This window comes from Pituophis catenifer, unplaced genomic scaffold (genome assembly GCF_029215685.1).
Source record: "Pituophis catenifer annectens isolate HBS135680 unplaced genomic scaffold, rPitCat1.0.hap2 SCAF_3, whole genome shotgun sequence".
Classification (NCBI taxonomy): Eukaryota; Metazoa; Chordata; class Lepidosauria; order Squamata; family Colubridae; genus Pituophis; species Pituophis catenifer.
In genome coordinates, this window is record NW_027256883.1 from 197,516,387 (window position 1) to 197,660,565 (window position 144,179).

The 144,179-nt window shown below is 40.0% G+C and overlaps 1 protein-coding gene across 1 annotated transcript; it reads right to left on the reverse strand.

Annotated features, from left to right (window-relative positions):
- Positions 1–45,725: 45,725 nt before the first annotated feature.
- On the reverse strand, positions 45,726–104,147 carry BCAS1 (brain enriched myelin associated protein 1). Its single transcript, XM_070940055.1, has 12 exons — positions 104,076–104,147; positions 101,643–101,730; positions 79,123–79,685; positions 68,346–68,504; positions 66,183–66,227; positions 62,981–63,115; positions 60,384–60,419; positions 59,879–60,103; positions 54,575–54,733; positions 53,651–53,713; positions 50,147–50,401; positions 45,726–46,823 (listed from the first exon to the last, which is right to left on the reverse strand). The coding sequence occupies exons 1-12, from the start codon at positions 104,145–104,147 to the stop codon at positions 46,749–46,751; spliced, it is 1,875 nt and encodes a 624-aa protein (XP_070796156.1). The 3' UTR covers positions 45,726–46,748.
- Positions 104,148–144,179: the final 40,032 nt, after the last annotated feature.

Here is a 144,179-nt window from a genome sequence, read left to right on the forward strand (position 1 = left end):
CTCTGACCACATTACCACATTACTGCCTGTCCTGTGACCTCAGAAAAAGCATTCTCAGGATAAATGCTTGATTGTGGAATCCCTCTTTCTTCTTTTTTCAGTTAAAGTTGTTGGCACTTCTTGAGATGTTTAGTACCAACTGAAGACATATTTGATTGTCTACTTCAAAGCTGGGAAACGATGGTGCTTTTATGATTTGTGGACTTCAACTTCCAGAATTCCTGAGCCAGGAATAAAAGGGCCATCGTTTCCCACTCCTGATCTAGTCCTTTTGTTAAATTTGTGCTGCTGGCTTTTGTGTCCTACCAATGTCTAGTTCAGGGGTTAGCAACCTTAAACGCTCAAAGAGCCACAAAGGTCCTAACCGGAAGCCCTCATTCAATTCTGAAGCCGACCGGAAGTCCAGTTACCCCCTCATAGTCTCTTTCTAGCACAGTGTCTTTTTTCCTCTGCTGACTGGAAGCCGATTCATCCCACCAAAGAGTCTCCTTCTTGTGCAGTATCCTTTTTCCTCTACCTGTCCTAACTGAAAGCCCTATCAATTGTTGAGCCGACCAGCAACAGGGAGCAGCAGCAGAGGGATGAAAGAGCCACATGCGGCTCCAGAGCTGCGGAATGCTGACCCCTGATCTAGTTGTTCCATGATGAGGTATGACTTTTTAAACCAGGCTGAGATTTTTTTTAGCTTCCCAGCCTTCCTCCATCAAAATTTGCTTGCAACAATACTCTGGTGGCAAAACGGTGGATTTTACACTATTTCCCCCCCTCTACGGAGAAAGATGAAAAACAACTTTAAAAGACAGGAAATGGGAAGGGGAAGAAGAATTGAAAATACAACTAACCGAAATATATAAGATCGTATGTTCCCATGAAAGTCAGTGACTGCATTGTGTGAACAAGGCTAGAGTTTTCAAATTAACAGGTATGGACTTTCTAATAAATAAATAAAAAAAGATATCACAAAGAACAACAATATAAAACAAGCAGGTAAAAGTTACACAAGTATCAAAGCCCATCATCATTATGTACCCAGCTCTTGAACAAGGTGTGGCTCTAGAGGAAAAGAACAACCAAGACAAATCTTGAAGGCGGAACAAGGGCATTTGAGTTTTATTCATGTCATGCAGAGTATTACTCATGTCTGTCAGCATTTCAAAATCCTGCCGTTCTAATTTAAGCTATTCTTCTCTCCTAAATTTCTCTGCCTGCTGTCAGCTCTCCATAGCAGATCATACCTTTAAGCATGTGAAAAACAAACCAAGGAACTGAGATCAGGATTTTCAATATTTGTGCATTTGTTCAGAGTTTAATCCTAGGTATGTGCCTGTAATTGAAAAGTACTGAAGGACGCAGAGGCTAAAACATACGGGCCTGGTGGCTCAGCAGACTGATAGCATTGTGATTAACACCAGCTGTCTGCAATTACTGTAAGTTCGAATCTCACCAGGCTCAAGGTTGACTCAGCCTTCCATCCTTTCTAAGGTAGGTAAATTGAGGACCCAGTTTGTGGGGGCAATAAGCTGACTTTGTATAAATATACAAAAGTATGAAGGCTATTTCTTAATGCATTGTAAGCCGCCCTGAGTCTCCGGAGAAGGGTGGCATATAAATCAAATTAAAAAAAAAAACATACAAAAAACAGTTGCTGGAATTGGATCTGTCTAGTTTAATGAAGGACTAGGGATGACATAATAGCAATGTTCCAATATCTCAGGGGCTGCCACAGAAAAGAGGGGGCCAACCTATTCTCCAAAGCACCTGAGGGCAGGACAAGAAGCAATGGATGGAAACCTATCAAGGAGAGAACCAACTTAGAACTAAGAAGAAATTTCCTGACAGTGAGAACAATTAATCAGTGGAACAACATGCCTCCAGAAGTTGTGGGTACTCCAACACTGGAAGTTTTTAAGAAGAGATTGGACAACTATTTGTCTGAAATGGTATAGGGCTTTCTGCCTGAGCAGGGGGTTGGACTAGAAGACCTCCATGGTTCCTTCAAATTCTGTTATTCTGTTATTTTAGCCAGATCCTGAAGATCAAACTGAAATACTTTGGCCACCTAATGAGAAGGAAGGACTCATTGGAGAAGAGCCTAATGCTGGGAAAGATTGAAGGCAAAAGAGGAAGGAGACGACAGAGAATGAGGTGGTTGGATGGAGTCACTGAAGCAGTAGGCGTGAGCTGAAATGGACTCCCAAGGATGGTGGAGGACAGGAAGGCCTGGAGGAACATTGTCCATGGGGTCGTGATTCGTTGGACATGACTTCGCAACTAACAACAAAATGAGATACAATATATTTTGCTATTGATCAATTCATCCATTTTCAATAGATCTCTTTCTAAGTTTATCTTAGTGGTATCTTTTCCACAATGTGGTCTGCCCCATGTCACTGTGAATGAGTTAGCCCTGGCCCAAACATGCTGAATATTACTTAGCCCTGGCCAAACTTGCTTAATATTACTTAAAAAAGGAAAGAGCTAAACAAGAAGATGTGAAATAACTGGAACAGAAACATAGTGAGGGTAGAACTGGTAGTTCTGCTTTTTTTCATCAGCAATCATTGGATGAGTCTCAATTACAAATACACAGATGGCATTGCTAAATGACCTAGGTATGTGTGAGAGAAAGAGAGAGGGAGGAAAAGAAAGAGAGAGAAAGAAACAAAGGGAAATAAGGAAGTAAGATACCATGAAGTGAATTCGGAGAAGGAAGCTCTAGGATCTGCTGAGTGATAGATCAAACTAGAAAATTAATTCTTTATATTTCCACTTCACCCCGTTAGAATCAATTCCACTATCCTTAAGAAATGACGCTATCATTCCATCAGAACAGCTTGTCCTTATTTATCAATCCAGCCCATCAACCCAGATATCTGAAATTTGGCATATGTGTTCCTCAAAGAATTGGTTCACTGACTACAAATGTATATCCAGCCCCAAAAGTAGAGGCGCTTGCTTAAAAAAAAAAAAAAAAGCAAAATCCAACTGTAAAGATGTTAAGCTGGAAAGACCCTATGCCAATTTCAATACAATTTTAACTTTGTTCTTGCCTAAAATACTTGGCCAGAGTGATTCAAAGTACAACATGCCTACTGTTGTAAAAAGATTGCTACTATATCTAATGTAAATCACCGGCTAAATGGTAGGAAAACCAAGCTCTGTTAATCTATTTCTTCTCTGATTCCAGGCAATTACCTTGGTTAGGTGACCTTCAGAGAAACTCATGCCTTCAATATTTTCAGAGCTTGGGTTGAATCCCCAAATTGAACCAGGTGGAATTTGCATGTATTTTAATCTCTAACTTGTTTTCTCTGAGTTACCCACAACTGCACACCTCCTTTCCTTCTTAGTTGGCTGCAAACTAAGAACTCCTTTAGGGTCTAAAGAAATCTTAAATATTTTCAGCAAACTATACTGCTTACCTGTCACTAAATTCTTTAAATAATGCAATGTTATGCTATGCTATGCTATGCTATGCTATGCTATGCTATGCTATGCTATGCTACGCTACGCTACGCTACGCTATGCTACGCTATGCTATGCTATGCTATGCTATGCTATGCTATGCCGTGCCGTGCCGCGCCGTACCGCAATGCAATGCAATGCAACGCAATGCAACGCAACGCAACACAATGCAATGCAACACAACGCAATGCAATGCAATGCAACGCAATGCAACGCTATATAATACAATACAATACAATACAATACAATACAATACAATACAATACAATACAATACAATACAATACAATACAATACAATACAATACAATACAATACAATACAATATAAATATTAGTGGAAGACTCTGGAGCAGAGGTCTTCAAACTTGGCAGCTTTAAGACTTGTGGACTTCAACTCCCAGAATTCTCCAGCCAGGTGGCTGGAGAATTCTGGGAGTTGAAGTCCACAAGTCTTAAAGCTGCCAAGTTTGGGGACCCCTGCTCTGGAGTCTTTGGGGAAACTACTCATATATTCCTGCTTTCTTATATTTATCTGGGCTATTCTCTCAAAAGGACATCACTGATCTCATGAATGTTAGATTTGCTCAGAAGCCTTAGATGAGGAAATTTGTTGCAAACATTTTGAAAGTCCAAGCAAATTGCATCTTCTGGTTCACCCTTCTCTGTATGCTTCAAAGGACTCTTAAAAGGTGTCTTAAAAGGTCTCTAGAATTTTACCACCATTTGCCTCTGTTTCTTTGACTCTGTCTTCATAAGATTGGACATGGCTATTCTATATCTTCAGTGGAGAGGTTTCTCAGCTTCTTCGAAGTCCCCTTATCTTTTAATATTCCTTTACCTCCCATGATCTCTAATGGTCTAACCATTTTCCTTGCCAGTTTCCTACTTCCATTGCCTTTTAAATTAATCTTAACATGATTGATGACATTCTCTTTAACATTTTACATTTGCTTTATTCTGTTTTGGGTTTGGGTTTGGCTGTATTCTGTTTTGGGTTTGGGTTTGGCAATATTTCCAGTTTCGAAAGAAGCCTTCTCTTCTCCCATATCTAGTTTGAATACTGCTCCCCCATGTGGGTGATCTTTCGGTGTGACTCTAGATGAGCTTCTATTGTTTTGTTTTGTTTTGTTTTGTTTTGTTTTGTTTTGTTTTGTTTTGTTTTGTTTTGTTTTGTTTTGTTTTGTTTTGTTTTTTGTTTTGTTTTGTTTTGTTTTGTTTTGTTGTTTTTTAAAATCATATGGCCAGCCATCTCAGAAAGTGCCTGTGTGATGAAAGGGAACACATCAGCATAGTAAATATGATGCAGCCAACTTTTTAGCTTTGGGAAGATGCAACCAATTCAATTTTCTCTTTCAACTTTTGGTACGCTGATCCACTCATTTTTAGACGTTTTAAAGTTCAGTGAAATTATATTTTGATGCCTTTGGAAGCTTTCAGTTAAATACAAATTATAGTTGATAATCACTGAGACACTCAATCTCTAATCCATTCAACAACATCCATATCTTCTACTAAGCAATTTAGGGAAAAGTCATGTCATAGGCTCTATGATGATGGCTTTAGGGCATAATCATTCAGGTATCTAAAACTATATTTTTTTGTGAATGGATATAGAATATTATATTTATTCACTGTAACAGTAAGGCCTAATTCCAGGAAGCCTTGCATTCTTATCAATCTTTGCAAACTTTTGGAATCACGTTGCCCCAAAATATTCTGAAAATGTCACTAAAATTATTTGACACTTAACATTTGCAATTTAAAGAGGGCTGTGAGCCCTTATATAATATTGAATCCACAGTCTAAAACTGCACCACTATATGTTGTTTATATGCATGAATGTTCTTTCTCATGAAAAATTGAGAAAAACCCTTCATACATACAAAGCAGAATTCCATTTGTACTTGCTAGGAATAGTACAGGTAGTCTTACGACTACAACTGAACCCAAAATTTCAATTGCTAGACAGTTGTTAAGTGGAACATCTCCCATTTCATGACCTTTTTGCCAAGACTGCTAAACAAATCACTGCAGTTATTAAGTGACTCATGCAGTTGTTAAGCAAATCTGGTTTCCCCCATTGACTTTGAGTTGGTTGACAAGGGCCTGAATTTTGATCACGTGACCGTAGGGATGGTGCAATGGTCATAAATGTGAGAACTAGTGGGTTCCTCCCGGTTCCGCCCAGTTCCACCGAGCCGGTAGCGGTGACGATATGACATCACCAAACCGGTTCTGCCCCCCCCCCCCGCATTATTCTTACCTTTTATTTGCCCCTACCCCCAATCTATTGCTGCCTCCTGAGTCCCAGCTGATCGGCTAGAAGGAAAAAACCTGTTTCAACTCTTGCCGTGGGGCTTCAAAGGGCCTCCCTACAGCTGATCAGTGTTAAAAGGCAGTGTGGTGGTAGACCAGTGCCTCCAAAAACAAATGAGTAGACCGGTGCCTGCAAAAATAAATGGGTAGACCAGTACAGCTCTGCAAGCAGTTAAAAGCCTGGTAGACCAGTACCTCTGCTAAATCCTAAAGAATTGTCACATGACCATCAAACCGTGCCCACAAAATAAGCCACGCCCACAGAACCAGTAGTAAAAATTTTTAGAACCCACCCCTGGTGAGAACCAATCATAACTCAGTGTTTTCAGAGTTGTGGTAACTTCAGACAGTCAGTAAACGAATGGTTCTAAGTCAAGCAGTACCTATATTTTTACAGCTAATCCTTGATTTATAATATATCGTTTAGTGACCGTTCAAAGTTGCCACAGCTCTGAAAAAAGTGACTTACAACCGTTTTTCACACTTATCCCCATTGCAGCATCCTTTTTTTTAAAAAAATTTTTTTTTTATTAGATTATAGAATAAAGTACAAAAGTATGAAAGCAAATAATAGGACACAGTGGGGAGGAAGAGTGGAAAGAAAAGTGAGGAGGGGAGGAAGAAAAAAAGTGTTGACTTCTGACTGGGTTGCTGTAGAATAAAGCATTAACATTGAACCTCAACTTCTTACTTTTCAAAAATAATATAAACTACCCATTTCTAAAACAACAAATGCAGCATCCCCATGATTCCACATGATCAAAATTCAGCCGCTTGGCAACGGCTCATATTTATGATGATTGTAGTCAGTGGTGAAATGTAAAATTTGTTACTACCAGTTCTGTGGGCGTGGCTTGGTTGGGGGCGGGGTTTAACTTTTAAAAACATTTTTTCTACAACCTCTTCGGCTGAAGAGGCTATAAAAAAAATGCTTTAAAAAGCCTCTGACGATCCCAGATGACTTGCCTGATCGGCAGAGGCTTTTTCTTTTTCTTTTAAGCCTCTGAAGTTCGCAGCTGACTTGCCTGATCGGCAGAGGTTTTTTCTATTTTTTTAAGCCTCTGACGATCCCAGCTGAATTGTCTGATCAGCAGAGGCTTTTTTTCTTTTAAAAACATTTTTTTCTACAACCTCTTCATCTGAAGAGGTTGTAGAAAAAATGCTTTTAAAAGCCTCTGATGATCCCAGCTGAGCCATGTGATCATCAGAGGCTCTTTTTTTTACTTTTAAAAGCATTTTTTCTGCCAAAGAGGTTGTAGAAAAAATGCTTTTAAAAATAAAAAAAAAAGCCTCTGATGATTGCGCAGCTCAGCTGGGCATGGCGGGGGGGCAGGGATTTTTGCTACCGGTTCGCCGAACCACCAGCCGCCATCACTACCGGATTGGGCGATCCAGTCCGAACCGGGAGCATTTCACCCCTGGTTGTAGTGTTCCAGGATCATGTGATCCCCTTTTACGACCTTCTGACAAGCAAGGATAATGGGGATGCCAGATTCACTTAACAACTATGTTACTAACTTAACAATTGCATTGTTTCACTTAACAACGGTGGCAAGAAAGGTAGTAAAATTGGGCAACATTCACTTAATAAATGTCTTGCTTAGCAACAGAAATATTGGGCTCAATTGTGGTCATCAGTTTAGGACTCCCTGTACAAATAAGGTTTTAGTCAGACAGCCAAAAAGGGTAAGTAGTGGAATTCCCCTTCTTACAAATTGTTCCATGAACTTTTCAGAAGTGTGGAATAAAGTGTGAGACTTTCAAAATCAGAGACATATTCTTACATTTTGGCATTGCAATTTTGTTAAATAATCTCATTGCAACCCTAGTAGCTAAGCTAGCTCAATACAGTCCTTAATACATTTGTGACAGAGCTAATGAGAATACATTGTCAATTTTCCACATCAGCTTTTCCTAACTTGGCATGCTTTCCATATGTAGAGTCCTGTTAGCTGAGAATTTAGGCAATTACAGCCACAAAACATCTGGAGGACAGGAGATTAGGAAAAGCAGTTTTAAAGGAAAGGTCATTCTTTACAAACATCTAGTACAATGAAATGTTTGAGCAAACTTGAAAAACTGGATGTCTTAAGCTAACAGCAATCAAAATTGCTGATGTGTATTCTACAGAAACGCCCAAGAAAGACTGATGCCTTATTTCACTCTCTTTCCTGCCAAGTATCCAAATAAGAGGGTGATAAAAAAAAAAAAAAAAAAGCTCCAGAGGCATTTATATACATATACTGCATAATCTGACATTAACCTTTAAAGGACAAAATAAATGTTCTCCTCGCCAACAGGTTCACTTTTCTTTGCCTGGTTCTCTAGAGATGAATGAAAAGAAAACATTTTGTGTTTTCATGCAGTTCAAATGTCTTTATGTATTGGAGAAGCTGAATAACCTATGATTTAACACCAGTATCTGCTGATCAAAGAGATAAACTGTCTCCGGTCTGTCTGGTACATTTCTTAAGTCCTACTACACCTTCAATTATGTTTTTTTCTTTTCCCCTCCAACTCTTCCTAATGCATGCAGATGAGTCGTTAGGGAGTCCAGCTTTTGCATTTTAAAATGTGCTCTGGAATTGGCTTGGGAGAGAAGATTTGTTTTCCTGTTGGGGAGCAGCTGGTGAGAATGGCATAGAAGGGATAATCCAGAACAAAGCGGAATTCTTGAGAAATTCCAGCATGACAATAAAACTCGCATAGCTTCTTGCTTTAATAAAAGATGGGGGAAATTAGAAACCTCCCAAAGTAATTAAAGTGTCTTCCCTCAGAGTTTGAACACTTCTACTGTTACATGAATCTATATTTTATTCTTAGTCTTAATATGCAGAGGAAATTTTGAACCTTTTGACTCAACTTCCTTTTTGCATCTGTATAGGTATATTTATATACACTGTTAAACTTAAAAGAGGCTCTACATGGCAGCCCACTTCCTGAACCAATAAGACATCCGCATCAAGGCAAAATGAAATGGGATCATAGAGAGCTGTTAACAGCCCAACTTTCCTTGGACAGTAAGTGGAATAGTTGTATCATGGGCTGCTTCAGTTCAATCTGTCAGTTAGATCCTCTTTCAGAATACCTCCTTCTATTCTTTGCCCTGCATTTTCTTCTAACTTCAAAGAAACACTGCAGCTTTATATAGACAGAGATATATAGATATAGATATACATAGATATACATAAATATAGATATAAATATATAAACAACAACAATGGATCTTTTTATACTTCTGTAAAATTTGGAATTCGTTTTAGTGAATGTATATTATTTTACCCTCCACCTCTCCCAAGTCAGGTTTCTAAGGGGCTGCCACAAAGAAGAGAGGGCTCAGCCTATTCTCCAAAGCTCCTGAAGGCAGAACAAGAAGCAATGGATGGAAACTAATCAAGGGAAGAAGCAACCTAGAACTAAGGAGAAATCTCCTGACAGTGAGAACAATTAGCCTGTGGAACATCTTGCCTTCAGAAGTTGTGGGTGCTCCAACATTGGAGGTTTTACCGTTCGTCTGAAATGGTATAGAAGTTCCTGCTTGTGCTGCGGGTTGGACTCACTAGAACTCCCAAGGTCCCTTCCAAGGCTGTTATACTGTTATTCATTTGGCTTAACACAACCCCATTGGTTTTGCATTGTTTTATTTACAATTGTTAGATCCCAAATTAAACAATGCCCATTCTTTTAACATTTTTGGATGAAATGGATTGCAAATGGATTTTTGGATTTAGAGAAAGCAAGTCTCCTTCAAAAAGAACTCAAACCCTGATAACTTCATGAACACATCTATGATACACAAGGACTTGGTTTAGACATGGTTTGTCATTGTCTTCTTCTGGAATGAGTTTTCAACCTCTCCATCTGCCCTACACCTTCTGCATTTCTTACAGCTTTCCCATTCAAGTGCAAACTAGGCCTGGCTTTGGTCTTTTAAGATCAGCTCAAATGAGCTGCCTAACTGGTCTCTTAGCAGCTAATAAAAATGCTATAGAACCATTGATAGATAGAAATAGGATTAGAACGAGAAAATTCTAAAACTAGATCTGTAAACAGTTGAATATTAAAAGGACTGAGAAAGTAAACATGGTTTGAGCTCCCTCCTGAGTTTGTATGGCAATTTGTTCCATAACCTGGGTCCTGTCCTAGAGAAAAAAGAATCAGTAATTCATGTCAAACATGTTCATGCTGAGTTCCACAAAAACTCTCTGGTTCATGATCTAAGATAGCAGAATAGATTATACAGAAATAGCCTGGACTAAGCCATGTAATACTTGATGCATTATCACGAGCACCATGGATTGGATTCAGAAGTCAACCTGGCCAACTCTGAAATTATTTCACAAGTAGAATAATGTACATCTTTGAAGAGGTTTCACTCACCCCACGCGGCCACAACTGCATCTTTGGCAATGTCTTTAAGGATTACAGTACATCATAAAAAACACCTTGTGCTATTCAGTGATGGGTTTCAAATTCTTTTACTACTGGTTCTGTAGGTGTGGCTTGGTGGGTGTGGCATGGCTTGGTGGGCGTGGCAGGGGAAGGATACTGGAAAATATCCATTCCCACCCCACTCCAGGGGAAGGATACCGTAAAATCTCCATTCCCTCCCCAATCTAGGGGAAGGTTACTGCAAAATCCCCTTTTCCTCCTGATCAGCTGGGACTTGGGAGGCAGAGAATAGATGGGGGCGGGGCCAGTCAGAATTTTTACTACCGGTTCTCCAACCTACTCAAAATTTCTGCTACCGGTTCTCCAGAACTGGTCAGAACCTGCTGAAACCCACCTCTGGTGCTATTCCAACTCTAAGATGACCATTGCATAAATGATCAAGCCAAAGGCTTTCTCTTCCCGATAGGACAAAATCATTTGTCAGCTGAAATTGACAGGATGTTTTTGCTACAAACACTATGTGTGTAATGACTGGATCTAGTTCCCTACATTGCAAGTCACTTCTTTAAGCGAGAGTACAATCCCATCAAGAACAGGATATATTTTCAAATATTGAAACCAGACCCTGAAACTGGTAACAACTTAGTTGTAACTAATTTTAGTTTCAACCTACTGTACTTTCTCACATTAAGTTCTTTTTACCCTTTGGAGCAGGGTATTCTCAACCTGAGGAATTTTAAGATGAGTGGAACTCCTAGAATTCCCCAGTCAGCCATGTTGAAGTCCACATGTCTTAAAGTAGCCCAGGTTGCAAATCTCAGTCCTGGAGAATTTGAATCCCAAAAGAGCGGGAAGGGGAAACATAAATCCCATCAGCATATTGATGACAACAACCCTCAAACTTGCCAATAATCCTTTCCTTTCATGTAGATCAGCGGTCTTCAAACTTGGCAGCTTTTTTTGTATATAATTTTTATTAAACAATTTTTAAAAACAAAAACAAAAGAACTCAAACAAAAACAGATATTTACATCTTCTTCTTTTCAACATCTTCGCATCAATAATCCATATTTATACATTTTCTCTTTCTTATCTTAATATATCTTTTATACATATATTTCTAGTATATCATATATATACCGTTATAATATATGCTCTTAAATCTAAATATTTTATTTACATTTAACATAAACAGGTACCTAATTTCCTTTCCACAATTTATATCTTCCCAATTGTTTCCATATTCCTCCACCTAATATAACCATTGTTTAGTTTTCTTTTGTACCTCTTTTTTCCCCCTTTCTCCTCCAACCATTTATACCATTTCTCCCAGACTAAGTAGTATTCTGTTTCATCTTTTTCTTGTATCTCCTTTGTGAGCTTATCCATTTCCACACACTCCATAATTTTTCTAATCAGAATTCTGGGAGTTGAAGTCCACAAAGCTGCCAAGTTTGAAGACCTCTGATGTAGATGCTAAACAACATGGGAAACAGAATAGAACTAATGAAAAGAAATGAGAAAGATTGAGGACAATAAAGTGAAGCATTCAAATTGCATCTTCTACTGGCTAAAAGGGCCAGGATGGCCTTAAGTTTAAAGATGCTAGAACTTTAAGAGCATCAATCTGTATTTTGATGTGAATAAATATCTGTACTTTATCTATATTCATATCATTTAACTGGTTTCCATCAAAAATAAGGTCTCCATGTAGAACAAAACCACATTTGGGGGGAGAAGGGATTTGACATGTAGTACTTAAGATGTTCCCCTACCCACATAAATAGAAATCTGTTGACAGTTCTCCCAGCATATGCTTGTTTATATAGACAGACCATCTTTAAAAGATCCCTAATTTAGAAGTGTGAACAATAAAAGAACAATGCACTTCTTTAAATAGCTCTTACTTTGGAGATGGATAAACGGTGGGGGCCTTTAATATAAGATGAAGATGTTAAATTCTACATCACACGTGGGCATTCTCCAAATTTAAGATTTCATGCATCCCCAGAACTTATTTTTGCAATCCCTAGCAACTTAATACAATCAGGCCATTAAATTTCAGCGCTGAAACTACCTGAAATTGGTTACATGGCATTTGACTGTTTGGAGATGAGAATCACACAGAAACTCTAATGGAATCAAAATAAAGTTGATTTATTTTACCCACTCAGAAGATCTTCTCCATTGAGAATTGAAATATCTAGGTATTTTAAGTGATGCATTACATATTTAGGGAAATATTTTCTTCTCTGCCATTATTTAAATTCAAAGACAGATTTGCAGCTGATTTGCATGAATTATTTGATGATGTTGAAAGCTCAGATCTAAGTGTTATTTTGTTAATTTATTTTTCGCATTTCTGAACTATGTGCCTTCTTCAAAGGGAATTTGTTTAAGAGATTTTAAAAAATAAAATTAAATGACTAATTAGGAGAGACCATGGCTGGGAGGGAATTATTTGTTTTCTTTCCAAATACAGCTTTTATGTCCATCAATGTGTTGGTTTGGCTGATTGCCACAACAGCTGAAAAAAAGTGTCAAGTGCTTCTCTGTTGCTCACCTTATCTCTGCATTCCTTTTAGACCAGGGGTCTCCAAACTTGGCAACTTTAAGCCTGGTGGACTTCAACTCCCAGAATTCCCCAGCCTGGCTGGGGAATTCTGGAATTGAAGTCCGCCAGGCAGGGGTGAAATCCAGCAGGTTCTGACAGGTTCCGGAAAACTGGTAGCGGAAATTTTAAGCAGTTCAGAGAACTGGCAAATACCACCTCTGGCTGGCCCCAGAGTGGGGTGGGAAGGGAGATTTTGCAATATCCTTCCCCCAGGAGTGGGGAGGAAATGGGGATTTTGCAGTATCCTTCCCGTCATGCCCACCAAGCCACGCTCACCAAGCCACAGCACGCCCACCAAGCCACGCTCACCAAACCGATAGTAAAAAAATTTGGATTTCACCACTGCCGCCAGGCTTGAAGTTGCCAAGGTTGGAGACCTTTGTTTTAGACTGAGCAACTGGATAAGAAACCGCCTTTGTGATTTCCCTTGAACCTTCACAAATAAAATGTTCAGAGATTTAAAGATCCCAAAAGGCCTGAAAACCAACAGAGAAGGCCAGAGGGTCACCCTAAATGGGAGGAGGGGAAGAGATTTGGCAATAATTGTTATGTGTCCAGTTCAACCCCTGCATATTACCACTCTCTACCAGTGGTGGGTTGCCGCCGGTTCGCACGGGTTCTATAGAACCGGTAGTAAAACCGGCAGGAGGCCCCGCCCACTGACCCTGACGTCATCAAAACGCTTCTGCGCATGCGCAGAAGAGCGTGTGCGAAGCCGCCCTGCAAACCAGTAGTAAAGGTAAGTAGAACCCACCCCTGCTCTCTACCTTTCTGAATCAGACTCCATCTTATAGACTGGAGGGGGGGGAATGTACTATCTTCAGTACTTCTGAATTAAAACTCAAACTGCAGGTATGAGTTCAAGAGGTGAAGAAATACGGTAATTACAAATGAAATTAACTGGCTGCAGCAATGAAATGTCAGAAGTACAAGATAATCTGCATCTGGCAATATGGAATCAGATCCATAAAAGCCAGTGTCACAATTCACATGCTATGCTTTCAGTTTTATAAAACTTTCAGCAAAACGACTAATGGCTTTCCTTGCTGAGGAATCAGTAATTCCTTCCTTCCTTCCTTCCTTCCTTCCTTCCTTCCTTCCTTCCTTCCTTCCTTCCTTCCTTCCTCTTTCTTCTCCTTATTACAGGAAGATTTGTACTATCTTTTTGTCACCACAGGGGACTCAATAGATCTTTTAACACATCACTGTTAATTAGCAGTTTACTAATTGTCTCTCCAATCCAAGGCCTGTAACAATTGCCAATTACCGTTATTATTGGATTTCACTCAAAGAAGAATGATTCCTTACAGGTTTATTTTTAGAAATGCCAGTGCAGTATTATTAAGTATCAGTTCCAGGTTTTCTTGAAGAATTAGATGCGCATGATCAATTTAAGCTCGAGATCTATAAGAATGGTTATTAATTCAATAAGGTTGTTACTTATTGAATTAATCCGGACTATCTCTGCTCCATTCTGTCCTTTGGTGTATAGGTTCATGATAATCTTTGCTGATTATCTTCAGCTTTTAGTAAAGAGCTATTATTTATTCCCTGGCAATGGATATAATTCCCAAATTCTTTAGCTCCTTGTTGATGTCACCCCACTAGAGGTTATGGTTCATTACTTAAGAAATTTGAAATTTGAAAGATATTTCAAAAATCACTCTGTAGGTGTAAGGAAGTAACTTGATATTTATTCTGGCACAGATAATAAGATTGCCAGCAAAGCTTTTAATTCACGCCCCCCCCCCCCACCGTCACTTAAGCTGGAAGGATGCATTTTATTTACCTTGTAAAAGTAATCACAGAGTCTTGAAAGGAAAACAAGCTGGAGTTGAGTCAAACAGAAATGATTAAACACAAACATAATAGAAACAGCATGCCTCTTTCCTTCTAGCTTGTCTCATGTAGGAACAAAAAATAAATGTTGAGGAAATATAAATTGGATTAGGTGAAGAGTCTTGAGCGAGAAATTGTAACATTTAAAACAAATGGCCAAAAGATTGCAAAATGGCAATATTTGGACACCCAGTTATGGACCAGCTCTCCTGTTGTAAATACTTCAGAATCTTCTCCAATATTAATTATTTATTTATTTTTATTTATTTTATTCATTTATTTTGTCAAGTACATATTAGATAATATATATAAGTATAAGCATGAAATGAATACATAAAATGAGTACAATTAAAGGGAACATCCGGATAGGGATGGTAGGCACGCTGGTGCTCTTATGCACACCCCTTACAGACCTCTTAGGAATGGGGTGTGGTCAACAGTAGACAGTCTTAGGTTAAAGTTTTGGGGGTTTGGGGATGAGACCCCAGAGTCTGGTAGTGCATTCCAGGCATTGACCATTCTGTTACTGAAGTCATATTTTCTGCAATCGAGTTTGAACGGTTCACTTTAAGTTTGTATCTATTGTGTGCTCGTGTATTGATGTGGTTGAAGCTGAAGTAGTCATTGACAGGTAGGACATTGTAGCAGATGATTTTATGAGCTATACTTAGGTCATACCGAAGGCGGTGTAGTTCTAAATTTTCTAAATCCAGAATTTCAAGTCTGGTGGCATAAGGTATTTTGTTACGAGCAGAGGATATTAAATTAAATTAAATTTAATATTAAAGGATTAATATAGAACAAATGATAAGTAATGATAACTGTTTATAAACCATATGCTAAAATAGATGTTCAGGTGTGTAGAGACATGGGATAAGTAATTAGAATGCCAAATGCATGAATCTCAATTTATGATTAATTGAACAAAAAATTGATTTTGTTTGTTGGATGAAATATAATTTCAAGGAAGGAATTGATGAGTTCTGTTAACCATGAACTATCACTTGATATTTGTGGGTGATCATGTTCTTCTAAATCACAAATCAAATCACTTGAAGGATAATGCAAGAAAATACTGCATATCAGTGGTAAAATCCAATTTTTTTTATTACTGGTTCTATGGGCGTGGCTTGGTGGGTGTGGTGTAGCTTGGTGGGCGTGGCTTGGTGGGCATGGCAGGGGAAGGTTACTGCAAAATCCCCATTCCCTCCCAATCCAGGGGAAGGATACTGCATCCCTATTCCCTTCCCACTCCTGGGGGAAGGATATTACAAAATCTCCATTCCCACCCCACTCTGAGGCCAGCCAGAGGTGGCATTTGCCAGTTCTCCGAACCACTCAAAATTTCTGCTACTGGTTCTCCAGAACCTGTCAGAACCTGCTGGATTTCATGCCTGCTGCACATTCTGTGATCACAAAATATCCTAACATTACAAGATTGGAAGGATACCTCTTCTCCATTAAGTATCCCATGTCCTAAAGAACATCATTTCTCTTTCTACTGACCACGACCAAATCGGATTCCGACCAAAAAAAAAAATCACAATTTTTCCCCCTGCAGCCGATTTCCCCTTCCACACCATTTTTTTTGTAAGTGCCAAAATTTCCAAAATTAGGTTTGGGTCCCGACCAAATCGGGTTGCGGCCAAAGTTATGGAATGAATTATGGCCATGACCAGATGTTTTACTCAGGGATGGGCTGCTCTGGGTTCACCCTAGGGAAGATTCTGCATGGTTCGGCGAACCCCCAAATCCCACTCCTGCCCCCCCCAAGAATCTCCACGTGGCCCATTTTGGATGCCCCACGCGGAGGCTTGGGGAGGGTGAAAAATGGGCCTCCCGGAGGCTCCAGAATGCTGGAAATGGGCCCATTTCCAGCTTCTCAAGGGCCTTCGGAGTCCAAGGAAGGTCATTTTCACCCTCCAGGAGGCTCGGAGAAAACCTCTGGAGCCCGGGGAGGGCAAAGATCCCCCCGCTGTCATGCAGGAGGCTAACTAGGCCACATCCACCCAGCAACCAGGCATAGAACCTGTTGCTAAAATTTTTGAAGCCCACCCCTGGTTGTACTGTATATTTGAACAAGCATCAGAGCGCCTGGACTTCTTTTTCTTTACTTCAAGGATTTCAAAAAAGCTTCCTCTGGCATTAATGGAAGCCATTTACGGCCTTACTGATGCATTCAGGAAAAGGGACAGTTTTCCATGGAGGGTTGCTACCAGGGTGCTTCAGGCTCATCCCTCCCCTCCCTTTCCCCATTTGAAAAACCATTCCCTGGGGGGGGGGTGTTTGTGCGTTTGTGTGTGTGAATGAAACAGTGAATAGACAGTGTGGCTGTCTTTATGCTCAGAATGTAGAAGGTGACCCACCCTGATTGGTTGGTGAGTTCTCTTCAAGTCGTACAGTTCCTCATCCTTTTTGTACTAATTGGAATGAATCAATTGTTTGTGGGAAGATATAACACTTGTCAGAAATCATTGATTGATTATTCTTCCTCGTGGATGTCCACACGATTTTAAGAGTGGCTCTGTCCTCTAGTTTGCTCATGATGGTTCTCTCTTCCAAGAGATTGTCCAGGGAAGCACCTCAGGCTATGCTGAGATATCAATCAATCAGAATAGAACTGGAAGGGACCTTGGAGGTCTCCTAGTCCAGCGGTCACCAACTGGTGGTCCGTGGACCACTGGTGGTCTGAGAGAAAATTTTGGTGGTCCTCAGAAAAATTATTTGCATTTTTTATATTGCACTAAATCAAGGGTCCTCAAACTACAGTCCCTGGGACAGATACGTGCAATGAACATTTGTGTTGCTTCAGAGAGTCTCCCCCCCTTCGGGGGGCTTTTTGTGTGGGTCAGAGGGGGGCAGAAATTCTGACTGAAGGACTGTTTCAGACTCCTGGTGTGGGGCTTTGGGCAAAGACTGGAGCGAAGTGCTGCTGGTGGCGAAGAGGCAGTGGGACTGCCTCATGGCCTGGAACTGGCTGACTATCTCAGCCCGATGAGTTTCCAGGCGCCAGTCCCTGGCCTTGCACTTCCCTGTGCTTGGAAAGCCTATGCTCGTAATCCTCAATGAGGTGGTTCTGCTGAGCCTCCTTCTCGGCCATATCCAATTTGAACTGAGCCAGCTGTTTTGCCAACTCTTTCTCATGGTGGCTGCTTAGCTCCAACAACTGCTTCCTGTTGGGGCCCTAAGGAGCCCGGGCAGGGAGACAAGAAGTGGCTAAGAGGGGAGGGGCGAGTAGAGGCCGATGAGGCACCCCTCGACATGAGTGACATCAAGTTGGTCACGTCCACCCAGTTACATGACCACCTGGCCATGCCCACCCAGCCAGTCATTAGGCAGATCTTATTAGTGGTCCGCAGGATTTAAAATTATGAATTTAGTGGTCCCTGACGTCCAAAAGGTTGGTGACCCCTGTTCTAGTCCAGCCCCCTGCTCAAGCAGGAAAACCTATACCATTTTAGACAAGTGACTGTCCAGTCTCTTTGTAAAAACCTCCAGTGATAAAGCACCCACAACTTCTGAAGGCAAGCTGTTCCACTTGTCCTCACTGTTACGAAGTTTCTCCTTAATTTCAGGTTGCTTCTCTCCTTGGTTAGTTTCCATCCATCCATATATTCTATTTCCATTACATTTAAACTGCAGGATGCAGTATTTTCTTCTGCATACACATTTATCAAGCAGATCAAGGGAGGAGAACTTGTGGCTCAGAAGGTTAATTCAACTGCCTAACATGCAGGAAACCCAAATTCAAATCCGAGTAAGGGTATGGCTAGCTGATGAAGGCTAAAAAGCTTGAAATAGATCTATACTAGTCTCCCTTTATTTCTTTATCAGCAAAATATAAATTTGATATAATTTATATATATTATATTATATTATATATTATATATATTATATTATATAAAGCTGACTATTTTCTGCTTGTGTCTTGATGTATGAGAAAAGGGACTGGGGCTTCCATCTTGGCCTTTCCTATTCTCTCCTATGGCTGAAGGCAAAGTGCCATGGGCTGCTGTGAAACTTAAAATGCATTTTCAGCTGGCAAGAATGATAATTAATTGAAAAGATAATGCCTGAAGTGTAAGGCAGAAGACAGAAAGAGGAACTTCTCCAGTGCTGATTTTCAGAACTGTAGTTGGTGATGGATCTTTTCCCCCCCCCCTTTAATCTTCCAAATTCTTCCCCAAATGGCAGCTCCAAGCCAAAGACAAACTTCCTGTCAGTCGGGTAGATAATAGACCGTTTGAGGCCATGGGGGCTCTTTCCACAAAGCACGACTATTTTTACTAAGCCATGAGAAAGTAAATCAGTCATTTATAAACACATACCCAGGAGAACTTCTTCAGCCGTTCTTATATTGGCGATTGACAGCGGTGGTGAAACATGTAGAAACAGTATGCTAGTAAAATACAAATAATCCAGAAAAGGTGATCATTAATTCTGGAAAATGGAAATAATCATGCAATGTATCTATAGCAGTGATGGCTAACCTTTTTGCCTTTGTGTGCTGAAAGTCCACGCGGGCCTGCATCCATAATACAATGTGCATGTGGTCCCTGCATGCCTGCCCCTGCACATGTGCGCACGACCCCCCATGCATGTGTGCACGACCCACCCACATGCATGCCAACCTCCTGTGCTCCCCAGCCCCTCTGTGCATGCATATGTGACTCCCCCACCCCCCGCACATGCGTGTGTGACCCCCACACATGTGCATGCGACCCCCCCCCGCTCCCTGAGCATGCACACACATCTCTCACATGTGCCCCATGCATGCGCGGCATAGACCCGAAAATCAGCAAGCTGTTCCATTGGTTGATTGTTCTCACTGTCAGAAAATTTCTCCTTATTTCTAGGTTGGATCTCTCCTTGTTTGGTTTCCATCCATTATTCCTTGTCTGGCCTTCAGGTGCTTTGGAAAATAGCTTGACCCCTTTCTCTCTGTGGCAGCCCCTCAAATATTGGAACACTGTTATCATGTCTCCCCTGGTCCTTCTCTTCACCTGAATAGCCATGCCCAGTTCTGCAACCGATCTTCATATGTTTCATCTTCCACTCCCCTAATCATCCTGGTTGCTCTCCTCTGCACTTTTTCTAGACTCTCAACATCATTTTTATAGTGTGGTGACCAAAACTGGATCCAATACTCTAGGCGTGGTCTTACTAGGGCTTTATAGAGTGCTATTAGCACTTCACTTGATCTTGATTGTATCCCTCTGTTAATGCAATTTAGGATTGCGGTTGTGTGACTAATTTAAGAACTGCAGATTATAGGATTGTCATTTGTGAGTTTCACAGTCAGCTAGTGACAAGCAAAGCCAACGAAAAAGCCAGCAGTAAAATTACAAGTCATGGTCACTTAACAACCATGGGCATTTTTTTTCTTAATAACCACAGCAGAACTGATGTCTTAAGTCGAGCACCATTGCTTAACGATCGTATCACTTAGTGATGAAGTTACTGGTTCTACATTGGAGCCATTAAATTAGGACTACCGGTAGAGGAGCTGGGGAGGAGTTAAGTCCCTTGCTGGAAAATCAGTGCTCTGCATCCAGTCGTTCACCTAGTCCAAAGGTCTTCAAATTTGGCAGCTTTAAGACTTGTGGACTTCAACTCCCAGAATTCTCCAGCCAGCTATGGAGAATTCTGGGAGTTGAAGTCCACAAGTCTTAAAGCTGCCAAGTTTGAAGACCTCTGATCTAGTCATTAATTCAATTCATCTGATCAGTCATTCTAATAATGGATTTTCTGCATTAAGTTCTCAGTTGGTCTTGATGTCCTACCCTACATGTTTCTCTCTGCTGCTGGCGTTATGGTAATGATTGTGAAAGAGCCACACTAAACTCTCTTTAATATAGTCTGACACCAAAGAAAAGGCCTTTGTATTTTGCTCTAAATGAGAAGTCATTCAGGTCTATTTTAGAATTGGCATTGTGAGCTCTTGTATGAAGGCCCAGGTAACTAATAAGAATAATAGTTTCTTTTTTAATGGCTTCCCTTGCATAAAAAGTTTGAGAACTAAAACCCGAGATCTCCTATGGTTTTGCTTTAGATCTTGCTTGACAACTCCCAAATCCTTGTATGTTGGGGCTACTTTTTAAAAGAATAGGGTTTTTTGGGGGTATGGGGGAAGGGAGATGACTTGGTTCCTACTGGGTTAGTTCCTGATCTTTGCTCTGAAGCCACTCTTCAAAAATATTTACTTCCCCTTTCAATCAGGAAATATGGTTTCAAATATAGGCTCATTGCATTAAAATTCTGTGAAATGAAATAATATATACTGGGGACTAGGGGATAAAACGGAATTTGCCCTTTGCTGGATGTGAACCGAGTGTACATATATCCACTTCTAAACTGGAGTGCTTCCTGTTTCCCTTTCAGTTCCATCAAATTTCTCACCTTCAGCAAACTAAATGGAATAACGGTGCATTTAAGTTGCCAAAGGCTGTTGTGATACACCTACTATTTGAGTTATTTCAAATCCCCCAAAAGAGTGATAGCTCTGTAGCTAGAGAGATTTCCTCCGAAAGCAGAGGGTAAATTAGAGCTGTAAGATAAAACAGAAATATAATAACTAAACAAGGATATGAAGACTGCCTAGAAGTTTAAGAATATTCATATTCAAGAAGGGGGAGTACAAATAGTTTTTGATTTAAGACAATAATTGAGCCCAAAATTTCTTTTGCTCAGAGAGACAGTTTTTAAGTGAGTTTTGCCCAGTGGTGGGTTTCTCCTGGTTTGGCCCGGTTCGGCCGAGCCAGTAGCGGTGATGATATGATGTCACCGAACCGGTTCTCTTTGTCCGGGAGTTGGGCCCTCCCGCCCGCCCCCGCGTTATTCCTACCTTTTATTTCTTCTTTTTTAGCTCAGCTGATAGCTGGGCAGATTCCAAACGCGCTTGCGTGGAGCACGAAGAGAACTGGTAGTAAAGCCAGTTGGAACCCACCACTAGTTTTGCCCCATTTTACGACCTTTCTTGCCACAGTTGTTAAGTGAATGGCTGCAGGTGTTAAGTTGGTAACACGGTTGTTAAGCAAATCTGGCTTCCCCATTGAATTTGCTTGTCAGATGGTCGCAAAAGAGGATCACATGACCCCAGGACACTGCAACCGTCATAAATATAAATTAGTTGCCAAACCTCCCAATTTTTGATCACATGACCATGGAGATGCTGCAATGGTCGTAAGTGTGAAAAACGGTCAGTCACTTTTTTCAGTGCTGTTGTAACTTTGAACGGTCACTAAATGAATGGTTGTAAATCGAGGATTGCCTTTAACGCACAATGAGAACAAATCAAGCAGAAGATAACCTGGTTTGATCTGCACTGTGTTTGATAAAAAGAAGTAAAAGAATAAGATTTGTCAGGCCATTACAGAATTAAACTATTCTAATTTTGATTGAAAGGTCAGCAGTTCAGCAGTTCAAATCCCTAGTGCCGCGTAACGGGGTGAGCTCCCACTACTTGTCCCAGCTTCTGCCAACCTAGCAGTTTGAAAGCACGTAAAAAATGCAAGTAGAAAAATAGGGACCACCTTTGGTGGGAAGGTAACAGCGTTCCATGTGCCTTTGGTGTTTAGTCATGATGGCCACATAACCATGGAGACGTTTTTGGACAGCGCTGGCCCTTCGGCTTTGAAACGGAGATGAGCACTGCCCCCTAGAGTCAGGAACGACTAGAACATACAGAATGTGCGAGGGGAACCTTTGACCTTTACTTAATTTAATTTGATGAACAAAAAATGGCTCCCTCCCCCCAAAGGAGAACAAAATAATCAATAAAATTCTCACTAAATGGAATCCTAATGCTTCCTTAGCAACATGATGGACAAGAAGTGTAAGTATAAATGTGTATCTTTTATGGGAAAATCTTCTGTCAAATAAACTATGGCTTCTTCTAGTGCTTTCAATTTAATATCATGAGGAGATACCTGAACTCCTCCATGTGGCACCCTTTTCTGCTCCCAACCATAGTTCCAAGACATCACCAGAAAGAAATATGAAATAAATTCTCAGGCACCCTGAGAATAATGTAGAAAAAGAGCATCATGTTTCGCTGGGCCAGAAAACATTTGAGAAATTTCAAGGCAGATTCTAATCCAGAAGTCTCACCTGGTTTGAGATCCTGTGGCATTTTGGCTCAACCACTTTGAAAGGCAATATTACCATTTCCCCTTCCTGCATATTGGCTTTCTGAAGTTGCTGCGAGTGGCAGGAAACCATGGTGCAGTTATTACTTTTAACTGCTTAAGGATATACTTGTATGTTAACTAGATACGCTCCTCTGACTTCTACTGGGGCTGCTGATAGAGATATGATACAAATGGTGCAGTCTTTCTTCTTCCATATGTTTCTCCCTGAACTTTAGAAGCACAAATGCAGGGGTGAAATCCAGTAAGTTCTGGAGAACCGGTAGCGGAAATTTTGAGCAGTTCGGAGAACTGGCAAATACCACCTCTGGCTGGTCCCAGAGTGGGGTGGGAATGGAGATTTTGCAAAATCCTTCCTCCAGGAGTGGGGAGGGAATGGGGATTTTGCAGTATCCTTCCCTTGCCATGCCCACCAAGCACGCCCACCAAGCCATGCCACGCCCACCAAGCCACGCCCACAGAACTGGTAGTAAAAAAATTTGGATTTCACCACTGCACAAATGGGACTTTATTGTATACTTCATCAATTAGTGAAGCACAAGGGCACACAGGTCACAACTCTGTTTCTGTGGTATAATGTTGGTGGCATTGTTGAATCTATCTTTTCTCATGAATCTGTTCCAATAGAGCCTTGGTGGCGCAGTGGACTAAACTACTGCTGTTAAAGTAGTACCAGCTGCCTGCAATTACTGTGAGTTCAATTCTCACCAGGCTCAAGGTTGACTCAGCCTTCCATCCTTTCGAGGTAGGTAAAATGAGGACCCGGTTTGTGGGGGCAATAAGCTGACTTTGTATAAAATAGAACACTGCTTGGGGGGGCCAAAAAGCCCTACTAAGCAGGTATATACAAAAGTATGAAGGCTATTGCTTAATGCATTGTAAGCCACCCTGAGTCTCCGGAGCAGGGCGGCATATATAAATCGAACTAATAAATAAATAAATATGTAGCTTCCCTTTGTCTAAAAGTTAAGTCAATTTTAAATGAAGGAATGTCTTTTTTTTTTTTAAAGTGCATATCAATTTTTTCTGGAATCATTTTAATTTTTAAATGATAGGCTCAAAGCAAGCTTCAGCACTTGTTTGTGTGTGTGTGTGTCACTGTGTATCTGAAGATTGTTCTGGTGCTTTTATGAAATTCTGTTATCACTTCTGCAAGGATTTTGATTCGATGTTTTACTGATGGCGTGAAATTGATTATGTGCCATAAGGTCATTTCCCGTTCTTAATGACCACACACAGATATTTATTTTCGAAACTATCTACCCTTTTAAGACTCCCAACTGTGTACTCATAACCACTATTTTCTTACATTGATGGTTTTAGATTCCGAGTGTCCCTTATTCCCATGATCTAATAACTTCCTTGACTGCTCTCAACCCCTCTGGAATTCAGCCCTTCCTTTTCCTTACTTTGTGAAAACTGGAGGACAAACACTTGTATACCATAGGCCAGGTTCTCCAAATTTGGCAACTTTGAGTCTTGTGGACTTCAATTCCCAGAATTCCCCAGCCAGGATGGCGGGTTGGGGAATTCTGGAAGTTGAAGTCCATAAGTCGCACACAGTTGCTAAGTTTGGAGACCCTTTGCTATAGACAACCAAGGTGATATACACTTTAGATTCCAGACACATAGCCATGTACATTTTTTTGCAATTAACCTGCTAAAATTTTAAATAGCTAGAGAAAGTACCCAAAGGCAGCAATATGATTAATTAGATAACTTTCATTGAAGATGAATACATACTGTGCAATTTTACAGCAAGATAGTCATCTATCAGGATGGTATAGTAAACTCTGAAGTGTGCAGGGCAGTGGTGGGATTCAGCCAGTTCACACCACTTCGGGAGAACTGGTTGTTAACTTTCTGAGCAGTTTGGCAAACTGGTTGTTGGAAGAAATCATTAGGGCAGAGAACCGGGTGTTAAATTACTTGAATCCCACCACTGGTGCAGGGTGTTAGATTCGATGACCTCTTATATTCCTTCTAATTCTATGAAAGTAGAAACAGATCATTAAGATCATTTTCAGAATGATCTTAATGTTTTTCCGTTGCACATTTTTTAAAAATAAAAACAATAGACAGAGCCACAAGTAAGGAAATGGAGGTATTTCCTGCCTCTACAGGTTCAAAATGAAGTTTTTTTTCTTTTTCTCCTTCTCTTTTGCTTCTTTCCCCTTTTTGCCGTTCTCCAGATTCATGCAAAGGATTGGCTTTGCAAATCACCTTTTCAAACATTGCAACTCAACATAAGCTTCTGACGGATTTGGAGGAATATTTGCATGAGGTTGCCTCTATTTTTGATGGCCTCCTCCTGCCTGCTTGACAATGCAGCATTTAAATTATTGGTATCTATTTCTCAATTTCTCAATTCAGCGATTAAGGAATAGTCTTCCCCACTCACAAAATGGTAGCTCGTCCCAAAGGTGCTTTTTCAGGAGGCAACTAGACTTTCTTCTATTTTCCTTTTGAGGAGGTTTTGCTTCTTATCCAAGAAGCTTCTTCAGTTCTGACAGGATAATGGGGAATGGAAGGATTTATATTCCTTGCAGACAGCTGGTCATTTGCATCCTTTTAGAGCAAGGGTGTCAAGCTTGCTGGCCAGATGCGTCATATGCTGGCCACGCCCATGCCTGATTTAGCAAAGGGGAAAAAATTCACGCTACATCACGTGATAACGTGAGTTTGACACCCCTGTTTTAGAGGTTTGTTGAAGCACTTGGAGGTTTATGTGTGTCGTCGGGGTCACCTGAGTAGTGCTCCTGGTTCCTGTAATCTGCAATTTTTCCTCTGGAAATCCATTGGTAGCTCATAATTGGTTATGGTCCAGAATGCTATCTGCAATCCTCTGTATTATTTATTGACCAATTGATTGGTTAAATTTTCATCCTGCCCTTTTCACTTTAAAAGTGAATACAAAAGTGAATACACCTTTAATACAAGGTGGCAAAAATACTTAATATCCCTTCCTCCTATTTTCCCCACAACAACCCTGTGAGGTGGGTTAGGCTGAGAAAGAGTGAGTGGCCCAAATCCACTCACTCAGCTTTCATGATTAAAGCAGAACTAGAACTCACAATCTCCTAGTTTCTAACCAACACTTTAACTATTATACTAAACTGACTAGCGGTTCCCTCTGTAACAAAGGGACACGGTGACTCAGTGGCTAAGATGCTGAGCTTGTTGATCGAAACAGTCGGCAGTTCAGCAGTTCAAATCCCTAGTGCTGCATAACGGGGTGAGCTCCCATTACTTGTCCCAGCTTCTGCCAACTTAGCAGTTAGAAAGCACATAAAAAATGCAAGTAGAAAAATAGGGACCACCTTTGGTGGGAAGGTAACAGCGTTCCATGCACCTTTGGCGTCTAGTCATGCCGGCCACATGACCACGGAGACATCTTTGGACAGCGCTGGGTCTTCGGCTTTGAAATGGATATGAGCACTGCCCCCTAGAGTCAGGAATGACTAGCACATATGTGCGAGGGGAACCTTTACCTTTACCTAACCATGTAACAGATTTTCTTTTGTATTGTTCTATCCCTAATCTAACTCATTTGCATTAGAACTCCAGACAAGCTTTCAAATTATAGACTCCATTCAAATTGCCAGAAGAAGTTGGAACACCTTCAAAGAAAAGGAAACAAGTCTCTACTTTCCAGGTCTATTTCATTGTTCCTTTCTTTCTCGGTCTTCCTAGTTTTCTAAATTCTCCCAATCCTGAAAGCCTCATTATCAACTCATTTGTTTTCCCATCCTTTAGACTTCTACAGATGATATTATCATTGTTTCTGTTCCCAACACAGTTCCTCAGCTGTTACTTTATGGCACATCTTGGAGGTAAGTGTACTATTTTTAACTCCCAAATAAATACTGTGCATATAAATGCTTCAGATTAATTGAAAACATTTCTCTTTCCCATTCCTTCTCTTGGCATCCTCTTGTACATCTGATGTAATTTCCCAGCCCACAGGTTTTTACTTCCTAACAACAGCAGCATTCAGTAAGAACCACTAATTTACAGACATTTAAAATGTGAATTAAATTGCTTACTGCTTGTTCATTTTTTAGCCTCTGAATTTAAAGGAACAAGGATTTGTCAAAAACAGATCATGCCAGACTAATCTTATTGCATTCTTTGACAAAGTGACAAAATTAGTGGACCAGCAGAATGCTGTTGATATAATTTACTTGGACTTCAGTAAGGCATTTGATAAAGTAGACCATAACTTATTACTTGATAAAATAAAAAAAAATTGTGGGTTAGACAGCATCACTACTAGATGGATTCGTAACTGGCTGACCAACCGCACTCAATGTGTAGTCCGCAGTGGAAGTGCATCTACATGGAGGGAAGTATGCAGTAGGGTACCCCAAGGCTCTGTTTTATGCTTAGTAGTCTTCAACATCTTCATCAATGATTTGGATGGGGGGATAAATGGAGAACTCATCAAATTTGCAGATGATGCCAAGCTAGCAGGAATAGCCAACACTCCAAAAGATAGATTTAAGATACAGAAGGATCTTGACAGACTTGAACATTGGGCCCTATCTAACAAAATGAAATTCAATGGGGAAAAAAGTAAGGTTCTACATTTATGCAAGAAAAACAAAATGCACAGGTACAGTATATGTGGTATCTTGCTTAATAGTAGTAACTCTGAGAGAGATCTTGGAGTCCTAGTGGACAACCATTTAAATATGAGCCAGCAGTGTGCAGCAGCTGCCAAAAAAGCCAACACAGTTCTAGGCTGCATAAAAAGAGGGCTAGAATTAAGATCACGTGAAGTGTTAATACCACTTTATAATGCCTTTATAAGGCCACACTTGGAATACTGCATCCAGTTTTGGTCGCCACGATGTAAAAAAATATATTGAGAAAGACTGGGTTAATTCTTTGCATTAAGGATGGAAATGGAGAGAATGACAAACAATTGAAGAGGTTTAGGATACAGTAGAATTTATTTATTTATTTATTTATTTATAAATTTATTTATAATTTATAAAATTTATTGACTGCCTATCTTACCAAAGAGTAACTGTGACATCACTGGTGGCATGACATCATTGGTGCAATGATATGCTACTTGTCCCGTTTCCTCCATTATTTATCTTGATGGAAACTTTCATGTCTCTATCAAGATAAATGGAAATGGATCAGAATTAACACATTCTAGGATCGAGATATGTTTCCCCAAATTCAGAGGTGGTATTCAGCAGGTTCTGACCACTTCTGGAAAACCAGTAGCAGAAATTTTGAGTAGTTCGAGAACCGGTAACAGAGGTGAAATGCTCCTGGTTCGGACTGGATCGCCCGATCTGGTAGCGATAGTGGCGGGTGGTTCGGAGAACCGGTAGCAAAAATCCCTGCCCCCCCATGCCCAGCTGAGCCGTGTAATCATCAGATGCTTTTTTTTTTACTTTTAAAAGCATTTTTTTCTACAATCTCTTTTGCCAAAGAAATGCTTTTAAAAGTAAAAAAAAAAAAGCCTCTGATGATCGCGTGGCTCAGCTGGGATCTTCAGAGGCTTTTAAAAGCATTTTTTCTACAACCTCTTTGGTTGAGTTCGGAGAACCAGCAAATACCACCTCTGGCTGGTATTTGGCTGGTCCCAGAGTGGGGTGGGAATGGAGATTTTACAATATCCTTCCCCCAGGAGTGGGGAGGGAATGGGGGTTTTGCAGTATCCTTCCCCTTGAGTGGGAAGGGAATGGAGATTTTACAGTATCCTTCCCCTGCCATGCCCACCAAGCCAAGCCACGCCCACCAAGCCATGTCACGCCCACCAAGCCACGCCCACAGAACCGGTAGTAAACATTTTTGAATCCCACCACTGCCCAAATTGCAACAAGAGTAGCAGTGGCTTATTCCAATGCCTAGCACATTTAGTAGCTTAAACCTTGAGATGCTCCTGGGGATAAGATTTAGGTTACCCAAATTGGTGATGCTATTGACAAGCCCTTGCAGTTTGCTTGGCAAAATTTTTGGAAGTAGTTTGCCACTCTGATCTTCCTAACACTGGCAGAGAGAGAATGGCCCTGAGTGACCAGCTGATTTCCTTCTGCTAAGCAGGTCTCTGCTTTGATCCAGCACCTTAACTGACCACACTGACTTTTCTATGTATCTGCATCAGCCTTTCCCAACCTTGGTGGCTTTAAGATGGGTAGGCTTCAACTCCCAGAATTCCCCAGCCCTCCGCAACAGTCCCAGTTTCTCAAGTAGCCCCCTTGGGAAAATAAATTGCCCAATCCTGGTGTAAAAAGTCTTGGTCATTTCTAGATAGGGCAGTAACCAAATTGTTAGTCAATAATTGGAACTGTCTTCTCATGTTCTGGGTATCTTTTTCACTCTGAAGAGTAAGCTCCCCATGGCCAACTGCTTTTGGAAGCAAATAAATAAAGAGCAATATATCTAACTATAGTTTATTCAGCAGGCTTTACCATGCTTTACTCAAGTTGTTTGTCTTTGGATTAAAGACATCATATTTCCTTGATTAAATCCAGGGGGATGAAGCATCTCTGCTTCGTAACCCTCGGTGCTCATTGTCAGGGACATAAAATAAGTCACAAACATACAATTTGATCCTGTACCTTGTTTACATGTGTTACACATCCAATACCTGCAAACAGCTGCCATCCTGATGATTTTGATCCAGACCCCGTGTACATCTCTGCTCCCATTGACCACAAGGCAAAAACCTAATACCTAGACTATATAAGCAGAGGTGGACTGCTGGGGGTTCGCAGGGGTTCGGGAGAACCTCTAGCTTAGATTCTGTGCAGTTCAGAGAACCCCCAAATCCCACTCCTGGCTGACCCCACCCATCCACCCCGTCCCTCCCAAGAGTCCCCACGTGATCTGTTTTAGATTCAGGTAAGTGCAGTGAAGGCTCGGGGAGGACGAAAAACGGGTCTACTGGAAATTCAGGAAGGCTGGAAACTGGCCCATTTCCAGATTCCGGAGCCTGGGGAGGCCGTTTTCACCTTCCCGGAGGCGCGAGAAAAGCCTCCGGAGCCCGGGGAGGGCAAAAACGCCCCCTCCCATCATAGTGCAGGAGGCTGACTAGGTCACGCCCACCATGGCCATGTCCAGCCAGCAACCGGGCAGAGAACCCCTTGCTAAAAATTTTGAACCCCCCCTCCCCCCGGTATATAAACCTCCATAATACTTTACATAATACTAGGATAAAACAGAAGATCTGTCACCAATAGTTTTATTCTGCACCCAAAATTTATTAGGGCTGAGACAGGGCATGACTATTGTATAAATAAATTGTAAATGAGACAGTTGATGACAAGAATGGCAATGCTAAATCTAAGGCGTCAGAGTATCTATAACAAGCTGATTAGAAATGGACAGTGTTTATTGAGTTTGGTTTTGGAAAGGAACCATTTCATAAAGTCAACCCTCTCTTCCTTTTCAGAGCAATCCAATTATCACAATCCTCTCTAATGAAGCAGATCTCCTTGATGATACCCAGAGGGAGACTCAGGTATCTGCCTTGATCAGCCAAATCAGCCAAAACAGATCGTCTATTTCCCCTGCCCCAAAGGCTACTGTGAAGCTGTTCTGACAAGGAGATCTCTTTGCTTCATGGTTGTTCTTCAAAGCCGCTCCCCCTAATTGAAGTCCCAGCGATGCAGAAAGACCCCCCCTCCAAGATCTTTACAGATCTAATGTTACTTTTTGCATATCCAGGTGGAATAGGAAAAAGCTATTCTTCAATGAATGGAATGACCTCAGAAAGTAAGTAATGGTGCCCTCTGCTGGTTATAGGAGATTAAAACCTCAGCCAGAGAGCTTGGCAGCAGAGGGGGTGAGAATGTATAAAGCAGAACACTCGGAAGTGAAATTAAGCAACAGTCAAGGAGCTTTGTCAATAAAACTGGGCAAGGCTTGAAAATTGTAATCGCATACCAGGGAGGACTATCTCATTCGTAGCAGACCTTGCACTAACTTTCAGCTGTGTACATGTAACTAGTTCAAGATGTTGAAACAGAAGCTGTTGGGAGGGAGGAAAAACAAACAAACAGGAACTGAGACTTTTCCAAGTCTCAGTTGATTTCCTCACGGCAAGGAAAAAGAGGCTTGTAGTAGTTCTGCATAGGCTGGCAAGTCGAAAACCCTCCCTCTCCAGGTTCCATGACAACTAAAGAGAAGAAAGGGAAATGTACCATGTATCAAATGTTTGATTGTTTGGACACTGAATATTCTGAAATTCACAGAAGGAGAAAGAAAGAAAGAAAGAAAGAAAGAAAGAAAGAAAGAAAGAAAGAAAGAAAGAAAGAAAGAAAGAAAGAAAGAAGAGAAAAAGGGAAAAAGAAAAAGAAAAAGAGAAAAAGAGAAAGAAAGAAAAAGAGAAAGAGAAAGAAAGAAAGAAGAAAGAGAAAGAAAAGAAAGAAAGAAAGAAAAAGAGAAAGAGAAAGAAAGAAAGAAAAAGAAAGAAAAGAAAGAAAGACAGACAGACAGACAGACAGATAGATAGAAAGATTTGGGAGGATGACACCATGCCCACTTGTATTTTCATGGCTCAGATGCTTCAAAAGCTTGATAATGAGGGGATGCAAAATCATAATTGTTAGGGCTGTGCTGAGCACACTTTTAAAATGATCAGAAAGGAAGAATTTGGAGTTTGTAGTTTGTAGTTATTACAACCTACTGATTAAAGCAGCTCATCTTTTCCCCAGCTTCTATGCCAGCTACAAAGAGTTGACTCATTAAAGTTAGTGTGTTTGCAATGTTTTCTCAACTGAAGATTGACAAAAGATGTGTCTGAACAGACTGTAATCCAGCCGTTTCCTGTGTGTATGTGTGAGAGAGAATGAGTAGGTGAGTGTCAGGCTACCAAATGCAATGTGGAAACAAAACTTTATTTTGTATGTATGTGAGAGTGGTGCTTTTCTTAGGTTGAGTGGCTGTATTTTTTTAATATATTTGTTCCTTTCCCTTTTTTATTTTGTGTTCCTTTTTCTTTTTCTTTCTATATAACTAGAAAGAAAAAAAATGCAAAAGAAAAAAAGAAAAAGGAAAAAATATTAAAAAAATCATCCAACTTAACAAAAGAACCTCCACACTCACACAAACACACAAGTACCAGAAAAGGGGAAAGCTATATATCTTGCAGATTAATCAAATTGCAAAGAATTTTCTAAATTTATTTTAAGGAAAAAAAATTAAAATGAATGGTTCTCTAACATTGCAAAATGTTATAAAAAGTGGCACAAAATTACACTGAGTGATTTTGTTTAGTGGATAGAATTACCTTTTTCAAAAAGGGATGTTACTTATCTCTGGAATTAAATCCTTAACATCAGGAATAGCACTACTTTTCCAATTTTTCAAAATAATTATCTTTGCTATATCCAAGACCCTAAAACTATCCATCCTCAAAAATGGTCACACAATCTAAAGTTTTGGGACATAATTTAACGTATTACTAACATCTTTGACATTAAAATATTTCCTATAAATCTAGTTAGTTATCTGAAAATATTATTCCAAAATGATGCCAGTAAATCACAAGACCGAATCACATGACTTAACAACCCTGTAATATTCCCCCTGGCTGTGATGGCAGCCTAGCCATTTCTCTACAAGTGTGACATCACACACATGTATGAAGAATAGAGCTAGTGGCATAACACCATGACAAAAACAGGAAGATTCTGAAAATACCTACAACACTTTCGTCTGTCAACACTGAAAAAAAAGCCTCAATGTATAATTGTTTAGGAGGTAAAAAGAATATACCAGTAGAAGAAACAAAACCCAAGCCAAATATTCTGAGATTTTGTAGAAGGCAATTCCACCTATGCTCGGGGCAAGCTTATTCTACCATGTACATGATATTAGATATTGCTTAGGCAGCAGTGTCTGTCTTAGTCTCCCAAAATGTACTTGGAGTTTAACATCTGTTTATTATCAAGCAATAAGAGCAATTGTTCAATCTTTTATCCAAAAGAATGAAGGGGGAAAAATTCATAGGATTTATAAATGTTAACATAAATGAATAGTTTGGATATAGAGGTACATAATTTACATAGAGCTATATTAGAATAAGGGATGTGGTGGCTCAGTGGCTAAGATGCTGAGCTTGTCGATCGAAAGTTCAGTGGTTCGACTCCCTAGTGCCACGTAATGGGGTGAGTTCCTGTTTCTTGACCCAGCTTCTGCCAACCTAGCAGTTCGAAAGCACGTAAAAAATGCAAGTAGAAAAATAGGGACCACCTTTGCTGGGAAGGTTACAGTGTTCCGTGCGTCTTTGGCGTTGAGTCATACCAGCTACATGACCACGGAGACGTCTTTGGACAGTGCTTGCTCTTCAGCTTTGAAACAGAAATGAGCACCGCCCCCTAGAGTTGGGAACGACTAGCACATATGTGCGAAGGGAACCTTTACCTTTATCTATATTAGAGAACTGGGTGAAAATCCCTCATCAGAGAGTAAATGAATTTGAGGCATTATCCTATGAGTTATCCAAATACATTGGAAGGGTGGAGGGTTGTGGGTTTTTTTTTACATTATTTTCCTGTTTAAGAAAGAGTGCTTATCTTTAAACACTGGGTATTGATGGAATCATAAATATTATCTGGGAAAATCACATACTAATATGTGGAGTTTCTGCATTTGTTACTCTTAGTGTAAATGTTTGGTAGAGCTTGGCACCAAACTGACAATATCTTCAGATTTGTTTTAGGAGGAAGACTTGGAGATCTTTCAAATGCAATGAAGAAAGATTGGGATGAACAGCTGTTTTGACAAAGCTGCATGCAACAGGAACACCACTTCCTTGTGAATCAAAATGTGGGTGAGTCAGAAATATATATTTTAATGATTCACTGGAAAAATCAGTTTTGGGGAAATAGGTTTATCTGAGAGTTTTAGTAATTACAGTATGTTTGTTCTTTTGGTTTCTAGTTCCTCAACATGGTGTACTTCAAATGTATGGGAACATAATTCCCAAAATTTTTGAAATGGTCGTCACAGTATTTCTAGATCCAGCCTTGGCAACTTGTAAGACTTCAACTTTCAGAATTCCCTAGCTGTCTTAAAATTGTTAAGGTTGGACACCCCTGATCTAGAGGGTGTCATAAGAGCTGTGGTTGGGCACTGGTTAGCATGCAGGCTAACTGCACACTGCCAGAAGTTTGATCCTGACTGGCTCAAGGTTGACTCAGTCTTCCATTCTTCCAAGGTGGGTAAAATGACCCAGATTGTTGGGGACAATATGCTGTCCCCAACAGCATATTGTCCCCAGTCTGTAAACTGCTTAGAGAACACAGTAAAGCACTATGAAGTGGTATATAAGTCTAAGTGTGATTGTGATTGCAATTGCAATTGCGATAAGAGGTCTTCTAATTAGGATTGCCTATAGTTAATAGTTTTTTTATAATAAGACTATTCTTATCTGACAATAAGAAAACTAAGATCATGGCATCTGGCCCTCTCAAGTCCTGCAAATAGAGGGGGAAAAAATGGAGGTAGTGACAGATTTTATTTTCCTGGGCTCCAAGATCCCTGCAGATGGGGACTGCAGCCAAAAAATTAAAAGACGCTTGCTCCTGGGGAGGAAATCTATGGCAAATCTAGACAGCATACTAAAAAGCAGAGACATCACCTTGCCAACAAAAGTGCTTATAGTCAAGGCTATGGTTTTCCCAGTTGCAATGTATGGCTGTGAAAGTGGGACCATAAGGAAGGCTGAGCGCCAAAGAATTGAGGCCTTTGAACTACGGTGCTGGAGAAGACTCCTGCGAGTCCCTTGGACTGCAAGGTGATCAAACCGGTCAGTCCTAGAGGAAATCAACCCTGACTTCTCTTTAGAAAGCCAGATCCCGAAGATGAAACTCAAATACTTTGGCTACCTAATGAGAAGGAAGGACTCGCTGGAGAAGAGCCTAATGCTGGGAAAGATTGAGGATAAAAGAAGAAGGGGACGACAGAGAACGAGGTGGCTGAATGGAGTCACTGAAGCAGTAGGCATGAGCTTAAATGGACTCCAGAGGATGGTAGAGGACAGGAAGGCCTGGTGGAACATTGTCCATGGGGTCGCAATGGGTCAGACATGACTTCGCAACTAACAACAACAATGGTTAATAGATAAAAAAGCACCTCATCCAGCTTCTAAACTTGAGCCTTGGGAAACTTTGCTATTCTTTTCAACTTGAAGTCCTATATCCCCTTCTTACATAATCAGTAGTAAAGAATTGTGGGACATATAATACAAAATGTGTAGGAAACATCATGTTGTCCTTCCTTGACTTTACACAAATTACTTTATTAGGAACATATGTGAGTTTGAGATTTAGTAAGCATTGAGTCCTGGAAGCAAATGAAATGTGAATGCTATTGAAAGATTATATTTTTGACATAGGCTGTCCATAAAATAATTGTTCTCAAACATCCTTATAAGTAATCTGAAGTATGGCAGGGATTTCCTTAGTGAGAAATGTAAATTGGAGCAGTTAATAGTCTGAAGGAAGACAACTGCTATATAAAATATGAACTGTGCAACAGTAAAATAATATTACTGAGGTCATAGAGAGAACTGGAAACATTACCATTTTGGAAAAATATTTGCATTGAGCATGTTCTTCAATCCAAATCACAGCATTGTCAACCAAAAACTGGATTTCACTTACAAATGTGGATAGAAGTTATGCTTGATGAAACTGCACTGCCTTTTCTCCATTAAAGGGAAGCAAATTAGGGCAACAAAAATCTGAGCAACCACTAGATAGCAGCAAATAATTAGTTCTCCATATTAGTTTGATGACAGCTAGTAAGTTATCTGCTGTGAGATGGGCAGCTGCACAAATCATTCAAATAAACCAATTGAAAATAACATCTAAATAAACAACAAATTAATAACATTTGGATTTTTGAAGCCCATGTATTGTACTACTTCATGTTTATATCTGATCTAATGGTTAAGGCACCAGGCTAAAAACAGGAGAATGTGAGTTGTAGTTCCACCTTTGCCATGGCTGGGTGCTTTGGGCCAGGTACTCTCTCTTATCTCAACCCACCTCACAGGGCGGATGTGGGCAAAATAAGAGGAGAAAAGAGTATTAGGTATGTTTGCTGCCTTGAGATATTTATAAAAATAATAAAAGCAGGATGAAAAAAAAATCTACAAAAATAAAATTTGAGGATTTTTTTCTGCAGTTCTTTATCTTTATCACTGTTATCAAATTAAGGGTTTTTACTTTTTTTGCTTGTTTGTTTTAGGAGCACCTCCTGGAGAAGTGCAGAATGTTTTTTTGTGTTCCAGGGGCTGATGAACTACATATCCCAGCATCCCTCTCAATCATTCTAAATGAGGCTGCTGGGAATAGCACTTTAATGATATCTGAAAGGCTACAAGTTCCCTACTTTGCTTCCACATCTAATGCAGAAGAGAGGAGGATAGAAACAGGTATGTTTGTGGAGAGTGGGAGGGTGAGAGAAAAGTCAAGATGACAGCTGTGACTGTCATCTTGACTTGTCATCTGCTCTTTTTCAGATAATAATAATAATAATAATAATAATAATAATAATAATAATAATAATAATAATAATAATAATAGTACCCAAAGTGCTACCCTGCTATTTAGAAATTCTAAATTTACCGGACTTGAACATTTTGACTCTACAAAAAACCACCTTACTTGGAACAGCTTATATCCTCCGACGATACCTTAACAGTTCCTAGGTCCTTGGTTAGGACTCGAGCTGCTGAGCTATTAACCAGCCTCAAAGGCTGTGAATCTCATTACAGATTAACCAATAATAATAATATCATCATCATCATCATCATCATCATCATCATCATCATCATCATCATCTTACCTATATCCAAAAAGTCATGGGAACATAAAGTGGAAAAAGTTATAGAAAATGAGAAGGTGAAGATCTTGTGGGACTTTCAAATACAGACAGATCATCACTTGGAACACAATATGCCAGATATCACAGTTGTCGAAAACTGAAACGTATAATTTATTGACATCGCGGTACCAGGAGATGCCAGAGTCGAAGAAAAAAAACTGGAAAAAAATCACGAAATCATGTCCTGGCCATCGAAACTACATGGCTATGGATGAAACATGTAACAGTGATACCCATTGTCATCGTGGCGCTTGGTTCCATGTCCAAGAATTTTATAAGATACATCAACAAATTGCAGTTTCCTGAAATAACACCAGCAGAAAAGCAAAAAACTGCACTACTTGGACATCGTACATCTTAAGAAGGTACTTGGTTGATACCTAGGATGCTGGCAGCAACCCGAGTTGGCACAATGGTTAGGGTGCAGTACTGCAGCTACTTCAACTGACTGCTGGTTTAGCAGATCAGCAGATCAAATCTCACCGGCTCAAGGTTGACTCAGCCTTCCATCCTTCCGAGGTGGGTAAAATGAGGACCCAGATTGTTTTTTTTTTTAATTAAAAAGTTTTATCAGGTATTACAACAATTTTTTCCCATCCCTCCTCCCCTCCTTCCCTCCTCCACCCACCCCCCATCCCTCATCCCCCCTCTCCCTCCAACTCCCCTCCTCCCCCGGACTTCCCAGAGCAAATACAGGGTATAACATTTAACAAACATAAACTAAAATATGCTAACTTTCTGTAGGCTCCAAATTCCCTCTTGCTCTTTAACTCCCCTTTCAACTAACAAAACATAATTCAAAAAGAAAATTTTGGTTTCATTCATAGGCTATTTGAAACTTTTTTGTTCGATATTTGTTTTGAATATAGTCAATCCATCTTCTCCATTCCAATATATATCTTTCATTTGAATGGTACTTCAAGTATGCCGAAATTTTTGCCATCTCTGCTAAGTTTACTACTTTTAATGTCCATTCTTCAATAGTTGGTAAGTCTTCCTTCTTCCAATACTGTGCCACCAAAAGTCTGGCTGCTGTTATTAAATTTAAAATCAATTTAGTCTCTATAACCGTACAATCTGTAATTATACCCAACAAAAAGAACTGTGGAGTAAATTTTATCTTCTTTTTGAGAATGTTTTGGATAATCCACCATATTTTTATCCAAAATGCCTTAATTTTTTTACATGTCCACCGTATATGATAATATGTGGCATCATCACATTTGCATCTCCAACACTTAGGTTGCACATTTGGATACATACAGGCTAGCTTTTTAGGATCTAGATGCCATCTATAAAACATTTTATAAAAATTCTCTCTTAAATTTTGGGCTTGCGTAAACTTCACATTTCTAACCCATATTTTTCCCACGTTTCCATCATTATTGGTTCTTCAATATTTTGTGCCCACTTTATCATACAGTCCTTAACTAACTCCGTTTCTGAATCTATTTCTACCAATGAATTATACAACCTTTTTATATGCATTTGACTTTGATCTCTAATTTGTTTTACCAAGTTCTCCTCATTTTGCAAGATACCAGTTTTCTGATTTTCTCTCCATCTAGCTTGCAGCTGTACATACTAGGACCCAGATTGTTGGGGGCAATATGCTATTTAGTATACTGTCTTTGGTGTAAGCCGCCCAGAGTCCTCGTAAATATGAATAATAAAATAAAAAATAATAAAAATAATAAAAATAATATCAACCATTAACACCAGTCAAAGGTATTTGTGATGCATTTTTGAAAGTTTAATTGACTGAGTTTCATGTTTAATGAATAAATAATAATAATAATAATAATAATAATAATAATAAAGATTATTATTGTGAAGATGGTGAAGATCTTGTGGGACTTTCAAATACAGACGGATCATCATTTGGAACACAACTTGCCAGATATCACAGTTATCGAGGGCCAAAGTGTACAGTTTATTGATATTGCTGTACCAGGAGACACCAGAGTCGAAGAAAAAGAATTGGAAAAAAATCACGAAATATTGTGACCTGGCCATCGAAACTACACAGTTACGTATGAAACTTCAGAGCACCCCCAAACCCTGAAGGCAAGTTGTTCCACTGGTAAATTGTTTTCACTGTTAGGAAGTTTCTCCTTAGTTCTAAGATTGCTTCTCCCTTTGATTAGTCTCCATCCATTGTTTCTTGTCTTGCCTTCTGATGCTTTGGTAAATAGGTTGACCCCCTCTTCTTTGTGGCAGCCCCTCAAATACTGGAACACTGCTATCGTGTCATCCCTAGTCCTTCTTTTCACTAGACTAGACAAACCCGATTTCTGATAGCTTCATAGATACAGAGGCTTGTGATTCTTTTCTTAGACCTAGGACTACCATGCTTGGGCTACATATTTCTGAGTTATGTAAGACTTTTCTGAATCTCTTTGTTGCTAGTTTGTGGATTTTGTCTCTTATTTCAAACAACTTATTACAGGGGGAAAACACACCTTCAGAAAGAGGTGGGGCAGGATTTCCTGTTTTTTTGCACTTAACCTGAGTAGTCTGTAAAGAGCTAGTAGTCACTAAAGTAGACGCCATGGAAAGGGAGGAGTTGTAGTTTCCCCAAATTCTCTGTTTAAATGTTTTCTTTACAAATGGATAGATAAGAAAATAAACTATGGTATGTGCAATGTATTTTCTCAAAAAAGCAGGAGCGGATAGGGGTGTGTTGGGGATGGCTGAGGTCATGTACTTACTTCTAAGCCATGATTTAGAAATCAGAGGAGCTAGTAGGTTCATGCTACGTGATAAGGTAAAACAAGCACTTCTCATTTTAGTGAAATGTGTGAAGAGAAACAGAGAGATTTCCAAGTCAGAGCCTTCACTTAACCTGCTTTTCTTCTTCTTTCCTAATTATATATTCAAGCACACAAATATGCACATACACTCAAAGGATTTGATTCAGGGGTGAAATCCATCAGGTTCTGACAGGTTCTGGAGAACCGGTAGCGGAAATTTTGAGCAGTTCGGAGAACTGGCAAATACCACCTCTGACTGGCCCCAGAGTGGGGTGGGAATGGAGATTTTGCAATATCCTTCCACCAGGAGTGGGGAGGGAATGGGGATTTTGCAGTATCCTTCCCCTGCTATGCCCACCAAGCCACGCCCACCAAGCCACACCACGCCCACCAAGCCACGCCCACAGAACCGGTAGTAAAAAAAATTGGATTTCACCACTGATTTGATTGCAGAAGTCCCTGGAAATGACCCAGCCTCAATGTAGACTGAAATAGCTTACCAAAAGCCATAAACTGAAGCAATCTAGAATAGTTTTTAAAACTACATAAAGCTGTATGCTGGAGAGCTGGGGTAAAGTAACAAAAATAAATGGTATGTTTTCATAATATCAATCTTCAGCCTAAACTTCTAGAACTCAAGTATTATTTATTCAAGCAGTTGTGCTAGGTCAGTGAGCACATTTGTAAGTCACACATGAGTTGTGGCTTCAGTAGAACTTCTTTCCTCCCCTCCTTTGCCAAGGTCACGTTGTCCCATTAGGTGTTCTGATATCTCTATGGCAACCTCTTCAAGCCTTTGCCAAACATCTGTTGAGATGACCTTGGTTCCCACAGGATGATTTTTTTGTTGTTGTCTGGTCTAGCGTGGCAAGCTAAGAAACGAAAAGAGCCTGTGACAACAGTGCAAGTTTCAAAGTTGACACCTGGATCTTTTAACTATTCCTTTATTTCCAACCTTTTCAACATCTTGGTGACTTTCCTGAGCATGTTTCAATTTATTTATTTTTCTCTTTGAACGTTGGCACCCCAAAATTTCCCTTCTCCTTAGTGCAAGATTCCCAAATCTGAACTAGACCAAATTAATAGTCTGAACACGAGCTTCAATATGTTGCTGAATATTAATAATATGCACCAAGACAAATTCCTTGTGTGTCCAATCACACTTGGCCAATAAAAATTCTATTCTATTCTATTTCCAATGAGGTTCAAATATATAAAAGATGAATTATTGTACTATTTGAAACCTAAAATATGATACATAATATGAAATGGATTTCCAGCAGTCTGCCCCAATCGAGTGGCCACCCAAGGGGGAGAGCAAGAAAGATACACACACACACACACACACACACACACACACACACACACCTGTCAATCATTTGGCTAGAAAAGTGTAGATTACAGTTTTCTGTGTTCATGTGTGTTATTTTCTCATCAAAAATTCAGTGAATGTCAAAGTGTCCTTGGGTGTCGAACATCTGATGTGGACTTTGATAGATCCTAAATATATTTCAGAAAACAATAAAAAAAGTGTCAGTATATATTACCCACCTTTTGCAAAATTGGGGTCACAGCCATAGAGAATTAATAAAAACCTTCAATTAAGCGATTAAAAGCAAATAGGTTTTCTTAAATAATGTTTATTGAATCAGAAGGAAATCAAAATATACAAGTATTTAAAATTCAGGTGCTAGTTTAAATTATAACATTAGTCTTCCTGTTCCTTACTTTTACAATAATGAATAGAATGTGTTTGTATATGTAGCATAGATGTGCTATAAAAAGTTCTTACCACAGAATGTTTGTAAATCAGTTATAATTTGCATTTGTTCTTCCAATCCATTTTTTTAAAAAAGAAATCATATAATTGTATAACCTAACAATCTGATCTTCCCCTGCACAACAATACACAAATTATATTAATAACACAGAAGTAAATATGTCCTTTAGGTTAGTAATAAAAGGGCCTCCATACTGCCCCCTTGTGTTGGATTCTGGTTAATACTTTAATTACTTTTGAGAAGTAAACTTCTTGCATTTCATTACATGAAGACAGAAATAGATGAGAATTAGTGAGAAATCCTGTAAATTTCAGCTTTTTCAATAGAATTACAGGTAGATTCACAACCATTGTTTGACAACCATTTGCAGTCACAATGATGCTGAAAAAAATGACTTTTAACCAGTCCTTGCACTTAAGACCATCATGTGACGATTAAGTCACATGATCAAAATCCAGACACTTACCGACTGGCATATAATCACAATGGTTGCAGAGTCACATGATCACCATTTGCAACCTTACGACAAAGTCAAATTCAATTAAGCCAGATTCGAATAACAACTCTGGCAGAAAAAGTCATAAAATCGAGCATGAGACTCACTTTACAACCAGCTCACTTAATGATGGGAATTCTGTCCCAGTTGTAGTTGTAACTTGAGAACTGCCTGAAATCATTTGAAAACCAATTTCAAAAATGCCTTTAAAAAATTATGAATGCAGCCCTGGTATTCATGATCAACAATGGGGCACTGGTTGTAACCCAACCGTTGTACGTTCCTGTGTTTTGAAAATAGTTTAGATTACAACTTGCAATGGAGGTTTTTGGGGTTTTCATTTTATCTTTTTCCCTGGAAAATGGTACCATTTAAAGAGGATCCCCCTGATCATATACAGGAGGTCCTTGACTTACAACAATTCATTTAGCGACTGTTCAAAGTTAGAATGGCACTGAAAAAAGTGACTTATGATCGTTTTTCACAGTTACGACTTCTGCAGCATCCTCATGATCATGTGATCAAACTTCAGATGCTTGACAACTGATTCATACTTATGACCATTGTCCCAAGGTCATGCGATCACCTTTTGCGACCTTCTGACAAGCAAAGTCAATGTGGGAAGCCAGATTCACTTAACAACCAGGTTACTAATTTATCTACGGCAGTGATTCACTTAGCAACAGTGGCAAGAAAGGTGGTAAGATGGGGCAAAACTCAGTTAACAAATGTCTCACTTAACAACAGAAATGTTGGGCTCCATTGTGATTGTAAATCGAGGACTACCTGTAATATACATCTGACTAAAAACCTTTTAATCTCATCCTTTTCTAATTGTCTACTACAACCCTAAGAAACCTACTCAAATATAAACTCCACTGTCCACTGAATCTTACATTATATTATCTTTATAACTGCAACCTTTCATACTCTGCTCAATCGCTCCCCATACCTGCATTTGCAAACATCACATAATGGCTCAGCTCGTCATTGACAATTGATGTCAATGAGTGTGCATTGTTATCTGATAAAACTACAAATAAGGGTGACCTAGAAAAGGAGATATGAAAGTGTGGCTTGAAATATGCTTCTAAACCAGGGGTGAAATGCTCCCGGTTCGGACTGGATCGCCCGATCCGGTAGCGATGGCAGCGGGTGGTTCGGAGAACCGGTAGCAAAAATCCCTGCGCCCCCCCCCCCCCTTGCCCAGCTGAGCCGCGCGATCATCAGAGGCTGTTTTTTTACTTTTAAAAGATTTTTTTTCTACAACCTCTTCAGCCGAAAAAATGCTTTTAAAAGTAAAAAAAAAAAAAAAAGCCTCTGATGATCGCCCGGCTCAGCTGGGATCGTCAGAGGCTTTGAAAAGTATTTTTTTCTGCAACCTCTTAGGCCGAAGAGGTTGTAGGAAAAAAAATGCTTTTAAAAGCCTCTGACGATCCCAGCTGAGTTGCCTGATCGTCAGAGGCTTCTAAAAGCATTTTTTCTGCAGAAGTTGTGAATGCTCCAGCACTGGAAATTTTTAAGAAGATGTTGGATAACCATTTGTCTGAAGTGGTGTAGGGTTTCCTGCCTGGGCAGGGGGTTGGACTAGAAGACCTCCAAAGTTCCTTCCAACTCTGCTATTCTATTCTATTCTATTCTATTCTATTCTATTCTATTCTATTCTATTCTATTCTATTCTATTCTATTCTATTCTAATATTTATCTCCACATTAGTACTACTGTTTTACTATAAACCACAATGTTCCTAGCTACAATTAAAATTAACCCCAGATTACTCATGTGAAGCATGAAATATTTTCAGATCCTAATCGGGTATGTACAGGTAGTCCTCAATTTACAACAATTCATTTAGTAATTCTTTGACATTACAATGGCACTAGCAAAAGTGACTTATGACCGTTTTTTTCACATTTATAATGATTGCAGCATCTCCACAATCATGTAATCAAAATTCAGATGCTTTGCAACTGACTCATATTTATGATGTTGCAATGTGCTCGTGTTATGCGATCGTCTTTTGTCATTTTTTGACAAGCTAAATTACGAACTTAGCAACTGCAATGATTCCCTTAAACAATTGTGACAAGAAAGGTCATAAAATTGGGCAAAATTCACATAACACCTGTCTCGCTTAGCAACAGAAATTTTGGGCTCAATTGTGGTCGTAAGTTGAGGACTATCTGTGCATTGCTTTTAACAAGAGGCCAGATCCAGGATCAAAGTTCAAGATCAAAAGTTCAGAACTCTGAACAGTATCCAAATGGTTGGTTTGTTTTTAATCTTAAATATTGAGTTGGTTTGCCACTTCGAACAGATATCTCATGGGATGAAGGGAGTCAGATTTTGAGAAATTATAAAGAAAACTTTAATTTGCTTTGAAGCAATTAGCCAATGCTTTCAGAATTATCCACTGTTTCACCGCTCACCCTCCACTAATGGCCAGGAAAGCATCCAAGCCAAAGATGAAACACACAAAAAGGGGGCGGAGCTTTGATTTGCACAGGCCCAATTGCGACTGAGCTCTTTTACTGCCCCTTACAGTAATGACCAAAATTGTGGAAATCTTTTGGGAAAAGTGTATTTTTCAGGTTTGATGGCTAATAACACCACTTTTTTTTGGGAGTTTCAAGATAATCCTATTCCACTGCTGGAATGGCCTGGGAATAGCCCAGATCTTAACCCAACTGAAAATCTATGGAGCTGACTAAAGAAACTTGTTAGTCAGAAGCGACCCAGCAATAAAACCCTGTTAATAGAATCAATTATTCAATCTTGGTTTCACATTATAACAGTTGCAGAACTAAAAGACTTGATTCACTCCATGGGAAGACCTTGTAAGGCCGTAATTCGTGCTAAAGGTTACCCAACTAAGTATTAACTGACATGGTGATAATTTTTGTATAGCTCGTTTTTTCTACGTGTTTCACTTTTCTTCTTTATACTGTAAATGCTATTCTCATAGCAAATCCTTCATAAAAGTTATTGCATTACATTCTTGATTAAATTAATTTTATGGTACTACTCCAAAAAAAATAAATAATGGTATTATTAGCTAGTTTTAGCAAATACACTTTTCCCAAAAGGTTTTCACAATTTTGGCCACTACTGTACAGATGCCCCTGTTTGTTATAGATCAATTCAAATGGCATTAGTTAGTACACTAACAGCCATTACCCATTAATTTTCTTCATGTTTCTATATCCAATCATGTTCTCACAGAGCAAGGAAACTGAATTTACATTATGCAAATGACTGGAAAATAAACAAATTGCAAACATATGCAAATGGTGTTCTCTGCATAACTGGGCAAACTAAGACAGATGATCCAAGATTGATATTCTAATTTGAGTAAGAGGACACTTTCCAAATTTATTCATACTGCAAACTGGTTCTGAGTAATTGCAAATAATTTTCGGCAATCAGAAATCATGAAACTACATTTACTGGGACTTATATGTTGCTCTAATTGTAGAAAGAGAGTTGGGCTAGTCTATGGTAATCAAAAAATCCGGAGGTTTCTGATAGCATCTTTTCTGAATAACCAGTTTTATGGAAAGATATAAGCTTTGACGAGCTACTGTCGCACTCATGAAAGTTTACATGTTTTAATAAAATCTGTGACTTGCAAAAAGTTGAATCAGTCTTCATCTGCTGTTCTCATCTAACAGGGCTCTGAAGTGCTAAATGGATCACAAGATCTACAATTAGATGTCCTAAGATGATCCTCTCTTAAAACAAGGACATTTGAAGAAAATTGGGATAGAGTTACATTTCATGGAGTTTGGGTAGGCATGGAGGAGAAATGCATTTTCTTCAATTTTAAAAATACAAACATACGGTATGCAGGTCACTTTTTCTGAGTTGTTTCTTCTGCATCACTATCCACACTTTGCACAATCCCGTGACATGATTTGCAGCTAAAAAGATGCACAGATAATTGCATACAATGCAGCAAAGTATAGGAAATATCAGTGCCTAAATGAAGCCCATTATGAACTCAGGATAGTAACACATATATATTAGAAATGCATAATGCATATACATTTGTAGGCAGGCTTTTTCCAGTTTTTTTTTTTTTACTTTTGTTTTTGTTTTTTTGGATTCAGAAAAAAGAATGAAACAAATCTTAACCCATTCCCCCATACTGGTAATGTTTATCCACTTTTGGGTTTTGATAAATCTACCAGATGTCCTGGATGCTGAACTCCCTTTAAATCTTAGTGCCCTTGTAAGCTTTTGTTATTTTTTTTTTAACCTTTAAGAGAATATGTCCCGCAATTGGTAGTCTCTCAAAGCATATATTAGCATTCAGGGCAGCAAGTAGGTTTGATAGTGTTTAATTTGGATCTTAGCCCAGGCTGCACCCCTACCATTCCATTGTATTGCTATGGGTTAGAACAGGGGTCGGCAACCCGTGGCTCTGGAGCTGCATGTGGCTCTTTCATCCCTCTGCTGCGGTTCCTTGTCTCTGGTTGGCTCTACAATTTTATAGGGCTTTCGGTTAGGACAGGTAGAGGAAAAATGACGCTGCGCCAGGAGGAGACTCTATGGTGGGGGAAGCAGACTTCCGGTCGGCTCCAGAATTGAACGGGGAGACTTCCAGTTAGGACCTTTGTGGCTCTTTGAGTGTTTAAGGTTGCTGACCCCTGGGTTAGAAAAAGGAATGTCAGGTAGCTAAACCAATCAGATGCTGCCTTTTTGAATGCATGACCAATGAGAACACTGGAGTAGATCAATCTACCTCGTGGTCATCCCATGGAAGGTATCGTGATCATTGCAGCAGGAAAGAAAATATATGTGGTGATTCAACAGACTGAACTGCAGTGAGGGTGGGCGAAGCAGTGGGAGAAGCAATGGGTGGATGGTAGTGGAAACAGACAACCCACAAAACATCTTACTTGGAATGACCTTAGATTTGTATATCAGCCCCTAGTTTGCTACAGCCGCGAAAAGAAGAGAAGGAGAGATTGCGGGGGGGGGGGGGGATAAACAATACCAATCATTTCTTTTTTCTTTCTGTCCTGAAAGGAGGAAAAGTAACGGTGATCCAGTGATTCTTCAGAGACTTCCAGTTGTTAATTATTTGGGTTTCACGATAGACACGATAGACACAGGATCTGTTTGTACCCCAGCATCTGACATCCGTTTGGGACTCTGGAGAAAAGGGAGAGAAACATGTAAACATTGTTGAAGATGCTCAAGAAATTATGTTTTTATATATTTCTCCAGTGGTAGGATTCAATTTTTTTTACCACCGGTTCTGTGGGCATGGCTTAGTGGGCGTGGCATGCTTGGTGGGCATGGGAGGGGAAGGATACTGTAAAATATCCATTCCCTCCCCACTCCAGGGGAAGGTTACTGCAAAATCCCCATTTCCTCCTGATCAACTGGGACTCAGGAGGCAGAGAATAGATGGGGGCAGGGCCAGTCAGAGGTGTTATTTACCGGTTCTCCGAACTACTCAAAATTTCCGCTACAAGTTCTCCAGAACTGGTCAAAACCTGCTGAATATCACCTCTGTATTTCTCTCTTTAGTGGGCTATTTTCTTTAGCCATATGATGGAGGAGTCTACATTCAGAATTGTGTGCACATTTTACTGTACAAACAAACAAACTTACTGCCATTATGAGGCAAATTCCATGTGAGAAAAAGCTGCAACATACAACATATGTATATTGGCGTCATGAGTCACACATTTGCATGACGTTTTACGGTAATTTATTTTGTTCTGAGTGAGAAGGAACAAAGATTATGAAGCTTGTCACTCAGACCAGTGAACCCTTTTGAGGTGTTTGTCATGGTCAGAAGCAAGTCAAGATGGCAGCCATTTTAATACAATCAAAGAGCTAGCAGTTTTTTTAAAAATGTGCATCACAACATAACCACCACCACCCCCCCAATTTCAATCAAAATCTTTGGATTGTTAAGAGTTGGCTTTAATTCAGCATGTATAAGGATTGGGAACTTTTTAAAAAGATAATGTTCGGTCACTAATTACATTTCCTGCACTGTTTCTGCATTTCTGTATATAATCTCATGTATCGTATTTAAAACACCAAGATGTAATATATTTCTTGATTGTGGAAGCACCTCAGAATCTTTGCTCAATCATATCACACTATTCATCAAAACAATTATCTCCTGCCTTATTTTTCTTTTCTTTCCTACATGCTATAAGGCTTTGCATATGCAGAGATACAGGAAGAGGTTGACTTGGTTGACTCTGTGATTCTAACTTATTACTGTTTTGAATGATATTAATGTTAAATGTTAACTAATATTAACATTTCACTTTACTTCTTTAAGAAAAAAACGAAATAAAACTAATGGTTTTTAAAACTTACAAATCCATTTAAAACTAATGGATTACTAATAGCTCCCAAAGGTTTCTGGGATATTCACATGCTATTTGTAAGTTTCCCATCTGGCAGGACATTGGACAAAATTCATTGATAATGGTTCTAGTGTAGTTCTCCTTTTAATGTCATCTTGCGCCTCCTATTTGAAATAAATATATAAATGCATAGACTCTATGCCATAGAGCTTGGCCCGAGGAGTCTGAAAAACATACATAAGAAAAGAGGAGCAGATAAAAATAGGATGAAATTGTTGAACCCAAGTTCTACAATGTGCAGTTGAGTCACAACTCTGAGAATGTAGTTTGCTGCAGCAGAAATTCCAGGAATACAAAAAATCATCTTTTTCTTCTGGGGATAGAAATGGGCTCAGTTGACACATTTAACTGATTACTAGCAATTTCTGGGAGTTGCATATTGAAATCCAAACAAATCAGATAGGTTGGCTTCACACACAAAGACTGAGTACAGTAAGGATGAAACAAACTAGAATTAGCATTTTGTGGGAGTGAATCTGCTAGGTGTTTAGCAGCATCTTTAAAGCACAGGTAAAATATCTTTATCAGAAGATAATATCTTCCCCTAATAAGCTCAATCAGGTAACACTCTAGTGTGCAAATGGACCATCATGATCAACTTCCAGGGTGGTATATATGTATGTTTGTGTGTGTCTATATCTATATCCAGTGGTGGGATTCAGCCAGTTCGCACCACTTCGGGAGAACCGGTTGTTAACTTTATGAGCAGTTTGGTGAACTGGTTGTTGGAAGAAATCATTAGGGCAGAGAACCGGTTGTTAAATTATTTGAATCCCATCACTATCACTATCACTATCACTATCACTATCACTATCACTATCACTATCACTATCACTATCACTATCACTATCACTCTCTATCTCTATCTCTATCTATCTATCTATCTATCTATCTATCTATCTATCTATCTATCTATCTACCTATCTATCTATCATCTATCTACCTACCTACCTACCTACCTACCTACCTACCTACCTATACATATACTTGTATGTTTGTGTGTGTGTGTATTAGATTCTATATTTCATAACTGACCATAAGGATCCTGCAAAAGTAAAAGTTAGAAAACCTTTTCCCCATATTCAGATTCAAATGCAATAAAATATCCAATGAAGAAAGAAATGACAATGAATAATACTCTAATTTGATATGAAGCACTAAACTAAGCCTTTAATTTAAACTGCAATGTGCTATGAGAAAAGAGATATATAGTTTTTTAATTCAAGGCATGACTTTGGAAAGAGATTTCTGGGCCTAAAAAAAAAAAAAGGCAATTAAGCTGATTTTTGATTTCTCTGATTGCTTAGCCATAACCCAAATGGAAAACCACTTATTGAATAAAAATCCAGATTGAGCCATTTTTAAATTGCAGAATAACTTTTTCACAATCTAGTACTCTCGGGTGTCAAACTGGCAGCTGCAGGCCAGAATGCATTATGCGCAGGCCATGCCCAGCCCAGCTCCGCGAAGGGAAAAAAGTCATGATACATCATGTGACGGCAACATGACGCGCAAGTTTGACAGCTGTGTTCTAGATGGACTTAGACATCAACTCCCAGAATCCCTGCCAGTTTTCAGATGTGCTAGTAGGGAATTCTGGGAGCTGGTCCCAATAGAATTAGAGGGCACCAGGTTGGCCAAGGATTCCACTTCATCTGAGTCCCAAAGCAATCCAGAATGAAGAATTTGGTACTCATTTGCTCTTATAGCTCTCCTTTTGGTAATCTCGGAAGGGCCAGATCTCCCTCCAGCTTGGTGCCCCTTCCCTTCAAATCATTACTCTCCCATTCAGTGGTGGGTTTCTACCGGTTTGCCCCGGTTTGGGCGAACTGGTAGCGACAGCAACAGGAGGCTCCGCCCACCCTCCCGGACGTCATCATAGATGCTCTACGCATGCACAGAAGCTTCGCATGTGCAGAAGTTCCAAAACGGTAGCAAAGGTAAGTGAAACCCACTACTGCTCCCATTCATGCTTAGGAAAATAATGAAGGTGCAGGAGCTATTCTCCTCCCCTCAAGAACGTTTTCTTTGAGGAAGTACTGGCTAAGCAGGGTTTGCTAAGGGAAGATGAAGGTAACCTACAAGGCCCTTGAAAAACGCTCCGAGGGTCTGTCGCTTCTCCATTCGCTTGAGAGGGCTTTGTTGTGCTGCATCCTCTCCATTCTGAAGGGAGTCTATCTCGGCTGCTTCTTCTTGTCCGGACTCTTGTGGATCCTTGGTTTTCTGGGAGATCTCTTGCGACTTGTTTAGGTTGTCCGTGGAATTCTTGCGGCTCCCTTTGCTTGCAGAGTCTCGAGTCTCAGCCTGGGTCAAAGGTCTGTCTGTGAAGTCCAGGGTCTAGAGCAGTTTCAAACAGGGTTACTTGGTCGGTGGGTTTAAAAGAAGAAATGGGGCAGCTTGCTTTGCAAAGGGAAAGCCCAAAGGAGGAACAATTTGTTTCCTTGGGAGACCATGAGTTGCAATCTTACACCCAATAAAGGTAAAGGTTAAGGCTATATGTGCTAGTCGTTCCCGACTCTAGGGAGTGGTGCCCATCTCCATTTCAAAGCCGAAGAGCCAGCTCTGTCCGAAGACGTCTCCCTGGTCATGTAGCTGGCATGACTAAAGACCAAAGGTGCACAGAATGCTGTTACCTTCCCACCAAAGGTGGTCCCTATTTTTCTACTTGCATTTTTTACGTGCTTTCGAACTGCTAGGTTGGCAGAAGCTGGGACAAGTAACGGGAGCTCACCCCGTTACGCGGCACTAGGGATTCGAACTGCTGACCTTTCGATCAACAAGCTCAGTGTCTTAGCCACTGAGCCACCACGTCCCTTACACCCAATATGCAGGACTTAAATGCCAGTAATGGGCTTGGTTCAGGGGTGTCCATACAGTACATTCAAAAAAGTAAAGGTGTTGGACAATTTAAGCAAGTATATGTTAATAAATACTATAAATCAGTTGGAACACAAAGAATGGAGAAATCAGAAACCAAATACCTATCTATATTATTTTTGGTCCTCCCTCCCTCCTTCTTTCCTTCTTTCTTCCGTTCCAAAAAGTAGTGGTGATTTTGGCAGTAACCCCAAAGATTTATATGTTTTTCCATACCATAAAAAACAACTTCCGGTATGCCACCAGGGTAATCTTCTTGACATTTTTTTAAAACCATACCCTGATGAGACCCCTGACACAGGGAAGACCAGTAACAGTAACAGAGTTGGAAGGGACCTTGGAGGTCATCTAGTCCAACCCCCTGCTCACAGGAGACCTATACTAGGGATTTGAACTGCCAAACTGCCAACCTTTCTGATTGACAAGCTCAGTGTTTTAGCCACCGAGCCACCTAGTTAGGTTTAGTCCCCTTGTACAGCAAACGTAATCTGTCACATAAGTGATCTTCTGTAATCCTGTGTTTATGTGCATCACTGGGTTTCTGTAATATCTCTCCCGGCCCTTCCCTTATTTCTGGATTTTTATATTTATTTTCTTTAAGGATAAAAAAAAAAGGGGGGGGGAAGCTGTTTGTCCTAGAGTTGGGGGCAAATAACTCTTCTGGCACTAGCATATGCCGTGTCAGCATTCCTCCCTTCCAACTTGTATCACCTTTTTACAGTAAAGGTAGGCCGGTATATTAGTGCCCTCCAGGATTTTAACATACACAAGCTCCAACCAACAAAGCCAGTGGCAAGGAAGGTATATCCCAGGGCTGTCAAACTTCCAGCCCGCAGGCCAGATGCGTCACACACTGTCCATGCCCCCGCCCAGTTTAGCAAAGGGGGGGGGGAGTTCTGATACGTCACCTGATGCTGCCATGACGACATGCGTTTGACACCCCTGGTGTATCCAGAGTATCCCAAAGCATATTATTCCTAATATTGCTTGGGTTGGTATTTATGTCTGTGATTTCAAAAGTCAACATAAGGTTTGATAGACTATAATCTATCAAAATCGTTAGATATAAAGGAATTCAGAGCTGATCTTTGGAAATGTACGGGAGACACAGAAGGAAGGAAGGAAGGAAGGAAGAGTTAGCCATGTAGGAGGGATCTGGAAAAAAGACCACACAGTCCAAAGATGGAAAGAAATGTGAGGGGGAAAAAAATCAAAATAACCCTTCCTTGATGTTATAATTATTATTGTTATGTAAGAAGAAATATATGTATTTTCCCACCCCGGAATTTATTATTTTCTTTGTTGGGGAAAGGATTTACCGTATTCAGGCAAGGAAAATAATTAGTGTTTACACATTGCACAGAGTCACTCTGAGAGTCAGATGGGTGGTACCTAAATTTGATAAATAAATAAATAAATATTTGTTTTTTTACCGGAAGAGCTAAGAACCTAAGAGGTAAAGCTAGAAACGGGGTCTGTCTACGTTGTACAGGGAGTTAAATGGACTTTCCTAATTTTAGTCAAATGAGCCTGTAAAATTCTGCATGGAACCACAAATGGAGAAAAGATCCATTTCATTTACTTTATTGTACTTTATTGTTTTTGCAAAGACAACACAAGTATAAGAGAGCATGTTTCAGACAAAGGAAGGAAAAAAAAAGAACAGGCTACAGTACAGATAAAGAACAAGGTACAAAATGGCACTGTTGATAATGGCTGCAGTTTCAAATTACAAAGTACAAAGAATTTAATATTCATCCATCGCCTTTTGTATTTGGAAGTCTGGAATAAGGAACTAACTAAACACCCAAAACAACACATTCTTTTAAACTGGCTCATTGAGGGAAAGTAGGGTAATAACCAGGCATGTGCTAAAGACTGCAAAACAAAAGTGATGCAAGGGCATCAGATGAAAACTTTGTTTTTAAAGGTTCTACATTTAATTAACTTAGGCTCCGTGCTCTGGTCTGCAGTCTCTATTTTCAAAATAGTTGGAATTGCAGAGCCAATTTCTAGCCTGAACAACCAGGCTTAATTTAACCTTCCTTAACTGGGCTGAAAATACTAGGAGTCACAATCCAACACTTCTGAAGAATATGAGGTAGAGGAGGATGGGAATCAGTGGTGGGTTGTATAGAACCAGTAATAAAACTGGCGGGAGGCTCCGCCCACTGACCCCAACATCATCAGAATGCTTCTGCGCATGCGCAGAAGAGCGCGCACATGAGTAAAGCTCGCATGCGCAGCCCCATTGCGAACCGGTAGTAAAGGTAAGTAGAACCCACCCATAATGGGAATGCTGCATCTTTTCAATAATAATGACAAGGCTATTGCTCAACCAATGTTTTTCAACCATGGCAACTTTAAGATAAATGCACGCTGGCTGGGGAATGCTGGTAATTCAGTCCACCCATCTTTAAAGTTGCCAAGATTGTGAAACACTACCCAAAAACGGTTTAACTATTATATTAAACAATGCCATTTTTCTTCATTTTAGCTTCAGTTTTGAATTGAGTGGTTTTCAAAAGAATTTAAAACCAACAGTGCCACTTTCAGTGCAAAAAGTATTAGGAATCAAAGGCAGAAGGAAATACATAAAGTTGTATATCAAATATAATACTCAAGGATCATGTACGTTCTCATTAAATCCCAGAAGAAGAGTTCAGTTGAACCATCACCAAAGGAAAACTGAATGATCCATCCACTTACTTGGTGATCAGGTGCTGACCCATTTATTTCAGGAGGAGTTACCACTGTGTCACTCCTGACTGACTAAAATAACAAAGGATTATATGAATTTTTTCCTACAATGATTATAAATGATTGTATACAGGAGTTTAACTGAGCCTTCCTGTTTCAGGACTTAGGAACACAATGACCAAAAAAAAAAAAAAAAGAAAGCATGTTATTTCTTTTCTCATAGGAATGTCCTCTAGGGAACCTTTAGCCAAGCTTGGGAGTGTCCTGTGAACGTCCATTTAGAATAAATATATGGTCTACCACACCATTTGTCATACCTTTTTATGTCTTTCTTATATAGTCTATCAATTGTTCCCTCAGAAACGATTTGTTTCAGTATGTCAGGTTTTAGACTAGGACTTGTTAGTAGACCACAGAATTCCTGACACTTCACTCTTAGTTGACTTCTCAACTTGAGTTGGCAGGAAAATCTCAGAGGTGACATGGTTAGATTAGAATCTTTATTATATATGAAATAATTCATGTGGTAAAAGCCCTTTACTCAGGAGCATATCTGCTGGAGAGTCATTAAAATTCTGCCTACTATCAAATGTTATAGATGAACTATACAGATATAATGTGAGGTGGATTTATGGACAACTTTTAACATTCCTTTTATATTCCTTACTAGCCATTTTGTGGAATGGAGGCCCAAATTTGGGTTCACTGTTGGTCTAGTAAAATGATCATCCATCCATCCATCCATCCATCCATCCATCCATCCATCCATCCATCCATCCATGCAATCTGATGAACCCAACCCAACATAGGGCTGTTATGAAAACTTTTTAATTAGCTGTCCCATCATATTTACTATTAATTAAACTTTAAGATGTGTGACTGCTCAATGATTGTAATACAGCTGACATACAAATCCAGGAATATCAGTCTTACCAGTTTAAAGAATTTTCTCAAATTGGTTTTGGTAGGTCTCTCCTCTCCTTTGGACTTGGTTTCTGCAATTTCCTGGCTCCTTCTTTCATCTTTCACTGGCACTTCTGGAGATGCTTCAATTCTCTCTGTGTTTATCACCTCTATGTCATCTGTGGGGGTCTGCAATGATTCAAAATAAGTGTTATCAAGGATGTGTGAATTCATCCAAGACATTTAGATCAGTCAAGATAAGATTCAGAAGACCTTCTCTCAGTGAGGCTGAAAAAGCAAACTAAGTGTTCTGCTTCAAGAGGAAGCAAATTCATTGATTCCAAGGCTCACACCTCAAAAATCAAAACTACTAATTTCAGAGTCCCTGATGCAATCAGGCACTTGGGACTGAATAGAGTAGAGTAGAGTAGAGTAGAGTAGAGTAGAGTAGAATAGAATAGAATAGAATAGAATAGAATAGAATAGAATAGAATAGAATAGAATAGAATAGAATAGAATAGAATAGAATAGAATAGAATAGAATAGAATTCTTTATTGGCCAAGTGTGATTGGACACACAAGGAATTTGTCTTGGTGCATACGCTCTTGGTGTACATAAAAAGACAAGATATATTCATCAAAAATCATAAGGGACAACACTTAATGATAGTCATAGGGAAACAGTCAATATAAGGATACCAGCAACAAGGTTACAGTCATACAGTCATAAGTGGGAGGAGATGGGTGATAGGAACTATGAGAAGATTAATAGTAATGCAAATTTAGTAAGTAGTTTGACAATGTTGAGCGAATTATTTGTTTAGCAGAGTGATGGCGTTCAGGGAAAAAACTGTTCTTGTGTCTAGTTGTTGTGGTGTGCAGTGCTCTATAGCATCGTTTTGAGGGTAGGAGTTGAAACAGTTTATGTCCAGGATGTGAGAGGTCTGTAAATATTTTCACAACCCTCTGATGAAGAAAGTAAAATAGATACATCCTTAATAATGTCCATTTATACCAGTGGTGGATTATCCCCGGTTCACACCAGTTCTATAGAACCAGTAGTAAAACCGGCGGGAGACTCCACCCACCGACCCCGACATCATCAGAACGCTTCTGCGCATGTGCGGCCCCGTTGCAAACTGGTAGTAAAGGTAAGTAGAACCCACCCCTGATTTATACTAATTGACAGTGGGCAGAAACATTTCTTTGACATTTAGGGCTGCATAGCATCGTGCACCTCTTCTGCACGTTCTTTTGCCTGCAATCCAGAAGTCATATTTTAAAATTAGGAGAAAACTCTTAGAATGGAATCAGAGGTTTTTTGCAGGCAGCCACTTGTCCTTATGATTATATCATAAGCTTCAGCAAGTCATTTTCTCTGGATATTTTTATATTCCAGGAGTTACTGATTTTTTTCCCATTAAAAAAAATTAACTGGACCCTATGCTCCACATACACACCCCTTCAGACTGAATTCTAGTGTAAACACGTCTAACCCAATGTTATTGCAAACAAGATTCAGATTCAGATGGACACCAGGAACTGTTCTACAGTTATGCTTTACAATAAAGTTATGCTTTATTGATTAGCATTAGTTTTTTATATAATGTTAAAAGTTTTAAGCCACCTGGAGAAGTATAAATGAATTTGAGAAGCAAGGTAGAATGCTTAATAAGAATAAAGATTAAATAGTATAAAGGTAGACTGAGATAGTGATCTTTATCCATATGAGAGAAGAAGGAGAAGAGAAGGAGGAGACATTGTGAAAAATGCTGGCTACTGTCAAAATTAGTGCTCTGATATTAGATTTCTCTCTTCGCTTTCATTAGTTTAATAAACATTACCATGAATTTGTTATACCCTAGAGCAGTGATGGTGAACGTATGGCAGAGGTGGCACGCAGTGCCTTCTCTGTGGGCAAGCGAGCTATCACCCCAGCTCAGCTCTGCTGTGCATGCGTGCGCACCTCCCGCCGGCGAGCTAGTCTTCGGGTCTCTTTGGAGGGGTGCATGCAGGGGGCGCGTGTGCATGTGTGGGGTGGGGCACATGCAGGGGGCTGCGTGTGCAGCGTGGGGGGGTGGGGTGCATGCAGGGGGCCACGTGTGCATGCGTGGGGGGCAGGGTGCATGCGCGGGGGCCACACACGCATTGCATTTGGGGGGTTCAGGCACACGCACTTTGGGCACTCAGTCCTGAAAAGGTTAGCCATCACTGCCCTAGAGGCTATGTCATATTGTGCAGTCCATATTGGGGATTAATTTAAGTACCTGTGAGTTGTGTGTATGAGGTAATGGTGTTACCCATAAAGGGGAATATTTATAGCTCAGGATTGAAATGAGGGGTCTTCGATGCTTTCTGAGCTTGACTGTTTTCTTGCAGACGTCTCATTACTCAAACTAAGTAATGTCATCAGTGCTAGATTCTATGACATTCTTCCACCTTTTCATTTAAGAGTTATCAACAGAAATTTAGCTGATACTTTTGTTAATAAAAAAAAAATAGTCCTAATTAAACTGGTTGAGAAAAGTGGTAGAGTTAAAAGCAGCAGAGTTAATTTAATTAAAATTATAATTTAGTAAATTAGCGATTTTAAAGAAAACCGGAACACTTATCACTCATGATAATTAACGCATGATAATTATCTCATTATGTTATCATTGTGTCTGTTGCTAAAGTCTGTTTTTATTCTTTTCTATGCAGTGCAGTATAATAATCCTGTAATACCATCTGATGACAGAAGAAACCACAATGTCAAATATAATCCAAGATTATATCAATGCTTACACGCGGCTAATAATGAAAACACATTTATCGCATTAAAATATGAACCCACTGAAAGCAAACCTTTTATTTTTTTAAAAATAACCAGCTTCTCTCTCACACTATCACTTTAGCAGCTATATTTCTAATATTTCTCACAGTAACTCCATCCGTACACCATTTATTTTTTTTCTCCAAAGCTGAACACATGCTCCGTTAAGCAGAAGACTTCTGTCATGATTTACTTTTAAAAATAAAGTAATGTATGGGATTCTCATGAGAATATTGTATTTATTTTTTCCTGTCTTGTAATGTTCACTCAGCGGGTTTAATGTTACTAGTGATACAGCTATAGGGATCTTTGTGATCAAAGAAAACGAGAGATATTCAGGAAATCATTTGCTTTGAGTTCATGCTTGACTTGAAATCCATTCATTGTGAGCTGTAGTGTTGGCAGGATGGGGCACAAATGTTGGTGTTATGATGTCCATGGTTTAGAAATCGCTGTAGATACCCTTGAGTAGATGTTGCGGATTTCTGACATTAGAGTGCAATTGCTGGACTTCAGCCTCCAGATCCAGATTATTATTTTTTTGCTCCATCTTTTTATGCAAGTAGTCATCACAATTCCAGAAAACACCTAGGTCAGTGGTGTCAAACTGGATTTCTTTGAGGGCCAGATCAGCGTTGTAGTTCTCCTCCGTGGGCTGCCTGGGGGCAGGGAGGGGGAAAGATGGGACAGATGCCTCCTGCAGCACTCTGCCGGCCAAAATGGGGTATGGGGGGGCCTACACTCAGCCCTCCTGTGCCCCATTTTTGGCCTGGACAGCCTCCTGCAGTACTCTGCTGGCCAAAAGGGGGTGGGGGGGGCACCCTGTTTTGGCTGGCAAAGTGCTACAGGAGGCCATCCAGGCCAAAAATGGGGCATGGGAGGGCCACACGTGGCCCCTCTGCACCCCGTTTTGGCTGCCAGGGGCACCGCGGGCTGGTCCTTTGCCATTTCCAGGCTGGCCCCATGGGCCACATTTAAGCACCCCACGAGCCGGATCCTGGCCCATGGGCCTTGAGTTTGACACCCCTGACCTAGGCAGTCATAGTGTATCCATTTTACAGATATGTCTAGGCTAGCAAAAGCATGATTGCTAGACTTTATTCTTAGATGTGGCTGTTGATTGCATGTTCTCACTTTTCCATCAAACATGCAAGGAGATGACCAGGACTGTTCTCAAAGATCTCTGTGGCTTCATTTCTGATAGGATCTCCTGCTTGAGCAGGGGTCTGGACTAGAAGATGACAAGGTCCCTTCCAGCTCTGTTCTGATTGAGTGATTCCTCTAAGCTACACTGAATTTATGTCAAACCCAGTATTTCCTCACACTGCCTTCACACTGAACCACAGTGGGAATAATACATGAGCAGCCTGCTTAGGTAACTTCTGGAAACGTGATGGCTTCCTGGCTGGAATTGCATAAGAAGCATTAATTATCTTTCTTGAAAAGGCATCTTTGTTTAAATAAAAATGTAGTCGGAAAAAATATTCCCAGCAACTCATGGAAACTAACCAAACATCAATTGACAAATTAAATAGGAATAAAACAACAACAAAACTACTAATCAATTTAATTGTTGTTATATCATCTTATTTACAAACTCTATCACAGAACTTTGTTTTCAGACAATGCCAACAGCCTATTTGGCTGAAATATTCTGTATAAGGGATTACCAATTGCACACAGTTTATATATTTGTGACCATTTATAGGTGGAAGATCTCTGATCCTTATTACATTATATCAGGATTCCAAAGCTAGATTGATTCTGCCTTTGTTAACTCAACTAAATCAGTTCAACATAGAAGAGAGAATCTATTTCCTGCTGACTAAGGTAGATGAACAAAATGAGTTGTGTTGTTTCTAGTGGCCACGAGGAAGATACAGATGTAGATGTTAACAGTACTGTTAATTTTAGGGGGTTTGAATTGAATTGATATAGTAATTTTATATGAGTTTTGCCAAAAACCCATGGTTGCAAATAAATGCACTACCAATAATATTTGTAACTTCCAAGTGAGTGACTCTAGAATCCAAACCAGGGATGAAATGCTCCCGGTTTGGACCGGATCGCCCGATCCAGTAGCGATGGTGGTGGGTGGTTTGGAGAACCAGTAGCAAAAATCCCTGCACCTCCCCCCGCCCATGCCCAGCTGAGCCGTACGATCATCAGAGGCTGGTTTTTTTTACTTTTAAAAGCATTTTTTCTACAACCTCTTCAGCTGAAAAAATACTTTTAAAAGTAAAAAAAAAAAGCCTCTGATGATCATGCGGTTCAGCTAGGATCATCAGAGGCTTTTAAAAGCATTTTTTCTACAACCTCTTCGGCCGAAGATCGCCTCTGGCGATCCCAGCTGAGTTGCCTGATTGTCAGAGGCTTTTAAAAGCATTTTTAAAATGCTTTTAAAAGTAAAAAAAAAAAAAAAAAGTTGGCCATCCCCACCCAGTCACATTACCTCCCCATCAAGCCACGCCCACAGAACCGGTAGTAACAAATTTTAGATTTCACCCCTGATCCAAACATACCTTTTTCCAAAAGAATTTACTTAGAGGTGTGGGAGTAGAAGAAGATCTTTCCTTGGTTATCTCCTTGGGAGCTTCATTGGTGACAACCACAATTGCTGGGGCTGGTTGTTGTACTGGAGCTTCTGGAGGTATGACAATTGGCTTCACTGCTGGAATTTCCTGAGCTGGAGGCACGTTTGTTTCTGGTTTTGTAACAGGGACAACGGGGACAGGCTGTTCGGTTGGCTAGAAACAAAATAAATCAAAAAATTGTTCCGGTGAAGATGACGTTCAAAGACCATCAATGGAAAAACACATTTGGCTACAGTAGAAGACAAAAGAACCTCAGAAAAACATGGCACACTGGCATCTTTTATTCCAGCACCCTCACACGTTCATCTTTATCCATTAGAGGATTACATGAGACAGGTGATGAAAATAATGTAGTCATCAATATGGGCGATCAAAAACTATAGAAATACTGTACGCAAATGGAAAACTCAGAGTTGTCTGTGTTGTTACTCACCTTGGTATTTGCTGTCTGTGGAACATCTTTTTTTGCCTAAAACAATGTAAAACGCACAAACACAAAGAGAAATCATGTGGGCATTTTCATTCTCTTAGAAGTGGCTGTAATGATATTTAAGGAGGGGGGGAATCCAGGCACTGCACAGGGTTTGACATGGTGAAGCCATTATAAAAAAGAGTTTGCTGGGTATATTTTCAGCATTTCTCTGACCTTCTGAAATGTTGAGCTGTGTGTCCTAAAATGTCACAGGGGATGAACTGGAGTATAAAACTGAAAACACAATGTAGCTAAACTAAAACCATCTTGGAATGAAGGGTGGAGAAAGTTCCTAAGGAATTTTTCTTCGGTAATCTTATGTACCCACAAGATTGGAAAGACGAGTCAGAAAAGTGGAAGGACTTCATATAATGAATCCTTTCCCAGTCTAGATGGCCTGCAGATAGGTATGTCCTTCAATCCCCAGAACTGTCTATGGAGATTCTCAGTTATCCAAGTCATGGTTGTCCCAAAGGTGCTTTTTTTCAAGACGCAACTGGAATTTCTTGGTTTTCTTTGAAGACATTTTGCTTCTCATCCAAGAAGCTTCTTCAGATCTGACTGAATTCATCTCCAGAATTCCAGTTTAGCCAGGCTATTGCTGAGAATTTTGGTAGCTGATATCCAGATGGGTTTAATTGGGATAGGCTAACACAATTAAACTTTGCAATTTGGTATCACAAAGAGGAATGATAAATGTCAAATGGGAAGGCTTCAAAAGGGAGGAATTTGTGAACAATATAGCAATCAGTGTCTTGCCATCCTGATGGTTAAATGTCTCCAATCGCAGAGACAATATGGCTCTCATTACCAGCAGGAGACATTGAATGGGATATTATGCTCGGCCAGTCGAGTCTTTGTTCTGATGTTCTTCTGAATCTGCATGATCTGAACTTACAATGATTTCACCATATCAGCAATCAAAAGGAAACACTTATATCAATATTAGTATCCGATATTAGGCAATGCCACTGCTTTCAGGTTCAAATTAGTTTTATGATGTAATCCTGGGGGGAAAAAATCTTAGGAGGAGGTGAAAGTATCTGAAGCAAATCTGTATGCATTAGTTTTGGGTTATGCAGTATCTTTGATGAAGAGAATGCATCAATTCAGGTACTCTACGCCATTGAGTAGAAATGGCTTCGTGGTAACTATATGGACACTGTCTTGTGAAGCTAATAGGAGTTTCTTGTTTTTGCAACTCCTCTTGGCAACCATCCAAAACTTGGGGTGGGACCCCAAGAACATGTCTTTACATGTGCATGTTGTCTTGGGTTTTGTAATGGTGTCCCATCCAAGGACCAATTAGCTCCAACTGTGCTTGCTTTTGAGTCCAGACAAACTCAGCAGTGCTGAGCATGGAAAACTCATTTCATTTCCCAGGGAAAAAAAATCTATGCCAAGGCAATCCTTCATGTTTTCATCTTATAAAGCGGCCTTCCTGATATTCCTCGATTCCAGAAAATATAACTTCAGCAACAGAGGGTCAATGCCTGGAATACACTATCTGACTCTGTAGTTTCTTCCCCAAACCCCCAAAACTTTACTCTTAGACTGTCTACTGCCAACCTCACCCTATTCCTAAGAGGTCTGTAAGGGGCGTGCATAACTGCACCAGCGTGTCTACCGTCCTTGTCCTAATATTCCCTTTTATTTGTATCCATCTCATGTATTCATAATTATGTCTATACTTATATCTGTTATCTAACACATGCTTGACAAAACAAATAAATAAATAATTATTGGTGCCATGATAATGCTGGAATTCAAGGAGTTGTTCTTACAACATATTAAATGTTGCCAGTTTAGGGCAAGTTATGTTAAAATTTCCTAAAATCAGCTCTTCTTCTATGATCAGTGTAGCTTCTTTTGTATGGAGCTTGAATTAACTGGGCCTATCGGATTTTTCATATGGAAGGAATTCAGTCAGTTTCCTTTTCTTCAATCCAGGACTAACAAGAATGAAAAACAAAGGTACTTGAGTCTTCCTTCCTTCCTTCCTTCCTGCCTGCCTGCCTGCCTGCCTGCCTGCCTGCCTGCCTCTTCTGTGATGACGGGTGAAAAGGGGGTAGTTCTTGCATGATTGACAGTAGGCTGGGGGCAGGGCACTGAATTTCATACTTTGTTTTCAACATTTCAAAGAGAAGGAAAGGCAGTCACACAGCTCAGCTTCAAATTGCTTTGTGGAGTGAAAGTAATGGCAGTATGGAATTGCTCTAAGTTCTGGTTAGGGTGACACAGGTTTTGTTAGTGAGAAAGACTCAATAACAAGCCACAGAAAATAGCAATGAATGAATGCAGTCAGTGGGATCAGTTCCTTCTGCTGAACCCTGAATTCACAGATATTAATGGAGAGATAAACATTCAGAATTATCGTGATACTTCCCTGCTGCCAAATTATATCTTTGCCAAAGCCAGCAACAATTCTAAACAATGTCCAACTCAAGCTTTGCTTTTCAGCCACTTTAGCTGCTGCATGCTTGCATTCAGGGTAAGAAGATTTAAAAGCTATCTGTTGTTATTCAGGGTTCCAGATTGTGTTACTCTCCCATACCAACCTTATGTCTAAACAGTTTGCTAAATGTACTATGTCCTAATCGGGGGCTGTCTGGCTTCTTTTTCTTGGTGCTTTTGACAAGGGAGTCAGTCGCCGTCTTCTCAGCAAGCTGCCCACCATGGCCTGTTTGAGATCCCTTTGTGTGACATCAATCAAAGTTGAAGTTTCATTGCATGTTCTGTTTTCCTTTTGCCCATAACAGGCATCAGCAATCGTTTATGCACAGTGTCTTTATGAAACTCAATACTCATATCCACAAATCTCACTTCACTCAAGAGAATTCTACATTTTGTTAGGTACTCTATAACAGTGCATTTTTTTTCAATTACGGGAAACCCTCGACTTACAACCACAATTGAGCCCAACCTTTCTATTGTTAGGTGAGAACTTTGTTAAGTGAATTTTGCCTCATTGTAGGACCTTTCTTGCCCCAGTCGCTAAGTGAATCACCACAGTTGATAAGTAGTAACACAGTTGTTAAGTGAAGCTGGCTTCCCCATTGATTTTGTGTGTCAAACGGTTGCAAAACATGACTTTGGGACACAGCAATGGTCATGAGTCAGTTGCGAAAATCTGAATTTTGATCACATGATCAATGATCATGGGGATACTACAAAGGTCGTAAGTGCGAAAAACAGTCATAAGTCACTTTTTTCAATGCCATTGTAAGAGTCACTAAATGAACTGTTGTAAGTCGAGGTCTACCTGTATTTGCAACAATATATTATTTGAGCATACATTTATCTAGCAAGGAATTCACACATATCTACCACTGAACTCCAGGGCACACCTTAGATCCGTGATGGGGAACCTATGGCACACGTGCCACAGGTGGCACGCAGGGCCATATCTGTGGGCACGCGAGTGTTGCCCTAGCTCAGCTCCAGCGCGCATGTGCGCACTGGCCAGCTGATTTTCGGGCCTTCTGGGCCCACCGGAAGTCAGGAAACGGGCTGTTCCCGGCCTCCAGAGGGCCTCCAGGGGGGTGGGGAAGGCCGTTTTCACCCTCCCCAGGCTCCAAGAAAGCCTCTGGAGACTGGGGAGGGCGAAAAATGGGCCTACTGGGCCCACTGTGCCATCGTGTGCCAAAAGTGGGGGGAGCGCAAGGGATCACGCGCACATGCGGGTGGGGCACATTGAATTATGGGTGGTGGCACGCACGTGCGCAACCTCACCATGTTCCCCCCACTTTTGGCACACGACAGTATAAAGGTTAGCCTTAGATAATTGGTGGCTAGTTTCTGAGTATATATATAATAAACTAATGGGGCACCATGCTCTCATTATACCTTTTATGGATACCTGGCATTCTCTAATGAGACTATATTGCAACAAAAATCAGCCAAAACCCAGGCAAGGACAATTTTATTTAACTATGGAGGTCTTATAAACCATTCATGGTGTTGGTCCTAACAGTGAAATAAAGACCAGGTTATTTGAAAAATTGCCTAAATGCATACAATGCTGCTAATATAGAGCATAAGATCATCTTTGAGAATTTCTTAATGGCTTCAAATATTTGACTTGAGCCTGGCCTCTCGTAGACCTTATAATAAGGTTTGAAGATTTTCTTCATTAGGGCTTTTCAATGAGACTGTATTCACCCCAAATTTATAATACTGCTGAATATATGTTATAAACTTTTTGCCTTTACTCTTATAAGTACATAGCTTTGTCAGAATATTATGAAAAAGATCAGCTGTGAATTTCCCACAGAATAGAAACCAAGAAGTCAGATTTGTTGAGATCTGGGTGGCATATCAGTTCAATATATTGTTAAATGAAACCATCTTTTCCCCAGAAACTCACAACCTACACACAATCCTGTTCTTCCATTTTATTTTTATGACAACATTGAGTTATAGGAAAGGGAGTGGTGCGGTGGCCTAGAGGTGGAGCGCTCGCCTCTCAGTCAGGAGGCTGTGAGTTCGATTCTAGGTAGAGGCAGATATTTCTCTCTCTGGGCACAATGAGAATCTATCTGCTGTGAACTCTGCATTGGCGACAGGAAGGGCATCTGGCCAGTAAACACTCAGCTCCATTCATTTGCCCCGACTCCACCCTGATGCAAGGGATTATGGGGTCATTAAAAGACAAAAAAAAAAAAAAAGAGAGAGAGAGAGAGAGAGAGATACTGCAAAGGCTGAGATAATAGATGTAGAAAGGAGGCCTCCAATTTGGGGGCAAGTTTGACTTTCAAACTGATTGTCCCATCCTGCTGTATCCTTAGCCTCAAAGTTCTGATGGTTGATGCCAGATATATCTGTAGAACCACCATCTTCATGCACAATCTGGTATTGAACTAGCAACTTGTGACCTGTTGGGTCATTGTTTCAGAGATATTTCCTTATTTAAGTAGAAAAAACAGAATGACCATTGGCCAAAAAGCAGTGGGAGTGATTTCTGACTTCCTGCGATCTTCCCCATTGACTTTCCTTATAGGAAGCTGGCAGGGAATGTCAGAAATGACAATCACATGACATAGTTGACCACAGCAATGTGGTGGTATGATAACACTGAAGTGACCACAACTTTGCCAAGTTTCAATCCCATAAGGCTCATGGGTTTTGGATTAGGTCACATACTGTTAATAAGTCCCTTGGAGCTACTTTGATTAAAAATTGTTGCCCTGTGAGTTTTGACAAATTGGAGGTTACAGACAATCAAAAAGGCACAAGAGTTTTAGTAGATGAGGCCGTAGCCTTACCAAAAACCTCTCGGGTAGAGGTAGGTATATACCCCTAGGTATAGAAATAAACCACACTTCGTTCTTACAACAATGGAAACCAAAACAAAACAGATGAGTGAAGCTAGTCATCATGAGCATCATGCTTAATGAGAATTGAACTCAGATCCTTGTCTGACATAATTTACAATAGCTTTCCTCAAATGAACAGCCTCCACTTGTCCAGCTTGGCCTCCAAGAATAATAAGGCAATTCTGAAGGTAAAATAAATGAGGATCATACTGTATATGCAGTTCTGAACATCATAAGAGTAGATCCAATAAGTGAAATGAAATAAGTAAAAATAATGCAAATTAAATCACACAGAAAACTTTAAAATCACCCAACTTCATATCAGACGCAGTGCTTCCCCATTTAGGATGAGATGTGTGTATGAATCAGTCCTGGAATACTGAAGTAGGTAACACTTCTCGCCCCCAAGAAAACCCTCAAATGTTTAATTTGCAAAGACACTCACCTTATCCTCCGTGTCACACTTGGAATCAGCTTTGCTTGGTGAAACCTTTCAAGAGAAAAATCATTCTTGAAATGGGCAGTTTTAAAAACCATTCCAAATTTTGTGATGGTCTTTGATTGAAGAGCAAAAGGGAATTAGGAGGACATTGTTTTAAAATACTGAGATACAGATTAAAATGAAGAAGTTTCCAACAATATGTGAAGCAAACGTAAAGTTACATTTTCCCCTCAAATAATCAAATTGAACAGACACTAAATCAGGAAAGAAATATAATATAATGAAATATATTATAATATAATATTATATAAATATAATTTTATTTATATTTTATATATTTATATATATTATATTATATAAAGACGCTATAGGGCATTGTACACCAGAACAACTAGACACAAGGACAGTTTTTTCACTTTGTTTAACAACTAATTCCCACAACACTGTCAAATAATTTACTAAGACTCTATTACTATTATTCTTCTCTTCCTTACCAGTATCTATCTCTTCCCACTTATTACTATAACCATGTTGCTCGTATCTTTCAATTTACATTGTTTTTATTTGTTTCCTAGTACAATATGATAGCTTATTAGTAACCTTGACTATCACTAAGTGCTGTATCTTTTTATTCTTGAATGTATTTTATTCTCCTTATGTACACTAAGAGCATATACACCAAAGACAAATTCCTTGTGTGTCCAATCACACTTGGCCAATAAAGAATTCTATTCTATATAAATTGGAAGGTTCCCCCCTCCCCACAAAAAGTCATCAACACTAGATGGCAGAACAACTGCTGTTTGTGAGGAATAGATTCATTCATGTTTTTTGGTTTCACAAGTCATTTGTAAGGCCCAAGGTCCAAGAAGACATATGGAGTTATTTCTGAGTAGTTTCTTTATTGTTATTCACCTCTACCACCTAAAGTATGTACAAAATGGATATACTCTGTGAACTGCTAGGGAGTGGCCGCCTTAACTCTCTTCCTGCCTACCAAACTCTCCAAGCTGTGCTGCCTCTTTGACCTCTGGGAAGTAACCCCTCCCTCTTGGGATTCCAGACTACATTCCACCACATCAATGCAGTTATACACATTTTGTTAACTATTGTCCTGCTTTTGGTGAAAGAGAGAAAACAAAGAACCCACATTAATACTTAGCAGCCATGCTTAGCAGGATATGTAATCCCAGCTATTATCATCTGGCTAACCACTTTTGGAAAAAAATATTACCAGTCTTGATCAAATTTTGATTCCTTCCAGCAGTTATTTTATTTTCTTGTATTCTGTCCTCAAACTACTTTGAGGGAACAGCAAAAGAGAACACCCCTCCCAAAAAGCAGCTTGTCTGAATTCATGTGATTTTTAACATTAATCTTAATGTTATTTTATCTAATCTTAATTAAACTCAGTCTTTATGCTGTTTAGAAGTTCTGTACAGATTGAACTTAATGCACATTATTTTTGAACAAAAGTCTTAGTACTGATTTTTTTTATTCTCATGTAGATACTGCAATTTCTCATTGTGCTTAATTAAAAATCCTGCTCTTGAGAAATAAATAAATTTATTTATTTAACATATATTTATTAAATGGCCCAATTAACACAGTCTAGGTCTGGGTGGCTTACAACATAAACATTCCACAATGTAAAAACCCTTAAACCCCCATCAGAATATGTCTGATAATTTTGACTTGATCCTCCAAATTAATGAATAAAAACCACAATCTTTCAAACTCACTTAATTTACGTTCTTCTATAATAGCCTTCCTGAGTTTTACACTGTAAATCCAAAGATTTCTGGTTGAGATGACCTTTCCTGAAAGCTAGGGAATCCCAGTCCCATATAACTGTTGGGTACCAGTCTGGGGAAAATTGTTCTACAAGTTCATTACTTCTTCTAAAACAGAAATCTTGCTTTTCACATTGTCTAGCAAGTACAGCCGGCCACACTCCCTTCTCATCTGCCATACATGATTTCACATTCAATCTTTGTGACAGTCACTTTTCTGCTGCTGTCATTGCCTCTTTTAAATTTTCAAGGAAGGAAGGAAGGAAGGAAGGAAGGAAGGAAGGAAGGAAGGAAGGAAGGAAAAGGTTGATAGCAAATTTGTGTAACAATTCATCTCAGTTAGGTAGGGAAAATCAAAATGACAGCATCTTACCAGTGTTTTGAAGAAGCTCATGATGTTATTATCTGTCTTAGTTGCTGTATTAGTGTCCTCTGTTTTTCTCTCTTCTTGGGCAAGATCCTCAGAGGCCAAGCAATTGGAAACTGCTATATCCTGTTGCAGAGTGGTTTGGTTGCGTTCATCTACTAAATCCTGCATCAAAAGAAAGCATGTTTCTTTCAGATCCCAACTTATTGAATGCCAAACAGATTTGTAAAAGTAATCTGTTTGTCACTCGTATCATGTTGCTCTACAAAAGAGAGTCATAATTCCATCCATATTTCTTCAGCCTACATATCCAGAACAATTGGCCGTTTATGTAGTCAATGTCGAAAATATGCACATTTGCCGTTGGTTGGAGGGACATTGTTCTGAATCACAGAGAACAACAAATGTAAGAAACAGGGTTGCATATGACCAAACACGGATTCTCATTCCAAGCAACTGAATATTAAATACTAAACGTCACATGATTGCAGTTCTGAACACTGAATTATGAGGATTATATAGTACCACACAGAGGGTTTTGGAAAGCTCAGTTTATAAAATTTGATTTGCTTAGCATTTGCTTAAGCCTAGCTAGAACTGTAACACTGATGCAGCATGGAAATGCTCTCTTGGTGATTGTGTACATTTAAATAATAATAATTTCTACAACTGTAAGGAATTTTGAAAAAAATAATATTGTTCAAACCTTTGAGTGTGAACTAAATAGTAAAAAACCATAAAAGTGCCTTATACAGTGAAGATCAATGATAGTCTCTGGGATAACTAAGAGACTAAGGAGCAAAAATAAATTCAAAACAATTCTGATCGGTCAAAAATGGACTGAAAATAATACCAGAATAGAGAAAATAAAATAAATAGAATATAGAAGAGAGGTTTTTCTTTTCATGCCTTCAAGTCAGTATTGACTTTTGGCAACTGCCTGGACTAATTCTTGTAGTTTTCTTGACAAGATTTCAGAATTGGTTTTCCCTTACCTCTTTCCTAAGGCTGAGAGAGAGTGGCTGGCTCAGCTGCATTTGTGTCTATGGTGGGATCAGAACCAGGGGTGAAATCCAGCAGGTTCTAACAGGTTCTGGAGAACCGGTAGTGGAAATTTTGAGTAGTTCGGAGAAACGGCAAATACCACCTTTGGCTGGCCCCAGAGTGGGGTGGAGATTTTGCAATATCCTTCCCCCAGGAGTGGGGAGGGAATGGAGATTTTGCAGTATCCTTCCTCTGGAGTGGGGTGGGAATGGAGATTTTGCAGTATCCTTCCCCTGCCATACCCACCAAGCCATGCCCTCCAGGCCACACCACACCCACAGAACTGGTAGTAAAAAAAGTTGAATTTCACCACTGATCAGAACTCATGGTCTCCCCAATTTCTAGTCTGGTGCCTTTAACCACTACACCAGTCTGGCTCAGCGGAGAGGATACTGGGTTTGAAATAGGACATGTGAAAAGATCTTGGAACTGCAGCTCTACCCAGGCTGTATATGAGCCAGTTATATGACATGGCTGAAAACAAGGCAAGTGTCAGGCATGAAAGACCAGATCTACATGTAAAGTGCAATTAAGCAGATTTCTTGCTACAAGCCACTGCACAGGAATCTTCTCAACACCTGGTTAGATAAGGGTCAACAGCACTCAAGGTCATGTTTGTGGCTACATAAGGATTCTAGGCAGTGGTGGGATTCAAATAATTGATCAACCGGTTCTCTGCCCTAATTATTTCTTCCAACAACCAGTTTGCCAAACTGCTCAGAAAGTTAACAACCGGTTCTCCCGAAGTGGTGCGAACTGGCTGAATCCCACCACTGATTCTACGCCATTCCTTCTTTTAACTCCACCCCCGGGCTCTGCCATCCCTTCTCCTACAGCAAGTGCCATTTTAGGCAATATCAATGAAAGCATAGCTTCACATACCAAAATTGCTCAACTGTATTCAAGACCCCAACTTGAGTACAGGTTCACAGAAAGATAATTAGAGTATGAAGTTTCTAATTAGTCAGTGTATTTTTCTGTATTGTATACTAATCTTCCTCTCTCAGGAAATTGAATGTAGCACAGTAACTATATGTTAAAAAGAGTATGAGTGGTCCGTGTATGCGTGTTTGAATACTTGTGTGTGTATGTCTACCCCATCTTTCTCATTTATTCCACCTTGCTTTTCAACAATGCCAGAGATACTGATGTTTGAAGCAAATAAACATGTTTTCTTCTACTTTGTACAGAACAAAGTAAAATACATTCAGAAACAGACACTCACAAAAATTCAGTTTTGACAGCTGCTCTCTGCCCACCTACTCTCTTCTCTTTTGTTGCATACAAGCTCAACAATTCCTAATTAATTTCATACTTGCCAACATTTTACAAATGATGAAAGCAGCATCATTGTCTAGTTATAACACTCTCTGTCATACACATGCATACACATAGACGGAGAAAGAGAGAAAAACACAGGATTACACAGGTTGTTTTTCTGCTGTGCTAATTTACTGTAGAAAAGTTTCTAAAAGTTTAAAAAACTGGATAGATTCAAACCACATTCTTTAGATGGACAGGCCCTAGGCTGTTTAGGTTTCAACAAATGCATATGCCACTTTCTTTGGGTAAAAATAATCAAGAAAACTAGTAAAGAAGAAGAATTACAACATGCAGAGATAATATCTTAAAAATACAGTGAAAGTATGTTTTTTCTCTTCCATTTAATCATGTCCAATTCTCAGAGATTGCCCTGACATATCCCTGCAGTGGTGACGCAGTGACTCAAGTGGCTAAGATGCTGAGCTTGTCGATCAGAAGGTTGGCAGTTCAGCGGTTTGAATCCCTAGTGCCGCGTAACGGGGTGAGCTCCCATTACTTGTCCCAGCTTCTGCCAACCTAGCAGTTCGTAAAAGCACGTAAAAAATGCAAGAAGAAAAATAGGGACCGCTTTTGGTGGGAAAGTAACAGTGTTCCATGCACATTTGGTGTTTAGTCATGCTAGCCACATGACCACGGAGACATCTTCGGACAGTGCTGGCTCTTCGGCTTTAAAATGGAGATGAGCTCTGCCCCTAGAGCTGGAAACAACTAGCACAGATGTGCAGCGGAATCTTTACCTTTACCTTTACCTTTATCCCTGCAGTACAAATAGTCTTCAACTTACAATTATTTGTTTAGTGACCATTCAAAGTTACAATGGCACTGAAAAAGTTGACTTAGAATAGAATAGAATAGAATAACAGAGTTGGAAGGGACCTTGGAGGTCTTCTAGTCCAACCCTCTGCCCAGGCAGGAAACCCCATACCACTTCAGACAAATGGTTATCCAACATCTTCTTAAAAATTTCCAGTGTTGGAGCATTTGCAACGTCTGCAGGCAAGTTGTTCCACAGAATAATTGTTATAACTGTCAGGAAATTTCTCCTTAGTTCTAAGTTGCTTCTCTCCTTGATTAGTTTCCACCCATTGCTTCTTGTCCTGCCCTCAGGTGCTTTGAAGTAGTTTGACTCTCTCTTCTTTGTGGCAACCCCTGAGATATTGGAACACTGCTATCATGTGTCCACTAGCCCTTCTTTTTATTAAACTAGACATACCCACTTCCTGCAACCGTTCTTCCTATGTTTTAGCCTCCAGTCCCCTAATCATCTTTGTTGCTCTTCTCTGCACTCTTTCTAGAGTCTCAACATCTTTTTTATATCGTGGTGACCAAAACTGAATGCAATATTCCAAGTGTGGCCTTAGCAAGGCATTATAAAGTGGTATTAACACTTCACGTGATCTTGATTCTATCCCCCTGTTTACGCAAAACAGTGTTGGCTTTTTTGGCAGCTGCTGCACACCGCTGGCTCATATCTAAATGGTTGTCCACTAGGACTCCAAGATCCCTCTCACAGTTACTACTATTGAGCAAGGTACCACATATACTGTACCTGTGCATTTTGTTTTTCTTGCCTAAATGTAGAACCTTACTTTTTTCACTGTTGAATTTCATTTTGTTAGATAGGGCCCAATGTTCAAGTCTGTCAAGATCCTTCTGTATCTTGAGCCTATCTTCTGGAGTGTTGGCTATTCCTGCCAGCTTGGTGTCACCTGCAAATTTGATGAGTTCCCCATCTATTCCCTCGTCCAAATCATTGATGAAGATGTTGAAGAGTACTGGGCCTAAAACAGAGCCTTGGGGTACTCCACTGCATACTTCCATTTTCCACACTTATGACCATTTTCCAGACTTATGATGGCTGCAGTATCTCACAGTCACATGATCAACATTCAGACACTTGGCATCTGGCATTATTTATGACAGTTACAGTATCCCAGGGTCATGTGATCACCTTTTATGACCTTCTGACAAGCAAAGTTAATGGGCAGGCCAAATGCACTGAACAACTGTGTTACTAACTTAACAACTGTGGTGATTCACTTAACAACTGTGGCAAGAAATACCATAAAATGGGGCAAAAGAGCCTGGATAGCTCTGCAGACAAAGGCACTGTAATTTAACACCAGCTGTCTGCAATTAAAGTAAGTTCGAATCTTGCCAGGCTCAAGGTTGACTCAGCCTTCCATCCTTTCTAAGGTAGGTAAATTGAGGACCCAGTTTGTGGGGGCAATAAGCTGACTTTGTATAAAATATACAAAAGTATGAAGGCTATTGCTTAAAGCACTGTAAGCCGTCCTGAGTCTCCGGAGAAGGGCGGCATATAAATCAAATAAAAAAATAAAAAATAAAAAAAAATTCACTTAACAAAATTCTTCTTAACAACAGAAATTTGGGGCACAGTTGTGGTCATAAGTCAAGGACTATCTGTATTCTTGGGAAGGTTTTTCAGAAATGGTTTGCCATTGCATCCCAGGACTTAGAAAGAGTGACTGGCTCAGGGTCACCCAGTTGACCTGTTTCTAGCCTGATGCCTTAACCACTACCCCAAAGTGGCTCTCACCATAACAGTACAACTAATTGCTAAAATAATGTTCATTAAGTGAAGGAAAAAACTGAAGTTAAAAAGACACAACTGTGAGAATAGAATAGAAAAACAACAACAAGAAGGCAATCCCTCAATCAATCCAAGTTCATATTTCTAACAATCAAAAGCCCTTCTTAAAAAAGCTACAGTACTATAAAAGAATCGTAAAATTTCCCCTGGTAAACTTCCAACCTAATTTCACAGGAAGGTAGAATGAGGCCAAGTCCTTGCTTGACGGGCCTCAGGTAGACAGAAGGTGAAAGGAGTAGACCGAAATGTCCTCAGGTCAAGCTAGGGAATGGAGTGGTCCAGAGTTCACCAAAACGTTTTATTTAAAAAAAAAATTGGGAGTGGATAAAAATGAAAAAGTTATTTTCCCCCCATGCCTTTTAACAAATGTTTACTTCTCTTCATGCCTTTTAATTAAAACTGAGGCAAGAAATACGCAACATTTGAACATCGAATGGATGATCTTATTTATAATCTATGGGCATAGTGCAAATGCCAACATTTTGTCACTTTGGTGATAGACAACAGACATCGTCATTGTCAACAACCTATTGTTCAAAATGATACATGAATTATGTATTATTCCTTATTTGACTGTGAACATATGAACAAAATATTGACAATCATACTGTATATATATATAAATTCTAGAGCCATGGTGGCACAGTGGTTAGAGTGCAGTACTGCAGGCTACTTCTGCAACTCTGAGATTCGAACTGCAATTTGGCAGTTCGAATCTCACCAGGCTCAAGGTGGACTCAGCCTTCCATCCTTCTAAGGTCAGTAAAATGAGGACCCAGATTGTTGGGGGAAATATGCTGACACTGTAAACTGCTTAGAGAGCACAGTAAAGCACTATGAAGTGGTAAATAAGTCTAAGTCAGTGGTGGGTTTCTATCCAGTTCAGGCAAACCGGTAGTGGTGATGGCGGGAGGCTCCACCCACTCGCCCGGATGTCATAACAGACGCTCTGTGTATGCGCAGGCATGTGCGCTCACATTTGTGAACCAGTAGCAAAGGTACGTGAATCCCACTACTGGTCTAAGTGCTATTGCTATTGCTATTATGTTTATAGAGGAGGGGTCCACAAAAGCAAACATATCAAGGGCCTACATCACATACTGTGGCAGGAATGTCCCCAGCAAGGCTTGATAAGCCCCGCCCCCTTTTCTTTTGCATGCTTGCATCGTGACTTCACTTGAGAGTGATGCTTGCACAGTGACATCACTGTACCTTCTGAAAGCAGATTTTGCTTGCTGTAAAAAAAAAAAAAACACAGGCCAATCAGTGCAGCTGGTTTTATTACTGCTGTCAATTTTCACTAACTGACTATGAGCAAGCCAGCTGCTACTGGCCTGTTTTTTGAGGGCAATGAAATTGTTAAAAAAGATCTGGGAATCAAGTAATGTTAAACAACTTCACTGGTTATAGTGCAATCTGCTTCATAAATTAGCAATAGCAATAACATTGAGACTTATATACTGCCCCATGATGCTTTATGGCACTCTCTGAATGGTTTACAACATCAGCATATTGATCCTAACAATCTATTTAGGGTCGCCATGATGTAAAAAAGAGGTTGAGACTCTAGAAAGAGTGCAGAGAAGAGCAACAAAAATGATGAGGGGACTGGAGGCTAAAACATATGAAGAACGGTTGCAGGAACTGGGTATGTCTAGTTTAATGAAAAGAAGGACTAGGGGAGACATGATAGCAGTGTTCCAATATCTCAGGGGTTGCCACAAAGAAGTGGGAGTCAAGCTAATCTCCAAAGCACCTGAGGGCAGGACAAAAAGCGATGGGTGGAAACTAATCAAGGAGAGAAGCAACTTAGAACTAAGGAGAAATTTCCTGAAAGAACAGTTAATCTTGCCTGCAGAAGTTGTGACAACCATTTGTCTGAAGTGGTGTAGGTTTTCCTGCCTAAGCAGGGGGTTGGACTAAAAGTCCTCCAAGGCCCCTTCCAACTCTGCTATTCTATTCTATTTTATCACCTCAGAGGGATGGAAGGTGGAGTCAACCTTGAGCCCCCATCAGGATCAAACTCCATGCTGTCGGCAGAGTTAGCCTGCAGTACTGCATTCTTACCACTGCACCACTAAGGCTCATAATGGCAAATATTACTTAGAATTCCTGGATTATATTTTGGAAATTTGGAAGCAATTAGGAAGCAATATCCTTAAAATAGAAAAAAATGTAATTGTACTCCCTCAGTGTGAAATGTGAGCCCATGGCTGTTCTTAAAAACATGGATGTTATCCCACGATCTTTCAAACCCTCCGTAATTCATGTTAATGCTTGTTGAAGTATGCACAGTATAGTATTGAAGTTTGTCTTTGTAAGTTTTTAGCAAGATTCTTTCTCATTTAGAGCCCATTAGGAGTCACTTTATAAATGCATTGTCATATGTGGTAGTTATAGAGTGCATATGTCTTGCAATTTTCCTTTTTCAATAGCACTTTTTTTAAAAAAAATAATGGTTTTTAAAAATCTTATTATCTATGGATTATTTGATGTTTGCATTTTTTACTCATACAATACAATTCTTTATGCAATACTTGGCTGGGTGGGAGAGACCTCATAAAACCAAAGCAATAGGAATTTACTTAGAAAGATATTCAGAACTACATTGTGTAGCTTATTCTACTCCATGGAGACCCTTTTCTCCATGTCTTTCCTTTCACATAAAGAATGGGTCACATACCATTACAACGGGAACATACAATTCAGTGGGATGGAAGTGGGCTGTGGACAGAGATTCTTGTGATATGTAAAATGTTACATGCATGGAATTATGGTGTAACAAAAGTCCTTTAATTTCATGAAAAAAATGGAAGATATAGTAGGATTTCTTTTTAGGTTAGTATGCAAGGAGTTAAATGCTTCTATAAGAGTTAGTCAGTAGGTGTTTTAGTCAGTCTATGTCTGTCTGTCTGTCTGTCTGTCTGTCTGTCTGTCTCTCTCCCTCTCTGTTTCTCTTATCAATTTACAATCATAAAGTTAGTATAAATCAAGGATACCCTCCAAGAAAAATCAAGCTGGTAGCCACAACTTTACAATTTAAACCCAGCCTTTTTCTTTTTTTGACGAACACTGATGCATGCACTGAAAGGGCAAGGTTTTGATCATGCACTCCCAGCTGCCATTCTGTTTTATCCTCTCCTATCGCCTGCATACACCCTGGTACAAATCCTAGTCTCCTAAAATATAGACAAAGGGATTTATGAAAATGATCCTTTCTACCAAGACTTTCTACATTCACATTCACATGGCTGTGGGCTAATAGTCCAAGCGATCCATTTACCTTGGCCTGAATAGTAACTGCTCTATCCAGGCCGTGAATCCTGCCCTTGTTTGAATTGTGCAGCTTCCTGAATGTAGTTTTGTGATGCTTGAAAAGAAAGCCGTGTTTCAACCAAACACAGAATGTCTGTCTATCTTCGGGAGTCTGCCCTAAAATGGGAACGTCTCCCTCCCTTCCTCTTTCCAGTGGTGCTGCTTGTTTGTTGGCATGTGGGGAAAAAAAAAAGCTTTGATGTGATTGATATAATTAATTAATTTTCTCCTCAGAAGCTATAAGCCTTGGCTTATTTAAAGAGTGATCGGTGCCCAGAGCAAAATCCAGACAATTACAATTCTATCTAATATTTTGACTTTCTGTACAAATATGTAGTCTATAAAATTGGGGCTTCTTGCCATTATCCCAGCCAAAGGAGCTCTTATTATATGATGTGTGGCTTTTCCATCAGGCTTCTTCATTTGAATATAAAGCCTAACAAAACACAGATGGGAAGAATATTAAGAGCTTCTCCTCCTCCTCCTCCTCCTCCTCCTCCTCCTCCTCCTCCTCCTCCTCCTCCTTCTTCTTCTTCCTCTCCCTCTCCCTCTCCCTCTCCCCCCCTCCTCCTCCTCCTGGAAGATCATTTTCAGGCTATCTGAAGATGTGTATGCTACAACCTGCTGCTTTGAAATAAGAGCAGCACAGAAGCTTGAGATCCCATTCTTCTTATTGTTGCTTCTGCAGCAATCTTTCCAGGCATGAAAGTTTGCAATATTTTCCAAGGTTTGCAGAAACAAGGATTCTCAATGCTTTTGAATGTTTAGCATAGTGTTTCTCAACCTTGGCAGACTTGAAGATGGGCAGACTTCAACTCCCAGAATTCCCCAGCCAGCTCTGCTCTGGGAGTTGAAGTCCGCCATCTTCCCGTTGTTTCTCAAGGTTGAGAAACACTGCATCTTAAGATGCCATCCTCTCCTAATGAAAACTTAACTTCAAAGTAGGCTTATTTGTCCTCTGTCTGTGAGAGTTCCTTAAGAATGCAAATGACATTTTTGTCACAGGTTAATTTAGCCAGATTGAGAGAAAGGAAAAGGATGAAGTTGCAAGAGTCAGAAGAAATGGTTATGAGAAGAGAAGAGGCAAGATGATATTGCTAGAATTTTGCTAAGCCATTTTGGAAACAATTCAATGATGTAGAAACTACAATTGAGCATTATGAGAATAAGGTTTGGAGAGTTACAGTCTCAGTGACAAAGGACAGGGGAATGAATCTCCTGCAATGTCCAGAATCAGCCCAGGATCTTCACCTCATCCTAGGAACTACCAAAATGGTCTAAGCTACTAAATCATAAACTAGGTTCCTACCTTGTACCAAGTCATGGTTTGCTGAACAAGCCACTATTGGCTGGGCTCACTTTTTTTTGTCTAACCGATGATGTAAAGCATAAACCATTAGCTTTAACATTTTTTCTTACCATGGTGTATGAATGCAGTCATGTAAGATGAGGAATATTTAATTCACCGGATAATCATTTCTTCTACAACATTGTTTATGCTGATATATATAAGGTGGGGCATAATTAGGATATTTCTTTTTAAAAAACTCTCTTTGTAACTCCCTAAATCTTACTGAAGCAGCTAGGATTCCATATTTTACTTTTTAAAAAATGACCGAACTAATCACTGTGCCTAATGACAGGGCTGGTCTTATTTATTTCTCTTCCTCAAGTGTTGTACCTCCTCACTAATCTGATTATCTTGTGTCCCCTCAGAACCTTTCACAAAGGTAGTCAGAAATGAAACATATATTCAGTGTGTGCTTCTAGGGAAGAAGGCCATATCTGTGAATAACTGGTCCCATTGTTGTATTACTGTCAGGAAGATTTAAAAAATAATAATTATAATTATAATTGAGAACTATTTCCTCAAAACAGAATTCCATTATTTGACAATGCAGAACAGATTTTGACCTGTAGGTAGATATCCTTTCAAGTATTTGAAAGATGCTATCATGACTCCCTTGGCCTTCTTTTCTGAGGCTGAATAATCCCAGTTCCTTCAATCTCCCCTCATAAGGCTTAATTGCTCATCTTCTGATTATTCTCATTGCTCTTCTTTGAACATTTTTTTTTAAAGTTTTTCTGAATCCCTAAACTGCAAGGCGCAGAACTAGGCTCAGTACTCAAAAAAAGAACTTAGAAGTATTACTTTCTGGTATTTCCAAATTACCCTTCACTTGATATAGTTTAAAACTGCCCTTGTTTTTACTGCATCTATATATTATACAAATGTTAATATTCAGTTTGTCATGAACTACAATCCCAAGTTCTTGTTCACATTTTTAAAAACCAAGCCAGGAACCCTTTTCCTCCCATATCCATCTTGGGCTTGGGCAGGTATTTTTCTGTTACCTGAATAAATAATTTTGCATTGGTCTCTACTTTTTCTTTTCTTTCCTTGCTATTTTAAAATCAATTCTCTAAATTCTATTTCTGATTTCTGCAGTATTAATTATCCCACCCAGTTCCAATTTCTATACTTGCCTTTCCCTGTGAGTCATGATCCGAGGTGCTTTTTAATCCTGCAGGTTCTTCTGAGGGGATGCCTACACCTGGACAGCTGTCGGTCACCTCCTGTTGATTTTGCTCCTGTTGCCTGCTCTTAGGTCTTCCTTTTTCCGATTTGAAGAGCCTGTCCAAAAAAGTTAACTCTTTGGACTTTGGTAAAGGGACATCCTCCTCTTTAGCTGGTGCGGAGAGTTCAATTTCACTATGAGATGCTTCACTTAGGTTTTTATCAGAAGCTTTCTCTGTGGCAGCTGCGACTGAAAGCTCCCGGTTTTCACTCGACGCTTTGTTTGCTTGAGCCGCCTCTGAGCTGACATCAAGTTGAGCTGATCCAAGGGATGAATTTGTCGCCTGCGCTTCAGTACGTCCTGGTACAGACCGTGAAAATGCAAAGGCAAAACGAGATTTGGCAGCTGGCGGAATAGGTTTGGCTTCTTTCCCAAGATTATTTCCACTGGCCTCGGAGTTGGAGCTTATCTCCATTGTTTTCTGGGAAGAAACAGCTGCATTGTCCAAGCCAACAGTCACTCTTGCATCCACTACAAGTGCAAACAAGAAAACAGCAATTCTCCATCACAACAGGAAAGATGCACTATTAATCGTAGCTGCCTGCATCTTTAATGGACTGGCTGTAAACTGAAAGGTCTAAACAAACACAGTGTCCATGTTTCATTCTCTTACCAAGTATGATGTTTAGCCTAGCAAAGAATTTGAATTACCCAAATCTACCATATGGTCACTGGTCCATTTATAAGGCCTGCCTTTTTAATGACATAGAGCTGTAGGATAAAATGAAAATTAAATTAGCAAATAATTGACAGCCTTCTCTATTTCAAAACTGCCTGGGTCCTGTAAAAGTAAGGCTGCTATTACTATATTTTTAGGATATACTATATTTTTTCAAAATGGTAAATGTGTGATTACAGTCCTTTGTTTGATCTTTAGAAGTTGTCATTACATGAGAAATAGGAACCTGGAAAACTCAACCAAAAGGCAGAACTTGGCTTGAATGCCAGATGCTATTTAATATTTGAGAACACTATCTGTCTGAGGACTGGCAGGGTTTCTTTTCTACAGAGTTCTCGATTTATGGCCATTCATTTTATGACCCTTCGAAGTTATGACAGTACAGAAAAAAGTAACCTATAACCGGTCCCCATGTTTATAACTATTGTAGCATTTCTATAGTCACATGATCAAAATTCAGGTGCATCACAACCAACATGTATTTAAGATAGTTGAAGCATAGTGGAAACATGGGATTGCCATTGGTGACCTTTCAAGGGGATTCTGACAAGCAAAGTCAATGTGGGAAGTTGGATTCACTTAACAACCATGGGAAAAAAGGTTGTAAAATTGGATCTGACTCACTTAATGGCCATATTGCATAGTGATCGTCATAAAGGGAAGGGAAGGAATCAAGTTTATTTCTAAAGCTAAATAAACTTGATACTCCCCTATTTTAGTGTTTACAGGGACACAATCATGCAATTTTATTAGCAACAATGCAGAAGTAGTTTGCAATTGGATTCTTCCAGGATTTTTAACTTCACAGTTTAGCCTACACTTGTGGAACTTCCTGGTGTTCTCCCACTCATGAACGAACCACATCTGATCATGTTTTGTTTCCAGGCTAAAGCAAACACAAAGTCAGTTACTTGCTAAGACGCAGAAGACCCTAGCAATGAAAAATAATAATTGAACAACCTGTTAATTTGTTCATCACTTTGAAGAACTGATCTTTTACCTACTGTTTTCTGTCCATTTTAAAGCCATCTTTTACCACTTCTTCTTTCTCCTCCATGAACTCTTTTTAAACAAGTCTAAGACACAAGAAAGTTTTGCATCCTTAAATGTTACCATTGTTTAAGAACATAACTAGTTTCATATTACATCAAATGGACATTTGAGTGATTGTTCATGTTTGGAAAAAAAAAACATGTGTTTTTTTCTCCAAAATGTTTAGTAATAATAATGTACAGATTAATAGTCATATTAATATTCTTTCATCAAGGAAGCATCTGGCAACCTGCGGGCTTTGGTCCTTCTTTCAGATACTAACAACTACAGTCTGCAACCAACAATCTGCAACCCGATACCCACATTAGAAGTTGAACTATTATTTTTTATTATGCCATACTGCATAATGGGTGTTATAGGCCTATACATTTCAATGACCTGGATTGGAGAAATTTGAAATTGGAAAGTCTCTTAGAGTCCACTTTAGTCCTTGGATTTAAAGAAGATTGGGGGTACCAAGGGGTAGGATTATAACAGAAATTCTGGTCTTATTTGAAGTGTTTTTATAGAAGAAAAAATAAAACATGGCATTTCATCTTGAAGTTCTACAGCTCCCAGGGCCTGAATTGTTGAAGTATTGGAATTCATAGATTTGAGATAGGGATATATTTGGAGGAGACTGAGGCTCAACTAAAAATATCTAGATGGCAAAAATTATAAAGGAGCACTCATAACTCATGCTCTAGCTGCATTAACAGAGGGATAGAATCAAGATCACCTGAAGGGTTAATACCACTTTATAATGCCTTGGTAAGGCCACACTTGGAATACTGCATCCAGTTTTGGTCGCCACATTGCAAAAAAGATACCCTGTTTTCCCCAAAATAAGACCTCCCCGGATAATAAGCCCAATCGGGCTTTTGAGTGCATGCGCTAAAAATAAGCCCTCCCTGAAAATAAGCCCCCCCAAAAAATAAGCCCTCCTCAAAAATATTTAACCGCATACGGAGCTGGTCCCCGCCATTTCCTCTAGTTAGGGTTAGGGAGACAGAGCTGGAAATCAGGTAAGACGGCAAGAGGAGCCCTGTCTTGCTCCACACACCCCAAAATAATAAGACCTCCCCAAAAATAAGGCCAAGTGTTTATTTCAGGATTCAAAAAAAATATAAGACAGGGTCTTATTTTCAGGGAAACACAGCATTCAGATTCTGGAAAGAATGTAGAGAAGAACAACAAAGATGATTAGGGGACTGGAGGTTAAAACATATAAAGAACAGTTGCTGAAATTGGGTATGTCTTAGTTTAATGAAAAGAAGGACTAGGGGAGACATGATAGCAGTGTTCCAATATCTCATGGGTTGCCACAAAGAAGAGGGAGTCAAGCCATTCTCCAAAGCACCTGAGGGCAGGACAAGAAGCAATGGATAAAAAACTAATAAAGGAGAGAAGCAACCTAGAACTAAGAAGAAATTTCCTAACAATGAGAACAATTAACCAGAGGAACAACTTGCCTCCAGAAGTTGTGAATTGCTTCAACAGTGGAAATTTTTAAGAAGCGATTGGACAACCATTTGTCTGAAAGAGTATAGGGTTTCCTGCCTAAGCAGGGGGTTGGACTAGAAGACCTCCAAGGTCCCTTCCAACTCTGTAATTCTATTCTACAACCTGTTAAGGAGTGCTATTGCGTTAGCAAAATAAACAATAATTATTCCAGACAACTCTAAATCAATCCATCTGTCGCTATTGCACTTGATATCAGTTTGTTGGCCTTAGTGGCACCCAAAATCTTATCCTTGTTTTGTAGAAAATATTACCTCATCCTAGATCAATGCTGCAGAAGATTTACCATGATAACTCATTAATCAGTACACTACAGCAAAGCAGACTCTGGCTTGCAAGTGATATCTGTTCACTCAGTTAAGCGAAGCAATAACAAAGATAAATGTGTGTGGTACCAGAAGCAAGAAACCTTTGATTTCAGAGCTTGCACAACTTGCAGGAAGAATTTAAAAAATGCTTTTAGGCGTGTTCCTCAACTACTGTACAGAAACATTAGCCAATCATGCATAATGAAATAAGGGAATGAAAAAAACCCCAAGTGTACTGAATGTACAGTAATAGGTGGAAACCCAGAATAAATGAATTATGTTTATTGGTGAGCATTCAGAACTTTCAGTGGATAAGAAAGGGCAGGAAAAACAATGAGCGTCATGAACATATTTACTTCATATTGGACTCTGGTTCTATTTCTGGTTCTTGAGCAAATCTGCCCCAATTCATTGATCTTGTCTACCCATTAGAATGCATTTTTCAATTGGCTCAAACAATGGGAAATTACTATATTACTTTCCCCCTTCTTTATTTCTTTGTTTTATTATTATTTTTACAAATAGTTCAAGGCAGAGAACACACACCTTCCTCTTCCTATTTTCCCCACAGCAACAAGCCTATGAGGTGGGTTGGGCTGAGAGAGTAACCAGCCCAATGTTTCCCAACCAGTTTACATAGCTAAAGCAGAATTTGAACTCATGGTCTCCCACTTTAAAGCCCGATGCCTTAACAACTAGACCAAACTGACTCTATTACTTTTGTCTATGTGCCTTCAAGTCATTATTGACTTCTGGCAACTGCCTGGATTAGTTCCTGTAGTTTTCTTGGCAAGATTTTAGCATTTCACAAGCGGTTTGCTATTGCCACCTTCTTCTTAGGGCTGAGAAGGAATGACTGGACCAAGGTCACCCAGCTGGCTTCATGCCTAAGGCTAAGCTAGAATTCACAGTACCCCAGTTTCTAGTCTGGTGCCTTAACATTATACCAACTGATTCTCTCATGCTAATTATCATCTTATTCTCTCTCTCTGTGTATGCTTGATATGAACTCCCAAAGTTGCAAAAGCAACTCTAGGCAGCTTATGTATGGTTAGAAGCATAAAAAACAAAGGAGCCCAAAACAAAGCAAATATCCAAAACAGAATAAACTTGATCAACCACAGTGAATTCTGTTCAAATCCTTCCCCTGACTCTTCCCAAGCTCTGGCCCAATATCTAGGGCTGTGATGGTGAACCTATGGCACGCAGTGCCCTCTCTGTGGGCACGCAAGATGTTGCCCCAGTTCAGCTCCGCTGCACATGCACCAGTGGTGGGTTGCCCCCAGTTCAGACCAGTTCGTATGAACTGGTAGTAAAACCAGTGGGAGGTTCCACCCACTGACCCGGATGTCATCAGGAAGCTTCTGCGCATGCGCAGCCCCATTGCGAACCGGTCGTAAAGGTAAGTAGAACCCACCCCTGGCATGCGTGTGTGCCTCCCGCCAGCCAGCTGGTCTCCGGGTCTCTGCCACACATACACAGAAGGTTGGGGCATGTGTTGGGCCATGCATGGGCATGCATAGGGGCGGGGCACAAGCATGGGGGCCGTGTGCGCATTGCATTTTGGGGGTTCAGGTGCACATCCATGCATTCGCGCCTGCTTACGCTTTGGGCACTTGGTCTGGAAAAGGTTAGCCATTACTGATCTAGGGGAAAAGCCAGGTTTTCAGGGCCTTATGGAAGACCAGAAGAATAAGGACCATCTGAATCTAGGGTGAATATTGTTCCATCGGACAGGTATTGTCACCTAGCTTCCAACAGGTGAAGGTGTTTCATAGAAGAAACTTGAAGCATGTGAGACAGACAATCCTGTAAATAATCCAACCATGAAAGGATTTATAGGTGACAGATTACATTTGGAAGCTTATGGGGAACTAGTGAAAAGTCTTCTGAATCCAGGAATCACATAGCTGGAAGACAAGATGAATTTGTGCAATGGTTATAGTTAATCTGGCAGGAGTCAAGAGTCCAAAAGGACCCCCTGGATTATACTCTCTGACTAGAACCAAAGATGAAAAAACCCAACAGCTGGAGAAACTTAAAACACACAGATTCTTAGTCTTGCTTGGGTTGAATCAAAGCCTGCTCTTCCCCATACAGATTCCTACAGCTTTCATACACTAAGATAGAACCTCGGTGGCATGACCTGGTCAGTCCAGGGTGCAAATGTACAACTGGATATCATCATCATCATCAGAGCAGCATATTGATAATGCTGGACCCTGTACTAAGAGATGACATCACCTAGCGGTGTTGTGTTTACCCACAACACTAGGGACCCTATCCACTTTTTTCAGAATCAACGGGTTCAAATTCTTCCTAGGTAACCACACTAAACATCCTCATGTCAATTCCATAAAACCTTGCAGAGCCAGAATCGAACTCAGAAGGAACAAGACTAATTTATCTGACAGAGATCTAGCGTAGTCTTCACAGTGCCTGTTTCCACTGCCTCCTTCCCCAAGAAAGACAAGGTTACCCTAAACCCGTGATGGAAAACCTATGGCACGCGTGCCCAAAGTGGCAAGCAGAGCCTGGCATGCATGGCGTTGCTCTTTCCTCTTCCGAGTTTCTGGTACGCATGTGACGATCAGCTGGCCTTTGTGCATGCGGCAGTGCCAGAAACTGGAAGTCTTCCATTTTCCAGCATGAGCATGCGTGCCAACCAGCTGATCGGCATGTGCGCATGTGCGGCAGTAACTGGAAGACTTGCTGTCCAGTGCACATGCATGTGACAGAAACCGGAAGTACCTTATCTGGCACGTGCATGCCCCCTGCCTGGGCAGTTCCTTTTCCTGGTTGCGGCCCTGACAAGTGCGCGAAGTGCTCCCTTTTCGGCACTTGGTGCCCAGCGCGCGCACTCCCTTTTTGGCATTCGGTGCTGAAAAGGTTTGCCATCACTGCCCTAAACAATGTGGTAATCCACTTATCTGTGGACAAAGAGCAAAACAAATTGATACAGTTTGCTGCTTCTTTTTATTGCCCCAAAGTAATTCTTAAGAAAAGTTTTTACCTATGCTCAATTGGATTCACTGTTTACCATCCTTCAATGATGCTTTTCCTGAGTTCATCAGAAAAACACGAGATCAGAGATCTACAAACAGGGATAGTCTGTGCAGTTCCCTCTAACACCAAACAGGCCCATCAGGTGTCTGATATTTATCTGAAAGGAAGACTACATTCTTTACAAAGAAATAAGCTTTATAACAGGGTGGATACCTTAGATTAGATAAGTCTATGGTAAAAAAAATAAATGAGTTTATTTTTCCATCTAGAATTTATTTTGGTAAATATGGTGGCAATCTCAGAAGGATGAAAGATACTAACTATTCCTCTTACTAGAGGAATACCAGGAGGGCTAACCCACTGGGCTGATGTTGAAGAACCCCTGATCCTTCCTATCAGTAGCACCACCAATTGCTTCAAGAGCTCTTTAAGTATCTTCAAACCAAAGTCACACATGCTATGAAATGAAGTTCTAATATTTGTGACCATTATATTCATTCCCCAGAAGCCTTTTGGTTTCTTGTGACTCCATAGAGCCGTGATGGTGAACCTATGGCATGCATGCCAGAGGTGGCATGCAGAACCCTCTCTGTGGGCCACACACACCATCACCAGCTGCTCATCTGGTTTTTGGTGCGCACATGTGCGCTAGCCAGCTGTTCTTCATTGGTGCTGGAGCACTGAAAAATGGCCAAAAAACCAGCCAAAAAACAGGTATCCATGCGCTGGCCAGCTGATCTTCAGGTTTCCGGTGCTCTAGTGCGTGCAAAGACCAGCTAGACAGCAGCAGCCAGCTGGTTTCTGTGTGCACGAAAGCACCGGAAACCCAAAGACCAGCTGGCTGGTATGCATGCTAGTTGGCCTTTGGGTTTCCGGCATGTGCATGCGCACTGGCCAGCTGGTTTTCAGGTTTCCGGTGCTTTAGTGCACACAGAGACCAGTTGGCTGCCGCGCATGCGTGTGCTGGAAACCCGAAGACCAGCTGGCATGTGCAGGTTTCCAGTGCTCTGGCGCACGGACATGCACACGTGTTCCGGTTTGGGCACTCGGTGCCGAAAGGGTTCGCCATCACTGCCATAGAGCCTACCAGATATGAGGAAAAGACCAAACGTACGTGACAGTTTCTGAAAGGTTTTTTAAATGAACTTCAATGAGTTATTGGATGAAGAGTCATTCTGAGCTACATCGGAAGTTGAAACTACAGTAGTAAGTGTTGCAAACTACACATGCACGCCCCAAAGACTTGGAAGAATCAAGGAAGATTTTAACGCTGTGTTGATTTGCAATTAACTGGATTGTTTAGCTACAAAATAGGACATTCAACGGTGCAGATTGCCAGGGGGCATCAGTGTAACTCCAGTAATAAAAAGCAAATGAAGATGGTAATTCTGCAGGTTGAAACTTTACTGGGTCACACCAAGGAGTTTGACAAGACTCATTCGGATTAGCCTCTGTTATTTTAAGCAGATTGTCAATTTTACCACACCCTTTGACTAAATATGCTTCTGCTGAATACACACCAACTAGGGTTTTGAAGCATATAGTTATTATTGCTAGTTTTTCTCACATCCTTCATTGTGCTGTAGCTTCCCTGTCCCTCTTTCCAATGGAAAAGCAGAGAAAAATCTTCTTCTGACACTGAATTGAAACAGAAAAAAAGCAACTTTTGGAGTTGAGGGGCATGATTGGAACACTGACAGCACATTGTAGGTGTGGACACAAAATGGAGAGGGATAAGGAACAACTTGTGTGGCCTGTTATAAAATACCCATTTATCAGAAGGTAAAACTGCTTCTTCTAAAGTTCCCAGGCCAGCTCTCCTTTTTCCTGGGGAACAGGTCATATTTCCAAATAAATCACCCATCTCTTCCCACTTATGACTGTATGACTGTCATTCGTTGCTGTAACTTTACGATTTATATTGATTGTTTCCTTGTATGATTTGATTGCTTATTTGTACACTGTGACTATCATTAAGTGTTGTACCTTATGATTTTTAACGAATGTATCTTGTCTTTTTATGTACTCCGAGAGCATATGCACCAAAGACAAATTCCTTGGGTGTCCAATCACACTTGGCCAAATAAAGAATTGTTTTCTTATCCTGGTAATATGGGGGTGCAAATAACAGTCTTGAAAATAGGTATGATTCTACAGAATGGTGCTTTGCAGTATTTCTATTTAAAAAAAAAATCTTTGAAATTTTAAGTTTTAGGCAGGATGGGAAGCTAGCCTAGACTAGGCGAAAGTCAATATCCACAGATTTAGTTATATAGGTAGTCCTCGATTTATGATCACAATTGAGCCCAACATTTCTGTTGTTAAATGAAATAGCAGTTAAGTGAGTTTTGCCCCAGTTTACAACCTTTCTTGCCACAGTTATTAAATGAATCACTGCAGTTGTTACATTAGTAACACAGCTGTTAAGTGAATCTGGCTTCCCCCATTGATTTTGCTTGTCAGAAGTTTGCAAAAGGGGATCGCATGACCTCGGGACATTGCAACTGTCATAAATATGGGTCAGTTGCCAAACATCTGAATTTTGATCATGTGACCATGGGGAGGCTACAACGGTCATAAGTGTGAAGAACAGTCACAAGTCACTTTTTTCAGTGCCGTTGTAACTTTGAACAGTCACTAAATGAACCATTGTAAATCGAGGGCTACCTGTACCTTCACACACATAGATACTTTACTTTTCTCACCTGCATTCCCCTGCACAGATCTGCAAAGATTTCCCTTATAACGATGCAATTAACTTCATAGCATAATGTGGTATTTCCTGAAATTCAAGATGCAGGACATTTTAGATGAGCTTGCGATAATGTTGAGCTTTCCTACAATGTTATGTGAATGCTGGTGTAGAACCTACCCGTCAGGCTCTCAGTGGCAGAATGTTTGAAAGCATCTGAAAGTGTTGCTCACCTTGGCTTTTAGAGTCGTAGCTCAAATTAGGCTTCAAACATACCTGTGCACTCAGCCATGACAGCATCTTAAGAGGCATCCAAAGAAAACGTAGGGTTGGTTCCTAATCTATTTAGTTACAGTAGCAACAAATGCACAATCAGAAGAGCTGAAGTACCAGGTTAGACACTGGTCATCAGGGAGAACATCTATCGCCTGTCAAACTGCGGCCTGCAGGCCGGATGCATCATGTACTAAGTGTAGTACACAAAATTATCTGCTACAATGTCCTACCTGTCAATGACTACTTCAGCTTCAACCGCAACTGTTGCAATATTTTCAGGATCAGACTCAATAAAGATAATAGAAGTTAGAGATTTAAATATATCTCTCTTTAATCATAATAGGCATTCTATATTCGCTGAATATTCAAGATAGAAGCAAGGAAAATGGGGAGGATGGCTCCTTATATATACAAGGGGTGGAGCCAGGAATGGGAGTGGTAAATTATGAATACATTAAAGTCCAAAGAATAAGTTAACCCCTGATGTTCCATATATACATTATTTACACATTAGAGAATAAGGCATTTACATCTGACAAATCCCCCTCTAAATGCCGGTTCGTTATACAACACCAGTTACATTCAGATTCAGGACAATATAATACATATAATTTAGAAGTTAAATATTTGTGTTGTTTAGAAGGTAAGGGTTTTGTTAATATATCAGCTAATTGTTCAGAAGTATCACAATGTATTGCTTTGATGAATCCGTCTTGAGATAGTTGTCTCACGTGCTTAAATTTTATATCAATATGCCTGGACCTTTGTCCAATTGCATCGGATCTAGATATTTCAATGGCCGCTTTATTGTCTTCATGCATAATAAATGGTAAAGTAGGTTTCTTCCAAACATCTGTGATCAAATCATTGAACCATACAAGGTTATTTGCAGCTTTAGACAAGCAAACATATTCCGCTTCTGTGGTAGAAGTGGCTACCAGTTCTTGTTTACCAGTATACCAGTAAACTGGACAATCGTTCAATAGAAAAACATAACCAGAGGTACTCTTTCTGCATGAAGTATCACCAGCCCAATCTGCATCAGCATAACAAGTAATTTTTGGTTCTTTGTCATTATTTGGTTCCAATATTAAACAAAAATCTAATGTACTTTTCAGATATCTTAAAATTCTTTTGACAGCTTCCCAATGATACAAGGTTGGTTTGCTAACATATCTTGACAATAAATTGAGAGGTAATGCAATATCTGGCCTAGTCCAATTAGATATATAAAGGAGTGAACCTATAACTGATCTGTAAAATGTGTTGTCTTTAAACTCAGGGGAAGATTCATCAGTGTTTCTAAGAAAATCAGTTTGCATAGGTGTGTCACATGTTTTGGCATTATTTAAGTTACATTTGTTTAGGAGTTCAATAATTTTATCTTTCTGAGTAAGTTTGAATCCCCTTTTAGTTTTGTTAATTTGTACACCAAGGTATTTATTCACTCTACCTAGTGATTTCAATGAGAAATGTTCGTTTAACTTATTTACAAAGATTTCCCTGCTCTCTTTATGCTTTCCAATATATAAAATATCATCCACATAAATTAATACAAATTCAATATGATCATTACTCTTTTTTACAAAGAAACAGTTATCAGCAGTGGTGGCGTTGAAATCCATGGTCTTAAGTACTTTTACCAAACAATCGTACCATCTTTTGCCAGATTGCTTCAATCCGTACAGACTCTTATTTAATAACCAAATTTCGTTCTTATTAGTGTATTGACTGTGTGGTGCTCTTACATATATTTCCTTATCTAATTTTGCGTGTAAGTATGCAGTCTGTATGTCATATTGAAACACGTCCAGATTGAGTGCAGATGCTACTACAAGAGCTGTTTTGACACTCTCTGTTCTCACTGTTGGTGAATAAGTGTCAGTATAGTCTTCTGGATATTTTTGTGCATAACCTTGTGCAACTAGTCTGGCCTTGTATAAGGTATTACCTCCTTCCAAATTCTTAATTTTATAAATCCACCTGGTACCTATAATTGTTTTATCCTTAGGTGCGATCGCAGGTGTGAATACATTTAATCCTTGTAAACTTTCCATCTCTTTTTCCATAGCTAGTTCCCATTTTTCTCTTTCTTCACGGGGAAGTTTCAATACTTCCTCATATGTATTAGGTGTTATTTGTTCTCCATCCATATGCATTATGTAATCTTTGTATTTATTTGGTATTTGGTTTCTATTGTTTCTAATATTTCTTTCAGGTTTGCTATGGTTGTCATGCAAATATCTGGCTTCCTTTTTTGTTAATGTGTCTGTCTTTATTTTATGTTGACTATTTGTCCAAGTTTTGGTTTTGTTCTTACTTTTGTTAATATTTTGATTTTCTGTTGTTCCTTCCTCGCAAGATATATTATCTTTGCTTTTATTAGGAAATATTTCATTAAGGTGCAATTTAGACCAATTGGCCTGCTCATGGAACACAGCTGTTCTGGATACTATAAATTTGTTATTATTATCAATGAATCTGTACCCTTTGGTTCCAGTTTCGTATCCCATGAATCTTAATCTCCTGGATACGTTTTCTCCCTTTCTTCTCAATTGTTTAGGTATGTGTACGTCTGCAGTAACTCCAAATATGTGCATGTGTGCTAATTTGGGTTTTCTATTGTACATCACCTCATATGGTGTCTTATTCACAATACTGGACCATGTTCTATTTTGAGTGTAATTTGAATAATGTAAGGCTTCTGACCAAAATTGTTTGCCTAAACCAGCATCCTCTAATGTGCATCTAATCATGGTTTGTAGTGTGGAGTTCTTTCTCTCTGCAATCCCATTTTGAAATGCAGAAAATGGATTGGACGTGAAATGTAGCATCCCTCTATTCTTTAACCATTGGGAGAATTCTTTAGACATGAATTCACATCCCCTATCTGTCATAATTTGTTTTATTCTGATATTATGCTGTGTTTCTATGCGTTTGTAGAATTCCTTAAATTTCTGAAAGGTTTCATCCTTGTGCTTTAATGTGTAAACAAAACCATAGCGACTGTAATCATCCACTATTGTTAGGAAGTAACGTTTTCTATAGGTAATTGATGGAGTTAATGGACCAACTAAGTCCATATGTACCAAATCAAAAATATTGTTAGTTGATCTGTTAGATTTTTTTGGTCTGGGACTGGTTTTTAGTTTGGTGGATTTACATACTGAGCATTCCAAATAATTTTCACAATTTTTTATTTTGACACCTTCTGCGTGTTCAGTCATTTTTTGTACTACGGGAAAGCTTGCATGTCCTAACTTCCTATGTAAGATGTGAGCACACTCATCATGGATTGGTTTACCTATTTTTGGTTTCTTCTCATTGTGTGTAATTTTGTTATCATGAGTTATTTTACATTCATCATTGTCACTGTTACTGACATTTTCATCATCTGCTTCAATACAATCTTCCATATTTGAATCAATGTTATGTAACCATCTTTCTTTGGTTATCAGATAGGGTAGACCCCCTTTTATCATCACAGTACCTACATTTGTTTTGTTCTTTTCTATAGTTGCTTTCCCCTTTGAGAAAACTATATTGATGTCAGATTCTCTGCTTAGTTTTATAGCACTCAGTATGTTGTGAGGTATTTCTGGGATTAATAATACCCCCTCTATTTTCCCTAAACCAGGCAAGGTCACATTTCCTCTGCCTAATACTTGAACCTTTTCTTGATTAGCTACCTTTATCACAAACTTATCTTCTGTAAATGAAGTTAATATACTTTTGTTGTTAGTGGTGTGATTTGTTGCACCAGAATCAATAAGCCAATTATTGTTCTCATCTTGTTGTGTTCTGGTGCTGTCTTGTTTATTTAGCCCATTTAGTGACCCAGATTTTCTCTCTTTTGAATTTTCTCTACCCCCTCTACTTTCTCTGTAATTTGGTGGACTTCTATATTTGTGTCTATCTGTGGAAGATTGTCTGTAATTGTATTTGCTCCTATATTCTGGCCTATGTCTCTCCCTTGGGACTTTGGGACAGTCTCTTCTACTGTGTTCCCTGGATCCACAATTGTGGCATCTAAAGGCCTCATTATATTTATCTTGAAAGACTACTTTCCTAAAAGATTTGTGTTCTGTTTGGTTACTGGAACGATTTTTTCTTGAATTGTCTTCTGCTATCAATTTGTTAGATAGACTTTCTATTGATAAATATCCCAAATTAATGGTATCTAAGTGTGACATAAAGCTATCCCATGATGGATCAAGTGAATTGATAATAACACTTTTCATTGTTTGATCTGAAATCACTTCCCCCCTCAATTGCAGCTCAGCTCTTATTTTGTTTAGATTTATCAAATGCTCACTTATAGAAACCCCTGGTTTCACTCTAGAAGAAAAGAAATCCTTAGACATTCTTGTGGTTGTGGCTACGCTATCGCTGTGAAATAGATTAAACATGCATTGAATTATTTCTGATACAGTTAGGTTTGGTTTGATGCTATGATACATTGCAGGAGACACGCTAGAAATTATTATGAAAAATGCTCTATGATGTAAACAATCTATTTTTAAAGTCCAAGGTCTTCTTGGAGGACTAGTTATAAAGAATAGTAAATTTTCTTTCATGAAAATAACCTGAAGCTGTTGGTACCACTCTTGTAAATTAATGCCATCAACTCTAAGTTTTGGGAAGTCACTGGGTAAGTTCCCCACATTATTTTGTCCATTACTTACAACCTGAGGCAGTCCGTGGTCTCTCAAGTGCAGGAAATTACAGAACGGCATTGGGATGCTTGTAACGAGTCTGCGCGGTTCTCTGGCCAGTTCAAGTCTTTCGGGGCCGTCTACGTAGTTTTGCACATGCGCGTTGCTCATTTCTTCTTTGGCGCCGTTGTGGAAGGTTCTCTCCATTTCAGCTCTCTCGATCCGCTCCTCTTCAGATGAGTCGGTCTCTGGCTCGGTTTTTGGGGCTTTGGTGATGGCGACGGTTCTTCTCTTTCTCTTGTGTGCGCTGGCACTCGATTCTGTCTGCGGTGTAGGACGGAATCGGCATGGCTCTCTGGGCTCGGGTGTCGTCGTTTTCGAAGTCAGGATGGGAGCGTGCAGGTCTTGAGTTGTCGGTTTGATTTCTTGCTTCTTCGTTGATGTCTTGGAGATTTTCAATCTTGGCCCAAAAGCAGCAAAAAGCGTTTTCATTGCTGACTTTACTTGAGACTCTGTTAAATCGTCTTCACTTTCTGATTTTGGTTCATCTGAAGAGTTTGAGACTTCTTTTTCACTTTCTTCGTCTGATAGCGTTTTTCGCGCCAGAAATTTTGAACTGAGCGTTTTGATTGGCTCTGCTTCACTCTCTTTTGAAGTTCGTTGAAACCAAGATGGCTGCCATTCAAAATTTCGCGCGAGGTCACATCTTTTCTTTTTTACAACTATTTTCTCAGTAGTCATTTCACTCACAGTTTTTTGATCTTTGGGTTTTTCTTTAATGACGTTTTTCTCTCTCGCTGCTCCGCTGTTCCTCAGCATCTCCTGGAGGTCCGCGATGAGGCTTTCATCATTCTTTTGGCTTTTTAGTATCTTTAATATCTCTGACCTGAGTTCGTTATTTTCTATCTCAATTTCTTCCTGGTCGTTGTTTTCACTCATCAGTTCTTCTTCTTCAGTGGTGTATTCTTCGGATTCTCTCGAAATCGCATTAGTGGATTCGTTGATCATCTCTTGATCAGTTTCTATTTCTTTGCTGTAGGCCCTGGTGTTGGGCCTATCTTTCTTGGACATTTTTAATTACTTATTGAGTCAATTAACCATCCTCTGCTACCAGCTTGTTGCAATATTTTCAGGATCAGACTCAATAAAGATAATAGAAGTTAGAGATTTAAATATATCTCTCTTTAATCATAATAGGCATTCTATATTCGCTGAATATTCAAGATAGAAGCAAGGAAAATGGGGAGGATGGCTCCTTATATATACAAGGGGTGGAGCCAGGAATGGGAGTGGTAAATTATGAATACATTAAAGTCCAAAGAATAAGTTAACCCCTGATGTTCCATATATACATTATTTACACATTAGAGAATAAGGCATTTACATCTGACAGCAACAATACATGAGCACGCAATAGATACAAACTCAAGGTAAACCGCTCCAAACTCGATTGCAGAAAATACGACTTCAGCAACAGAGTGGTCAATGCCTGGAATGCACTACCTGACTCTGTGGTTTCTTCCCCAAACCCCCAAAACTTTAACCTTAGACTGTCTACTGTCGACCTCACCCCATTCCTAAGAGGTCTGTAAGGGGCGTGCATAAGAGCACCAGTGTGCCTACTGTCCCTGTCCTACTGTCCCCATTTATTTGTACTCATTTTCTGTATTCATAATCATGTTTATACTTATATCTGTTATCTTATACATGCTTGGCAAAATAAATAAATAAATAAAATGGGCAGGCCATGCCCACCCCGGCTCCGCAAAGGCAAAAAATGTCACGATACGTCATGTGACATGATCGAGTTTGACACTCGTGACTATGTGGTCACTAAGAGCTGGTGACAACTTGTTGGCATGTAATCAATCAACTCCCCTTCCAAAAGTATGGATACCCAAAGCAAAATCTATGCCACCTATGTTTCACTAAAATGAAAGTCAAGCTCAAAATGGGATTCTCACCAAGCTAAACATATTGAAAATCTGGATTTGATTCCTCCTATAAAAAAACAAGAGGGTGGGTGGGTAGAACGGTCAGCCTGATTTAAAGATCAAAAAGGATTGCAAGTTATCAATTCCACAATTCCTTTTATTTTCCCCATTAGACTGCTGCCTGATATTGGAACGCAATGCAGGGCAAAGAAAAACACAGCTAAAAGAAGTAATCGTGGAGTGAAATGTACTCACACATAAGCACACCACTTGTATGTTCCTTCTTCTAAAAATCTGCAGGATTGAGACAAACCAGGACTAAGATACACCCATTTGTTGCCATTGCTTCTCATTTAACCTTTGCCTTACAATCCATTTTTCACTTTATGATTCAAACAGATGTTTCTGCAAACCATAGAAAAAAATATTTCGCAAAATAACAAAGACTGTGTCTCTTGATAACAACCTGTGTTGTCTTCTTTGGCAGTTTTTACAAACATGACATTATTTGAAGTGCCAAGTTGCTGTAAAAACTCTCTCCTCTGAAACATCGTTAGTAGAAATGTTCAGGAGAAAGAGCTTGGACTGTAACACTGTTGGGCATGCACGAGCAATGTGTTACGTTGTAGAACAAAGGCAAAAAGGGATCAAAAGCAGCTTCTGATTTCACAGATGAATAAAAATGTCTCCGTTTTCTGAGCAAATAAACAGGGGAGCAAAACTCCTTGTGGAGAAGTTTGGCAGGGAGATTGTAACTGACTCCACATAGCAGAGCCAGTAAAGGAAGCTTCGTGGTAATCTGCAAATTATGCATAACGCTTGTTCTGCTTGAAGAGATGCCAGACAACACCTGTTGGAGGTTCAAACATATGTCCTTATAACAGGAATAAGGCCTGAGGAGAAAGTGACTAACTTGAACACACCATAAAAAGTGCTAAGTTCCTATCCAGGACGGGCGAAACTTTTGAAAAACCTATTAATAATTCTCGCTTTCTAATGATTCGTGTGGTTAAAGATGAACTGGAACACTAATTCATATAGTTTGAACTTGTCACACTGCTATATTGTCTGAAAGCCATAGGATTATTAACAGGGCAGAATAACAGAATAATATATTAATAACAGAGATGGAAGGGACCTTGGAGGTCTTCTAGTCCTGCACAAGGAGGAAATCCTATACTAATCCAGACAAATGGTTGTCCAATCTGTCTTAAAAACCTCCAGTGTTGGAGCATTCACAACTTCTGAGGGCAAGTTGTTCCACTGATTAATTATTCTGTTAGAAAATTTCTCCTTAGTTCTAGATTGCTTCTCTCCTTGATTAGTTTCCATCCATTGCTTCTTGACCTGCCTTCAGGTGCTTTGGTGAATATGTTGGCCCCCTCTTTTTGTGGCAGCCCCTTAGATATCGGAACATTGCTATAATGTCTCCCCTAATCTTCCTTTTAATGATTTTGGACTATCTTCTATCTGTCAAAACACTTCTTTCTTTTCTGTGGCTGAAGGCCAATTTTAGCCATTTATTAAGGCATCAAGAGCTGTGGACACTTCATGAACTAAAGATAGGTAAAGGTAAAGATAAAGGTTCCCCTTACACATATGTGCTAGTCATTCCCGACTCTAGGGGGTGGTGCTCATCTCCGTTTCAAAGCCAAAGAGCCAGCGCTGTTTGAAGATGTCTCCATGATCATGTGGCTGGCATGACTAAATGCCAAAGGTGCACGGAACGTGGTTACCTTCCCGCCAAAGGTGGTCCCTATTTTTCTACTTGCATTTTTACATGCTTTTGGACTGTTAGGTTGGCAGAAGCTGGGACAAATAACGGGAGCTCACCCCGTTACGCAGCAGTAGGGATTCGAACCGCTGAACTGCCTACCTTTTGATTGACAAGCTCAGCATCTTAGCCACTGAGCCATCGCTTCCCATGAACTAAAGATAGACAAACTAATTAATAATTGTGGCAGATTGTTTACATATTGCTCTTTGCAATGAATTAGTGCAACTTGGAGGAAAGGACAAGAAGGAAAATGTTCAGATATTTTTTGCTCCTAAATTTGAATTCCTTTATATATGATATATAGAATATAGAATAACAGAGTTGGAAGGACTCTTGGAGTCTTCTAGTCCAACCCTATGCTCAGGCAGGAAACCCTATACTCTTTCAGACAAATGGTTGTCCAATCTCTTTTTAAAAACTTCCAGTGTTGGAACGTTCACAACATCTGGAGGCAAGTTGTTCCACTGATTAATTGTTCCAACTGTCAGGAAATTTCTTCTTAGTTCTAGGTTTCTAGACTTCTATTTCCCTTTTTCTTTAAAAAAACTGCTGTTTAGTAAAGTCTAGATCTAATTGAGATTTAATATGCACTGGGCATTGAAAAAGAATTCCTGCTTATCTTTCTAACCAGGAATCAGTTCAGTAAACATGCGAACAGTTTTGGAGAAGCTGTTTGCAAACTGTTGGACATGTGATGGCCTGTTCAGTTGCACGCAGGTTAAGCAACTTTAGGTCGTGGCACCTGTCAGAGTCTGTCAATTACTTGACATGTTTTACCATTTTCTCGCAGCTCCAACAGATAAGAAAGAGCCAGCAAGTTATGGATCTCCTAGATATGATAAGGCTGGCTCAGCTTGATGTAGTCAAAATTGAGCAGACCAGGATAAAGCTCATTATCTATCAAGATGGGATTCAACGTTAAAGATTAGCAGAGCAGTTCAGTTTTCCCTCTTGATGTGTGATAGCAACAAATGAGACCTCCAGCCAAATGAAGGATCATCATTACCAAGGACAATCAAGTTAGTTCTGGCACATAAGTTATCCCACAAGCCTTTCTTTTCATCTCCAGCAGTTAAAATATAATGTCATAAACTCTAAGATTTAAACAAAAACAAACCATGGCATAAAGTAGCCATAACTCTTTGTTTGTAGGATTAAGCTTGCCCTGGGGTGATGGGAATAAGAGATTACTTTTGCACCAGCGTGTATCATTTCTCTTTCTTGCAATGTCACATGGAAAAGAGGTGAGCCAACTCCAAATGAGTCAATCAAGTCAAACGCTATTGATTAATTCAAGCTAACACCCACAATGTAAATTTGCTATTGACTGATCAGCCTTTTGTACTCAAAACTGCACCTTCATTGTACACAGAAAATAGACAAGTGATAATGCAACACACACACGCAAAATGAGCAATTATTTATAAGAACTACAGGGCACTTTCAGTACGACATTGGTAGGCTTTGTAAAATCTTTTCCCTGAGTCTTCTAGTGAAAATGGCCATAACTACTTTATTTGCAACCTAAAATAGATTTCCTGGCCTTCCATTCTTCACAACATCAAAGGATGCCATCTGCTCTTTAAATAATTCACAATGCTTAGAAAAATATTAGATTGAGGACATTCTGGGGAATTTCCCAAAAGATCTGTGTCATCCTGGAGATCATTGGACATATGCAACTTGGGAGCACAGATAAAAATACAGCTTGTTGAGAAAACAAAGATCTGGCAGCTGCCCAAGATCATCAGCCCTACGTCTTAGCCAGATGTGAGACATTGCTCAGAATTTACAGAGAAGAAACTCATTCATATGAAATATACTCAAATCCCCTTAGAGCAGCCTATTGCTTTAAGGCAGGGGTGTCAAACTCACAATGACATGTTGTCGTCACATGACGTATCACACTTTTTCCCCTTCGCTAAACTGAGGGTGGGGTGGCCAGCATATGACGCATCTGGCCCACGGGCCACGAGTTTGATACCCCTGCTCTAAGGCAATCTCCCTCAATATGGTACAGCCCTGGGATAGAGGATGCTATCCCAGGGCTGTAAAACTTGTGGCCCACGTGCTGGATGCATCATGTTCTGGCGTCATGTGCTGGCCATACCCACACTGATTTAGCGAAAGGGGAAAAAGTCATGATATGTCACATGATGACACCTTGACGATGTGAGTTTGACATCACTGCTCTATCCATTCGATTCTGACTCAAGGGGGCAGTGTACATCTCTGTTTCTTAGCTAAGGAAGTCACCGTTGTCCGAAGACATTTCCATGGTCATGTGACCAGCATGACTATACACTGAGGCCCAAGGAGCATTGTTACCTTTCCACCAAAGTGATACCTATTTATCTGCTTGCAAGGTAAATAACAGGACCTCATTCCATCGTGTGGCCCTCAGGTCTTGAACCCAGATTGTCAGCTTTCCGGCTGACAAGCTCAGCATCTTTAACTACTGAGCCATCACACCCTCCAAAGATTCCATGAATTCCCCTAAACTTTCCATTCTGTAAATCACACCTGCATTAACAGGAGTCAGCTATAAAAATATATATTATTTATCATGCTGATGGATTTTTACAACCTGCCTAAACAACCATCACCTGTAATATTGTATGAGTCAAACCTGCAAGCTTTCTATATTTCAGAAACAAACATTGACCCAGACTTCTATGTCTCCATAAGTAGCTCTCCCTCTGGTACTTTCCAGATCTGTTAGCTATATTGATAGGGGGAGATTGGAGCGGTAGTTCCACTTTGGAGGTACCAAACTGATGAATCTATTTTCTTGAAATAGAGGGCAAGCTGGGTTTTTTGGCCCATAGAGTCGAATTTGTAATACAAATAGTTCTCAACCTACAACTACAATTGAGCTCAAAATTTCTGTTGTTAAGCAAGAGAGTTGCTAAGTGAATTTTGCCCCATTTTACAGCCTTTCTTGCCACAGTTGGTAGTAACATGGTTATTAAGTGAATCTGGATTCCTCATTGACTTTGCTTGTCAGAAGCCCACCAAAGGGGATCCACATGATCCTGGGACACCACAACCATCATAAATACATGCCAGTAAACAGCAGCTGAAATTTTGATCATGTGACCATAGGGATGTTGCAACAGTCATAAGTGTGAAAAATAGCCGTAAGTCACTTTTTCAGTGCTGTTGTAACTTCAATAAATGAATAAATGAATGGTCAATAAATGAATTATTGTAAGACAAGGACTACCTATACTTTCTTAGAGATTGCATAGGTTATGGTTTATACCATCAGGATACCACAAGGAAGAGAGGGGCAAATAATTCCACCCTAGAATATTTTTTGTGTTTTGAGGTCCTTGGAAGTTCTCAGGGCATAAGGGATATCCTAAACATGGCCAAGAGCGATATTAGCTGTTTTATTTCTGTACAACTCCTCTCAAGGTGATAAAAGAATTGCAATCGGAGGACAATTGGTAGTTTTTAAGGGGCACAGTCACTTCAAGACTAAGACAGAGGTGGGATTCAGCCATTTCTGTCCGGTTTGGGAGAACTGATAGCGACGACTGGAGGTGGGCTTGCCCTGCCCACCAGGCTGGATGTAATGCTGCCTTATTTAGCCACATTTTTGAGGCTGGGTGCATGTGAGGAAGGTGCGCACGCCAGTGGTGGGTTGCCCCCGGTTCGGACCGGTTCTATAGAACCAGTAGTAAAATTGGCAGGAGGCTTCGCCCACTGACCCTGACATCATCAGAAGTGATCTGCGCATGCGCAGAAGCAAGGCGTGTGCATAAGCGAAATGAGTGCATGGGCGCAATTCCATTGCGAACGGGTAGTAAAGGTAAGTATAACCCACCCCTGGTGCACGTGAGCAAAGAGCATGCGCGGAAGGCCCAGCGCATGTGCAGAGGTGGTGCGTGTGCTCACATTTGCGAACCGGTAGGAAAGGTAAGTGAATACCATCTTTGGATTAAGGCATCCATTTTGCTGCTTAGAATACCCCAATTTGTAAAAGAAAGGCCTGAAAATTAATCCCTGCCTATTCTGAGAAACTCTATTGTTATTCTATGGGGGGTTATATGGTTTATTGGGTTATGAAAAGCTTATCCTTGATTGCAGTGGTGGGCTTCAAAATTTTTTACTACCGGTTCTATGGGTGTGGCTTGGTGGGCGTGGTATGGCTTGGTGGGCGTGGCTTGTGGGCATGGCAGGGGAATGATACTGTAAAATCTCCATTCCCTCCCCACTCTGGGGGACGGATATTGCAAAATCCCCATTTATTCCCAATCAGCTAGGACTCGGGAGGCAGAGAATAGATGGGGGCGGGGCCAGTCAGAATTTTTACTACCGGTTGTCCGAACTACTCAAAATTTCCGCTGCCGGTTCTCCAGAACTGGTCAGAACTTGCTGAAACCCACCTCTGCTTGATTGTATGATGCACTCTGCCTTTCTCTATCTCCTACTCATCCAATGAAGTAATGCCATTTGACTGTTTGTCTTTTCAGTTCCCACAGAGTCTGGTCCCACTTATATAAGAACATGGATATGCTAAGCTTCCTACCCAGAACATACCTGTGTCACTGTTTGCAGAAAGCTCCGTCTGTACCGGTTGGATGATAACAGGTCCATTCTTAAGGCTTTCAGGAGGTTCAGAGGAAACCTGCAGCACAAGATTGAAGTTTGGTCATCAGAACTACTAATTTGTCCTGAATGTTTGTAGTGTTTTATGTACCATAGCAATCAACAGAAATTTAGTTTGAACCAGGTCTGGGGGAAAAAATTGTGACCTGATAAAAAAAATGAGTAAAACAGATTTAGTTGATTGGAGGCAAAATACTGTAGTTTTGTGAAATGATTGCTTCTCTAGATTCATTTCTCCAAAACAATGTGTTTTTAGCATACTTGCTTGGCAGTAAATCCAGACAAATCATCTTGATTGACTTCTGATTGGATTTGTATAGGAATGCATCGTTAATCTCACATTCTTTTATTTTCCTATGTAGGTTTTTTTTTTTTTTGCAAAATATCCCCCTTGTAAATCAGAAATATCAAAATGATTTTGTATTAAAATAGGACTGCATGGAATGATAGACAGACAGACAACAGACAGATAGATGATAGGTAGGTGATAGATGATTGATCAATTCTATATCTAGCTGATGATCAATCGATCGATTGATCGATTGATTGATAGATTATAGATATAGTGTTTGAAAGCAAACCTTCAAAATGTTTTGATGAAGCAAAATTGGCCCATGTTTACATATAATGGAGTCTCTGTGGGACTACTGTGATTCCCCGAAAATAAGACCTTGTCTTATATTTTTTTTTGAACCCCAAAATAAGTGCTTGGCCTTATTTTCAGAGAGGTCTTATTATTTTGGGGTGCATGGAGCAAGATGGAGCTCCTCTTGCCGTCTTACCTGATTTCCAACGCTGTGTTTAAATATTTTCAGGGAGGGCTTATTTTCGGGGGGGAGGCTTATTTTAGCGCATGCGCTCAAAAGCCTGATTGGGCTTATTATCAGGGTATGTCTTATTTTTGGGGAAACAGGGTACTTCAGGAAAAATGAATGAATCCACTCTAACCTACATGCTCCACCCTTTATTCTCCTTTTTTGAATATTGTCTATCTCACATAGAGTGAGCTCCAGAAAAGCAGTCCACTTATCAGTCTAAAACTTTTTTTCCAGGCAATAATGCACTACAATCTGCTATGATAGCTTGAAAAGAATCTGAAGGTCACCGTTTTGAATTTTCAACTTAAAAAAAAGAATTTGGATGAACCTGTAGTTTTTATAACATATACTACTTTGAAGGTTCCAAACCAGTTGTTGAGCTAGGAAACATATAAAACCATATGAACATATAAAAGCAAATCTTATCAGATGCAGGGAAATGTGTGAAAGAGTGAAAGATATTAATGTATTAGACAAATATGAAGGCCAATTAACTGCCAATAAAAGCACCAAAGATACATGCTATGGTATAGAACGGTTAGATCAGGGGTGAAATCCAGGAGGTTCTGACAGGTTCTGGAGAACCGGTAATGGAAATTTTGAGCAGTTTGGAGAACCGGCAAATACCATCTCTGGGCTGTCCCAGAGTGGGGAGGGAATGGGGATTTTGCAGTATCCTTCCCCTGGAGTGGGGTGGAAATGGAGATTTTGCAGTATCCTTCCCCTGCCACACCCTCCAAGCCACACCCTCCAAGCCACACCAAGCCCACCAAGCCACGCCCACAGAACTGGTAGTAAAAAAATTTGGACCTCACCACTGGGTTAGATCAGGGGTGGGTTCTAATTTTTTTTACTACCGGTTCTGTGGGCGTGGCTTATTTTGTGGGCGCGGCTTGATGATCATGTGACAATTCTTTAGGGTTTAGCAGAGGTACTGGTCTACCAGGCTTTTAACTGCTTGCAGAGCTGTACCAGTCTACTCATTTGTTTTTGGAGGCACTGGTCTACTCATTTATTTTTGCAGGCACTGATCTACCCATTTATTTTTGCAGGCACAGGTCTACTCATTTGTTTTCTTTTAACACTGATCAGCTGTAGCGGGGCCCTTTGAAGCCCCAAGGCAAGAGTTTAAACAGTTTTTTTTCCTTCTAGCCAATAGCTGGGACTCAGGAGGCAGCAATAGATTGGGGGTGGGGCCAAATAAAAGGTAAGAATAATGCAGGGGTGGGGGGGTGGGGGGGTGGGCAGAACCGGTTCAGTGATGTCATATCGTCACCGCTACCGGCTCGGTGGAACCGAGCCAAACCGGGAGAAATCCACCACTGGGTTAGATCCATGTTATTTGTATGTCAAAATATGTAGAGTACTGTGCATATTTTAATACTATTTTAATACTGTATGAGCCAAACTTATCCAAGTACTTTGGAGAAATACTGGAAATCAAAGGCTAAGTCTGCTGGGAATTCTGGGTGTTGAGCTCCACAACAACCTAGAGAACAGCACATTGGTAAGGCTAATATGCAAAAATGTTTACTCTAAAATTTACCTGTGAATACGTTGCTTTAGTAGCAGGTTCTTGGTCTTCAGGGTCTTTTGGAGTGAACTGTGTATTTCCCATAACAGTGACTGCACTGGGAGACAAATGAAACAATTAAATACAGATGAATGAATATAGTTCAGCCAAAAATCACAGATGGGCAAAAAAGGTTGCTAAACCTCAGCTTGTAGGAGCACCAATCAGCATAGCCAGTAGCAAAGGATGCTGCCCGGTGTAATAGCAATAGCACTTAGACTTATATACTGTTTCACAGTGCTTTACAGCCCTCTCTAAGCAGTTTACAGAGTCGGCCTATTGCCCCCAACAATCTGGGTCCTCATTTTACCCACCTCAGAAGGATGGAAGGCTGAGTCAACCTTGAGCCTGGTGAGATTTGAACTGCCAAATTGCAGGCAGCCGGCAGTTAGCAGACGTAGCCTGTAGTACTGCACTCTGACCTCTGTGCCACCGTGGCTCATAACATCTGGAACATCTGGAAAGCAACAGATTTCCCATTCTAAGTCTTATTTTGTCAAGGGCTACCTGTAAGTCATCCCTTGACTTACAACCCTTTGTTTAGTGACTGTGCAACAGCACTGAAAAATGAGACAACTGGTTCTTGCAGTTAAGACGATCACAGCATCTTCATGGACACATAATCAAAATTCGGGTACTCGGCAATTAACATATAATAATGATGGTTGCAGGAATCACCATTTGCATGATCACTATTTAAATTTATTATGACTGCCCATTCCAAAACCTCTGGCCGGCTTCCAATGTCCAAATATACAATCAAAACACATAAGGACGTGAAAGAAAATGTAATGAACTCAGCAGTGGGCTGCTGGGGGTTCGCAGCAGTTCGGGAGAACCTCTAGCTAAGATTCTGTGCAGTTTGGAGAACCCCCAAATCCCACTCCTGGATGGCCCTGCCCACCCCGCCCCTCCCAGGCGTCCCCATGCGGCCTGTTTTGGATGCAGGTAAGTGCAGGGCGAGCACGGAGACTTGGGGAGGGTGAAAAACAGGCCTACCAGAAGTTCAGGAAGGCTGGAAATCGGGCCTCTGGAACCTGGGGAGGCCATTTTTGCTCTCCTGGAGGCTCGAGGAAAGCCTCCGGAGCCCGGGGAGGGCAAAAACATCACACCACCCCCCCCACCGTGGTGCAAGAGGCCAAATAGGCCACACCCACCATGGCCACACCCACCCAGCAACCGGACAGAGAACCCCTTGCTAAAATTTTTGAAGCCCACGCCTGAGTGAACTGGATTAAAAACAAATAAAAAAAAAATGACAGGGGCTCCATAGACTCAGACTGGGAAGTATCGCCACAGAAATCTCAAAGGGAAGTTTGGTACCATGAAGCCTAACATATTTATGATGGCTTTGGTTTCTTCAGCCTACAGCAGCTTCATTATTTTATGCCACAATAAATCTGTTAGTCCTTATGGTATCTCTTTATTGTTTTTATTTTAAGGAGCAAGATGTCACTAAATTCGAGCCATAAGGGCTGGAACATAAGTCTGAAACTAGAAATCATTGATGCCTGTCCAAGTTTAGCTATGACAAAGAGCAAGAAGGAAAAAAAATATGTTGGGTGTGATTGCCTGCTAAGTAAATATCCGGTTAGGCAGCCAACTAAATCGCTTTTTAGCGGATGCCATTGGCATACTCACGGAACAAGCAAGAAGATTGGCAATGGCTTTTAATAATGTCATATGCTCTGATCTTGGAGATCTAAGGGAGATCTCTTATGAGTGATGAGAGCATGAGAGTGACAGTGGAGACCAGCTATTGGGAAGGCAATGTCTTTGGATCTATCCCCATTCACATGAAATCATTAGTCTGCTTTGTCAAAATAGGCAGCAAAGGGAAGGGCTTGGTATTAGTCATTTGGAGAGTAAATAAGAACCACCCAAGAACAATTCAAACAAGTTTACAGCACAGCATACTCTGCATTTCAAGACCTTATAACCTCTCTCTCTCTCTTAGCCTCCAAAACAAGCCTCCAACTTTTTCATGCACGTCACAAGACTAATTCACACATGATTGTCCTACAGACACCTGAGACTTCAGGAAGAGAAATCTGAGTTTGCAGAAACCTGGAATAGCAAATGGTTGGAATAAAACACTCCTTCTTCTCCATCTGTCCACTCCTCAGTCAAAATAGCAGTTACAGTATAAAGAAGAAAAGTGAAACATGTAGAAAAAATGAAATATACAAAAATTATCACCATAGAAAAAAGAGATATACAAAAATAATCACCATTAAAAAAAATGAGCTACTGTATACAAAAATTATAATCATGTCAGTTAATACTTAGTTGGGTAATCTTTAGCATGAATTACGGCCTCACAACCTCTTCCCATGGAGTGAACCAAGTCTTTTAGTTCTGCAGCTGTTATAATGTGAAACCAAGATTGAATGATTGCTTCTATTAACTGGGTTTTATTGCTGGGTCGCTTCTGACTAATAAGTTTCTTTAGTCGGCTCCATAGATTTTCAATTGGGTTAAGGTCTGGGCTATTCCTGGGCCATTCCAGCAGTGAAATATGATTGTCTTGAAACTCCAAAAAAAAAAAAAAAGAAAGAAAGAACAAAGTGGTGTTATTAGCCTTCAAACCTCAAAAATACACTTTTCCCAAAAGGTTTCCACAATTTTGGCCACTAATGTACATGAAAGGAGTCACCAAAAGACATTGCCCCAGAGCAGTGTGGAAAATTAAAACCACCGCTTGCTTGTTGGCATATATCACCAGACCTAACAGACATTATCAAAGGACTCTTGCAAAATCCTTAAATCCTGCAACCTGCAAAAACCTAACATTCTTGTTTCCCTTTCTTTCTGAAATTGTTTGTGTTTTGTACTTTGGAGCATTGAATTCCTCCATAACCATTTTCCCTTTATATTTTCTATAAAGAAGACAGGTTTCTCTCAGGTTAAAGTCAATTTCAGATGATTTCACAGACACATCAACATAATTTTCTTGGCTGCAGATAGAACAGATTTGTCATTGGTTCTTCCAGGATGTCTTCTGACCTCCCTGTCTAGAGTCAGAAATCTTTGATATGGATGGCACATCATCAGAAAATCTCCAAGTTGTAGGCTGGACTGAGAAATCAATAAAACCAAAATTGTGTGTGTGTGTGTGTGTGTGTGTGTGTGTGTGTGTGTGTGTGTGTAACCAAACTCTGTATTGCTGCCCCAAAAAACAATATTGAAATTTCCAGGAGTTTAGCATCTCTTAAAGGAGCCTTTACTTTTTACACAAACCAACAACTAACACCTTTACAAAAAAAAGGAAGATGGCACCTTATTTCAGCAAAAGCAGGATGTCCAACCTTAGCTACTTTAAGACTTGTGGACTTCAATTCCCAGAATACCTCAGCCAGCCATCCTGGTTAGGGAATTCTGGGAGTTAAAATCAATAAGTCTTAAAGTTGTCAAGGTTGAACACCCTTTGAGCTAAAGTGTTGCTAGAAATTAAATAGAAACAGCACAGCTTCCCCTTGTCTATTATCATATTGTTATAAATTGTGTTTAATTTAGCAAGGATCAACTATTTTTACTATCAGTAACATTATAGGTTGTGGCTAAGTAGAAAGTCCATGCATTGTAGGTTGCCAGGTGTCCACTATTTGAGTGGACAGTCCGCTTTTTTCACATTATGTTCACTATTTTTTTTCACAAAATAGTGGACTTTTTTTTATTCAAAAGCTTTATGATGAAATGGTACGTAATCTAAAGCTGTACAGTCTAAGAGAATAAGGATAGGAGAATCGCGTTTTGTCTTTTTTTTCATAAGTTAGAATGAGACAAAGATCGAATATCCATTGAACTCGATTCTCCGAAAAAATTAATGATGAGATTAAAATAAAAAATATATTATAAAATTATGTACAGTTCACATTTTTAAAATGTATTGTAGCTTGTGTTGACTGACCTAAAATGGCGTCGAGTGATGAGAGTGACAGCGGCGAGATTTCGAATTCTTTAAAACGAAAGAGAGGAGTGTGCAAATACACCAAAGACTGGGAAGCTACTTTTGCATGGATTACCAACAACGAAACTGATAGAACAAATACGAAGGCCTACTGTAAATTGTTTGTAAGAAAATATATAATTTAATTGTAATTTTTTTTTATTTTTTTACTACTTAACACCCCCCCCCCCCGCTTGTCCGCTATTTTTTGGAAGCAGACCTGGCAACCCTAAGTTGGCTTATTAGAAGATGAGAAATTCTGAGTTATGAAGTATAACTCAAAGATGAACATAACCTGTTATTTGTGAGCAGCTTTAAAGGAAAATGGAGATGGTGACTGAGAGAGGCCTCTCTGTCACTAGGGAAACACCTTCAGAAGTAAGGAGAAAATATGGAAAGGAACAGGCTTCTCCTGATCTTAGTTTTTTTGCTGCTGTTTACATCTTGAAATGACAAGGGCTTGTATGTACTGTGTTTTCCCCAAAATAAGACTGGGTCTTATATTAATTTTTGCTCCAAAAGTCACATTATGGCTTATTTTCTGGTTAGGTCTTATTTTGGGGAAGATACAGTACTAAACTCCTCCATCTGCTGACAAGCTTAACTGGGGCTTATTTTGGGGGTAGGGTTTATTTTACAAGCATTCTGAAAAAAACATTCTAGGGTTTATTTTCTGGTTGGGTCTTATTTTTGGGGAAACAGGCAGTGGTGGGTTGCCCCCGGTTCGCACCGGTTCTATAGAACCGGTAGTAAAACTGGTGGGAGGCTCCGCCCACCGACCCCGACGTCATCAGAACACTTCTGCACATGCGCGCGCGACCCCGTTGTAAACCGGTAGTAAAGGTAAGTAGAACCCACCCCTGGAAACAGGGTATGTATGTGTGCCTTCCAGACAGTGTTGACTCTTGCTGACTGCCTGGATTAGTCCCTGCACTTTTCTTGGCAAGGTTTTCACACACTTTTTCCCTTGCTTTCTTCCTAGGTCTGAGAGAGAGGAACAACTGGCCCATGGTCACCCCGGCTTCATCCTTAAGGTGGAACTAGAACTCACAGCGTACTGCTTTCTAGCCTGGGGCTTTACCCGCTACATCAAGCTGGCTTTCAAAAAAAAAAAAAAAAAGGCTGGTTATCGCACTCTTGTGCATTTTATCTGTAAGTAAGCAAAACTCTAAAAAGCAAAACAAAATACCCCTACAACAAATTACTTTTAAATATTATCCATCCACTTCCGGTGGGCTCCAAAGCAGCATAGTCTAACAGTATATTTTGTTCTCATAAAATGCCCCATTACTTTTGTTTGCCAGAATGGTCTTCTTTTTGGGAGGCAGAGTTGTGAACTGGGTTCTCTCCAGTTCTGAATTTCATCTGCTGCTTCCCAGAGAGGATTGTAAACAGGAAGCTGGCTAGAAGAACCCTGATTTTTCCAGCTCGGTGCACTACGCAGTCTCATTTCTCCAGCTATTGCCTCCCTGAATGGGCTCCATGTTGTAAGCTTTGGGTAAGAAGGAATACCAGATATGCTAGGTGTCTGGGTAAGTCTGCTGTGTAGGAAGCTGCCAAAATCTCTGAGAAACACTCTTCCCCCACTGCACAAGGCAGTAAAAAAGGAAGGGAGAAAAAAAGGAGGAAAACAAGCCAAACGAGATGCAGTGTGTAGTTTTTATGTTTTGGTTATGAGCTGAAAAGTAAGATTAAAATGTACATCTTTGATAAACTGGCCAGGATGCTAATAAATGCTATTTAAACACTGGTAGATATTTTTAACATTAACTAATATACATACATGCAAACAAATTGTACCTTGTCTGTGTTTGCAGAACGAAGCCTGGCTGTGTTGTGCTGCGGATCCCTTCTGGAGCTGTTCAGCCACAGGTGCTGCAGGGTTTAAAAGTCTCTCCCAACAGGTACCTTGCTTTGCCTTGAGCAATATTCAGAGTGGGTAAACATTAGATACAGCCACATGGATAGGGTGGAGCTTTGGACACTCAGTAGCTTTACTCAGTTATTATTTTTTTTTCCTTCCTGGCCTCCAGGGCAATTCTAGTTTGCTCTGTTGCAAGTATGCTTTCCACCATTAATAGTGCCTGCAGGATTTGTAGGATCTTTTTTTTTTAAAACAACAACAGTAGCAAACAACAGAAGACCCTGAGGCTTATAGCCAGTTATGTATTTTTTTTTGGTTCCTTGGACAACAACAACAAAAAAATAACAGTGTGATCTTAAGTGTGTTTATGAGAAGGAAGGCTCAAGCGGTTTAATGGGAGTTACTAAGGAATATAGGATTGCAAGAATGTGGCATATCCACATGAACAGGAATCGGAGCCGCTGATGGCTTGCTATGAGCAAATTGCACAGCTTTTTGAAGAAAAAGGCTGCTTTAATCTGGATTCTATAATGTCAACATGAGGGACACAGTGGCTCATTGGCTAAGATGCTGAGCTTGTCGATCGAAAGTTCGGCAGTTCAGCGGTTCAAATCCCTAGTGCCACGTAACGCGTTGAGCTCCCGTTATTTGTCCCAGCTTCTGCCAACCTAGCAGTTCGAAAGCATGTAAAAAATGCAAGTAGAAAAATAGGGACAACCTTTGGTGGGAAGGTAACAGCATTCTGTGTGCCGGCCACATGACCATGGAGACATCTTTGGACAGTGCTGGCTCTTCGGCTTTGAAACGGAGATGAGCACCACCCCCTAGAGTCGGGAATGACTAGTACATATGTGCGTGGGGAACCTTTACCTTTACTTAATCTCAACAAGGGCTTGTTCCATTGCTTTTAATTCCTTTCACTTTGTAAATCTGGAGAATAGTATGGAGACTACTGCCTGCTTATTGGATCTTCACCTTTCATAGATGATTGGATCAGCTGGAAGAGCATTTAAGGGAAGTGAAGGATGTCTCTTTGTAGGTAAGATGCATTCCACCCTAGTATTTATAGGACTTCGGATGGGGAAATCCATCCCTTGATCTGGGAAATCCATTTTGTAGGCAGATTACATTTTGTTTCTTGCAATTTCAGAGATATCTGGATGATATTGAATATCTGACCCCATTTCAGTTCAGGTTTCAGCTGAGATACAATATATAACTATTTTAGTTACACATTGATTTATATCCAATCTAGAGACTGGCTAGGAAATAGTACAATCTAGCTAGATCTTTTTCATTGACCCTGACTTTGGCAAATTAAGCCTTCATTTAGCAATAGTTTGGGCCCTTCCTTTTAAGGCCATGTCCACTGTCCAGTTAACATAATCAATCAATCAGAAGAAAGCTGGAAGGGACTTTGGAGGTCTTCCAACTATGAAGCACCCACAACTTCTGGAGGCAAGCTGTTCCATTGGTTAATTGTCCTCACTGTTAGGAAGTTTCTCCTTAATTCCAGATTGCTTCTCTCTCCTTGATTAGGTAATGATAAGGAAACTACATTTTAACATCTAGAAATGGAGATCTCTTGTCTGACAGGGTCCTAAATTATCTTGCATGGGTCACCACCTATATGAAATTACAGCAAGAAATAAATCAAATTTGGAGTGGAGTGACATCAGTACGCTGATGACATTCACCACTACTGCTCCTCCTTATCTAACTCAAGGGACAACTGACATCCTTATATGCTGAAATTTAATAGTGACATCAAGGAAATAACCAGAAATAATCATTTCATCAGAGATCAGTGCATCAGAAAAAACAAGATGAAAAATGTTCAGAAAGATGGAGATGCTGTTTAAAGTACCTACACCAAACAGATTATGGAAAATGCCTCAGTCCTCAACAGAGGACATTTACTATTCTTAAATTTTAAAGTTAAGTTTTAAAGAAGAGATTGGACAGCCAATTTAGCAAGTTGTCTGAATTCAATCAGTAAGTCTATAATTCTCAGTCTCCTTCTCCTGATAGAAAACTGTTGCATAACATTTTGGAGACATGTAAGTAATTTGAAAGCCTCAGTCTAGAGGGAAATGGCCGGACACTGAATTTTCCAAACTTTAATACCTTTAATCCAATTCACAGATTTGCTATTTGCATCAGTACCATCCACTCAATTTATGATAGGCCAATTTAAAGAATGATATGTTCATGTACATCCATGACTAAAAGAATGTATGATGCTCACAGCATATTTACAAAAAATAGCTATGTTACTTGAAGGATCCATGATCAATAAATGAAAGGGAGCTGAACTTTCATATATAGTTCTCTCATTTATTTATCAAAGAATCCATCACACGAACTTCTGGGTTTTGTTTTTATGATGAAAATCTATGACTTGAAAGTGAGTCAGAAGTTCCAGCAAGATCATGGATTGTTAACCCAATTTACACAAATGACATGGTAAACAAGATTGCTCCATGCCCATATCCTTAAAATATATTTTAGTCCTTTCCTCATAATACAGGACCTGTATGGCAAAAAAGGAATGTTGACATTTGTTCTCTCCATTGGATAGAAATCACAATTCCAGAGAAGTCTGGACAATCTTTGTCTTCTAGATTGTATGGAATCCAACTCATTTAACTGATCTGAAATACCTTCCTGCTATTTTTAAATGGGAACAGATAAGATTTGAGTACGAGTTCTACCACCAGCCTAACACAGTTAAAAACAAAACAACCTCCCAAACATCTCCTTACATTAGCTCCACACACATGTGAGATACAGCACCATCCATATTGGCTACAAAATGTTGAGTCCTGATCTTGGTCATTAAAAGATTGTCCTTTTCTGTCACAGAGTAATCGCAGAATTACAGATATCCATGACTGGAGAAGTGGAGTGATCCTGGAATGATCTGACTATGCTTTCACAAGCTCTTTCTACAATAATGATTTATAATGCTTGATGCAGGGGTGGGATTCAACCATCTCGGACCAGTTCGGGCAAACCGGTAGCTCCGACAATCAGCTGAGAGCAAACCGGTTCACTCCGACAATCAGCTCGGCCCGCCTGCCCACCCCTGAGCTATACTGACCTATATTTCCTTTGTTTGAAACCCAGCTGATAAGCATGGCAGAGTGGATTGCCATGCCTCAGCTGTTTTACTCACCGGGGCTGCAGTAGAAGGTAAGTTTCAGAGCTGTTTTCAAACATACTGCACGTGCGCAGAGCATACGCTCAGCAAACCTGTTGTTACACTGGTTGAATCCCACCACTGGCTTGTTGGTATTATTTGCCCAATGCTGGGGTGATATAACAGTAGTAAAAACAAGCTAGAGGATCTTATGTTATAAATCAGTAGTAAGGAAGTGACCACCCTGACAATTATAAGTATATTCTCATAAGCATCAGATGCTAGACAGAGGTGAAATACATTAGGATTGTATTATAATTGGAATAATTGCTGACACTTTGTTCAAAGCTTTTTCCACGATAATTCAGTATTAATCCAGTTTAATTAACGTGACCAAGCCATGCAGTAATTTTCATCTAAAGAATTTCTGTCACTTTAAATCTTCTGGATATCTCCATTCCTCCCCCCCCCTTCCCATTGTACTATTTAATATTTGAGTTGGACACTAAGAATGGCTGATTGAAGAATTGACACTTTTGAATTGTGGTGTTGCTGTAAGTTACTGCGTATAACATGAGCAGCGAGAATAACTAACAGAGAGGTGTTAAATCGTACAAATCCAGACCCATCACTGGAAGCTAAAATCATAAGATCAATCCTTACGGTTACAGTAACTAAGTTGGAAGGGTCCTTGGAGGTCATCTAGTCGAACCCCCTGCTCACGCAGGAGAGCTGTACTAGGGATTCAAACCGCCGAACTGCTGACCTTTCTGATCGACAAGCTCAGTGTCTTAGCCACTGAGCCACTTATTTTGGTCATGTTGTGCATGCAAATTCATTGGAAAAGGCAGTGGTGCTAGGAATGATTAGTGAACAAAGAAGAAGAAGAACTGGCTTGATAACATCAAATCTGATGCAAAGTTGAACATACACCAGTTAAAAGAAGCTGTGCTTGAGAGGATAGCATGGAGAGCACTTGTCTATAAAGTCACCAAGAGTCGGACACAACCAAATGGTTAAAACAACAGCAGCATTTAATTTTAATATCACTTCTATTGATGGTCTCTGCACATTTCACTTGATTTAATGATACTATATAGAATGGAAAAACTGCAGCACATAAATTGTACATTCTGTGCTGTATAGTAGTACTTCATTGTTCATGCATGCCAAGTGATAGTTGCTTTAATTCACCCAATCAGTGAGTTATTAATGTGTTCTTATATTTCCTTTGCAAACGTTGGACTATGACTTCTGCGGACTGTGAAAAGCGGTCTTGAGTTTTACTTCTGCTAATTTTATGGTCCTATCCCTGTAGTTTTCTTGACAACAATGTTGAAATAGTTTCCCATTGCCTTCTTCCAGGAAGCTCCAATTTTGTGATTTCCTGGTAGTTTCCCATACACTAATCATATTTGACCCTCAGCTTTATACTGCAACCTAGCAAGAACACATGAGTAATCAAAATAAGGAAGAGGGAATAGCAGGAACGCGAGATCCAACCCCTTCCTCTCTTATCTTCATCCATCCCACCATCTCAGGTTCCGACACTTGTTTTTATAACACTCACATGAGCACAGTTAGAGAGGTCTTGTGGCATCAGAATGTTTTTCCTGTATCAGCATCAGATATACACCCAGGCAAGTTTCTTCTTTCTTTCAGATTTTGCCACTGATTGGGACAAAATGACAGAGTAGGAGGAAATTGGGTAGGGAGTGACATACATATGCCACCCATTTCTCTCTCCATCTTGAGACCTTTGAGGAAAAGAAGAAGAGTGTTTATGTTCAAAGCTCCTTTTATGTAGCATGGATTGGGTGAAGTTGTGGATTCTCCAACACTGGATGATTTTAAGAAGAGATTGGACAGCCATTTGGCTGGAATAGTATAGGGCTGTGAACCTATGACACGTGTGCCAGAGGTGGCATGCAGAGCCCTCTCTGTGACACATATGCCATCGTCAGCTGCTCTTCCAGGTTCCATCATGCACATGTGCACCAGCCAGCTGCTCTCTTCTGGGTTCTGGCACGCACATGCATGCCGACCAAGCATGCATGCACCACAGTGGTGGGTTCCTCCCAGTTCCGCCGAGTCGGTAGCAGTGACAATATGATGTCACCGAACCGGTTCTGTCCCCCTGCCCCCCGCCCCCTGCCCCCTGCATTATTCTTACCTTTTATTTGACTCCACCCCCAATCTATTGCTGCCTCCTGAATCCCAGCTGATCGGCTAGAGGGGAAAAAACTGTTTAAACTCTTGCCGTGGGGTTTCAAAGGGCCGCCCTACAGCTGATCAGTGTTAAAAGAAAACAAATGAGTAGTCCGGTGCCTGCAAAAAAAAATGGGTAGACCAGTGCCTGCAAAAATAAATGAGTAGACCAGTGCCTGCAAAAATAAATGGGTAGACCAGTGCCTGCAAAAATAAATGAGTAGACCAGTGCCTGCAAAAATAAATGGGTAGACCAGTGCCTGCAAAAATAAATGAGTAGACCAGTGCCTGCAAAAATAAATGAGTAGACCGGTACAGCTCTGCAAACAGTTAAAAGCCTGGTAGACCAGTACCTCTGCTAAATCCTAAAGAATTGTCACATGACCATCAAGCCACGCCCACAAAATAAGCCACGCCCACAGAACCGGTAGTAAAAAAATGTAGAACCCACCCCTGATGCACCAGAACCCAGAAGACAGCAGCTGGCCAGGGGGCATGCGCGCTGGACCAGCTGTCTGGTGCGCATGCATGTGGTGGCTAGCAGCTCTCTTCTGGGTTCCAGTGCTCTGGCGCATGCTCCAATTTTAGTACTCGGTGCCAAAAAGGTTAGCCATCACTGGTATAGGGTTTTTTGCTTGGGCAGGGGGTTGGACTAGAAAACCTCCCAAGTCCCAACTCTGTAGTTCTGTATTCTAAGGGTAGAGAAAGAGCTGCTGGACTGTTATCATCAAGCTGTTGTAAAGAGATCACAGTGTTGCTGCAGAGAGGTTTATAATGTGTCATGATCCTACTTCTACAGTCAAAACTAATGGGTTCTCTGCACTAATGATAATTAACTAGATCCTGGGTGAGACAAATCCTTGATTTATCATCAATTATCAGGATGTTTTCAGTCAGGCTCTGCCCTGTGGTATTTGTTCTACACAATATTCTCTTTATTTGCCTTGGGTAGCGGATTATTGTCCTATACTGCCTCTAGAGTTTGGTGCTACCTAAGCTTCATTGTGTCACCTGATGTGACTTGATCTTGGCCTACTTCCCACATTTTAGTTATAAATACTTCCTTAATTTCTGCCTTCTTGAAGATAACATCAGCATGCAAAAGAAAGAACTCATTGAATACTGGGAGCTGAAAGACAAAAAAAGAGCTTCCACCCATTATGAAATGCTGCTTTCTAGGCAAACAATTCAGGAAACAAAAGTGTGTGTTGTTTGTGTACTGTATATCTTTGTTGTGCTCTGTTTCTTCTCCCACTCTCTCTTTCTCTTTGATTTGCTATAGGGTTATTATTTCTGAGCTACAAATCCCCAACTACCACACAATGGGAGCGATGAGATATCAAAAATGGTAACAATTTGCTGCCACCTTGTGATCATCTGGATTATTACAGCCTTAGATCTGCAAAAACGCATCCATTTCCTTTCCATCTTGAACAATATTTTATAAGCATGATCAAAATTAGATGTTATTTAGGGAGGATGAAGGAACAAAATCCTCAGCTTGAATATATCTACCATGTTTCCCCGAAAATAAGACCCTGTCTTATATTTTTTTGAACCCCGAAATAAGTGTTTGGTCTTATTTTCGGGGATGTCTTATTACTTTGGGGCGCATGGAGCAAGATGGGGCTCCTCTTGCCGTCTTACCTGATTTCCAGCTCTGTCTCCCTAACCCTAACCAGAGGAAATGGTGGCTACTGGCTGCACATGCGTTTAAATATTTTTGGGGAGGGCTTATTTTTTGGGTGGGAGCTTATTTTAGTGCATGCGCTTAAAAACCTGATTGGGTTTATTATCAGGGTATGTCCTATTTTAGGGGAAACAGGGTAGGAACAAAGGGATTTGCCCTCAAGATGAATTGTGATGTTTAATTTTGAATTATTGGCATAGCTGTAAGAGTTTGGGGACTGCTACTTTTGACAGATGATATTAATATTCCCGGATAGCGGAAATGAAGAAAAACCACTACAGTGCAGATTATTACTGAATCACTGTTGATTGTGAACTATGAACAATTAAAGCAGAGCTCAAATTAGAAGATTCTGGATATGAAAACTTAAATTGTTCGTAGACCAGTTCGTATTAGAATTTAGTGAAGGAACAAATTGTTTCGAAGTGGCAGGATCCTTTGTTCAGTTTACTATAAAGTACAGGTAGTCTTCAACTTGTGACTGTTCATTTAATGGTAGTTCAAAGTTACAATGACCTTGGAAACAGTGATTAACAGTGTGTCCTCAGAATTATGACTGTCACACCATCGCCATAGTCATATGATCACAATTTATATGAGAAGAAGAAGAATCTTAAAATTAATATTAATTTTTAATTTTTTAAATAGAAGTCAGATGGCCCAGGATAGTTTTTATTTTTATTTATTTTATTTGTTTGTTTGTTTATTTATTTATTTATTTTGTCAAGCGCATATTAGATAACAGATATAGGTATAAACATGGTTATTAATACATGAAATGGATACGAATAAAAGAAAACATTAGGACAGGGATGCTAGGCACGGTGGTGCGCTTAGGCACACCTCTTAAAGACTTCTTAGGAATGGGGTGAGGTTGAAAGTAGACAGTCTAAGGTTTAAGTTTTGAGGGTTTGGGGAAGAAACCACAGAGTCAGGTAGTGTATTCCACTCTGTTGCTGAAGTCATATTTTCTGCAATCAACTTTGGTGCGGTTTACCTTAAGTTTATATCTATTGTGTGCTCATGTATTCTTGTGGTTGAAGCTGACGTAGTCATTGACAGATAGAAACTGCAGTGGACAATTTTGTGTACTACACTTAGGTCAGGCCAAAGGCGGCCTAGTTCTAAGTTGTCTAAGCCCCAAATTTCAAGTCTGGTGGCCTAAGATATTCTCTTGCGAGCAGAGGAGTGGAGGACTATTCTCGTGAAATATCTCTGGACTCTCTCAATTGTATTAATGTCCAATATGCAGTGTGGGTTCCAGACAAATGAGCTGTATTTGAGAATTGGTCTGGCAATTCTTAATATTAAAAATATTAAAATATTAAAAATATTAAAATATTAAAAATATTAAAATATTAAAAATAGCTAACCAAGTCATTTTTGTATCCATGGATATGATGTTCCTTATCTGTGAATTATGCTAATTCCCAGGTCAAATAGTGTCAAACAAAAATTTATATAGTAGTGGGTTTCAAATTTTTGTGGGTGTGGCTTGGTGGGTGTGGCATGGCTTGGTGGGTGTGGCTTGGTGGGCGTGGCAGGGGAAGGTTACTGCAAAACCCCCATTTCCTCCTGATCAGCTGGGACTCGGGAGGCAGACAATAGATGGGGGCGGGGCCAGTCAGAATTTTTACTGCCAGTTCTCCGAACTACTCAAAATTTCTGCTACCGGTTCTCCAGAACTGGTCAGAACCTGCTGAAACCCACCTCTGGCCTTATCCCCTCTAATTTGCTTGTCAGAAGGACACCTCTCTCAGGCTCATGATAAGACTGCCCTTCACAATGAAAATTTTGCCTAAAGTGATAAGAATGAAAGAAACCTCTAAAGTATTTGGGATGGGGGCTAGCTTTGAAAGAATGTTCAAGCTGAGAACAGTTATTTCTTCATGTGGGAGCTCCACAAAGAGTCAGGGATACTGTGTCACCAACCCGAACTGAAACAGGAACACATTGTGAGAATGCTGGAGTGGTGGGTGGAGGAGGCATTTCAGGAACACAATTGTTCCACAGTCTGAGCTGTTTTGCTATCCCACTAAATAGGCCCCTCCGATTGCAATACTATGCCAAATATTTCAACCAGGGATCCCAAGTTGCTATATAGGGAGTAATGGTGATTCCAACACCCTTCCCATCCATGCAGTTGTGGTTTCCAATGACTTTATTTCTTTTGACATTCACACACATCTACACACATAATCTGCCATGTTTTTCCATCTTGCGTTGAGTCAGCTGAGATCTTCACACCCCTGTAATGGGCAGATAACCAAAGGCATTCTGTTATCTACCTTGGCTAGTCAATAAACAGAACACTTTTTAAAAATTCCAGCTGTAATGGTGAGCTGCTATAGAATAGAATAGAATAGAATAGAATAGAATAGAATAGAATAGAATAGAATTCTATTCTATTCTATTCTATTCTATTCTATTCTATTCTATTCTATTCTATTCTATTCTATTCTATTCTATTTTATTTAGAGTTGTATCATGCTATTCTTTCAGGAGGTCAAGGCAGTGTACATATCCTTCAGTTCTCCCTCAAAAGAGGAATACTGTAGCCTAAGTTGGGCTGAGAAAGAGGAAGCCCAAAGGGTCCTAAGCTTCAAGTGATAAATAAATACTTGGTTACAAAAGCATATGATGATGCAGAGAATTTTGAAAATCAACATTCAAATGAAACCAGAATTTTTCTTTTTTCTTTTTTTAAAAAAAGTTTTTATTTTTTAAACAAACAAACATTTAATACATCAGTTTTCTCTCCCCTGTGACATCTCGGTGTTATCTTTCAAAGTTCTTTCTTCTTCTGTATAGTTGTCATTTCTTCTATCTTGATCCTTATCCAGTCCACAATATCAATTCATCACTAATATAATATTCTACTCATCATATATTTAAATAATTAATCATTTATATCTCTTCTCCAACCAATAATAAAAATCATTCCATATTTTAAAATATTCTGAGTCTTCTCTATCCTTAATCATCAAAGTTAATCTATTCATTTCTGCACAATCTAATTTTTTTTATTACTTCTTCTTCCAAAGGTATTTTCTCCATTTTCCAATTTTGTACATAGACAATCCTTGCAGCTATTATTACATGTATTATCAAATAAACTTTTTCCTTGCTAATTTTTTCAGGTAGGATACCCAATAGGAACAGCTCTGAAACCAGAATTTTTCTCACTAGGACTTGTTGATAGAAAAAACTTAAAGACAATTGTTTTCATATAGTTTAACAACAGCAAGGTTATATTATAGGCACAAAGCGGAAGAATGCAGAAACACCCACAAGCGGACTGTGAAGATGGTAGAGCTGGTAGATACGGCCAAACTGACTTGTTTGATCTGGGAGGGTATAATAATCACTTTTATAAGAGGCTGGAAATCCTTTATGGACTTTTTGCTGAAGATGGATAAAAATGAACTAGTGGTTTCCGAAGTTACTGATTTAAAAGGGCTGTAAATGGGGAGAAGGGAACTATGTTATGTAGTTTTGGAGGGGGGGAAATGCTAATAAATATGTCTACAACAGCTATAAATCAGATTGAAAGTTGCTTCTTTAATTTTTTTTCTTTTTCTTTCCTCCCCAAATCGCTATATTGTTATTTTCAGCATCACTTCTTTTAATCTTTCCCCATTTCTTCTTTTTCTTTTATGTATTTTTTTTGTTTTTATCTTTTAACGTTGTAAAAATGTTATTTAATAAAAAAATAATTTGTTTTTGTTATAAAATGTAGTTTTAAGAAGTCTTTTTAAGAAGAAGGGGATGGGAGAACAGACACAAGTACAACTACAATAATTAACAGCAGGTGGCAGCCTTTAATTATTTTAAGGACAGCCTCTGGGATCCAATGCTGCTTCAGAAATTTCATTCTTGGAAGAAGATTCTTTCAGCTTTTGGTGTGTGTGTGTGTGTGTGTGTGTGTGTGTGTGTGTGTGTGTGTGTATCTTGCACCTAACTATGGCACAAACATGCCCAGAACACATATTTTTCTATTTGTCCATATTGCTACCTTCGTGTAGACCACATGAAGCCCATAAGTGAGGTGGGGTCAGGTTGTTCTTATCAATATTAAGGTAGCATTTTCACCTTATTCTTTTTTTTTTTAAAAAAAATTAAAGTTTATTATAAGATAAAATACAAATGGAAACAAAAACCAGGAAAGAGCAAAAAGTAAAAAGTGCAAAGGAAAAGAAAGAAAAAGTACAAAGTAGTGACTCCCGACTTCATCGGGGCAGAAGAATACAAGGAAAGTTACAAATACAAACCTTTTGCTTCTAGTTAGTTCAAACCTTTTCTAGAACAACAATATTAATCTCACTGTCGAAATCTAAGATAAAAATTTCATTTTCCCCCCATTTCAAAGTCCATAAAACATATATATATATATATATATATATATAAAAAGCCCAGAAGCTGTTTTCAGGTGGATACAAAACTAGATAACTTTTTGTCTTTAATGAAGACAGTCAATTTTGCCATCTCTGCCAACTCCAACTTCCCTCCTTCTGGGAATTCATGTGTCTTTTTATGCATATCTAAAACTGTCCGGGAACTTTTAAATGAAAGGACAGTGTCACATCTACTACAGATCTGCTAGATGGCAGTTTAGAATAGGGTATCTCTGACAGAGATGCATCCATTGTGGAATACCCTCTTTGATCAGGTATCTTTTTCTGCTTTCATGCTCTCCAGTACTGGTATTTAAAAAAGAATAGCAATAGCACATAGACTTATATACCACTTCACAGTGCTTTACAGCCCTCTCTAAGTGGTTTACAGAGTCAGCATCTTGCCCCCAACAATCTGGGTCCTCATTTTACTCACCTCGGTAGGATGGAAGGCTGAGTCCATTGGTGAAATCCAATTTTTTTTACTACCGGTTCTGTGGGCATGGCTTGGTGGGCGTGGCTGAATGGGCATGGCAGGAGAAGGATATGCAAAATCCCCATACCCTCCCCATTCCTGGGGGAAGGATATTGCAAAATCTCCATTCCCACCCCACTCTGAGGCCAGCCAGAGGTGGTATTTGCCGGTTCTCCGAACTGCTCAAAATTTCCGCTACTGGTTCTCCAGAACCTGTCAGAACCTGTTGGATTTAACCCCTGGCTGAGTCTACCTTGAGCCTGGTGAGAATTGAACTGCTAGCAGTCGGCAGAATTAGCCTGCAAATACTGCATTCTACAATACTACCACACCCTTGTTATTTATACATTCATTTTTGACATTTAAATAAAATAAAAGAGAGAGAGAGAAGCTCATGATGATCATAACTAGGGGAGGATGTGTGTGATGTATAACACCTGTCTTCTCCTTTCCAAGAGTCTTATATCTTCCCCTATGCCTTAGGCATTTCTATACAAAGCAAACTTCTAGCTGGATTGCTCCTCAGCTCTACATTAATGTTCAGAACATTGTTAAAACTCTGGTTTTGCAAACAATTTTTAGTTCCAGCAATGGAATCTTGGTATCTTTCAGAGGGAATAAAAGAATTCTGCAATTAATTTTTGAGATTTGGAAAGGGAGCAACACTTTACTAACTGTGTCTTATCAATATTTTCATTACTCTCCCAGTTCATTGCAAGATGATGTGAGACTTTCCATTGTCCATTCTGTCTTTGGAGGTCTTCTAGTCCAATCCCCTATCCAAGGGAGGAGTCCTTATACCATTTCAGGTAAATAGTTGTCCAATCTTTTCTTGAAAACCTCCAGCGATGGGGCATAAACAATTTTGGGAAGCAAAATTGTTCCCAAAGCAAGCTGATTAATTGTTCTCACTGTCAGGAAATTCCTCCTTATTTCCAGGTGTCTCTCCCTCTGCTAAGCTTCCACCCATTGTGTTTTTTTCTATCCTCAAGTGATATGGAGAATAAATGGATACCTTCTTTTCTGTGGCAGCATCAATACTAGGACGCTGTAGGGTGTCAAAATATAGATTAATCGGTACAAAATAGGTGCAGAATGTAAACAAATTACATTTATTTGTAATAATCCTGGCAACAGGGTAGAGAAAAGAAATGTAATCTAATAGACAAAAGTTGGTGTGAAAACAACATCTTTGTAAAGCATATCTCAAAAAATTTGAACGAAATTAAAAGCCTTTTCAGCTTCTAACAAGATTAAAATAGCTAACATATCTGCCGCTATATTCAAAATATAAATCACCAAGTGAATATTGCCACATTCTATTTTTTAGAGAATTCAAACAGTAGTGAAAATTATGGATGAGAATAATTTTTGTAATCACCTATCTAAAGTTGCTATTAAAATTTTGGTATCAGCTTTAAGCAACAATATTGGTCTACAGGTTTAGATTAGATTAGATTAACAGAGTTGGAAGGGACCTTGTAGGTCATCTAATCCAACCCCCTATCCAAGCAGGAGACCCTACACCATTTCCGACAAATGGCAGTCCAATCTCTTCCTGAAAGCCTCCAGTGATGAAGGCAAGCTGTTCCATTGGTTGATTGTTCTCACTGTCAGAAAGTTCCTCCTCATTGCTAGGTTGAATCTCTCCTTGTTCAGTTTCCATCCATTATTTCTTGTCTGGCCTTCAGGTGCCTTGGAAAATAGCTTGACCCTCTGTGGCAGCCCTTCAAATATTGAAACAATGCTATCATGTCTCCCCTGGTACTTCTCTTCTCTTCATTAGATTAGCCATGCCCAGTTCATGTAACCATTCTTCATATGTTTTAGTCTCCAGTTCCATAATCATCTTGGTTGCTCTTCTCTGCACTCTTTCTAGAGTCTCAACATCTTTTTTATAGTGTGGTGACCAAAACTGGATGCAGTACTCTAGGTGTGGTCTTACATCATGTACATGTAGTAGTATCTTTATCTGGTTTTAAAGTTTTTGTTACACAAGTCTTTCTTCCTAAACTGTGCCCAATTTAGCTTCCTAAAAAAGCTATTCCACTGGAATGTTTAATGTTTTCTCATACCCAAAATCAAAGTGTCAAGTAAATCTATATGCTGTACTACTAAAACCCTCATTGTTATGACCTTTTACTGGGTGAAACGGTGCGTCATAGGGCAACAAGGAAGGTTTCTGATGCTCCTGCCAGCTTCCCACAAGGAAACTGAATGCGGAAGCCAGCAGGAATTTGGAAGTTGCTCCCTCTCCCACTGCTTTTTATCCATCCTTGGTCATTCTGCTTCTCTGTTTGAGGAGGAAAGGTCTTTGAAGCAATGACCCAGTGAGTTGTCTAGTATTATGTAAATGGGAAAATTGCAAGGACAATTCTGGGATCTATTCCCACTTTTATTTTCACTTCTGGGAAATAAGCTACTTCAGTGGAAATATTATTTTTACTTGCCAGATCTTTTGCTAATCTTTAGCCTTTAGGAAATTCACAAATGCAAAAGAGGATATTCCCTTTCATTTTAAAGAATTTATCAGCAACTTAGTAGTACGAGAAGCCAGACATCATTAAGCAACTAATGGCTGGGAGGGCTAAGCAAAGGCTATTAATCCTTGTAAATTAAGTCAGGCAATCTTTTGAGGCTGCTGGCATACAAACCTTCCAAAACAGAGAGGTTACTCCCATCCCAGTTTTAAAGTGAATATTTTCTATGACCAATACTTTCATTGCTGCTGCCAAGTTTATATTTGCCTGCTTTTTCTGGGGAGATGGATCCACCTCCAAACAAAGCATTGAGTATAGATGCCTTCCATTTTCATTTTTGAAGATGTCTATGGAGTTCAGAAGCATTCTTGTAAACAAGATATATGCTTGAGGCAACATAGCTCCTCCATTCAGCTCCTTCCTAATAATTTGTGTATATTAATTTAAAGATTCTATTGATTGATTGATTGATTGATTGATTGATTGATTGATTATCAGCCACTAAGTCAGTGTAGACTCACAGCAACCATATAGATAGATTTCTTCCATGTTGATCTGTCCCTAACCTGCTCTTCCAATCTTCCAACGGGGCACCCATCACTACTTCACCTGAGTCCATCCACCTTGCTGCTTGTCATCCTCGTCTTCCTCTTCCTTCCACCTTATCCAGCATGAGAGCCTTTCAAGGACAAATAAATGAAGAGGGAAGGAAGTCTCTGAGGGTGATCTCCATCTGGATCACACCGCATACAGTACTTCTGCATGAATGGAAGGTTCTAATTTGTGTTGGTTGGCAACTGGGAATGCTAAATGCTAGACTAGACAGATCTTTGGATTGATCCTGCATGGTTCATTTGATATATTTTGCCTCTATCTTCTGAGTTATGAACAGGCAGTTGTTTCAGAGAAGGTTACGCAGGGTTGATCTCGTATGCTACAGAAAATTCTGTTTCTGATCTTTTCTAAAATTACACGGGCTTGTTAAAACATAGGAATTTAAACCTTACAGCATATTTCTCTTCTTTTTCATTGTACTTTAAGGATGAATACATTTCTTAAGTAGAGTTCAGCACAGCTGAGAAGCCTACTAAGCTTTAGGCTAAGTAAACTTTTATACCCTTTCTCTGTATGAGAAAATGAAGTTTTGTGTTCCTGGGCATATCCATACAATCAAAGCTTAAACTTAAGGTTCCCGTACTTCAATTAATGGACACTATCTTATTATTACAAATACACTCCTGTTAAAACATTCCATGCCTGCTTCTTATGAAGTCAGTTAGAAGTCATTAGCATAAAATACATGCAAATTCTACTTTAAATGTAACCTTTTCAGAAAGTAACAATCATTCTGTAGTTTTGTTTCTGCATTCTAAATTTACTGTATATCTTACAATATCTGTTAGTGCTAAAATAACTTCTTATTACAGTTACTGTAAAATCTCCATTCCCACCCCACTCCAGGGGAAGGTTACTGCAAAATCCCCATTTCCTCCCAATCAGCTGGGACTCAGGAGGCAGAGAATAGATGGGGGCGGGGCCAGTCACTTCAATTACTGGCGGGGCCAGTATTTACCGGTTCTCTGAACTACTCAAAATTTCTGCTACCGATTCTCCAGAACTGGTCAGAACCTGCTGAATACCACCTCTTGATGAGATACTTTGCTATAGAAAAAGAGTCAATACAACGTGTCCTTAGGTTATGACCATTTGGTCAATGACCATTCAAAGCAATGGTGAAATCCAATTTTTTTTTTACTACCAATTCTGTGGGTGTGGCTTGGTGGGCATGGTGTGGCTTGGTGGGCATGGGTGTGGCAGGGGAAGGATACTGCAAAATCTCCATTCCCACCCTACTCCAGGGGAAGAATACTGCAAAATCTCCATTCCCTCCCCACTCTGGGGCCTGTCAGAACCTGTCAGAACCTGCTGGATTTCACCCCTGATTCAAAGATATGACAGTGCTGAACGAGTGGTACTTATCACCAGTCTTTGGAGTTCTTTCCATGGTGATCTGGGCACTTGGCACCACACTTACAATTATGACATTGTTGCAGGCTGAAGTGATGTGATTGTGATTTCTGATGTTCCCAGATGATTTCCCACAAGCAAAGTCAGTGCGGAAGCTGGCAGGAAGTCTGAAATCATAATCATGTTATTTCCTTGCTTAATGACCCACATGGACCTTGCTTAATAACAGCAACAGGGACTGCTAGAATTGCTGTTGCTAAGGGATATGACCATGTGATGTCATGTTTACAACTGCATCATTTAGTGCAGGGTCTCCAACCTTGGCAACTTTAAGACTTGTGGACTTCAACTCTCAGAATTCTGGGAGTTGAAGTCCACAAGTCTTAAAGTTGCCAAGGTTGGAGACCCCTGCTTTAGTGAACCCAATTGTCATCATAACCCGAGGACTACCTGTGAGTGAAATGGCAGAAACATTTTAAAATTTGTTGCATGCTTTCCAGAATCTCAGTTGTTTGTGAGATGGACAGCTGTATCAATTGGTTTAATAAATCAAAAATATATGAATTTAACCTTATAATAAATTTATACCAGTTTTGTTCAAATTAATCTGATTTTACCATCCCTGTCCTCAGGGAATAAAGTGGTTGAGATTGACTAGAGAATTGAAGCAATCTAGCAAAATGATTGGGGAAGAAATTGAGGTAGTAACAGATTTTATTTTCCTGGGCTCCAAGATCACCACAGATAGGGACTGTAGCCAAGAAATTAAAAGACACTTGCTCCTGGGGAGGAAAGCTATGGCAAATCTAGATAGCTTACTAAAAAGCAGAGACATCACCCTGCCAAGAAAAGTGTGTATAGTCAAGGCTACGGTTTTGCCAGTTGCAATGTATGGCTGTGAAAGTTGGACCATAAGGAAGGCTGAGCGCAAAAGAATTGAGGCCTTTAAGCTATGGTGCTGCAGAAGACTCCTGCGAGTTCCTTGGACTGCAAAGTGAACAAACAGGTCAGTCCTAGAGGAGAACAACCCTGACTGCTCTTTAGAAGGCCAGATCCTGAAGATGAAACTCAAATACTTTGGCCACCTAATGAGAAGGAAGAAGAAGAGCCTAATGCTGGGAAAGATTGAGGGCAAAAGAAGAAGGGAATGACAGTGAATGAAGTGGCTGGATGGAGTCACTGAAGCAGTCGGCATGAGTTTAAATGGACTCCAGAGGATGGTAGAGGACAGGAAGACCTGGAGGAACATTGTCTATGGGGTTATGATGGGTTGGACACGACTTTGCAACTAACAACATAAGCAAAATGATGAATGGATTCCCTGTCATATTTTTGGCTTGTGAGGACTATGTTTTGTCCACATATCTGACTGGCATTTGCTTTTATTTTTCTGATCAAGACGATTCTTGCTCTTTTTAAAGAATCCCAGAATCATCCTGAATTGTATCTAAAAGACAGAGTCAGATGTTTTGAACTCAGAAGGCGATTTTACTTTTTTCGTGGCCAAAAGAGTTTGCATCTCACGTTGTTAGAGAAAAAGCTGGACTCTGCATTCTTGATGCACCCTTTAAAAAAAAAAGTCTACCCTATGGACCACATCACAATCCCAAAATAGCATCTGTTGTCCCCTTTTTTAGCCTTTGGGGTCAACTGTTTGTAGAAGTTGCTTTTGGAGGTTTCTATTATGGGAAATGGAAGATCTGATTTTTCTTCCCATTCAATCTAGCTAACCACTAAGTAAACTCTAAGAAATCTCAGTGGTTTTCTTCTTCTATTTTTTTTAAATGCTCCCAGCAGTAATAACAGGATTCTAGTACTCCTTACCAATGTGGTTCAAACAAACAATAAAAAAAATCTATGGTCTGAATAGCACATTTTTTTCATGCTCACATTGCACATTGCATGAATGCCTGTCAAGTCATAAGAAACTGTGCCATGTGGGTTTTTTCTTGAATACATGGGTTTGATATTATATCCATCCAGGGGTGCTATTCAGCAGGTTCTGACGGGTTCTGGAGAACCGGTAGCACAAATTTTGAGTAGTTTGGAGAACTGGCAAATACCACCTCTGGCTGGCCCCAGAGTGGGGTGGGAATCGGGATTTTGTAGTAGCCTTTTCCCTGCCACGCCCACCAAACCACACCCACAGAACCGGTAGTAAAAAAAATTGAATTACACCACTGTATCCATCCTAATCTAAGGAATCTCAAATTCTATCCCCGGTAAGAACCTGGAATATGAGGAGCGGGTGTCAAAATACTATATATTATCAAATTACCAAAGTATTACTAAATCTAGGTATCAATATGAAAATAAGAAACTGCTTTAGTGCTTGGTCCACTGGTTCTCTTTAGCAAAAAAAATATTATCAATTATAGTAGACAGCAGCTCTTCAGAATTTCAGCAAAGTTTTTGCAGCAAGGTCTTCTACTTTCAATGAATTTGTACTGATTTGTACAGAATTTGTACTCCATCATCGCTGGAGGTTTTTAAGAAGAGATTGGAGAGCCATTTGCCTGGCATGATAGAGGGGTCACCTGCTTGAGCAGGGGGTTGGACTAGAAGACCTCCAAGGTCCCTTCCAATTCTGTTATTCTGTTATATTCTGCTAAATATTACTAGCAAGACCACTGCATGCAGCATAGCTGGACCATGTACTTCTTTTGTGCAACTTCCATTTCCCTTGGCCTCTCCCTAAAGCAGAGGCTGGCTCAGGAATTCTGGGAGTTGAAGTCCACAAGTCATAAAAAGGCCATTGTTCCCCACCCCTGCCCTAAAGCGTATAGTTAAGATATAAAAACCAGGCCTTCTGAAACTATATTTCAGGGAATTCTAGAATGTGATGGGTTACTGCAAGAGATCAGAAGAAAAAGAAAGAAAGAAAGAAAAAAACCTGCCATTTCCACTTGAACACTGAATTTTCAGTCCCTATAGCCATGATGGCGAACCTATGGCACGCGTGCCGGAAGTGGCACGCAGAGCCATTTTTCCAGGCACGCAAGCTGTCAGCCAACTCACCTGCAGCAGCGCATGTGCACGCGCCCCAGCAGGTATTTGGGTCTCTGGTGCACATGCGCGCAATTCAGGGGACCCAGCTGGTCTTTGGAGCTCTCCTGCACATGTGTGCGCATTTGTGCATGCATGCGAGAGTACTGGTGTGCAGTGCATGCATGCACAGATGGTGCGATTGCGTGTGCAATGCATGGTGGAGGGGCGCACAAAAGCTGTATGCATCCACAAACGGTGCGGTTGCACGCACAGTGCATGGGGAGGAGCCATGCATCAGCACGGATGGCACGCATGCGCACAAAGCGTGCGAAGCATGTACCTGTTCAGCACTCGGTGAGTAAAAGGTTCACTACCACTGCCCTGTAGCCTTTCCTTTTAATCAAGAATTCTTTTTTTTTTTAAACTAAAAGGTTTGGTGGCCTGAAAAAGTTGAAAACTTCAGGTTATCAATGAGAGTTTCAAAGCCATATTATTTTCTCAGAGGTTGCTTTGAATTCAGTGCAGTTTACTCCCAGCTGCATGGTTACAGAGGACTGTACATTTCCCAAAATGAACCCGTTTTGCAAAATAAATAAATCCAGGAATGAGCAATGTGGCTAAAGAGGTGCTTTTTTATTTAATTTAGGGCACAAATATGTGACCAGACCTGACCAATACACTGCAAAGGAATGTCTCCTTTAAGAGTGACATTTCTCTGTATTTATTTTTGGAAGTGAGTTAAGCGACATAATTCATAATCAGAGGTGGAATTTCCAGACTAACCTCAATCAGGTGGAGTCAGCAATGGATTAGAAGTACCAATGTAAAAATTTCTGCTTGCAGCAGGAAATGAAAATTATGATTCAATGAAAAGAGGTCTGATTCAATTTTTTCCTTATTGTACCCACTTCCCATGAAATTGAAGTCGCAAGATTATGCCATCCCTGAGCATTTGTGTAGGCCTTTTAAATTCTTTTCTACCGGCTCATGTACACTTTCAGGATCAGAGTCAACATGGTGGGACTGGTTGTAATATTAATCAGCTCTGTAGAGTTGCTTTAAGGCTCAGATCCAATGTTATATGAGCCATATCCACCTGCTGTGAAAAGATCTAGATCAAGGGGTCTCCAATCTTGGTAACTTTAAGACTTGTAGACTTCAACTCCCAGAATTCCTCAGCCATCAGGGGTCTCCAATCTTGGTAACTTTAAGACTTGTGGACTTCAAGTCCCACAATTCGGAGTTGTGGGAGTTGAAGTCCACAAGTCTTAAAGTTGCCAAGATTGGAGACCCCTGATCTAGATCTTTGTAAAATCTAGATCTGTAATAACCTTTGGGATATCTTTCCCTCTGAGGTCAGATTGGTTCTGATCTTGCTGGCCTTTCAGAAAAACCTGGATATCTCCTCCCCAATCTGTGAAAAGTAACCCACAGCCATTGAATTATTGGTCACCTTGGCATATATAAGGGGGGCGAAATGTGGTTGTCCATGCTTTAAGAAAGTTAGAAATGGTTAGTATTTAGATGGAAGCAGGGGTGAAATGCTCCCGGTTCGGACCGGATCGCCTGATCTGGTAGCAATGGTGGCAGGTGGTTCAGAGAACCGGTAGCAAAAATCCCTGTGCCCCCCCCATGCCCAGCTGAGTCGCATGATAATCAGAGGCTTTTTTTTTTACTTTTAAAAACATTTTTTCTACAACCTCTTCCAATGAAAAAATGCTTTTAAAAGTTAAAAAAAAAAGCCTCTGATGATCGCACGGCTAAGCTGGGATCATCAGAGGCTTTTCAAAGCAATTTTTTCTGCAACCTCTTGGCCGAAGAGGTGGTAAAAAAAATGCTTTGAAAAGTCTCTGATGATCCCAGCTGAGTTGCCTGATCATCAGAGAGGTTTTTCAAAGCATTAGAAAAAATGCTTTGAAAAGTTTTTTTAAAATTGTTGGCCACGCCCACCCAGTCACATTCCTCCCCAAGCCACACCCACAGAACCGGTAGTAACAAATTTTACATTTCACCCCTGGATGGAAGGCTATCAAAAAATAGCTGATATCTCAGCTAAATTATCTTGGAACAACCCTGATGGCAATTAGATTTACCACACAAAAAAGAGAGAACATTTTCCAAACTTAATTGACATAGGAGTAGAGAGGTGATAATTACAGAGATCACAATGCATGGGTGCCACCATAGCAATTAAATTCACAATATTGCTTTTTGTAATCAGTTAGTTTTTGAAGTACAGAAATAAGTAGCACTCGGCCACACGTAGCAAAGGGATAGCTTTTATGTAACAAACATCGCCTGAAAATATTTCTGTTCAAAGTTGTTCAATTTAGAAAATAAACCTATTGTTATAAACAGACCCTTGGAATAGTTTTGGAGCCTTGAGAAATAGCCTAGGAACTGAGATTCCATTCCTTCTACCTCCATGCACAAGGGATCTTTCATCTCCGCCATTCTATTTCTCCCTCAAAAATAAACTTGAAATATCAATCAGAATCAGGATAGAGCTGGGAGGGACCTTGGAGGTCTTCTAGTCCTACCCCCTTCTCAAACAGGAGACCCTATACCATTTCAGACAAATGCTTCTCCAATCTCATCTTAAAAACCTACAGTGTTTGAGCACCAACAACTTCTGAAGGCAAGCTGTTCCACTGATTAAATGTCCTCACTGTTAGGAAGTTTCTCCTGAATTCCAGGTTGCTTCTCTCCTTGATTAGTTTCCATCCATTGTTTCTTGTCACTGCCAGGTGCTTTGGAAAATAAATCGACCCCCCCTTCTTTGTGGCACCCCCTCAAATACTGAAATGCTGCTATCATGTCACCCCTAGTTCTTTTTTCTCTAGACTAGCCAATCCCAAATCCTGCATTTTTACTGCATTTTTACTGTCAACATTTCTACTGCAATAGTGGGATTAAGTGGATGATAATTTCCTAGGCAGTTCCAGTCCAAACTACCAGCCTTTGTCCTTTGGATAAGTTGCGTGCTGTCCCTGCTTGTGTTCTAATTTTGAGGTCACCAAGTGCATACCGGAGTTCTCAGCAGGGATTAAGTCTGTATAGACCACACCAGGTCCTCGTACCTTCACTTTCTATAATAGATAACTCGGCCTCCTGAGTCACTTTATTACCTTATCAGTTCATTCTAAAGGTATATAGGGTGTGAAGGAAAAGATTAAAGAAAAGGATAAGAACAGCACAATACCACTTCATAGTATCTTTTCCAACTCCCTTGTACCTTTTAACCACTACAATTTAATGAGCAAAAAATTTCAAGGAAACCAATATTTCTCAGAAAAGTATTTATACCTGTTCTACAGCTTCCTGTTGATAACAGTGGGAACAGTTTAAAAGCGGCCAGAGTAATTGCTAATGTATTAGTCATTAAAGAGTAACTTTATATCTGAATAAGTAATTTCATTAGATGGAAGAAAGAATCTGGGTGACTATACCGAACACAATGGAACTGTTTGAAAAAAAAAAAAGATTATTGTGCCATGTAGAAATAAATTGAAGCAGGGGTGAAATCCAGCAGATTCTGACAAGTTCTGAAGAACTGGTAGTGGAAATTTTGAGCAGTTTGGATAACCGGTAGCGGAAATTTTGAGTAGTTCAGAGAGCTGGCAAATACCACCTCTGGCTGGCCCCAGAGTGGGGTGGGAATGGAGATTTTGCAATATCCTTCCCCCAGAAGTGGGGAGGGAATGGGGATTTTGCAGTATCCTTCCCCTGGAGTGGGATGGGAATGGAGATTTTGCAGTACCCTTCTTCTAGAGTGGGATGGGAATGGAGATTTTGCAGTATCCCCTACCACGCCCACCAAGCCATGCCCACCAAGTCACATCACGCCCACCAAGCCATGCCCACAGAACTGGTAGTAAAAAAAATTGGATTTCACTACTGGATTGAAGGAACCTGTTTTGATTATCTTCTGATCAGGTGTTTAACAGTTCAAAACCTTTTCCCCCTTTTTTTCTCCATTTGAGTTTCCAACAGCTAATCTTTTTTCACAGTTATTTGAGGAACAAGTTAAAGTGGACTCAGAAGTTAGATTTACACATCATACCCATAGTTTAAATAGATAGTTCACATATTACACTAATCCACAACCCTACTGCCATATGAACCCTGTTGATTGTCTATGGAGATTTTCAGTCAATCCAAGTCATGGTTGTCCCAAAGGTGCTTTTTCAAAAGGCAACTGGACTTTGTTTGTTTGTTTTTTGCTTGAAGACATTTTACTTTACTTTACCAAGAAGGGAACTGTTTAGAATTGAAGAAGCTTCTTGGATGAGAAGTGAAATGTCTTCAAGCAAAAAACAAAGCCCAATTACCTTTTGAAAAAGCACCTTTGGGAGAACTCTGTTGATTATCATAGGAAACATATTAATCTCCCCCTTTGCAACCTAAGAACTTATTCAGAGAACAGGAAGGAAAAGTTTTTGTGATTTACTGTATTCTAAATCTTTCTTTCTTTAAAATGCATTGTGTGGGTAACTGCACTTAAAATTCCACAAGATGTATGTCTTCAAAAATTCCCAAGATGGGGGGCGGGGGGGGGGAAGCCATTAGGGCTATTAATTCTGGGAAAAATTCTGGGAAATATGTAATTCATATCTGTAACATTTTCAACCTTCGGAGGTGCATGCTCCAATTGTTCAGAATATAGGAAGCCAATCCCCTCTATTTCTGATTCTGGTGAAAGACTGTTCCTGTTTTTGACACCGTAAAATAAATAATTCTGTTTAAATTGTTCCCTAGAGTTTAGTGGGAGCTTCCTAACTTCAGCAATGAAATAACTTTCTGCAGAAAGATGTTTTGTTTGTTTGTTTCTGGTGTAAATGTATTCCATGCAAGGATATGAAAAAATGCAGTCATGTAAGAAATTACTCTTACAAAATCCTGCTTTGGATTCCAGAGACATTGTTCTTGGACAAGATGCTAAAGTGGGTGATTGCTGACCAGCTCCAAGCATTCTCAGATTAAAAAGCATTTCAATTTGGTTTATAGTCTGATTTATGGTTTAGTGGCTTTCATTTATTTTATTTTTTTATTTTTATTTATTTTTATATGCCGCCCTTCTCCGGAGAATCAGGGCGGCTTACAATGCGTTAAGCAATAGCCTTCATACCTTTGTATATTTTATACAAAGTCAGCTTATTGCCCCCACAAACTGGGTCCTCATTTTACCCACCTTAGAAAGGATGGAAGGCTGAGCCAACCTTGAGCCTGGTGAGAATTGAACTCGCAGTAATTGCAGGCAGCTGGATGTTAATTGCTGCCTTAGTAGGAGGCATTAGCCTCCTACGCCACTCAGGCTCATTCATGGCTATTCTATGACAGTCTTCTTCGATTTTGGTGTCTTCCCGGTATATAAACCTCAATTCCCAGAATTTTCAGCAATTCTATGTTGATTGGGGAATTAATTGGAGATTAAAGTTCACACAACTGGAGAGTGTCCAGATGGAGGGGTATATTATAAAATAGCCTTTACAAGATAGAGACAGAAGAAATATTCTTATTTTTCCTGATTTTTGAGGCTATTGATCTTGGAATAGTTCTGAACTTACAGGTTGTGTTTGGCATTGATTGAATTTTCAGATTGCTGATCAGAGAACAGAATCTATTGTTATTAAATATAACGAATTCTTTGGGTGTCCAAAAACATTTAACCAATAAAGAATTCTATTCTATTCTATTCTATTCTATTCTATTCTATTCTATTCTATTCTATTTTTTTCCAAGTTTTTAATTTTTTAATTTTTTTTACAAACATATTAATGCGTGAACAGTGTGGAACCTGGGTATCATGTATTCTAATACAAATAAAACTAGTAAAGTTAATCATAGTTATTATATTCAATCAACTTATATATTTCTAATAATAATACACATTTATATTTAGTTACAGTCTATCATTATCCAATTATTCCATATTTCTTTTGTTATTATTTTTATTTTATTATATAAAAGTGTACACACTAATATTTTCCCTCTCTTATTCTTATCTCTTATTCTAACTTAAGTTATTTCAACATAGGGTGATACTGAATCTTCAAGATGCTATCACATTCACAGATGTTTGCAATTTCTAGATCATCATCAAGGACCATTCCATAAAGAGCAGTCCAGCTCTGAAGTGACCATTGTATATGCACCAATACAGATTGCCTTTGTCTATGTAATATGAGAAATATATTTTTATTTAACATATACCAGTGGTTTTTTAAATATTCACCAATGATCTAAATATCTACATCTCCTTTTGTTTCGTTGTTTTGCTGATTTTTAAGTTAACATCTTTTTGTAGACCAACCAACTTTGTTGATTGAGAAGTAATGTATCTTTCCATCTATATCTACTTTAATCTTGAAGTCTCCTTCAGAGACCCAATTGAGAAGTGTTAGGAATTTACACATTACAGCAGTGATGGCAAATATGTGACATGTATGTCACAGGTATTATAGGAGATGACCAGGCTGAGCCTGAGGGAGGAGTCAAATGCATCATAAATCACGAGTTCCTGTGTGCCCACAAGAGATCTAAGTCCAGCCCACCTTAAATGCCTCTCTTATCTTTCATGCGTTTCCCTTAACTGTTAGTTGGTCAGATTCTTATAGAGAACTTAAGCTTGCAACAAAGATTTACACTCATTTGAAGTGTCTGAATATCCTGATTTCCCCGGGGATTGACTCGCTGGATGACACACCAGCATTCACCAACACCTGACAACAACTATTCTCAAAAGCACACCCCATACTTATGTGATTTTTCGGAGGTTGTGGAGGCCTGGAAAAACATCCTCCAAAACTGCTTCAAGAATGAAGGCTTCTGTGACCCATAACAGCCTCAGGTAAGCTGCAGGTGCCTGTAAACAGAAAGAGAACTCTGCCTGGATATAAGCAGCATGTGGCAGATCCTGGAGAGTGCTGGATCATGGGGGCAATTGCACCATTCACCAAGACGTGCATTCCTTGGGGAAAGGCACAAGGCAGACATTTTGAATGGCAGCAGTGACACTAGGGCTGAAGTTGAGGCCTGGGCCTCTACTTCAGTTTAGCTTTGGCACTGCTATTATGTGCCACTAAGTGGGTTGATAGAGAATTACATCTCTTTTGTTTGGGGAAGGGTTGACATGCCAGCTGAGCCAAGTTAGGCATGTTGCAAATTTTTAATATGACAAAGCCTAAAAGGCTCACCATCACTGTATTAAATAATTGTTTTTATTGATGGCACCCTGCCCATCAATGCCTATGAACAAAAGGTTACTACCTCATACCTTTGTTGGCATCATAGGACATGTGAGGTCCAGTTGGCTAGTTTCCTTCTGAGTTTCAATCCAAACCACCTCACTGGATTTTGCTGTGGAGAACCAGGGATAAGTTAGCTATTAGTTAGGGATACGTTAGTTGAGTTCCTGAAGGAATGGTGGAATATACGTTAAGGAGACACACGGGCGCTCTGATAGCAGCCAAAAACATGTTTGAAAACAATCATCAGCATTTTTTTCTATCTTAAAATTTTGATTTGCGCTTACTTTCTACAAACATTTCTATAATGTAATTATACTGTACTAACACTGTTTTGTTTTTTCTGTAATTGTCTATCTCTGTGATGGCGAACCTATGGCAGAGCCATATTGGTGGGCATGCAAGCGTTGTCCTAGCTCAGCTCCAGCACACATGCATGCACTGGCCAGCTGATTTTTAGGCCTTCTGGGCCCATTGGAAGTCGGCAAATGAGCTGTTTCCAGCCTCTGGAGGGCCTCCGGGGGGAGGAGTCTATTTTCGCCCTCTCCAGGCTCCTAGAAAGCCTCTGGAGCCTGGGGAGGGCAAAAAACGGGCCTACCCAGCCCACTGTGCCATCACATGCCAAAAGTGGGGGGAGCATGGAGGGGTTGCGCGCACATGTGTGGGGGTGGCAGGGCACATAGAATTATGGGCACACGCAAGCGCAACCACCCCATATCCCCCAGCTTTTGGCACGCCATGGCAAAAATGTTAGCCATCACTGGTCTATCTTGTTGGCAGCTGACCTGTGAAATACTTGTTTTAACATAGGCTAAAAGTTTTTCAAGGCAGCTTTTGAAATGTACAGCTGCACTATATTTGAACTTCGAAAAGACACCAGAGAACTATATTTTTCCAGTATATCTTTAACTCAAAGCGCAAACATTTTCTTGGTTTTTAAGTCAAGCCTGAGCAATGTGCAAAATGAGTGAACAAGGCGGTCACTGGACTTTCCATTCCCAAGGGAGGTGGTTAGAAAAAAGACCTGGTCATATAAAGTATAGATTTAGAGCACTGTTTTTTTCTTCAAATTTTGAATCTGAACAATAATAAAGGACATGAAAAGTCCTCCTTCTCACCGAAGGTCCCTTTGCAAAATGCATATCAAGCAAGGGAATATTTGAACGGCACATTAGAGTTGATAAAAAGGACACTTCACACAGGAAGAAGAAGAAGGAATCCTATGATTTAAAACGGGCTCTGTGGTTTAGAGCTACTATGTAATCTCTGCCTGTTTATTCTACAGGTGTTCATGAACTCATTGTTGAACCTTTGGGTACACTTTGTCAAGTTATTTCCGGCCTCCTGCTTCTGAAGAATTGCATGTTAAGGCAAAGAAAGCACCGTGTCTGCTTGTTTGCACACTATGGCTTAGCTAGTAACCCTGTAATGCATTTTTGAAAAACGAGTGCCAATTGTCCCACATTTCCGTTTCATATTTAGAGGAACTGACCTTCAGTTGAGTCTTTGATAAATCATTCTTGGCTTTGGGAAATAGCATGTGCAAAAATGACTGGAACCGATTGTGAATTTCAGAATGCTACTAGAAAAGCAGCTGGAGAGCAAGGAAAGCACAAATAATCCCCAAAGATTTTATCTTAGGGCTCAATGCCTAAGACGCTGAGCTTGTCGATCGAAAGGTCGGCAGTTCAGCCATTCAAATTCCTAGTGCCACATAATGGGGTGAGCTCCCGTTACTTGTCCCAGCTTCTGCCAACGTAGCAGTTTGAAAGCATGTAAAAAATGCAAGTAGAAAAATAGGGACCACCTTTGGTGGGAAAGTAACAGCGTTCCGTGCACCTTTGGCATTTAGTCATGCCAGCCACATGACCACGGAGACGTCTTCGGACAGCGCTGGCTCTTCGGCTTTGAAATGGAGATGACCACCACCCTTAGAGCCGGAAATGACTAGCACGCATGTGCGGGGGAACCTTTATCTTTACCTTTATTTGTAGGTGCACATTGTGAAAAAGAGGCAAATTTGCATCTTCGGATTGACTGTGCAATGGAACAACATGGAGTTGGGAAAGGGTGTTTTTTTTTTTTTTTTTTTTTGCTTTTTAATATTAAACTGCTTTTATAAATCAAACTGTAAAAGAGTCAGGAGTGTGATATGTGAACAGAGCTGATTTTCAACATTCTACAAAATTCTCTGAGGGTTGAAGCGCCTGAAATACTGACAGAGATCAATCAATAGAATGAACCTGTTCAGAATCCATTTCATGGGTAACTAATTTATTTCCAAACTCAGCTCAAAGTACAGGTATACTCCTTGTCTAGCAACCACAACTGGCAATTTGATAATTAAGCAAAACAGTTGCTAAGTAAAATTGGAACTTACAATCTTCCTTCAACTTTCCTTTTCATTACAGATCTCTGAAGGTTGCAAATATAAGGAATGGTCGTAAAGTTACTTTTTATATCAATCTACTTGCTGTTGTGAGTAGGCACAGCTGTGGACAAGGCACCAAGTAGATGTTTGCAGTAGGAATTCCAGATAAGAATAGGAAGATAGGGCAGTATAACCCTAATGTGCTAAGCACATTTATTTAAGATGTGAAATGAAGAAGAGAAATAACAGTGGCGGGTCAGGACTGGCATTAGAGCCGAGGTGGTGCAGTGATTAGGTGGCACAGGTGACTTTAGCTGACTGCTAGCTGGCAGTTCAAATCTCACTGGCTCAAGGTTGACTCAGCCTTCCATCCTTCCAAGGTGGGTAAAATGAGGACCCAGATTGTGGGGGGCAATATGCTGACTCTGTAAACTGCTTAGAGAGGGCTGTAAAAGCACTATGAAGCAGTATATAAGTCTAAGTGCTATTGCTATTGCTATTACCTCTAAATGAAGAAATCTCTTTGGCTGGTAAACTACCACAAGTGGTAAAGAGGTTCAGGCCTCCCTGTACAGCCCTTCCTTATTACCACCATGGTTGTCCAAAATAGCTTGTCATTTGGTCATGGGTTCCACATGGAGTGGTCATTAGCCATGGTAGCTGTTTACAGATGCAACCCTGTGGTCATTTCACCATGTGTCTTTCTAAGGATCTCCTCAGAATTATGTCTACAGTGCAGTTAGCTACTCTTCTTGTTCTCTATGGAGATACTCAGTCACCCAGGTCATGGTTGTCCCAAAGGTGCTTTTTCAAGAGGCAACTGGACTTTCTGGCTTTTCTTTGAAGATGTTTTGCTTCTCATCCAAGAAGCTTCTTCCGTTGTTCTTGGATGAGAAGCAAAATGTCTTCAAAGAAAAAACAGAAAGTCCAGTTGCCTCTTGAAAAAAAGCACCTTCTTGTTCTTTGCATTATACCCACCATATTGCTGGGGTCCGCAGTGTAGCATCTCACCCGTTCGGTCTGCAGCATCACTCGTGTTCTGCCTCTGGAGCTTGTATTGGATTTGATGCATAATGATGCGATGTTGAAAACTTGACCAACTTGTCACACTGTCTGTTGCCTCCCCTCCTCCTTTCTTATCTGGGCTTGAGACTGGCAATGGCAGAGTTGAACTGCAGTTAGCTACTGCCGGTTGGAAAAATTGTTGTTGCATTGCTACTGCCATTGAAAAGGCATCCTGCAGGGCTGCATAATAAGAATACACCATGAGATTAAAACTATAGGGAAGCAATAGTCCTTGTTAACAGTGACTTCTCTTTGCATTGCTATAGATCAGGGGTGTCAAACTCAATTTTGGGTTTGAGGTGCAAAAAAAAAAAAAAGTCTATAGAGGACAAGTTAAAACCAAGAAAGGGATTGTCAATCAGTGAATTCAGCTTTGATCTGAATAATGCCAAATACTACTATATACATATTCAATGTTTAGAACAATCACCCTTGTTTTTATCCAAATGAAAGCAATATGGAATTTATACAACTAAAAGAAAGTGAAGGGATTAATTATCAATCAAATATTTCATTATTTCTTAATGTGACTGTTCCTCCCAAGTGTGAAATCTCACATGATCATCTAAAATGTCTCTGTCTAGAAAACATAAAAATGAAGAGAAGGAAGGCTATTTTCCAGCTTCTTCATATCACACTGTTCCCTGTGGCTGCAAAAAAATGTCATGTTATTTTTGCAAGGACGGTTCCTGCTATAGTTTGCAGGAGCACCACCTAAAGATTACTTTGCCACCTCACAGAGTTTTGGGGCAAAGTCTCCTTCTATTAATAGTATACTAGGATAAGAGGGTCAATCATAAGAGGTTTGCCCAGGGTGGTTTTCTATGAAAGTAAGTTAAAAATAGACAAAAGTTCTATCTTGGTCAAACGTTAATTTGGTGAGATAAAAATAAGTACTGCACCAAGCCTCGCAGGCCAATAAAAACATGACTTGGGTCACTGGGTCTTCTGCAATGGCTAAAACTGTGGAATAAGCATAATCCCTAACAATCTGGTCTTTAGGATACTTGCAAAGAAAGGAATAAAAGTTAAGCAAAGTGATAAAAATGTGACTTGATGCACTGGATCATCTGAAGCTGCTGAAACAATAGAATGGATATATATTGAGGATACACTTTAATTGTTGCTTTTAATCTACTAAAACTTTATTCTAGTTGCCTGCATTCATTCATCAGATTTGAAGTTATGATGGCACTGAATGGTGGTGATGAACAGTTTTTAGATTTCCCTTCCTGGACCGGTGCCTCTTGCATACACTTGCTTTATGGCTGCATTACTAAGCAATGGACATTCTGGTCTCATTTGGCATTATAAATTGAGGACTATCTGTATTGTGTCCTCAGTCAAACTAGATCAAACTTTTTTCTTCAAGCCCTATAGAGTTTTTTTTTTCCCTGATCCCTCAACTACCTCCTCAGGTTTCATGAGAAAATTAAAATAAAGTTTTTTTAAACCAGATTAAGTAGGAAAGAAGGAATTCTTCTTGTTGTTGTTGTTGTGCCATATCCATCATCGGACATTGGTGATCATGTTGGCAATCCTATTTTTGTCAACAGCTGTATGAAAAAGTGCTGCTGAGTTTTGTCCAAACTAGTCCCTTAGGTTTTGAAGCTATGATGTTCTTCTTCTGCCTGGACCTCATTTGCCTTCAATCTTTCCCTGGAGGATTAAGTGAAAGATGCCAAATTTTCTAGGTGTCGCATCACATGTCTAAAATATTCTAACTTTTGCTTTTTAATGGCTTTGATTATTTCCCTTTGCTTTTCCAGGTGGCTTATCACCTCCTCATTTGTGATTTTGTTAACCCAGTTTATACGTAACAGTCATCTGTAAATCCACATTTCAAATGCTTCTAGTTTCTTCAAGTGGTTTTCTGTCAGAGACCAACTCTCTACTCCGTAGAGCAGGATAGAAAAGATGTAACATCTGACAAGCCTGATTTTCAGTCTTAGGCTTATGTCTAAAGAAGGAATGGAGGATGGAAATCAAATCATATAAACCAAGGGATAAGGATATTACTTTAGGTAAACTCTTCTTTGATGTTGACCATGCCAACATTCTCCTCTCCAGATCTAAAAAAAAACCCAACCACAAAGCCTAGAGATGGACCTCAATTTGATAATATTTTACTCACCCATTGTGCAGCTCAGTATTTTGGCAGGATCTTTCCCATTATTTGCAACTTGCTTCTTTCACTGGAAATTCTGGATGCTATTTATGCAATGATATTTGTGTGCAATGCAACTTTTGTCACTGTTTATTTTAAAATGACATTCTTATTTTGTTTATCTGCTCAACAAAAATAAAAAAAATAGAAATAAAAAAATAAAGGTAAAGGTAAAGGTTCCCCTCGCACATATATGCTAACCATTTCCGACTTTAGGGGGCAGTGCTCATCTCCGTTTTAAAGAGCCAATGCTATCCAAAGACATCTCTGTGGTCATGTGGCCGGCATGACTAAATGCCAAAGGTGCACGGAATGCTGTTACCTTCCTACCAAAGGTGGTCCTTATTTTTCTACTTGTATTTTTTATGTGTTTTCGAACTGCTAGGTGGGCAGAAGCTGGGACAAGTAACAAGAGCTCCCCCCAGTGGTGGGTTGCCCCCAGTTCACACTGGTTATATAGAACTGGTAGTAAAACCGGCGAGAGGTTCCACCCACCAATCCCGATGTCGGGGGTCTTCTGCATACGCAGAAGAGCGTGTGCGCGGCCCCGTTGTGAACTGGTAGTAAAGGTAAGTAAAACCCACCCCTGGCTGACCCCATTACCCGGCACTAGGGATTCAAACTGCTGAACTGCCGACCTTTCAATCGACAAGCTCAGCATCACTGAGCTTAGCCACTGAGCCACTGCGTCCCAATAAGAAAATAGAAACAGCCAAAATTGACTCTATTTTATTTTAAGCTGCCCATATGTGAGATGGAAGACTAAATAAACGAATGTCTCATTCCCCAACTAGACGAGACCTGCTGCGGATTCCCTCCAATTGCATGAAGCCCATCTATTCCAAAACAAATGTATGTTAACCAGAGTGATCTGCCCTGCTTTCGTGCAACATGTCACAGCTAGTACGGGGATTAAAGGTGTGAGTCAAGAAGCAGCAGACAGGCAGATCTGCACAGTGTGTGATTCAAAAGGTTAGGCTATCTATAGCGTTGAGCACTCTGAAAATGACTCAGAGCAAGTACTTCTGATGTCACAACAGCACAGTACTTCGCGACTGTTCAGAAAAGCGGCCTAATCCTTCTCAGACCTGCACAAAAGCTTGAAAAAAAAAGATTATGTTGCTTTAAGAATAGAATAGAATAGAATAACAGAGTTGGAAGGGACCTTGGAGGTCTTCTAGTCCTACCCCCTGCCCAGGCAGGAAACCCTACACCATTTCAGACAAATGGTTATCCAACATCTTCTTAAAAACTTCCAGTGTTGGAGCAAGTTTGCCTTCTGCAGGCAAGTTGTTCCACTGATTAATTGTTCGAACTGTCAGGAAATTTCTCCTTAGTTCTAAGTTGTTTCTCTCCTTGATTAGTTTCCATCCATTGATTCTTGTCCTGCCCTCAGGTCAGAGGTGGGTTTCAGCAGGTTCTGACCAGTTCTGGAGAACCCGTAGTGGAATTTTTGAATAGTTCGGAGAACCGGTAGTAAAAATTCTGACTGCCCCCACCCCCATCTATTCTCTACCTCCCAAGTCCCAGCTGATTGGGAGGAAATGGGGAAGTAACCTTCCCCTGGATTGGGGAGGGAATGGAGATTTTACAGTATCCTTCTCCTTGAGTGGGGTGGGAATGGAGATTTTATAGTATCCTCCCCTGCCACACCCACCAAGTCACCAAGTGGTTTGACTCCCTCTTCTTTGTGGAAGCCCCTCAGATATTGGAACACTGCTATCATGTCTCCCCTAGTCTGTCTTTTCATTAAACTAGATATACCCAGTTCCTGCAAACATTCTTCATGTGTTTTTGCCTCCAGTCTCCTAATCATCTTTGTTTCTCTTCTCTGCACTCTTTCTAGAGTCTCTACATCTTTTTTACATTGTGGAGACCAAAACTGGATGCAGTATTCCAAGTGTGGCCTTACCAAGAAATCCACTTTTTTGAGCTAATACAATCATTCCCCACCACCACTCCTCAGGCAAGCACATATCCTGAAGGAAGTTGACCAGTCTTAGGACAACCACATTTCCTCATTTTTGCTCATTTAGATCAGTGTTTTTCAAACTTGACAGCTTTAAGAT

Excerpts from the sequence above, each read along its gene's own strand:
- BCAS1 (XM_070940055.1), bottom strand. The coding sequence starts at position 104,147 with ATGGGAAATACACAGTTCACTCCAAAAGACCCTGAAGACCAAGAACCT. Across the intron at positions 60,104-60,383 it reads CACAGACAGCAAATACCAAG|CCAACCGAACAGCCTGTCCC; the intron begins GTGAGTAACAAC and ends TTTTGTTTCTAG. Across the intron at positions 46,824-50,146 it reads GAGCGTTTTTCAAGGGCCTT|AGTCCCAAACGGATGTCAGA; the intron begins GTAGGTTACCTT and ends CCTTTTCTCCAG.